The sequence below is a fragment of the Miniopterus natalensis genome, chromosome 4, assembly GCF_054644295.1.
Source record: "Miniopterus natalensis isolate mMinNat1 chromosome 4, mMinNat1.hap1, whole genome shotgun sequence".
Lineage (NCBI taxonomy): Eukaryota > Metazoa > Chordata > Mammalia > Chiroptera > Miniopteridae > Miniopterus > Miniopterus natalensis.
Genome location: NC_142084.1, coordinates 10,846,128 through 10,955,544, shown reverse-complemented (window position 1 = coordinate 10,955,544; position 109,417 = coordinate 10,846,128). Strand labels below are relative to the sequence as shown.

The 109,417-nt window shown below is 46.9% G+C and overlaps 1 protein-coding gene across 2 annotated transcripts; it reads right to left on the bottom strand.

The window, feature by feature from the left end:
• Positions 1-4,511: 4,511 nt before the first annotated feature.
• Positions 4,512-108,758, bottom strand: DPYSL3 (dihydropyrimidinase like 3). 2 transcript variants are annotated; one of them, XM_016202911.2, is made up of 14 exons: positions 108,305-108,758; positions 38,121-38,209; positions 33,620-33,804; positions 31,192-31,356; positions 28,630-28,691; positions 27,688-27,768; positions 23,649-23,717; positions 19,435-19,555; positions 15,792-15,948; positions 14,942-15,083; positions 13,764-13,934; positions 12,136-12,315; positions 9,049-9,211; positions 4,512-7,699 (listed from the first exon to the last, which is right to left on the bottom strand). In XM_016202911.2, exons 1-14 carry the CDS (start codon positions 108,683-108,685, stop codon positions 7,611-7,613), a joined length of 2,055 nt encoding a protein of 684 aa, XP_016058397.2. In that variant the 5' UTR covers positions 108,686-108,758; the 3' UTR covers positions 4,512-7,610. The 2 variants fall into 2 exon arrangements, with proteins under 2 accessions (XP_016058397.2, XP_087672409.1); XM_087816283.1 differs by lacking the exon at positions 108,305-108,758 and adding an exon at positions 63,663-63,714 and having other exon boundaries at positions 9,049-9,214.
• Between the last annotated feature and the right edge of the window lie 659 nt (positions 108,759-109,417).

Below are 109,417 nucleotides of genomic sequence, written 5' to 3'. Positions count from 1 at the left end.
CAGAAGCAGCAGCTGCGGCACCCGCAGCGCCAGACTTCCCGGGAGGGCATTTGCACTAGGGCATCTCGGCGTGGGTAGAAGCCGGTGCTGAATTTTAACTCGGCATTCACAGCAGTCTCCTCGCTAAGCTGACAGGCCCAGGGTTCCTGGTGGAGCCATGACACGGGCCTACCTACTTTAACAGCACAGGATCTAATTTCGATAAGTGGCAAGTGGTAGGGATTTGTGTTAGGAACTAAAGCCACCTCGTTTGTTCTGCTCAGTTCCCCTTCTCTCCATTCTCCACAGAGTCTATGCTATTTCATTTTTCTCTGAACACCATAAATTCTAAGTGCTTGCCCTGACTCAGTTTCTCCAAGAGGGGGATGGGTTGGCAAGATGACCAGATTCTGCTCCAGGGTGTCAGGGGCCACTGGCATGTTTACCAGCTTCCACCTTTCATTTGTCTTGGTTCAAGCCCTGCTGCGCGTGGACTTAGCCCCGAGTCACCAGTTCCCTCTCTTGCTCTGACGCTGTGAGCTTCAACCCAAAGGGGAGGCTTTGGGAACACTCTGCAAAGGGCAATGGGATTGGTAAGGTCTCCATCGGGATGGAAGCTGATCATTTGTACCATTTCACGTCCGTACAGTTTATAATGGGATGGGGACCCGATGTAGTCGCTGTCGCTTGAATCCCTGGTTTTTATTTCCGGTGAGCTGCGCCCAAAGCAGCTAACCGGGCGTCCGGGAAGCGTGGACACGCTGACCGGGGAACACAGCCGCCTCTGAGAGCATCACGCATCTCCAGCCTCCACCAGGCTGCAGCCCCGCAATGTGGCCTCAGTTACAAAAGGCCTTGCATCCATCAGTGCAGAACTGGTTATATATAAACTCTTTCCACCGCTATCCATTTTAAACATTAGGACAATCCCGTTTGCCAAACAACAAAAGGATGCCCAAATCCCTACCACTTGCCACTTATCGAAATTAGATCCTCTGCTTTTTTCCCATAAGTTGGACTGAAAGTTACTATCCTACCTTGTGTCTCATCTAGATTTGTGACAACCGAGGCTCAGGACTAAAAATTTTAGAAAACGGTGACTACTGCCTTTTTTTGTCTGGTGTTCCTGGAATCCTTTCCTCCTAACAGCTTCCTCCCATACCTGTGTGGGTCTAAAAAGTCTGAGCAGGTTTTGAAGACCAGAAGCCTCCTGCTTAGAACAACTCTAGCTAGTGCTGCGGCGGGTCACTCACCCTGGCGCGTCCACAGTGACCTCTAGTGGCTGGAGGGGGCAGCGGAGTCCCGTGACCCTGGCCTCAGCCCTGACTGGCAGTAAATGCTCTGCTGGTGGCAAACACCCCTCCAGGGCAGCACTAGTTTGGGCTGAGATCAATGCTAGGGCAGGAATGAACGTCGAGCAGCGCAGGGCACTGCTAAATTAATTCAGGAATTAAATTAATTAGCGGTTAGGCTTCTTCCGATAGGAAAGTTTTAACCAGAAACGACTAGACTTTAGACCATCCTAGGTTGCTTAGATTGAATGGACAAATAGCTATGGATTAAGAATGGCACTACAGCTGGCAGGGGCCAGCGGCTCTGGGCTGGACCAGTTCTTCCAAAGCTGAGTGAGAAGACACGGAAAGCACAGCGGGTTTGTCTCTGCACCCAGTTGTCCTTGCATCACATCTGCACAAAAGCCCGTTTCCTACTCCGTCCGCCCGGGATTACTGCTGCTTACACGCTCTGTGTGTCTGATAGTAAATCCTCCTGTTAAACCCCCAACTCCAAACTTCGGTTGCCTGTGCTGCTGGGAACAGGCAGCCCTTGGGTGGGAAACACGCCATCGGTTCAGCTGCAGCGGCTATAATGTCAATGTGCCTGCGTGTAGTAAAACGTCTTCTGTACACAGTAAGCCACTGACCCTTCTTTGCCGGGTGTGTGTGTGTGTCGGTTTTCCCTAGAGGAGGGGTGGTGGTGCCATCACGTGTTCTTTCTTCCATTCCTGCTACGAGGAAAGTCCTTTACCAGGCATGCTGGTAATCGGGATGATCTTCTATAAACTATGGGCTGTGACACAACTTAATCCCCATGTATAAAAACGCAAAACCCGGCCCCTCTAGCATGCACACCTTAGGGAGCACAAGCCGGAATTCCAGATATTGCCCTTCGGCGCGACCATGAGCCCTGGACACCTTTATCTAGCCCTCTGCCTCCCACCCCTCACCTTTTTTCCCTGCTCCATCCCACCCACCCACGCAGCGGGTGGACGCTGCAAGGCCCGTGCTCTGGGAAAGGAAGGTAAGAGCAGCTCTGAACTGCAGCTGGAAGCACCTTCTGCGTTAGGAGGGAATAGGGGCCTTCAGCTGCCTCTCAGATGCACAATAGCTTAGCAGCAGGCCAGCTGGTCCCCCGGGCTGGTCCTGAAATAAAGAGGCGCTTGTACGTCTCGTGGGCTCCACATGCTGGGTGCCCTGAGTCCAGGTCATGTTCAGTCACCTGTGGCTCTCAGCTGCCACTTGAGGGCAGGGCAGGGTCTCTGATTCAGGAGGGTGCCAGCCTTGAGTGAGGCCGTTTTTGCAGGTTGCTTTGGCCCTTTCATCCCAGACTTCTGTTCACGCTTAGTATTCCCTTTGTGAAGGCTTGATGGAAGCAGAAAGATTCCAGAAAGTTCTCTGGAACCAGAGGGATCCGGTTATTCCTATTCAGTGTTCTCCTTCCCCACCTGGTCAGTGTGACTCGGCCTAGAATTCCTCCAACCCGCAGGTGAGGTTAGTCAGTGTGCAAATTGCACTGGCATTTTTTAAGAACTGTCCCATCTCTTGTAGAGCCTTGCGGCCTGAGTTTACTGCAAGCGCTGACCGTGCCCTTTAAACCCTCGCTCACCCTGAACAGGGCCAGCTGCTGCCCTGCTCATGCGCAGGGAGAGGTGCTTCCCCGATCCCGAGTTCAAGCCAGGAAATGGGACTATGGGCCCAAACTTACTATTTTTTTAATCCTTACCTGTGGATATGTTTTGCTGATTTGAGAGAGAGGGGAAAGGAGGGGAAGGGGGAAGAGAGAGAAGCATCCCTCGGTTACGTCCCGTATTCGCCCTGACCAGGGATCGAACCCAAAACCTGGGCATGTGCTCTGACCGGAAATCGAACTCGCCACCTACCGAGCCACACCGGCCAGGCTGGGCCAAAGCTTATGGATCATCAACCTCGAGCCACAGCTGAAATGACTCCTTACGGGCCCAGAGGAGCTGTTGGTGTGCTTTCCGAGCTGTGTAAGAAGCACCGCGCTGTGCTCCCCCATGGACAGCATGGGTCTAGCGAAGCAAGAGGGGCTCACCGCACATAAACGCAGGTCACCAGCGATGACCACCGCGACCCTCCCCACCCGCCTCGGCCTCAGCACGGCCGCTTCCCTGAGCACCGCATCCGTGCCCCGCAGGCTTGGGGACAGTGGCGGGGCGCCATCCCCTCCCCTCCTCTTCTGGTATCACAAATCACTTTTCTTTGAGTTAGTGACAGTCCACGTGGGTCAGGTGGCTGGGCACGTGGCCAGGTGGGGCTGATCAGTCCAGTCTCCGGGCCACAGTGACCAGTTCCCTGGTGAAATCCCATGACCGGAGCCAGACCAGTCACAGTCCGTCTCTTTGGCTAAAACTATCAAGGGAATCCCTCTGCTTCCTGAAATGACTCAGCTGGTAAAAGGAAAGCCTGGGGACGCCCATGGCCAGGTTGGCTCCCACGTGCAAAGAGCTTGCTTAAGAACAGAGCACCGACCAGCAGCAGGCAGGACAGAGATTCTCAAAAAAGCAGCAGCAATATTCTAGACCAGGCTTTGCTGGAATCTACCCAAATCTATCCCTCCAGTTTTCAGTTACACCCTTTTAAAATATATACACTTTTTGCATACACTCGCCCAACATTTGCAATGAAAAATGTCCTACATAAGTTGTAATTGGGTCCCGGAGTGTTTCCCCAAAAGGGTTTAGTTTAATGGGTTTGGTAGAATGTTAGATGATAAATAGTTAAAAACTAGTTTGAGAACCTTGAATTGGACAAATTTGGAAAGACACAGGGCTTCCCAGAGTTTTGAATTTGATGGTACACACATTAAGTCTCTCAGAGGAGTGGACATGATTAATATCCTTTCCAGCACTTGGGACCAGTTTGCTAAGAATATACCTCGGAACATGCTTAGATTGAGTTTCCTCCAAGTCCCAAAGTCTTTACAAAGAAGCAATGCTTTAAGGGGATCACAAAACAAACAAAAAGCCTTTTACACTAATACTAAATTAGATGATCTGTAGAAAACACACACATATCTTTAGTCATTCCCCCAAATTTCAATAACAGTCATCAAACTCCGTAGCCAAACAAAAGCTCCCCCTCAACTGAAAAGCTGGGAACTCCCCAAATTGTCTCTAGATAACTCTGTTTTCATCAGCTTTGCCCCCCTCACCAACCATTTCAGGTTTACTGTCCGATCTTAATTCTTTAGGTCAATGTCACGTCACACACAGAAAAAGACGGAACGACATCTGTGATTTGATAGTTATTTTAATAACCAGGTTTACATTAACAGTCACTTGATGAACTTTTTTTTTTTTTAATCTCAGCTAAACTCAAAACACAGTTTTCTTCACGGTTCAAACCAAACAGCTCTTCACATTCCAGAGCTGCCTCACAGCTACCACAGGTCACAGGGGGGTTCACTGTCTGTCCACAGTCACCAGACAAAGAACTGAGCACCCACACACCACTTTCCAAAGAGGGGACTCACGGGGATGCTGGCTGCCGGGACAGCCCACGCGACGTCTGGGACTCCACCTAGACTTCGCCAGTGGAGAAGGCAGGGAAGCTTGTGTTACTTGTCTCCCTGTTGGGAAGGGCTACTCGGGGTGAGTTAAAAACCCAGGCTTAGGATTGGGGCCTTCGGAGCAGAACGTGACTCTCTGGGCGCAGTCCCGAAGAAAAAGGCCCAAGGATGCCTGGACTTTGGAGAAAACCCATTTTGGGGATGACTACAACCCTGCCATTTTTAGAAAACTTAGAAACTGAAGTCTCTCTGTTGGGGCGATTGAATTAACAGTTCCACAAATACCTTCTCAAGTGCCCCAGACTGTGGCCCTCCAGACAGGACCCTAGCTGATTGCCATCTGGGCTTGGGGACAATGTGGGAAGGTTGGGGCTAGGGGAGGAAGACGGGTTCCTTAGGGGCCAGGCCAAGACAAGAGACAGAAAAAGAAAGCTTGGGAGGAAGACAGGAGATCCGGCAAGGCCTCCCGTGATCTCTTCCTAACGCCGTGTGTAGGGCTCTTTGATGTGTCTCACGGAACAGGACAAATTTGAATATAACTGTAACTTAAGTAACAAGGAATCAGAAATCACAGTCAATAGTGGGAGTATTCCTGGAATTCCCAGGAATCTCTATGCTTGGAAAACTACTAATAGTAAAAAAAAAGGGAGGCTTTTCTCAGCTCATGTTGCCCAGCGTCAAGGCATGGAGGAGCTGTTCCTAGAGCGTGGAAAGCTTGTGTAGAATACAAAGTTCTGGTTGAATGTGTCCTTCAGAAGCCCCAAGTGCAGCCAACTGGGCCGTGAAAGGTGGATTTTCATGGCATAGAGGGGTCACGAAGGGACGAGCTGGACTCGGGCGGTAACAGCAGCAGATGGCACTGCAGTGGAGGCTCCCACTAGAGTTATTGACATGTCTTTTCCCCCATCTGGTGGTTGTGGCTGATACGGCAACACATCCTACATCCCAGCCCAGCCAATGAGGTATATAGAATATGCTTCTGACATGACAAGCTCCCTGTCTGCCTAACTGTCCCTCCGAATTTGGGACAGGTTACCACATCTTTGAGTTATAAAGCAAGAGCTACAACCTCCCCTTCACTTACGTTTCCCTAAAAGAAAGGCACCATGAAAAAGCCTTACAAGTAGCAAGATTCCTCCTCTTAAGAGGAAATCATCTTTTTCATGATCAGAACAGAAATGAGCTTTGCTGGGGAAACCCTCTTCCTTGGCTATTTCCAAATGCCTCTCCAGCGCGTGCTCCCTCCTCTGGCCTTCAACTTAAAGCCCGCAGTTAGAGGTCATGTTTCTCCAGGCACCTAAACGGTGCCTGAGGCCTGCTCTTCTCTTCGAAGCACCCAGCACCCAGGCTCATGAGTTCTACCAGCTGGATCCCAGCACAGAAGTCTGGCCCCAGGTGAAATACATCTTTTCCTGCATAGGGGCCTCTTGGTTCTACAGATCCTCGTCTGGCTCACAGAACTTGTTCCAAAGTTGAGTTTTGGGCCTGGGGGGAGGGAGGGGCAGGACCGGGAAACAGACATGTAGCTCTAGCAGATAAGGCAGGTGCAAACGCTCCTGTACTTTACGTGCCACATCAGGGAGGCTGCATGTCACTGCCACCCACCTTGGGAGATGTGGGTACCAAACAAAAGCTCCCCCAAAAGGCTGTACTGATGGAGGGGAAGCAGGTGGCTGAGGCCTGAACACCAGAGCCATGGCCGCAGAACGTGCTCCCTCTGCTCCAGACTGGCCTTCCCAAACCCCTGCTCGACTCCCATATACGCTGAGATGCCCTGTTAGTGGTCAAGTCAAAGAACACCTAAGAAAATCAATTTTCAACAACCACAAAAATCCCATTCGATCATGGCTGGGCTGGGATCTCGGGAGATGAAGACAAACACTCACCACTGGCAAGACAAGCCCTTCGCCGGAGATGCCAGGGGCACGCAGCCCTCCTCGGTTTGCAGAGACCGGAGAGTGAGGGGTCCCCAGCTCCCGTTTAGAGGGAGGTGCTCTAATCACGGCCGCCCCACCCCGGGGCCTGCGCTGTGCTCCCAGCTGCTGCTCCTTAAGGGCACCAGAGAGGCGGGCAGGGCGAGGCAGGGGCGGCTTCCCTCCCTCCGCTCCTCCTCCCAGCCAGGAGAGAATCTGAAAGCAACGCTGAGAAAGAGGCCCGGCCAAGTGGAAGGGATGGTTGGGTTCTGGTGTTTGAATAAAACGCTCAAAGACATGAAATCTGCTAAGAGAAGACGGGACAAAATCCGGAACCTGAAGACCACCCGCCTGCCTCCTCTGCAGACCCCAGGGGACCGTCATGAAGTGACGCTGCCCGCAGGGGCCATCTTCCAAGGAAATAAATGTACTTCATTAACACAATACACAAGACCCCTTATGTTCACCCACCCACCACCCCCCTCCCCATACACACCCTACCCCAGCCCTCTGAGCCCCCCGCCTTGCTCTGGGCTCCCACCACCCACTCACCCCAAATAACTGTGTCCCTTCTGTTCATTTTCCTGGCATCCAGCTTCGTCTGTCCCCTTGTCTTAAGATGCAGCACTACACACACTCTCAACACTAGATAGCAGACTCTGTACCTTAGTGGCCTGATTGCATGCATGTAAATGGGGGAGGGGCGGCCAAATCAAGGCGAGGCATAAACAAAGCAGTATTCGTAAAGCTAGGCAAGCGAGCGTAACATCGGAGGAACATAAGGCTTGAGGCTTATCGATTCTTCAGATCGTAACTGTTTGGATTCGCTTTCCTTCTTAAATATCGCTGTACCATTTTGGCTTCAAAACAATCTCTTCTTGCTTCTGCCCCTGTCTCGGGAGGGGTTGCTTAGCTCAGGGACGTGATGTTAGAACGGCCTCCAGGGGGCGCCACGATGCGCTTGCTGGCGGAGCGGACCCCTTCATCCACTTGGGTGCCTGCAGTTGGCAATAAATTCCCGGGGAGAAAAAGGGGTGGGGGGTGGACGAGAGAGAAGCTGGATTAATTTTGAGAATGTAAGATATTTCATGACTTCCTGGCCTCATCTCGCAAGATGCTTCTAGTTTGTCAGGTATCCCCAGCTTGTGATGCCCACCCTCCTGAAACTCACCCTCTGCCGGGGAAAGCCAGGTTTATATCTAGATTTCACCCAACCCTCCCCATCAAACAACAACAAAAGGACAGTGGGGGTGTCATAAAAAAATAGCTGCTCCCATTCCTGTGACAAGCAACGTTTTATGTGTTTCTCGGGGTCCCTCACTCAACCCTCCCCGCTACCCTTTCGGAAAGGGGCTGTTATCCCACTTGAGGAGGAGGTGACAGGCTGTGGGGGGCTAGGTAACGTGCCCAAGGTCACAACTGGGAGTGAGGCTGGGCCCCTGCAGCCACAGCGCAAAAGGAAGCCTCGGTGAGCCCCTCAGTCCGTTCAGAAGGAGCCAGGGAAGCTGAGAGAGCACGGGAGCCGGGGAGCAACAGAAAATGGCAGAAACACTAACAGAAGTTTCTGCAAAGAGCATAAGGTGGCCTCTGGCCACGTCGCCTAGAAACTGGTGGCCCTTTTCTTCTGTCTTCCTCAGCTACCTAAGTCCCCTGGTCTCTTTTCCTCCCCACTGTCCTGCTGCTCCCCTTCCCCCCACCAAGTCCCCCCAGTTTTCTCTTTAACATCTCCGGCCCTTCTTGTTACCCTGCGTCCTCACATTTAAACTGTTCATATGGAGATGCTAGCCTACATTTATTTTCTTCACAATCTAAGACTATTGGTTATGGAGCAGGTGACTAATTACGTCCTATTTATATCAGGTAGTTCTCAAAGAATAGATAAGATTCATGACCTGGCTACCCTACGGTCCACGTCCAGCCACCAGAGCCTGCTGTGAGCTTGATGACTTTTACGAGGACAGGGAGAGAGTAATAAAAATCCTAGGTGGGAAGAAGCTATTGCAGTTGAGCAGGAAAACAGCCTGAGCTGTGTGTCACCTGGCACATGCCACGGCTCCCACAGCGTCATGCAGAAAATCGCCATCAATTCCTCGCCCTCGGCCACCGTGTGAGCTGAGCAGAGCTGGTCGTCACTGAGCCTGACCTTTAACCCCAGAGCCTTACCTGCTTTCCCAGCAGGACTTCTTTTTGATTCGCAAACCATCCTCCTTGCCCAGTAAGCGTTAGCCCTAAGAGGCAGTCTGGGTTAGCTCCCAGGCCCGCCTGCTAGCCTGGAGCACGGAGTCTCCCCCAACCCCCCCGCTGGCCCCCCTTTCTCCCATGGTCACCATCAGCTTTTCTGACTCACCCGACAGGCTAAATCCCGACTGATGGAGGTTCCTCACGGGTGGGTTCGGCCGAGTGGGAGAGCCCCGGGTGGAGCCCGCAGGGGTGCCCCCCTTGGGGGTGGTGGTCAGGTCAAACACGGGCCCGTCGTACATGCCCCTGGGGACGGCGTGCAGGTCTGCCATCTGCTGCAGAAAAAGCACGTCACCATCTGCTCCTTCAACAATGAAGGGTCTGTTCTAGGCAGCACAAGTACACCGACGGATTACGTGTGTGTGGTGGGAGCCAGAAAAAAAAATGTTATTTTAAGGAAAGGAGTATACAATAAAGGGAGGGGGTGTTATGATGGAGTGCTGATGGAGGAGGTAGGCGAAGGTGTCTCTAAAAGATCAGCTTTGGGCCCGGCCGGGCGTGGCTCAGCGGCTGAGCGTCGACCTAGGATCCAGGCGGTTGGAGTTCGATTCCCGGCCAGGGCACATGCCCGGTTGCGGGTTTGATCAATGACCCTCTCATCATTGACGTTTCTATCTCTCTCTCTCCCTCTCCCTTCCTCTCTCCCAAATCAATAAAGATATATTTAAAAAATAAAAATAAAATAAAAATTAAAAAAATAAAAGATCAGCTTTGGTCTCAAGGGTCCAAGGAGCCGGTTGTGGGCAGGCCTGAGGGCGGGTGGGGGCTGGGGCTGGGGATGCGGAGCGGCGTGGAGGCCACGCTCCCGCAGAGGAAACGGAAGAGCCAGCTGGGCGGGCAGGGCAGGGCAGAGGGAGGGCAGCAGAGTGAGGGGCTGTAGGTGCTGGCAGGGAGGACATCCCACGGGGGGAGCTCCCACCCTCAGGCTCCCCAGCGCACATCAGAGCCGGCAAGCCTTTAAATGGAAGTGAGCATCCTGGGGCCTGACCCACTGACCTCTGGCTGTGGCTGTGAACTCTCCCCGGGACTGTGGAGCCAGCCGGCCACGGCCACGGCCACGGCCACGGCCACGGCCACGTCACCTGAGGGATGTTCTGTGCTGGGCCTGGTGCCAAAGGCCGGGGCCTGCGGGCCCACGAAACACAGCGCCTCCCCAAAAGGCGCTCGCAGTCTATTAGACAAACGCTGCAAGGCCAAGGCTGCGGTGCTTGGCACCCACCTCCACCCGTTACGGGGGAGCACATGCTGCCAGGAGCCTGGCAGTACAGGGTGGCCCGTCGGAAGACTCCCAGGCTGCCCGCCTCTGCACTGTCCCCCGCCAGCGACTCAGGTGCAGGCCCAGAGGTCAAGCTCATCACATCTGCAGGTTAATGATCCAGGTGGAATGCTGACTCTCTCTGGACCCCCCAAAACACCTTGACCAATTCTCCAGATCATCGGCACTTTGGTGGTCCAGAATCTAAGTCACGTTAATGGAAATAAAGAGTTGCTATGTGGGAAGTTTGAGTTTCATTCCGTTCTCTACTAGGCCAGCACTGGAGTGTGGAATTTTACTCCAAACTAGCTAACTTGAAAATGATCACTAATAAAGGGACAAGAATGGTGAAGGGATCTAAAACACTGTCATAAAATGAATAGTGGGTGGCTGCAGGGATACTCAGACTAAAGGACAGATGACTTTGGAAACACACGGACGCTCTAAGACGGGTTTAGTGTATCTGTGCAAGTGCCGGGAGCAGAACTGAACTGGGCTGGTCAACTTCAGCCCAGCAGAAAGGGAGGGGTTCATTCTCACAGGTAGAGACGGTCAGCGGCCTTATAAGATGGGGAGCCTCCCTGTGCTGCACAGAGGTTGGGTTACCCATTACTGGGACCACTGGGTCTAGGAGTGGGATGGACACTTGGGTGTTGAGTTTCTGTGAGAGTCTCTTTAATGGGCAGTGCAGCGTGCACCCAGATTCCTGTCCCCAACCCTCCACCTCTCTATCACCATGACTGAAGACTCATTCCCCAGCTGCAGGGGGTGTTAGCAGCAACCCTCCCCAGAGTTGTCCTCAGCTGACGACAGCCTCCTTGCCCCGGGGCAGCTCACATGCACTGGCTGGTTGGGGCTGGGGAAGGCGGGAGTAAATATAAGGCCCAGACCCCTTGCAAGGACATGCCCAGCTGGGGATGAGCCGAGGCCTTTGTTACGACTGCATCCTGGTCTAACTCTTCCTCTGCTCCATCCTGCTTCCTTCATTTTGCCATAAGGGGTGATCCTGAAAGCAATCCCAGGTAACGGCCTACTTGAAAATCTCCCTCCCTGAGCCTGTCTCCCAGGGAAATTGCCCTGAGACACGCTGGGAAGCTGGGGGCCCCGAGGTGGGGCTAGACCCTGAGGTGGGCAGGACTGTTTCCTCTACACTGATCCACAATGACTTATAAAGCGAGCCTCCCCCACTCTGTCCACCATCTCCATCTCACATGCACAGATGATGATGCATCTCTTCTGACAGGAGATCAAGACCAGGGCTCAAATTCAAGGCTCCCAGGGCTCACGCTGGTGTGTAAAGCCCTAACCTTACCTGAAAGTGACCTGGAGATTGTAGGGGGATAGGATGGGGAGCTGGAAAGATAAAGTTCTGGCCTCAACCCTAGATCCACTAGAGCTGCCCTGCCTGTAATGTGTAGGAAGGTAGGTACAGAGGTAGGTAGATAGGTAGGTAGATATACGTATGTGTGTATGTCTGTCTGTCTATCTATCTATGAAATCTGAAACATAAGATTTTATTTGACTCACAGATCCAGCTAAAGGAATTATAAGCATCTGCCCCGTGGACTAGCACTGGACAGAATGGGGTAGGGAGGGGTGGGGATGGACTCCTGGTTCTCATGAGCCTTAAAGAGTTAATTTATTCTTTCTAAAAACATATACTAACATTATTTTGAATTATTACAATTTTAAAGAAAAGCACCATAAAATGGGGGGAAATCATTTTTTAAAACCTTTCTTGGACCAAAAACATTTTCGAATGCCCTTTTGGTGCCCATTAAATCTGAGCGACTGCTGTCTGGGAGGGACTGTTGCTGTGAATTTCTTCGGTGGGGTGAGGAGTGCACAGACCCCCCCCCCATCCGTGGCTACTGTCCCCGTGCCTGAACCGGACCCAGGCCCCTTCCAGCCCCCGCGCCCGCCGGCTCGGGGCCGTCTCACCTTCCTCCGGGCTTTGATACGCTTGTAGACGTAGTCGGAGAAGGGGCCGCAGGGGATGAAGCGGCCGGCGCCCTGGGTCACGTGCAGGTTGCCGTCTTCCAGCATGATCTTGCCCTGGCAGATGACCACCAGCGGAGCCCCACGCAGCTCCATCCCTTCGAAGATGTTATACTCTGCGGCCTGGGGACAGGTGTGGGCGTGGGAAGGGGAGAGAGACGAAGGCGGTTCTCGTGTGCTTGCGACCCTGCCTTCAGCGTCGCTAGAGCCGACTCGCCAGGTGAGCCAGGAAAAGCTGACCACACACCTACAGGTTTCAGTGGCTAGAGGCCCTCGAGATAGACGCTCCCCAAATGTAGGCTGAAGAAGCCCCCAGTCTTTGTTAAGGTCCCCGTGTGGAAGTAAATTTTGTCGCTATCCGTGTCCAAGGTGAAGCCCGCTGAGTATGAGGGGTGCTGTGCTTGGCAGCCCTCTGGTGGGTGGGTAGGTAGGTGGGGTGCATAAGGTCCCTCAGGTCCCTGCTAGCTTGACATGAAGTAATGTGACATGGCACAATGTTTGAGCAAAGGCCATTCCCCCGACACATGGGATTTCTCCCGACCTTCATTTACTCAGCAAGCACAAGGCGACACTGCAGTGGTTCGGACCCGGCTCAGAGCCAGGTTGTCTGGGTTCGAATCCTAGCCCGTCTCCTTGCTGCCTCAATTATCCATCCCTCCGCCTCACTTCCTTGTCTGTAAAATGGGGAGACGGACAGGGCTGCCACTGGAGGACTTACGGACACCGAGTGCATTACAGGCACAGGAGCTATTTTTATGAACTGTATTTAGCTGTATTTTATTAACTGCGAGGCACTGGGCTTTGGTTACCAGCTTCCGCCCGGCACTCTTCACGAGGAGTCGGCGATCCTGGTCACCCCTTTCCCCCATTCTTTCCCTTCTAGGCACAAGGCCCCACTGCACTGCCTGCCCTCCTGGAGGAACTTGTGGCCACAGGACCAGCTTGGGCCAACGCAGAGTGACAGAAAGTGACATCTCGGGAAAAGCCTCTGGAGACAGGACACCATTCACCAGGGCCTGGCCCCCGCCTCACAATCACGGGAGCACGTGCAGAGATGACATCTCTACTGGCCTCCGTCGCTGAGTGACTATAATGGGCAGAGCCCGAGCCCTAGCCGCGTTTGCTCAGTGGTTAGAGCGCTGGCCCTGGGCTGAAGGGTCATGGGTTCAATTCAGGTCAAAGGCACATACTTGGGTTGCAGGTTCAATTCCCGGCCCTAGTCAGGGCATGTGCAGGAGGCAACCAATTGCTGTGTCTCTCTCACATGGATGTTTCTCTCTCTGTCTCTCTCCTTCCCTTCCACTCTCTCTAAAAACTTGATGAAAAAAACATCCTCGGGTGTGAATTAACAAAAAATAAATAAACAGGCAGAGCCCTTCTGCTGACCCATTTTGGAAAGTGGAAGTGAGAGAGAAACCGTTGAGGCTGGAAGCCACTGAATTTGGGATGGTGGGCTACTGGAACACCCCCGAGCCTAGCTGCCCCGGGACACCGCACACACGCATCTCCCCACCGCCGAGCTCCCTGCGCTCATCTCCCGCCCTGGTCCACACCGCCGGCGCCAGCCTCACCGACTGGTGGTTCTTGGCAGAGACGATCTTCACCGCATCTGGGTCCCAGATCACCAGGTCGCTGTCGGAACCCACAGATATCCTTCCCTTGCGGGGGTACAGGTTGAAGATCTTCGCAGCATTTGTGCTTGTCACGGCCACGAACTGGTTTTCATCCATTTTCCCTGTGGCCTATGGAAATATAAAATTTTTTTTTAAATTGTCAATGAGGGGCTTCTAAGCTCAGAGCAGGGTGACCACAAAGGCCCCAAAATACAAGCAGGGACCTCTGAGGTTGTGAGCCCAGAACCGCACCCTGCAGGCCTTCAGAATCAGCTGGGCTGTCATGGTCGCCCAGGGAAACTGATTAAACACCCGGCTTAGAGGGAAGTTACTGCTTCTGAACTACGCCTTTTTTTTCTGGTTATGTGCATACATTTACTTACTTTCACCCCTTCTAATTCCAAAAAGGATTATGGAGAGTTCACAATAAAAACAAATGTGAGGATGTGTCCATTTTTTGAACATGTGTTTGTATTTGCACGGACATAGGATAAGTATGGAAAAACCTCACCCAAATGATCACAATGGTTATCCCTGGGGTGCGGAATTTATGCATAATTTTTGTTTTCTTTCGTGTGTGTGTTTTTCGGTGGTTTCCAAGGGTTTTTTATCGAGAATGTACCATGTTGGTAATAAATATGTATGTATTATTTTTTAACATTCCAGATAGTGCCAAGATAAACATATATTTGTATGACATACATACATTCATAAATACATAACAATGTAAAAAAAGATAAAATCTAAGTATATAAGAGAAGAGACATAAATATTTATCCTTTCGCTCTTCTCAAAACAAAAAACCCAGGTAAGGGGGAAAAAATTTAGCTTAAAATCTAGCTTTCAGCTTCCTGGTAGCCAAGAAGAAAAGGGAAACTTGGTGGATTACACTGTGTAGATAAATGAGGCATTAGATCATACACATTCTATTTGGCTCTGAAATGAGTGTCTCTAGAGTTTTTAAAATAGAACAGAGGGACATGATCAACTTAAAAAGTTAATCATTAATTTTACTGAAATCTTTGAGAGAACCTTCATTTGCATGGTTATTTTTTTTATTTTTATTTTTTGGCAGCTTCTATAATGTTAACAAGGAAAATAAAACCAGGCCACACTCCCTTGACCTCGATCCTTACCACAGCCTTGTCCCAGATGACTGACATCCGCTCCTCCACCCCGTTGGTGCCTTCAGGAATGGCTGTGAAGTTGTCCTTCCCGATCGCTTTCTGGGCAGTGCTGAAGGTGCAGTGGGCACTGCCGGAGAGCTGCAGGTCCCCACTGGCAAAGGAGAAAAGCTCCGTGTAAGCGGGAGAGGTGGCTAGAGGCACCTCGGGGGCGCAGACTCAAGTGTCTAGTGTCAGCATTCTGAGTGCCACGACTTCAGCTGGGAATCCTTCCTCTACATCTTGCCAACTATGTGAACATGGGTGAATCTCTTCCCCTCTCTGGGGCTTGGTTTCCCCAGCTGGGAAATGAGGGCGTGCGATTAGATCATCTCTTGCTTAACAAAACAGAGGGGCCCCAAATGAGTGATGGGACTGATCCACAGAGGGCAGCAGCAAATGAGTCCCCCCTCTATAATTCTGGCTGGGTGGTCATCATGACCAGCTGTTCAAAATTCAGTAAATAATTTCGTCTCTCTCACCCTCAGCTGCTTAATGTGTAAAATGGCTGTGAAAGTCCCTCACTCGTAAAGAGTTGTTATGAGGAGCAATGAGATCATGTGTGTAGTCTCACCCTAGTACCCTAGTGCCTGGCACACGATAGGCATTAACTGCTACTACCATTATTAATATGATTGCCCAAGTATTTTTAAAAATACAATGGGGAAGAACCTTCTGTCTGCGCTCCTGATTGCAGGGAACTCTCAGCGTCTTTCCTCGCTGTAGACCCAAATCTAGCTGATGGATGAGCTACTCTATTTCTCATCCGACCGGCCCCAGGACCTTTGCACACAATGCCAGCTACTTGTCACTCTGCACCAACCTGGCCAGCAAGGAGTTGATGTAGTCAGGAGTGGTGGGGTCAGGACTCAGAGGTGGGGATGTCACAAAGGCAGCCGCCTTGGCCCAGTTCTTGCTCCAGTAATGGGTCCCGTCTGTGCCGAGGCTGGCAGTGATGGGCTCACCAAAGACCACGTTTCCTGGGAGGGGTAGGAAACAGGCAGAGTTTGCATAAGGTATTGCTGCCCTGGGCCCGGCTCAGGTAGTCAGAGCCCCTCAGCCTACTCAGGAGGGGCTCTGGAGTCAGACAGGCCTGGGTTCAAGTCCATGTTCCCACCTCCTCTAAGCCTCTGCTTTTCTAGCTGCTAAATGGGGAAAAAAGATTGTATTCCTCAGATTACAAGAAGCCATTGTTTGCAAGATTCAGCATTAATTTTCAAATTTTGAGGCAAATTGAAACTGAAGGCAAAAGAAAAATATATAGACACTTTTTATAAGATTCAACCTCACTTCAGAAATGTTAAAATATGGAACAGATCCCTCCTGGAATTGATGGAACAAAATAATGTCTATTCCCCAGGCATGTGAAAATGAAAGGATTTGGCCTGTACAAAGTGTCTGGCACAAAGGAGATGCTCAATAAATCTAGTTTCTTCATACCTCTTCCTCCTTCCCATGGTAGGGCCCCGATGCCCCAAATGTGCCCATATTACTAGGAACTATGAGATGCTGCTGTTCCAAGGACATGATCTGGTTCCACAAAGTACAATCCACTCTTGTGGATGAGAGGCTCTCATGATCTTTTCCATAGTGCTTGTCACTCCCTAACCCAAGGCACAGAGAGATTTACTCAAGGACACCCAATAACCTGGGCACATCAAAGATGAGGACAGCTCCCTGGACCCTATGTCTGGAATTAAGGACTTAAATGCAAATCAAGGACAGGAAGGATATTGGGAAAGACACTGATCTAAGCTTTTCTCGGGCTTCTTAAAGAAAGGATAGTGATCTAGAAGGCAAATGTAATCTCACAGAGGGTGAGTTGGTACCCAGATTCTCTGTGCCAGGACCCTGGGCTAAAGAAATGAAGCAACGAAAGCCAAGGCCAGCATTCCAGTACCAATCACTAAGAGAAATTATAACTTTAAAAGTGGAAGAACTCTCCCTCTGACTAGCTGTAGAAGAGTAGACCTAGTAAAGCTGGTCATTATACCCAGGCTTGAATACTAGCTCTCTAAGCCCGGAGAGGTCTGGACGAGATGTGCTTCAATTTCCTCATCTGAAACTGGGGTGATCATGCCAATTTCTCAGGGTTCTTTGAGAATTCTACATGATAATAAATTTAGTGTGCAAGCGTACCTCATTATATTGCATTCTGCAGATATTAGGTTTTTTATAAACTGAAGGCAAGAGCCTCCACTAGCAAAAAGATTATGACTTGAAGTCTCGGGATGGTTAGCGATTTTTAGCAATCAAGTATTTTTAATTAGGGTATGTACAGAGGGAACCCTGTTTTTTAGACATAACGCTATTGCACGCTTACTAGACTATAATAATAGTATAAATGTAACCTTTATGTATGCACTGGGAAACCAAGAAGTTCACGTTTAACTTGCTTTATTGCGGTGGTTACGAACCAAATCCGCAATATCTCTGAGATATGCCTGTATTTATCTCAGTGCAGGATACACAGTTGGTCTTCATTAAACTGCAGATTCCTGATATTAATTCTGAGCTGCTAAGGAGCACTTGCTGATTAAACGCACTGGGACCTACAGAGTAACCTGTTTGGGAGGGAAGAGGGAACCCTGTTGCACTCTGTCTTCCCATTTGAACGCCGTCAACTCTTTCCCAGGGAACAACAGCTCTTGAGAGGTTTTTTGGTTTTGATCTCAGCAGCCAGTTTTTTTGTCACTGAAATGATGCCACCCTTCCACCCTGAGAAACAGCTGTACTTGTCCGTGCCGGCAAATCATGAGCCAGAAGGCTAAGGGTGAGGAGTTTTTCTGTATGAAATTTAAAATAAGACATTTCTTGTAATTGAAACACTCTGTCCTGAGGCCCCAGGTCTTCCTGAGGATGGGTCCCAGGCAGGAAGCAGCCATCAGTGGAAGGTACCAGGGGGTGACTATGGTAGTGGTCACGGAAAGAGGTGTGGTGGTTTCCCTACGCTCCTTTCTTTTTCTTTTCCGGCCTTTCTCCCAGAATGGGTAAGGAATGTGGGGCTGCTCTCCTGGTTCTCGCCCCAGGACTCATACCCAGTGGAGCCACCACACCATGTCATGTTGAGACACTGAAAGCTAAGAGAAAACAGCAGGCTCATTGTGAGCAGTAAGGCAGGAGGTGCCCTGGAATCCGCCAGCTAGAAACACTGTCTAGACAATCGGGATGGTTCCCTCCCCTTTGCCAGAAGGCCAGGCCGCTGAACACTCAGCCATCAGAGTCAGCGGGGACTATTTTCAGCCACCTCAGTTACTCACATCTGGTGCCGAGTGTGGTAGATGAATCACTCATTGTGGGTCTCTCCACATCCAGAACAGCCACATGCACCATGGTCATGATCATCCAACCAGGCCTGGTAAATCCCTGCTCCCAACCAGAGCCCCCCGCTCCCAGCCAACCAGAGCCCCCCACTCCCAGCCAACCAGAGCCCCTTGCTCCCAGCCAAACAGAGCCCCTTCCTCCCAACCAAACAGAGCCCCACGCGTCATCATTCACAAGTGAGCCCATTAGTCCCTGATTAAGGACAAGAATGAAAAGCGGAAAAGAAAGCTTTGAAATGAGAGTCAACTTTAGCTGAGCACAAGGTGAGCGAATGAAGCCCAGGTTAAGAGCAATGGAGGAAAGCAGCCGAAGGCAGTGGGGATAGAGCCCCGGGTCACGAAGGCCATGCTATCCTTCAACCCTTTCTAAAATAACCTGTGGCAACCTGGGTGGCTCGGGGGTGGGACCCTGCCCCTGCACCCTGCCCTCAGCCCTGGCCAATCAACTACGCCACCCCCACAGCATATACTGGTTCAGAGATGAGCCCATGACCCAAGCCAAGGCCATCACAGTCCTGGGGACTTGTGCTTGAGCTGCTGGAAAAGATGTACTCTCTCCCTCCATCACGTTCCCCACCAAGCGTGAGAACAACGGGAACCTCCTGGCATTTATTCTTGTCGCTGTTCCTACTGAGAATAAGGCTGCCAGAGAGGCCAGCAGACCAGGACAGGAATCAGAGTGACAGAACCCTCGTCTCATAGTTCAAACCCCTCGGTGTGGCCACACCTGAAACACCTTCAACCAATAATTTACTTTTGTTTGTTTAAGTCAGTTTGAGTTGGATCTTTGACTTTCACACCCAATATAATCTTGACTAACGGGTCCATTTATAAAGCTCAGATAATGTGAACTGACAATAAAAGATCAAAGGGAGGAAGATGAACCAAGTCTCCAAATAACCGATTCAAGCTGTGTCGTCTCGGGAAAACCACTAACCCTTTCTGAGCCTCAGTATACTCATCTGCCCAGTGAGATTAATCCCAGGATCCTGTTACCCATGAGGACGCAGAAAAAAAATCACGGATGAGGGGCTCCCAGAGAGCGAGGCAATGAGCCCAACAGGCACCATTTAATACAAGCTTCCCAGGGAGGAAAGGAGACCTGCAGCGTCAGAGCCCGAGGTCTTGGGAACCACAAATCACCTTTTTTCCTGGCTTGTGAGATGAGGTCGGCGGCACTTTTGCTCATGACCTTCGTGACATAGAGAGGGCAGTTGGTTTGGCTGGCAATGGTGATGGCACGGAACACAGCCTCGGCTTCCAGCTGCAAAAAAAAGAAAAAAAAAGTCTCCAGGAGTCAATAGGAACCAGAGGCTCTCAGAGCCACCAGGCCCCCGCCTCAAGACTGAGAACACAGGGCGGAGGTTAGAAGCCTGGCGCTGGATGCGCTGGATGGAGATCTCAGAGCACTTCCTGGCCGGGTCACGTCACAGGGCCTCCACCCTCAGCTGTGACGGGGACATCAGGAGAGGACAGCCCAGAGCACACTGCACGGCGCAGCTAGTTTTTCCTTGGCCTATTCTCTCCCCTCCCAGCGCTCACCACAAAGGCTGCATGTGATGGAAGCCTTCGCTCCCCAATCTTCCCAGGGCACATTCTCTGGCAAAACACAATCCCAGCACCAACACGTATGAAATGCCCCGTCAAGGCGATGGGGCTCGTGTGTCTCCCAAGCCTTCCCGCAGCAGCAGGTGGTCAGTAAGGGGTTAATTTCGCAGGCGCCTCTCACACTAATAATTCCCAGGCTTCCCCGCACAAAGACTTCTTTTGTGATCAATCTCCTCCAACCCGCCCCAGTGTGGAATTCATGTTTGTAAAGATGCTAACCAGCCCAGCTGCATTTATTAAGAAACAGTGAGTTTTCCCTTATTTGACTAACAAAGCCAGGTCTGAGCTCAGGCTTTCTCAAACGGCCTGGGTCTGAGCTCCGGTTTTGCCACTTAGAAGCTGGGTGACCTCAGGTACCTTGAACAACCTCCTAAAGCCTCAGTTTCCTTGCCTGTAAAGTGGGGATAAGAGGACCTGACACATCTGGGTGTTTTAAGGGTTAAAAGAGCTCATCCGTGCAAGGCGCTTTGGCCCGCTCCTGGGACAAGGCCGTGCTCCTTGAAGGGCGGCTACTGGCCTCCTTGCTGATGGCTTCTGACTAGCGCAAGAGGCTGTTACACCCAAAGTTACTACCCAACTTGGTCCAGTTCAGCCCAAAGCAGAGACACTGGCATTTTCCCATTCAATCGGTAACAGCTCCTTTTTGGATGGCATTCTGGTTAGCCTATGAGGCCCAACCCTTTAGAAAAGACCAAAAATAGTTTGCAGATACCCGATGCAAACCAGTTCCTGCCTGTGGCGAGTGTGGCTCAGCAGACAGACTCTAAGAACTTGGCTGGGCCAGCTGGCGTCCCCCAAACTGTACTTTGTCCCACGTGGACGGGACCCTGGAGGCCCCTGACCCTGGGGAAACGAGGCCGCCTTCCTGCAGCACCCGGAGTGGTGTCCCTGGGCTGGGGCTCGGCCCTCTGAACAGCATCGCTCGGGCCGAGCCGGTGTCTGGGTGTCTGGGTGTGCTCTGAACTGAACCGAAGAGGGCTGGCTCCTCCCTGCCCAGTCCTCCCTCTTCACACCTACACTGACCTCTGCGGCCGCCCGTGACCTCCCCGGGCCCCTTTGATCTCACTCCCTCGCAGCACTGCAGGTTTTTCAGCACCTTGACAACATGACTATCTTTGGAAGGTTACATCACTCTCCAGCTTCACCCAAAAGGGCTTCCAGGGTTGTCGGGATCTGCCGCCGAGAGGCTTTCTACTAAAAAGGAGACGGGAACAGGGAGGAACGGGATGTGGGGGGGTTGAACAAACAAACCAAGGAACAAAAATAGACTTTGCTCAGAAATCCCCTGGCTGCTGCTGAAGGCTCTATCTTGCCAGCACATCTCACCAGTGACCAGCATTTAGGAAAGTGTCACACGCAGCGCTGAGCAGCCCGGCCTGCTCGCACTGTGCAAACAACTCCCCAGCCCCTGCGCCGCGGTGGGCCAGCGCCTTAACCGCTCTGATCCTCGGCTTCTCAGGGCACAGGAACGCCAGCGGCCAGAGCAGCGGCCAGGTCAGCTCAGGCACCTCAGTACTGGGCGGAGCAACTGTTCCATGGAGGGACCTGGCAGCGAGGACACAGGCTTTTACAGGGATGCTGTGACTGTAACCCCATCGCAATTGTTTAAATGGAGGTTTAATTAACATATAACACTATATTAGTTTCAGGTGTATAACATAATAATTCGGTATTTGTACCTATTGTGAAATGATCACCATTATAAGTCTTGCTAATATCTATCACACATGGTTAAAAAAAATTTTCTTGCAATGAGAACTTTCCAAATCTATTCTCTAGCAACTTTCAAATACGCAATACAGTGTCATTATAGTCACGATGCTGGACATTACATCACCGTGATTTCTCTGATTTATATATGGAAGGTTGTACCTTTTGACGGTCTTCATCTAATTTCCTTACCCCTTGCCTCTGGCAACCACCAATGTGTTCTTTGTATCTACAAGCTTGGTTTTTTTTGGGGGGGGGTCATAGAGAGTGATTATTGCTTTGTTTCTTAGACCCCACACGTGAGATACTATGGTATTTATGCTTCTCTATCTGCCTTACGTCACGTAGCATAATGCCCTCAAGGTCCAACCATGTTTTTACAAATGGCAGAATTTCATTCTTTTTTATGGCTGAATAATATTCCTGTGTGTGTGTGTGTGCACGCTCATGTCCCCCACATCTTCTTCACCCATTTATCCATCGACAGACACAGGCTGTTTCCATATCTTCGCTATCATAAACAACGCTACAATAAACATGGAGTGCAGGCATCTTTTTGAATTAGTGTTTTCATTTTCTTTAGATAAATACCCAGAAGAGGAATTACTGATAATTCTATTTTTAATTTTTTGAGGAACCTCCCTACTCTGGTCCATAGTGGCTGCACCAATTTACATTTCCAAGAGACAAAATTATAAATTATTTCAACTGGCAACAAAAATATCATAGACATGCCCGAGGCTGGTGTGGCTCAGTGGTTGAGCATCGCCTCATGAACCAAGAAGTCCCCGGTTCCACTCTCGGTCAGGGCACACGCCTGGGTTGTGGGCTCAATCCGCAGTAGGGGGCCTGCAGGAGGCAGCCCATCAATGATGTTTTTCTCTCATCAGTGTTTCTATCTCTCTATCCCTCTCCTTTTATCTCTCTAGAAATCAGTAAAAACGTATTTTTAAAACGATATCATTAGACAAAGGAGTTTCTGGGATGCTGATGATGTTCTGTTTCTCCCACTGGGTACTAACTACATAAGTATATTCAGTTTGTGAAAATTCATTGTACTTTTATGATAGCAACACTTTTCTCTATGTGTGTTACGATTTAATTTTTAAAAAGATTCTGAAAGAGATGGGCATCGGGAATGCAATCATTTCTGGTTCGGACTCCTTCTCCCTGGTGCGGCGTGTGGCGCTTGGAGTGACAGAGCAGGAACACGGTCCATCTCGCTGACATGGAGGACCTTGAATTTGCCCCAGGTGCCAGACCCAGGCTAGTCCCCCAAAGCCAACGCACTCTGAGCCATCTGGGCAGCCCGTTCCCAGCTGTGCCCCATGCCAGCAGCTGAGCCTGCTGACATCCCAGAGACATGGAATCAGCCTCTACCTGCCTCTCATTTGCTCTTCAGCTGCTAAGCACAGTCGCTAATCAGCATTCATCTTACACGTGGGAAACTTCCATACCTGATGCAATCACCCCTTACACAAATCGACAGACATATTGCCTGTGAAAGCCATTCAGCCTCCTATCCATACGGCTAGTATTTTGCAGGACTCAAAATATAATGTGGAATAAGGGAGTAAGTGGAAATGTCTCTGGAATTCATGTTGATTAAGAAAGGATTTAGATATTTTCCACTCCTCCTGAATAACTGCGGAAGGCCCTCCAACTGGGGTTATCTTTAGAGAGATTAGGGGTCAGGAGTGAGAATGCCTTTCTCATTTCCTCAGGGGCCCTTGAGTTGGCTCAGTCAAAGCGGCCTTTGGAAGAAATGTTCCACTCTTGCTGTCTGGGGTTGATAGAGCCCCACCACCTTCGACCATGCCTGTTCATGCACTGTGTGTGCATGTGCCTAGGGGAGGTGGGCTGAGCACTAGCCCTGTGGGTGCAAAATGACTGGCAGGCCATCTGGGAAGCTGCTGGGATTGGGATTGGGATGACACGAGTGTCTCAGAAGATGCTGGTAAAAGAAGAAAGCCTCTGCTGCTACTGCTAAGCTTCTCTCTCTCCCTCCCCCCTCCTTCCCCCCACCCCCTGTGACTGACCTCCTCTGGTCTGCTCAGCACGTGGCCTTCTGGGCCAGTTATCCCCATCTCCAACATCCGGGATTGCTCCTAGAACGAGAAAACAGAGGGCACTTTGTGTTTTTTATTTGTTTTAAACTTAGGATATCACTTAGTCAAGATTTATTTCACAGCCTGAAATCATTCAGATCAACCAAAAATGGTACAGCTGACATTTCTTATAAAACATCAATTGTTAAATTAAAACTTCAAAAAAATAACGTGCTATTAGCTAACGCCTAACTCTATTTCCTAAGAAAGAGAGGACAGTTATTAGATGAGCTCAACTGAGATTTGGAAAAGTTATGCTGCAGATGTGTTCAAGGGGAAAAAGAATATGCATGTTGAACAAATTCATTAACTCTATACGTGGAATTGCAAAGTAGGGTAGAGTCTTAACTAGACGGAGAAGAAACATTGAAGGGTGGCCTGTTTTATTAAAAGAAAGACTGTTAAAGAGTACCAGCTTTTTCTAAATTATACAACAAAAGTCACATGATCACTTATACTTCGTTTCTTTCGGATGCAGACCTCCAAAAGTGCACTCCCTTGAACTCATTTTTTAATTCATTCGTGCATTTTAAAATCCATTCATTCAACAAAAGTATCGAGTATCTGCTTCATGCTAGGCTCTAGGTTAGATACTTGAATTAAGGCAACGAGGTCCCTGCCTTGATGGGACTTACAGTGTGGTCAGTCCTGCGTTTTCCAAAGTCTGGTCAACCCACCACCTACATCAGGATCCACTGGGTTGTGTCTGTAGAGATGCAGATGCCTGGCCCTCTCCAGGTCTACCAAAAGCGAGTACCTGAGGTTAAATTCTAGCAGCCTGCATTTCAGGAAGCCCATCAGGCTGTTTAATGCTTTACTTTTATGAATTAAATGAATGCATTAGAATTTAACCGGACAAAATAGTGCCTCTAACCAGCATTACCTGAGTCCCTCTTTTGGTCAAGTTCTATTTAATCAGGGCTTGGATGAAGCAGGGCTGTCTACCCCTTGTGGCTGACAGCTAAATTCCTCAGACTTCTGGCCAGCTTTCCAAAAGCAGCAGGTGGCTGGACAGCGAGCACACACATGGGCTAATCGGATCTGGCACAAATCCTAAGTGACCATCTCAGCGATTTTGCTGGCATTCACTCTCAAAGTAGGAAGGCCAGTTTCTATGACCCTCTCACTGCTGGTGCGAGAGATGCAGAGTGAACTGAAACATGAGATGTTTAGGAAAAAAAAAAAGGATTCCTTCTACCTGAAAAAGAAGGAATGTTGTCGTTTGGTTTTAATGATAATTTTTAAAAGAGGAGTAGAAAGGAAGATGCTACCATAAGCAACCAGGAGAAGCAAACTGCTCACTGTCCTCAGCTCTGCAGAATTTGGAAAAAGGTCAGAGGCTGACTTTTCCAGCAATGTACCTCCATGTTTCATCCTTAACTGTTTCATTGGTCAAAACTTGGACCAAATAAAACTTCTTCCAAGCTCTGGTGAGTTTCCACTTTGAGTTGCCTTCTGAACTCACACAAGGGTGAAGGTCTCCAACCAAAGCATCTCTGTCCGACAGGACCCTCTCACTCTAATCCTGTTCAAGGGTCCTGGGACCAGGCATGGATGACGCTCACCAGGGCAGCTCTTCAAGCACACTTATCTGGACGCTACTCCTGACCTCCTGAATCCGAATCCCCACATCTAGAGAATCCTAGGAACCGGTCCCCGAGCTCCACGGGTGTTTCTGCTGCACTGCTCATGCTGGAGAGTCCTGCGCCAAAAGCCAGGGTGCCCCACAGCTGGAAGATTAAGAACGGCATGTAGGAGGCCCTGGCTGGGGAGCTCATTCAGGTAGAGCATCGCCCTAATTCACCAAGCTTGCAGTTGCAGTCCCGGGTCCGGGCACATACAGGAATCAGCTAATGAATGCATGACTAAGTGAACAACAAACTGATGTTTCTCTCTCTCCCCTGCCCTCTCTCTAAAAAGAAAAATCAATAATAATAATAATAATAAAAAGAATGGCATGTAGAGAGCCCTGGGTGCCTGACACGGGTGGGCACTGATCACTGCGGTAGGCACCTAGTTTGGGTCATGGCACAGTTTCAGTTTGCTCCATAAGCAAAGGGACCCTCCTTTGTCATCTTCCCTCTCCAATGTTTCACCTATAGTAGGTGCTCACTAAGTATTTGTTGGATGAGTGCCTGAGGGTGCTGTGCTTTCAGTCCTTTTGAACGTACCCCTTGTTGGGACCCATAAGAAAAGATTTCTTCTTCCTCTTTAGTCACTTTGGCACGAAGTGGAGCCAGAGACTCTGAGGACAGCAGCTGCTCCGTTGAGATAATGCGATCGGCTCTTTCAGCTCAAGCTGAATTTAATAAACACACACAAGAAACTCATCCAAATGGAAAAATGCCCTATTCTTTACCTAACTCAGACCAGATCTTCCCAAGGCAGGGAGGGATCGGGGGTGGGGCAGGGGCACTTCTGTGCCAAGGAGCCACAGAGGAAGCTGGGGAAGGGGCTCTGAGTTGGAGCCCGTTTGCCTGCACAGGCTCTAGAACGAAGAAGCAGCGAGTCTGGTTTCTTGGGCATCTGGAGGGAGGGCTGGGGCCTCTGGCTGCTGCACTGAAAACTTGGAGAAAGGAGAAGAGTGACACCACCAGATAGCTCCCCAGGGAGCGAGGCATTTGGACCCTCTCTGGAAAATGATTTCATTATCTCTGGGTGTGTGGGGGATGAAGGACAAGGCTGTCAGGGCCCTGGCTAATTAACTTCTTGGTCATAAACAAGAGGAAAGTGCACACTTAGCTCACCTCCTCCACTAGGGAGACAACATTCCCTCTGCTGGAGCCCTGCAGCCAGACTGGGGGGCCAGGGGCCTGGGCGCGCCGTCTCTGGGTGAGATGCCCACTGAGGCACATCACCTAAGGGACTGGGAACTTGTGTTCTCCCAGTTATTGACTGTGATCTTTGGGCCAATGACGTGCTCCTTCTGAGCCTCAGTGTTCTCAGCTATGAAATGGGAAGGATGGCAGTCACCTTTAAAGGGCTGGGTGAAGATTAAATGAGAACTTAGGGGAGCACTTGGCAGAGCCTGGCACACGGTAGGAGGTGCTCACAAATGGTACCTGCTATTGGAAGCCGACGGGTCTGACCTAGGCTTGGCTTCAACACTGTACCCACGCCCCTGCCCATCACACTGACCAAGTCCTGGGCAACTTCTGAAACGAAGGGACAGCCCGAGCACTCGAGAGCCATGGAAGACATCTGTTTGGCTCCCCTCTGTATAGCCTGCTGCCTGGCACAGAGTGCTCAGGAAGTGCTCTGAAAGAATCAATAATGCTTTCTTGCTATTAACGTTATCGTGTGGACTGAGAGAGCTCACACTCTTTCCTGGCAGCCTCCATCTAGCGGAGGCCAGTCCTGGGGCAAACAGGCCCCTGGCTCAGGCGCATCTGTGCATCTAGCCCATTAAGAGCCTGGGGATGGGGAGACACGTGCTTTCTGCTTCCTCACAAGTGATCAATTTGGGCCTTGGGACCATCACTTTCCTCGCATTCCTCAGGTTTCTCCCTACGATTTCTAGGAAACCAACGGGGCGCGTGGGCCCCACAAGACCTAAATTCTTATCTAAGGCTGTGAATGCCGCAGTCCTGGATCGGATGTCTGATTTCTGAGAAGTGCTGCCTTAGGGTTTTTCTTTAGGACAGAGAATGCCACGTAGCTTGGGCTCGTTTTCAAAAGTGAATCAGCTATGCTCTCCTAATAAATGGCCTGATGTGAAAACCACCTCTTCCAGGAAGCTTTTTCTGATTCTCCAGAACGGCCAGGTCGCTCCCTGTTTCCCAACAGCTTGTACTTGCCCCCTCACTTGTCCCCATTTCCTTTGTGCCTCCTCCTGGACAGTGAGGTCCGTCAGGGCAGGTTTTCAGCGGAGTGTTTAAGATGATGCCTTGCAACAGGGACGCACAGAAGCGGAGGGATGCGGGGCGAAGCCCACACAGAAGGCGCCCTCTGGGGAGCCGCACGCTCTTACCTGGGCGATGATGTCTCCGTTCTCAGCGTGAACTTGAGCAATGGCTCCCAGCTCTCCCAGGCAGGTGAAGATCTCATACAGCTGAAACGGAAATGAGTCTCTGTCACCTTCACAAGCCACCGGTGCTTCCAGCAACCCCTCACACAAGGACTGACCACAAGAGCCAGATGGGATAAAGCAGGGGACCTAAGCGATGAGGGCAGAAATACAGCCGAAAACATGCACGACCCAAGAGGGGTACTAGTCCGAGGAACTTCAGAAAACTGTGTATACAGAATCTACGCGTCACCTCAGCAGACAGGCAAATATGTGACAATGCTACTGACCCCTCTACTCCCCATATAAAGCACACGTCTTTATGGAATTATTTCCCACTGAGCTGAGACAGCTTCAGATCCTTCTCAACAAGTGCTCCTGAAAGCCAGAGCTAAACCAAGAGCTGAAACCACTCTCAACCTCCCTTCACCTTCTAATCGGGAAACATGGGAATTAAATTCTCATATTGCCTCTGAAAACTTTAGATTTGTCTAAAACAAACACATCTCACAAATTTCTTAAGGACAGAGTCAGCGGCAAGCTGGGACAATTACCCCAAACAGCAGAAGGCCCTCCTAAATCCTGCACGGCTCAGCCCCTTGCCTGTTCCCTCAGCTCGTAAGGGTCTTGCATCTGGTTGGTAGATAGAGATGTAGGCCTGCCCTTCCTCTATGTCCTTTCGAGAAAGCTGCTCCCAGTGGCATTTCTAGCTCCCTGTCGGCCTTGCCTCGGCACCCTGCCCATTACCTGATTTAAAATGTCGCGTGGACTGCGAGGGCTTTGAGAAGCACTCTGCCCAGCAGTCTCCCCTAAGCCCACAGTGACTCATGTTGAAGGAGCCAAGTTCATCAGCAACAACAGGAAGCCCACCCAGATACCCCAAGCCACGCAGCAATGGGTCGTTACCTCTGTGTTGGACACTTGATACAAATCCTTATAGGCCATGTAAACCATGAAGGAGTTAACCCCTGCAAGAGAGGGAAGGGGAGGGGAACAGGAGGAAGACAACGTTATCACGACCATTCTCCATCCTTTATTCCCGTGTCTATGGCCCACGGGCCCGAGGACATTACAGGCTCCCGTCTAATGCATAGTGGATGCTCCCCATTCTCCAAGAGCATTTTTCTATTCCTTCCTCACGCTGTAAAAGCAACAATTCCTACATAATGTCAGAGAGAGTGGTCTCTTCTTCTGCACCTCTTTCTTGCCCCCCCAGCACTCCCAAGCCTACAGGGTCAACGAGCTTCGCTCTTGCTTGAGGCAGTGTGTGTGTGTGTGTGTGTGTGTGTGTGTGTGTATCTCAACCACTGAGAATCACTGTAGCACACTGGTTGTGTTCACACCCTGGGGGCTGCACCATATACTAGTTCAATGAGCTTGGAACACCTAACCTCTCAAGCCTCAGTTTCTCACCTGGAAAATGGAAAAATAACAATACCCTGCTTTGTAAGATTGTTGGCAACATTAAATGAGATACATACTGAGCTCTTAGGACCAGCCCTGGCACAGATCTGGCCTCTATGAATGGATCTCCTGGGGTCGGTTTGTTTCATTACTTAACAAGTGCCTGCTCTACACGGGACCGGTGCAGGGTCGAATCTGAGCGGACCCTGTCCTTGGAGAACCAACAGAGCTACCGGGCAGAAGTCAAGTGTCACCTTGCGCTTAAATATCCAAGTCGTAGAGGTTATGAGGAAAGAGCCATTTCGTTTTTCATCCCTAATAAACTATTAATGTCACAATGCACAGAAATAGGTGGGCTGGGAAACAGAGAGTCACTCTGAAAAAAGGGGGATAATTTTGGTCTCCAACCATCAGGGCCATCTCAGCCCGCAGTGTTTCAGGCCAAGAGTGGGTTGTAATATGAGAGCTTCCCTACCCAGAGTGGTTCAGCTGAGGGCAGTTTCCCCAGCACTACCCTTCCCGCAGCCTCTGTGTCATCTGTGGAATGGAAGTGGGTGTTAAAGCCTTTCCACTCTACCCAGTTCAGATGCCCAGTGAAAGGGGACACATGGAAGAAGGGAGGAGGTTACTTCTATTCTGTTTTGTTTGTTTTTTTAAATATATTTTTTATTGACTTCAGAGAGAGAGAAAGGGAGAGGGAGGGAGAGAGAAAGAAACATCAGTGACGAGAGAGTCATTGATCGGCTGCCTCCTGCATGCCCCCCACTGGGGATCGAGCCCACAACCCAGGCATGTGCCCTGACCGGGAATCGAACCCGATCGCCTGGATCACAGGTCAATGCTCAACCACTGAGCCACACCAGCCAGGCAAGCCTCTCATTCTGAAGCAGGAAGGACTGGGGCAGAACTTGCAGGGTGAGGAGGGGAACAGAAAGGAAAACTTGTCCTCTGGGAGGTCATCCTCTCCCCTCCAACCCAGAACACGCCGTCTTCCATTGCTCTCCTGGCCTTTGCACTAGACTACACATCCGACTGCGCAGCCTGTGGCCTCTGTTGTTGCTCTTCACTGGCCTGCGTCCTCCTGCCTCGGATGCTCAGCGGAGGCCATTCCTTATGCTTCCCTACATCCCCCTGGCTGCCTACATGTGGAGTGTATCTCGGTTTATATGGGGGGGGTGCATGTGTGTGAAATATCTGGCCATCAAAACATAGGAAGACATAGAGAAGAGTCTAAGACGACGATGGGAACTTAAACCATGCACTCACTGAGCGGAGACACACACACACACACACGCACAAACATGTTTTTATGCCCTAAGCTCCTAGCTTGTGTACAAACACATCTGTGCTCCCAGAAATGTCTTAGCTTTTCTGAGGATGCTGTTGACAGATACATAATAGAAATGGGTTTGATCTTTGGAGTAAAAATGAGGGAGCTTAAAAATTCCTAATCTCATACCGAGCAGGTGTGTGACCTTACGAGTGATGTTAACCTCTCCTGACCTCAGTTTCTTCCTCTGTCAAATGGGCAGCTCTGTGTGGAGGTGAAGAGCATAGACGGTCGGGAGACCTACTGCTTACTAGCTCTGGGATCCTGGGCTACTCATCCTGAACCTCGGGTTCTCCATCTGCCAAGTGAGGGTGACAATCCCCATCTCATGGGAACCCTGCAAGGAGTGAGAACGATGGACTCAATAAATAAGTGCCTGGGGCCCAGCTGGGTGTGGCTCAGCGGCTGAGCATCCGACTCAGGATCCAGGAGATCGAGGTTCGATTCCCGGTCAGGGCACATGCCTGGGTTGCGGGCTCAACCCAATCAATGACGACTCTCTCATCATTGATGTTTCTCTCTCTCTCTCTCTCCCTCTCCCTTCCTCTCTTTGAAGTCAGTAACGATATATTTTAAAAAGTAAATTAAATAAATAAAGTGCCTGGAACACAGTGGTGCCCGTCATCCAGCAGCGTGCCTGAGGCTCCAGGCCCCAAGCAAGAGAAGGGACGCGAGTGAGCGGATGGTGTATGAAGGACGGGCGAGGGGGGAGGGGGAGGGCACACTGGGCTCACCTTTGTCCTTGGTGAGACCCTGCACCTCCTGCTTCACACTGTCGTTCCAGTGGGTGATGTCCACGTGCAGGGCGTAGTCACAGCAGCTCTTCCCATCGGCCCACTCTCGCCACTTCTCATAGGCTTCCGTCAGGCTGGACTCGGGCTCGGGCACCACGTGGTCGACTGCACGACAGAGGCCCCCGAGGGTGGGTGACTCACGGACACAGCTCTCGCTCCCCTTCGCTCAGGCCTGCTCCTGCTGGCTTCGCCATGACTGCAAAAATCTCTACTTCCCAGGCATGGGATTAACCTTAGAAAGTGTTGCCGATGATTTAACTGCGTGACCGTGGACAGATTTCTCGCTTCTCTACACCTCATTTTTCTCATCTTTACAACGGGTCCCAAGTAGGGAGGGAGACAGGGTGGCACAGTGCCTTCCTTCTACGTTTGTTAGGAGATGAAGAGGGAAAAATGCACTCAAGTGCTCTGCCTGATGCCTGGCACATAGTAAGTGCTCAATTCATGCTCGCTATCAATGTGTGCCTACTATGTGCTATTATTACCAGCACTGTAGGGAGTCACTAGAACAGATAAAAGTCCAGCTCCCTTCTAAGGGTGGAGGAGGGGTTTTAATGTCATGTCAGGGCGCAGAAGAGTGACACCCCCATGCTTACGCCGCAGCAAAGAGCCAGTGTCAGCTGAAGGACCCTGACGCTGGGCCCACAGACCTTATTTCTGTGTAAACTCTCTGTCAAGAACCTGGTTTCTTTGAGGCCTAAATCTACTCATGCGGTACCTGCAAGCAAAAATGTTATTTTTAAAAATAATAACATTTAGTTGGTGAAGATAATGCTCTCACAGTTTGCCTGGGCGGTAGAGGAAAAGTGAGAATTGGTACAATTTGCCTAAAAACAATTATAAAACAGATCTCCAAAACCTTGACATTTTTTTCATACCTTAACTCAACGATTATTCCCTTATCTAAGAATTATTCCCAAGGAAATAAACAACACTGCGTGCAAAACCTGGGTCCTAAAGGGGTCTGTCAAGGCTAAATTATTACATGTTTATGTAAGTGGAAAACTAGAAACAATCAAAACATCTAACAATAGGGTAAATGGTTAAATACATAAATTGTGATACCTTCATAAAACGGATGGTTGTTCAGCATCCATTTTACATGTTGTGTTAGAAAAAAAATAAACACAGTATGTCTATTACGATCCTATTTTTGTTAAACAGGAAAAAATATATGGGCAAACAGAAATAGCAACGTAGTTATTTTCATAACTAAGGTTTTTGAATTATCTACAAAGGACACATAGGCTTATGTGGTTCTTTGCATGCTTTTCTCCCGTGTCACCTGGAACCCTGGCTTTCCTCCTGCTCCTTCCCTCACGCAGAAGACTAAGCAGCATGCACATCCCCAGAATGCTGACAAGTTCAAGTCCTTGTCCAGGTGGCCGAGAGCCAAGCCGAGGCCGCCCATTTCCTCGGCCGCTATCGCCAGCGGCCTAAGTGCACTTATCGGAAAGCGAACGCGCGGGGCTGCATTACTGACGTCTGGACCCGCACCAGGGCCTTCGCGGGCAGGCCGCTGCTGAGAAGTCAGCTGGCTTCCTCCCTTTGGGTGGAAAAAGCTATGGTCTCCCTGAATTGCACCTTTTATGGCCTCAATGCAATTTCCCTGGGCTTCCACACCCCGCTAGCCGGAGCTGAAGCCTGCTAGGGCTCCCATCGAAAGGAAGCAAAAGAGAGTGAATCATTCTATGGCTCAGGCTGTTCTGTTTCTGTGGGTGGATGTACATGGTGTTCAAATAAGCGGTGCTCTTGCTGAACACGTTGGGGACGGGGGCTGGGAGAGGACCCAACTCACTGGCATTCCCTTGGGGGCAGGAAGGACTGACCTGGACACTTTCTGTTCAGTAATGCAATGGCATGCAACTCCCTAGGTTGCTTTGGAATTGCAACAGTTACCAGAAAAAAATAAAAATAATAAAGGGAACCACAGACACAGCTTGCCTAATCTTAAAGATATGAACTGCTCAACATACAGCACAGGGCAGATTACACTCAACGCCACCAGAGCCCACTCATTTCTCAAAACTCTGTCTCCACTGTCACTCTCTCCGGGATGCTCTGAGCCCCACTGGCACGCTCTGCTATGCTCTCTGCCCCCTCCCGCCTGAGGCCCAAACTGCAAGTTCTGAAATAACTTTTTGCCCATTACCCACAACTTTTCCCGTCCTCATTTCCCAGTGACAGGCCAGAGGTGGTCATTTCGGATTCTCCATCACCTGCACACCCAGCCCCTGATACTAAAGGCAGACAGGAGAGGATGGCTGCTCTCACGGTCACGGGCCTCATGAGCCTCTTTATGGTGAGCACAGTGGTCAACACATTCCTAACACTTGGGATCAGGCATGTGTAATTTGGGGGGACTTACTGATCATGGTGGTGCCGCCGGCTAAGGCAGCCTTTGTCCCCTGGAAGAAGTCATCCACTGTGGTCATCCCCTTGTAGGGCATCTGGAAGTGAGTGTGGACATCGATGCCTCCGGGGATCACCATCTTCCCATTGGCCTCAATGGTCTTCACTCCTCCAGGGACAATCAGATTGTCTCCAATTTGCCTGGTAAGACAGTGAAACAACTGGCAATTTTTAAAAGTGGCTTCAAAGACATAGTATTATAAGGGTTTTAAACATTGGAACACATTTGTCAAAGTAGTCCTTGCAAGTGATGCACAAGCTTAGCAATCTAGAAACAAATAAAGATAATACATACAGAAAACAGTTTTTACAGACACAAAACAATCCAATATGCTGTTTGATGGAAACACACACATGTCCTGGTTTAGTACTATAACCCAGGGATTGGAGACTGTCTAGAATATAGGGTTTGAAATAAGCATTTTTGAAAACATGCTGTAAAATAACGAACTGTTGTTAGGAGAGATTGCAGGAGGTAATGAAATCATTTAAAAAACAGGTGTGTGGGCCAGCGGGTGTGTCAACCCATGAACCAAGAAGGTCCCCTGTTCAATTCCTGGTCATGGCACATGCCCGGGTTGCCGGCTCCATCCTCAGCAGGGGGTGTGCAGGAGGCAGCCAACTGATGTCTCTCTCATCGATGTTTCTATTTCTCTCTCCCTCGCCCTTCCTCTCTTTCTAAAATCAATTAAAAAAAATTTTTTTAAAAGAACAGGTGTGTGAACTTAACTACCTCTAAGTGTGTTCATCTGGGCTGCTAACAGAAGAGATCCTTTTGCACTTCAGTCTTCACTCAGTTGCTCCCTTCCCTGAGGATGTATCCGTCAGTCACACATGAAGGCAGACTCAAAAAGAGGGAGGGAAAGGTGTAGATGCTCTGTCCCAGCGGCTTGGTGGGGTCAGCATCTCAGCAGAAGCGTCAGGCCGAGGAGATGACTCTGACAGCCTCTGGAGGCCACACACACCTTCCCCAGGAAGCTTCGGAGCACCCCAGGGAGGATGGGAGACGAGAGGGGGACTTGGGTGGGGAAGAAGCTGGTGAGTATGCCCAAGGCTCACTCCACAGGGCAAGGGACAACGACAACTACCCCTGGAACAATGTCACCTCATACCTCATCTCCTGCTGCTTGAATTATATGTGATTTCACACCCTTGACTTAAATGGCCGGTTCAATCTGTCCAATATGGAGTGCAGGTAGAACCCTGATTCATAAGCTCCGACACTGTCATCAAATGCCTCCTACCTTGGGGACAGGGGAGCCCCACTGCCAGTAGCATGAATGCCCCCCTCCCCTTGTTCATAGCCAGCTAAGAAAGAAACTCCCTTGGGGCACTAGAAGTCCACCACTGGCCTGCCAAAGTCTTAGTTCTGCAACTAAAGTAAAGTATTTCTGACATCTCTAAGAGTTCAACTTCACCCCCTCACCACGGGGCCATTCCAGAGCCACCACAATTCAAAACACACTGTGGAAAAAATGCAGCCTCTGATTGCAACCCACTTCTAGCCCAGATACTGGTCAGCTGTGTTCCCGTGGTTTCTCCCTCACTGATTTTCCTCCGAGGGAAAGGAAGAACCAAAGGCATGAAGAGCTGCCTGGCCTCTGAGTGTGTATGTACGTGTGTTTTGACAACTAATTTACCACCAAGTCTGAATCAAACGCCTTCCCCTTTTCCTCCACTGAACTTACCAAGGTCACATTAATCCCTGAAGGCTCAGCTTCCATCTCCTCTCCTTGGTGAAGTTTCTACTAACACCCAGAGCTAATAATTAAGAGTGTGGGTCAGCTCTGGATTTGGGGTGTGTAGATGTACAATCTTGGCTCTGCCAGTTACAGCTTTATGACCTTGGCCAAGTAACTTGAGGTTAATCACCAGGTCTCAATTCCTTCATCTGTCAAATGCAATAAAAATGCCTACTCCATAGAACGGTTATGGAGATTATATGTTATTGTTATATGTTAAGCCTAAAGAATAGTTAGGTACATGAGAAATCAATAAATATCAATTATTATAGTTAATAAGGACCCTACTCCCATATGGCCCTCTCCTTCTGAATCCCATCATTCTACTACTTTAATATTTGATGTTGATATTATCTGGTAATGTTGTATCTGTCCTTTGCACATACACACACACACAGAGATTATTCAGTTCCCCTAAAATTCTGTAAGGTCCCCAGGGGAAGAGAGCACGATGACTTGGGTCCCAATGGTATCTCCCATAGCATGCAAAATAGCATGTGTCCAGACTAAGACAACTGCCTGGCACAGAGCAAGCACTCCATAAATTTTCCCAGGCAAATAACTCTGTAACAGTTGGAAGAAATAACAGATGCTCCCAGACTTACAATGGGATTATACCTCCCAATGAACCCACTGTACACTGAAAATACCATAAATTGAAAATGCATTTAGTACACCAACCTATCGAACATCACAGCTTAGCCCAGCCTACCTTACGCACGCTGAGAACACTCAGATTAGCCTAGGGTTGGGCAAAATCATCTCGCTGCTGCGGCCTAGCATCATACGAGAGTATCTATCATACCACCTATTGCTAGCCCAAGGAAAGATCGAAATTCAAAACTTGAAGTATGATTTCCACTGAAGGTGTATCACTTTCAAACCATTGTAAAGTAAAAAAATCCTAAGTTGAACCATCCTATGTCGGGGACCATCTGTATTTCTGTTTCTGCTAAGAATGTTGTTAGAGACAAAGGAAATTTCAGGACTGGATGAAGATCATGTTATCCAACCTTGTTTCCACCAACACACACACCTGATGGTTAAACTCCTTCTATAACACCCTTGGTAGGTAGTCTCTAGTCCAATCTAATAGAGATGCAAAAGGAATTCATTTCGCATATTCGACTCTGGTAGCAGATGTTTGAATAAGTGTGTGAAGATGGACTGAGCCTGCACTTAAGACTCAACTGTGAAAAGTTCTGTGATCAATTACTGATACCTGTCATGAGCTCTGAAATAAGGCAGCATTAGGTACTAATTTTTTTTCTCTCTCCGAATCTCTAAATGAAGGAATTTGCTACCTCTAAAGAGAGCCAACTATATAAAATAATTTTTAGTAATAAAAAAACATAAAATCAATTGTGACTTATATTTTGACAAAATTGTTTTATATCGGTTAGCTTGCCTAGTATTTCCAGTTTTTCCTACTTCTACTACGAAAAAGCATTTATGGAAATTGGCAAGGCAACTAAACACCAGTATCTCGCATTTGTCCATCCATTCATTCAATGTATCTGATTAATGTTGATCTTTAGCAAATTATTTACTTTATACGTTCTTTCTCTTCATCGGAGAAAAGGGTAATAATAGTACTTACTTCATAGGATTACTGGCAGATTAGATAAGGCATGAAAACATTTAACAGTGCCTGACATATACTACATACTCAATAAAAGGTAGCTCTTGTCGAAGCCTCAGTGCTCTGTGTGCTAAGGACCGGGTTAAGTGCAGGGCACAGGAGATGAACAAGGTATGGCCTTTGCTCTCAAGGGGGCCTCCCGGTGTCAGGGCTGCTATGCTTGAGAAAACACAGGTGTTTTTAAAGCTCAGGGAAGGGGAAGCAAGCTTAGATTGGGGGGCTGGTAAAGAATGTCCGCCTACAAAAGATTTATAGCTAAGCCAGGTTTTCAAAGATAAGAGGTCTCCTGTAACCAGAATCTTACACTAGTCAATCAAGTTGAATAATGTAAATATAAAACTGAATGAGGCTGGAAATGGCTAACAGGAGGAGTTGAATGCACCAGTTTTACATCCCTGTGGGGATGTACCTTGCTTTCTGTGGTGAAAGGCTGTGTGTGCGTCAAACCCTTCCTTAAAGGTCACTAGGTAGGAAGCTGTACATAAAGGTTACCTGGCCGGGCTGCTTACAGGCACCCAATAGCAAACCATTTGGTAAAGCAATTATATATTCCCGAAGGATCTATTTGGAAATCTTGCCTGAAATGTATGTCTTCTCTGTGCTCTGCCCATCGAAGTCTTGCCTAAGTCAAGGTTCGGTTTAAATGACCCCTCCAGCCCAAAACCTTCCTCTGGACACTTCTAAAGTACGTATCTGCGCTCCTTGGGTACCGATTTTAGGATGCTATAACTTGTGCGCATTTTTCAGTACCCTTAAGGACAGTGGTTGTGTCTTCCACTTGTCTAAGACACATGGAATGGGGGTCAAAGCAGCTTGCTCAGGGGCACCCTCAGCATCCGCGGATTGACTGGATCCAGGTTTTTTACTTCATTCGTATAATCCACGTGAACTAAGGCTAGCTCCCACCTTTGAAGAATTATGCATATCCAGACTGGAACGTGAAAAACACTCATTTTTGAGAAGAAGAAATGAAACACAGGGAGCCATCAGTCGAGTAAGCAAAAGGTAGCGAGCTTCTTTCTGAAGAAGGGATTACGTACAAAAAGAGAGAGAGAAGGGTTCCATGTACGTACTTTATCAAACCATCTTCCATGTAAATATCAGCATAAAAGGACTGATCATCGTTGACGATTCTGCCTCCCTTGATAAGAAGACGGTCACTCTGGAAGAAAAAGGGAACACAGTCATTCTCATAGCCACGACTTCAGAGAAGAGCGGTCTGCCAGGGTTCTCCCACGTCCTTGCTCTAGAAGCCTAGTAAGACCATATTTACTAAAGACATCTGCGTGCCTGACGCACTCAGGGTTTGAGCTGAGTGGATAGGTTGGGGATCCAGTCTTTCTCCTTTGCCTCTAATCCCAATTATTCTGGAGTCTCACCTCTTGTTTCTGCAACTCTCCTAGCCACTCAGAAACAGAGCTACTCGGGGGAAGACACCCTTCTTATGATCTTTTCTGCTTCAGGAAGCACTCAGTGTTTAAAGTGGAGTAACATACACTCCAGTGCCTAGCACCCAGTCTGGTGTTCTGCTGACACTCCATGTGATTCTCAGAAATAGAGCTTAGGAGCAAGAACACTGTGAAACAGCTTTTAAAAGTCTTCACAATGACAAGGGAGCCATGCTATATTTAAAGCTCAGGATACTTATACACGTATGCACACATGCCCACGAAGTTGTGGAATGCCTGAGAAAACCACCTGAGTCCTGGCCAGATGGCTCAGTTGGTTGGAGAGTCGCACCGTACACCAAAAGGTGGCAGGTTCAATCCCGGTAGGGGCGCAAAGGGGAAGCATCCTATCGGTGTTTCTCTCTCTCCCTTCCTCTCCCTCTAAAAGTCAATAAACATATTCTCAAGTGAAGATTAAGAATAAAATAGAACCACCTGGTGGAAAAACAAGACAAAATATCTCAGGGTGAAAAAATTATGCAGGATTCCTATTTGCTTCATTACGCTCAGTGTTTCTCACATCTTCTGAAGTGTATTTCTTTATTGCTTTTATTATTACAAATTGCTTTTGCTTGTGAGAAAATGTTTAAAAACGACAACTTAGATGAAGTTTGGTGAGTGATCCAACTGGAAATAATGCATGTAAACGCCAAGGATATTAAAATATAAACATATATTTCACATATAAGTCAGGAGAGGGACAAATCGGTGTCAGCTTTCGAGACGGGAGGTTTCATTAAGTGCATGGAGCTCAGACCGCAGCATGAGAGATGGATGAAGCTTTGTGAGGTTCACGGCGGAGAAGAGAATTCTTAGGAGCCTGTTTGAATGGACTAGAGCATTAAAAAAGAGTGGTAGGTTGGATTCTGTTAAGGTTTCAACTTAAGGACTCCATCCATCCATCCATCCTCTCATTCAGCAAATGTTTATTTAATATTTATTATTAAGTAGGTGGTGAGGGTGCTGTTGTGAATGAGTCACGCCAGGTGATAGCTTTTAAGGAACTTAAAGGGGGAGCCTGGCAATAAAGAAAAAAGAAAGTCAACAAAATAAATAAAATGTAAAAGTGTATTAAGTGTCCCAAGTGTTCAGCCTCTAGGGGAGCAGAGATTGTTTAACTAGAGGCCTTTTCAGGAAGGTCGGTTTAGATGGGGGAGGAGCGGGAGGACTACAGGCTGAGGGAACAGTGTGTGCAGAGGCCCTGAGGCAGGAGTTCGTTTCTTTGAAAACCTGAGAAAGATCAGTACGGAGGGGGCTCAGCGATCAAGGAGGAAAGTGGCATGAAATGAAGTTGGTGAGGTAGGCACTGGCTTCCAAAGAGGACACAGGTTTTATGGGGAAGGAAGCCCCCCACACGAGCTGACTTCTGGCTCCAAAAATAAAAGTGGTCAGGGCCAGAAAATGACACTTGAAACTAGGGATCCATGAGGGATACGGCAAATTACCACGTAGTTTCTCCTGCTTCCATGGTATTGCGTGAGAACAAGAGATTTCATCACCCATACTGTTGGGGGAGCGGGTTTTTAAAAGACACGCATCAACGAGGAGCTTAGAAAGAAGCTATACGTGTGGCGAGGAGATGCGCCAATAGGTGGAACAGGAGCTCCCAGCACCCGTGACCCACAGGCCCCTCGAGGTCCAGGCGTGGTCAGTACGTCCACCCCCTTCTGTCGTGTATTGCCTCGTACTTTAAACAGCAGCAAAACTAAGAAACGCGTAGTTCTTGTCACACATCACGCTCTCGGGCCGCTAAGCCTGTGCAAAGATGTTCTCTCCGCTTTCTTGTATGTTTACCTGGCATCCAGCAACCATCCTCTCCTTCGTCCAGCCTCTGCTTGAAGGGTTTCTCCCCGAGGACACACTGCCTGACTTTCCAGCAAATTCCACTTGCTGCACTGCAATTCACTTCAAATGATTGTACTGTTCTACAATAGCTGGCTTCGTGTTCAATTGTCTCCTGACCGGACCAAAGACTCTTTTAGTCTTGGAACCACGTGTCTTTTGATGATTTTATCTTAGTTCCTGCAGGCCATCCTAGACAGCTCTAAGTAATGGTCAAATGAATGACTGAAGGGTGGGACACAGGAAGTCGTATTATATCGATAGGATGGGAAGGCCATCTGAGTCAGAAAATTGAGTGACGTGGGCAAAAACTGGACTTTTAAGAAAAACTGGGGGGGAAAAACTTGAAGGCCATTATAATCTACTGTTTTAACAGCAATTGAAAATTTATATGAGGCAGTCCTAGGACTCTGCTTCCTAAACTAGAGAATACAGATTCCCATGCCCTGCTCTGGCCACCACATTTGTATTTCATGAGCTCCACTCAGCTCTGATATAGCCATCAGCCAGCCCAGGACCAAGTCAAAGACCAGTAGCAGAAGCCACTGTCCCAGTCACAGTTCTGCGTGTCTATGAGGGTGACAGAGGTGCCTCCAGCAGGAGCTTCGTAATAATAGCAATCTTGGTAACTGTAAGTTCCCCTCTCATAGCTCAGTGCTTTTCTGGTGTCCTTTTATCTTTCTACAAAGAGCTGAAGTAAGCTGGCTTTTGGAAAGGAGCCAGTTACTGTCTGAAAGGAGACCAGCTATGAAATATGACCATCCTCCTGCCTTGGGACATCCAGCCCTGAGCTGCGGGTGTGCTCACCACTTCCTTCAACAAGTATCAAATGTCGGCCAAGGGCAGAAGCTATCTTGGGCCCCACATACATCAGGGGGATTAGTAAGAGCTGATCTAAGTGGATTTAACACCATTGAGATGCAGTCATTGGAAACCCTTCAAATGATAATTAAATAAACCTTCTCTGGCTCAATAGTCAGGAATCGAAACAGAGCTACCAAAACTTCAACTCACAGAACTCCAGGAGATGTTGGCCCTGGGATCCTCAGCTTGTCCCCCTAACTTTTACTCAAGTGGTTAATAAAACTGCTTTATTCATTTCAACTCTTCCCATGCATGTGGGATGGGATCCACGACAAAGGGCAGCCCAGGCAAACTGTTGCTAGACACAGAAGGGTCTGAAAAGCAAGACTTGGGCTTGGCATTGCAGAATGACTGCTGACCACGCCCAAGCCACATAAAACCAAACTCAGTTGTTACAGAACACGCTTGCCTGTGAATGCCTGGACCAGATCTGCAGAGTAACACATGCTGGGGTCAAAAACCAGGACAATAAGTCAGTCGGACATCTGAGATTAGAAGGCATCCTAGATGACGTCAGAAAGAATGGGGGGGATGTGGCCCTTGTGAGTTTTCTGTTCCCGGCAGCTAAAGTTGTCAAGCATCACGAGCTGACGATGCCCAAGGAGGTAAAAGGGTCTAGTTTGGAGCCTAACAGCGCTTCTCATGCAGTGAGACATATAAAGGATGAGAGTATTGCTAGAGGACACCGGGATCATTTGGAGGGCATCTGGAATGCAAAACAAAGCTCTTCAGAGCCTGAAGCCATCAGCCGAGGACTCTCTCTGCCTCAGACCCTGCACAGTCGCCTGGGCTGAGTGTGGCAAGCTCCTGCAGCCCACAGGAGCGCCGGGCATAGCAGCCGGTGAGTGTGGGCCCAGCTGGGTCCTCCCACAAGTAAACATCTCTAAATATGAATTATATTTATTCCATTCATATTATTTACAGTACCCTAAAATTTTTTTAAAAAGCCTTAAGATGTTGAAAAGGGACACTTACTCTCATTTTCCAAATGAGGAGATACACACAGGAAGGTGAGTGACTTTCTCTGAGTGACAGTCGGTTAGTTCCAGTTGGAAGGAAATCCAGGTCTCCTACCTCATGGCATCATACCGATTTCCACTGGAAACCGCTGTACCAATTGTCCTTAAACCTGATGACAAGTGGCTCTTTCTGATGGGGCTCTCGTCTCTGCTCAGTGCTGAATCTGACTGCTCAGAGCTGACGTTACCAACTGGCGCCGCAAGGGAGGCAACCTTAGGAATCCGTAACTTTGCGCCACTACCTAGAGGGTCAGGGCAGCAAACCTGCCCCCGGCGGCCTCAATGTGTCAACGCGGCTCATAAAGGGACCCGATTTACAATCCGGGGTAGCACAGGTCCCTGAGGTCTGAGGAAGTCATGAAGTCCAATCATTTTTCCCTCACTAGGGCATAATAATAACTGAGACAAACCAGTATAAAAAATTAGGGGTTTGTGAGAAAGAGGGAGAGGGGAGAGAGTAACAGGGAGAGGGGAGAGAGAAAAGAGGGGGGCAGAGAGCGAACACAAAGGAGGCCGGGGGGGGGGGCGGCAGGCAGGAGGCAACAGAGTCTATGTTGTAACAAGGGCGCTGCTGAGAACGGCTGGGATTCAAACGGGAGCAGAGAAAGAAAGACTAGAACCCTGAACCCAAGCCTAGCGGAGATGAGACGCCGCTTCCCGTGTTCGCTTCCCTCCTCTTGTCTCCAACTTAAAGAGCTGGAACTATCGCCTGTGTCCCCGAGGTCATGAGAACGCGCCTCCCAGGGAACCCAGGGAACCCAGAGCCCTCGGGGGTTCCCGTCAATAAAGTCAGCGTGAGAACAGTGTGGATGGCACCTCTGTCACCTCTGTTCTCCAGGCTGCAGACATCGCAGCAGCTCAGAGCAAGAACCAGAATCCCGGGAAGACAGAGAGAGGACAAGGAGTGGGGAATGGGTCTCACAAGATCAAATATTCTGTCACCTGCGCTCACATCACAGAACACTGGTCTGAGCCCGTGGGGACTCAGGCGTCCCTAGAATCCCAGGTGAAGGGCGTAATTAGACTTGACTCCCTAATAACACTTCTGTTCTCAAGAATGCAGCAGGACGGGTAGACTACATGGATGAAATCTTGTTTTTCTCCCCCGAGGCAGCATCAATTAAAGAAGAGAGAGAACAGGCTTTCTAAGACAGTCCAGTGGACTCTAGAGGGTATTCAGAACCAGGTGCAGAGGCCCCTGGGGGACCAGAGTTCTCCCCCCAGCTCTGCTGTGAAAGACGCACTTTGGACGAGACGCAGATGTGAGCTGAGATTCTAACACTAACGCTACCTGTGTTCGGGGGAGTGACTTTACCTCTCTGGGCTTCAGTCGCATCATCTGTGAAATGGGGGCACTGATACCTCTTTGGGGGTGCTGGTTAGGATTACGGGGGATGCTATATGCAAAGGGCTGGACTCTGCTCGGCACGCTATGAACGCTTAGTGCACGTGAGCTACCACCATTACTGCTCCTTATTACAGCTGGCTCCTGTCCACTCCCCCCTCACATATGCTCAAGAAGAACTGAACTAAAGGTTTGCTAATCCCAATCTACAGACCTTGCCATGAAGGGAATTCCAGACACCAGTCGCTAGCCAACCCTCAGCAACTGCTCTCAGCTCCTGCCACCAGCAGCCAACGTTAGCCAAGACTGTTCCTTTTAACCCCTAGCCCCACCCCCACCACCAAGGGCAAGTTCCCATGGCCCCTGCAGGTCATTCTTCCTATGGAAGTAAGCCTCCGAGAGGAGATAAGAGGGGATAACAATAGACTTGCTCTCTTCCAGCAGGAATGGAGACAGGGTGGAAAGGTCTAAACCCACCCCCAAACCCACACTCCCTGCCCAAGGCATAGATCTGTTTCTAGGACCCTCAATGACAAATGTGCCATTGAGACAGAGAGACAGAGAAAGTCCCAGAGAAAATACACATCTTCAGGGGCGATGCAGTTTCCTGACTCTTGAGTTTGGCAGGGTTGGCTCCTCCAAACTTCTGAACTGCTACAGACGAACCTCAAAAACATTCCTTTCTCTCACCATCCCAACACACTACGACCATCAAAGTGTGCTGGATGGAGGTTAACCTGGGGAACCCCCGTCAAAACCCACCAAGCCGAATTCGGACCAAACGAGAAGCATCGTGTTCGCTGGCTCGCGCTGGGTTTGGCCCTGCAGCGCCGGGCGGCGGTGGGAAGGGCAGCCAGCAGAGGAAGGAGTAGCCGAGGGATATCAACCAGAACAGGGGGCTGCTCCGTCTTCTCGACCAGAACATCAGAGTGAGCTGTGTGCACCCCCCCCCCCCCCCCGCCTTCAGAAGGATGTGTTAACGGTTCTAAAGATGCAGTTATCAAAGGGCCAGCCGAGGTATGCGGCCTGCCCTCCGTCAGAGCGCGGTGGGGGGATGAACTGTGGGGGCTCCTTAATCCTAGCCCCCTGATAACAGTCTCTCCGTCTCCAGCAGGTTTCCAGACAGGGATAAGCACAAGTGGGTAACCAGGCCAGGGACGAGAGGATGGGGAGGGGGGACAACCCAGCCCTGCGCTGGAGGAGCCACAGAGCTGAGCCCTTCCAGTCTCCGGCGGGAAGGCGGACTGGGCCTGCAGAGCCCAGACTTCAGTCACTTGTACGCTGTTTTCATGAGATTTGACATATCCTGGGACAAACTGTCCTGTTACTGACCTAGTATCATGCCTAAATAAATGTGTTATAAAAGGAAACACTCTCTACCTCCCATAAATTCTAAGCCAGTATCACTTACCAAAAATAGACAATAAACCTAGGAATAAAAACATTGCTAAGTTTTGGCTGCATTCTGCCGCCTTCAAAAGCATTCTAAAGGCTGAGCTCAGAGCTGCTACCTTTGTTAACAAAGGAGGGTCACCGCCTGGCCAGAGTGACTCGGTTGGTTGAGAATTGTGCTGTGCACTGAAAGGTCGCCGGTTCGACATGGGTCTATCAGACGCAAAATCGGGACCCAAAGCAGAGCCATGGGGACCTACCAGGCCCCGCACAGCACAGCAGAGGGAGGAGGTTACGGGGATCATGAGGGACCACCGGGTCAAGGTTGAAGGGATGAGGGAAAGGCAGGGTGGGGAGGTCGAGTGTGGGAACAAACATGCCTTATCAGAAAACAGGATGCACCAGGTGTGGGTAAAGAAGAACTGTGGCATGTTTTCTGCTGAGCTTTTGGGAGGGAAAATAGAAAGGATGCTGCCTGGGGTGGACACCAGCCCTAAGAGCAGTTTGCAGGGCCACTCAGAATCTCCGGCAGCCGCCCAGGGAGTTTGGAAGCTGGAGCTACAGCTGCATCTCTGCCACCTACTTATGTGTGTGATTTTAGGCAAGTGACCTCATCTGTCTCTGGGCCTCAGTTTCCTCTGCTGGGTGAAGGTGTAGTTCTCTAAAAAGGCCCGTTTATGTATTTATAAAGTACAGGTCACTATGCCAACCTCAAGGGGTGACACTGCCGGGTTGGACACTTAGAAAAGGCTCCATAAGTGGTAAGCATTATAAATACTACTACTACTACTACCATTACTACTATGCTCCCATCTTCATTTTACTGCGCTTATTATATAGATGCACAATTAAAGGTAAATCCAAATTGCAGTGCAAACAGAAGTTAACTATTACTATTATAAATACACTGCCTGAGAAACATATAGAACACAGACTGAAGACAAGTCAGTGCTTCTAGAACTAATTCACGGCTGTCTTTAATCTGGATTTATATGATAGTTTTGTTTTATTACTTTGCTGTTTTGCTTTGCATTGCCTCTTTTTAGGCCTCCAATCCACGTGTGACGGGTGCAAGCTCTCTGCACATACAGACTAGAAAACTGGGCTCCAGCTTCCTTCCAACAGGATCCTGTGTCCTTGAGTCCCAGAGCCTGTGCAAAAGCCAAGTGCCTGCGCCATCAGGCAGGAGGGCCTGAAATTTCAACCCAGGCCTTGATTCCAGGGATAACCGGGTTTAATAATTCATCCCCGAAACACACACTTGTGTGACTACTGGCTGTGAAGCTGGATGTTAGGTTTACGGAGAAGCAAAGATGAAACAGTAGGAAAAGTAAGCCATGGACACAGTAATGTGAAATAGAAAGAGAAAGGGTGAGACTATAGAAGCAGGGAAGCGATCAGTGGTTTGGGGAGGTGGGGAGAGAGGTGGGAGGGGTGACCAGGGGAACACATGGAGCACTGAGGATTTTCAGGGCAGTGAAATTATTCTCTAAGATACTTTAATGGTGGATGCATCACAATATGGATTTGTCAAAACTCATAGGACTGTACAACAAAAAGAGTGAACCTTAATATAAAACTATGGACTGTTGTTAATGTATCAATACTGGTTCATCGATTATAACAAACGCACCACACCAATGCAATATGCTAACGACAGAGGAAATGGGTGGGGCAGCGAGGAAGAGCATATGGGGGCTCTCTGTACCTTCTACTCAGTTTTGGTAAACCAAAAACTGCCCGAAAAAGCAAAGTCTATTGAGAGAGAGATCCTCTGTTGGCTAGATGTCAAAGAAGGGATGGGTCTTGGGAAAACAGCCCATCTGGACATGCAGGTATGGGCAAAGGCAATTCTAATTAGAGTGGGGGGACAATAATTCCTAACTAGCACTTATTGAAAACTTCCTATGTGCCGGAAAGTCTTAGAAGCCTATGGACATTTTGTTCAATTATCCCTCAACCAATGCTATAAATTCTGTTGTTATTACCCCCATTGGATTGATGAGGACATGGAAGGCCAGGGAGTTTGGCTCATGGTCCGACATCACCTAACCAGTCATTGGGAGACCATCTGTGCCAATGCAAGAAATGCAGTGGGGGGGGGAGGGCGGGACACTATGGAGCTGTGAGGGTCCCTCGTGCTTAGGATCCTGGAGTGGGGAAATCATGCAAGAGATGGCAGGCTAGGTTGGGGCGTTTGACCTTTATTCTGAATGCTGGGGAGCTCCGGAAGGATTTTGAAAGAATGGGTGAAATACAATCTCAGAGGAAAAAGAAAAATCAGGCTGACAGAATGGCCATGCTGGAGATTAAGGAAGAAACTAGCCAGAAAGTAGCAGCAAGCAGCAGAAAAAAAGACGAAGAAACCACCTTTATCACTTAGGGTGCCAAGAAACATACAGGATACTCAAAGCGGGTTACAGAAGAGAGTTCAGTGACGGGATTATTTAGCAAAGTGGGCACAGAGTTTAGGGAAATTAAATGGATGTGCAGCACCCAGGGACCAGCAGCAGGGAATCATTACCATCCCAGGCCTGAAGGAGGCGAGAGCAGGGCCCGGCTATGGGCACTGAAGAGGGCAGCTATATGGAGAGGTCAGCGTGACAGGAGCTGTGTCCTTCAGGGGACACAGGCAGCCGCTCCACAGTGCCCCGGTGGCAGGGAGTCACGGAAAATACCCTGACTTGATGACCTGAATCCCACCCGGAGCCCAAGGGCAAAGGACCTCCTGATGCCAACCAGGCAGGTCCAGGGCATGGAGCGGGGCAGAGAAAGGTGCACAAGGTATCTGGAGAGGCAAGTAGGAAACATCCAGCCCAGACCCTGAGCATCCAGCCATGGGACATGATTTCACAAACTGCAATAAAGCCACACTATGACTTATTATGCAGCTATTCTTGTCAACAGGTTAAATAGGCATCTTGAACTGAAGATCTAGAACAAGGGCAAAATATGATTCTATTCTTACAAAAGCAAACAAAAAATACTCTAGGTAAGTATGTTTATGTTTTTGTGTGAGCAAAAGAAAGGTCTGGAAGGATGTCCACCGATTATTAACCCTGGGCATGGCAGGAAAAAGGGAAGCAGAGGGAGGAAGTATGTGTAACTTAATTTTTCCCCCCTTTCTCCTCTATTTATATATCATTTCACCAGTTGTACAATGCATATGACATTTTATTCTTTTTCAAACAGATTGAATAAAGAAAATTATAAAAAGGAAACAGAGTAAGGCGATTGCTACGGCCCAGTGTGACAGCAAGACTATAGATCAGGGAATGCAAGGCATAGTGCAGAGAAAGCTGGGACCAACCGAGCCACTGAAAGGGAATGGAAGGCGATACGTCAAAACAGACTACAGTTTCGAGCGAGGATGGCAGGGAGGACCCAATAGTAAAGACGGAGAACAGAAAGGAGAGTGACAATGTTGAGGGACATGACTTTCAGTACTAATGAGACCTGCTGGCCAACCAAACAGCCGTGCAGCAGACAGCTAGAAGGGGGGTCTGTGATTTGGAAGAATGGTCAGGTGCTCAAGGACGGACTGAGTTAATGTCACACTGAAAATGGCTACACCGACGGAAAGGCCACAGGGTAGCAGAAAGGCCCCAGGGATGGGAGTCAAGAGCCCTGATTCTGGTCATAACTCCGCGACCCTGAGCAAAGCACTTAGCCCTTCTGGGCTGCTGGCCAGTGCCCGGTGCCCACTTCCCCCTCTTCGGAGCGTTTCTCCTCTTTGAGCACTGCTGACTGACGGCCGGCTTTGACTGAGCCTTCAGAATGACGGGGAAGTCTAGCGAATTCCCACCGATTGCTTCTCAGGAACAAGAAACTCTTTCACTAAACCTGAAAGCCAGCCAAAATGCAATTCCCAGAGGAGCGCGGGCTCCGGGTTTGGAATGTGTGAGCGGTACCTTCAAATGACAGGCAATTACTCCCCATCTATTTGTGGTGGCCACGGGGAGTCTTCTCCAAGCCTGACCTTATACTTTGAAAATTGGCGGGGGCTGCCTGGGGATCGTGGTGAGAAGCACAGCAACCACTGGCTTATGCAACTTCCTAAAACTGTCCCATGGCGGATGCATCTGAGAGAACACACAGCTGCAATGTTGCAACTCACACCGCGGCCGTGGACAGAGCCCTTGGGAAGGCGGTGTGGGAGGAGGGCACTGTTTCAAAGGCCGAGATGGTCCCCAGTTTGCTCTGCTCTGGAGCCCAGACATCAGAGATGGGGTCTGTCTAGGAGACTGCACAGGTCTGGCCAGGCCTCAGCCCTCTCTTTACTGCTAAAGAACTGCAGTGCCAGAGCAGCCTGGTGAAATGATGAAAACAGGGGGCTTTGGAACTTTGATCTGCCCCAAGGACTGGGGTGAGTCTTAAGCCTACATTCTGATGTATAGTAAGTGCTCAATAAATGCATATTTCTTTAAAGTTGGACCCAAATGCTCTTTTGCTCAGGCCCGTGGTGCCGGCAAAATAGGCAGGTGTCACGGTCTCTCTATTGCCAGGAAGTGGGGAGCTACTGACCAGGTCAGAAAAGTGCACTTGGGCACAGCCCTGAAGGCCAACCCTCTCTGAGGCGCCTCCCATGCAAAGGGAAAAAGTAGGGATTGAAGCCCAACAGCCAAAGTCTGCCACCAGGAAGTGTGTCAGCACCCAGTTGATCAAGAAAGGGAAAAAAATAAAAAATAAAATCACAGCCTTTGTACCCAGTGATGGTGGTTTGACTTTTATTGAGGAAAATGATGACGTTCTGGTTGCTAAATTTGGTCACAAAGGTCCTGCTGTCGGTGACATTCCTGGAGTCTGCTTTTAGGTTGTCAAAGTAGCCAATGTCTCCCCTTTTGGCCGTAGGCAAAGGCAAGAAGGAAAAACCAAGCTCATAAGCTCTGGTGGCAAAAACACAGTAATAAGTTTTTATATGAAAAAAATAAAAAAAAAGTTGCACCCAAATCTTCTCAGGTCACTGCCTTTCACCTGGATGCCTACTCACTCTCTCCTCCATCCTAAAAAGGAGCTTGACTTTGTACTTTTTTTATGTATGTACTTTAACTCCTTTCCTACGGAGCCCAGACACACTTCTTAAGATGGAGTGTGGGCTGCTAGCAGAGGGGATGGAGGACGTCTCTGGTTTTTCTGGCTCTTTCTTGACACAAGAAGCAGACAGTGGTGATGACTGATTCTCTTGGTCACAGCTGTCGATCTGCCTGGAAACCTGCACACCCAAAGCTCCGCTTTCATTTGCTAGATAGGTGGTTATTTTATTCTTGGGCCCCAAACTTCTCCAAATTACACTGACAGAGAAAACTACAGATGCTCTGAGAATGAGGCCTTCAAGAGGTCATTTGAAGGAAATGAACCCTTGAAATAAATACAATTGAGGCTCCACTTAAAATGATCAGAACTCAAAAATGAGACTAGTGGGCAGTTAATCTGATAATGAAATGTTTCCTCACCTCCAGCCAAGATCTAAGACTGTACATTGCAGGCACCTCCTGGAATGTACTCAACACTGCTTTATTTGCAAATATCTCACTGAGGTTACAGGAACATATTCCCTGCACCCACAGGCCCGCAGCCTTCATCCCTCCCTGCAGAGCTACGAAGTGCACTCTTTCAAGGGTCACTATTCAACACTGCATGGTTCTAACACCGGCGGAATAATCTTCTTTTGGAATTAGCTCCAAAATGTGCGTTATTTTTGTTTCTCTGCTCAGTTCCCAAAAGTGCTATGACTACTGAAGTTTACAAAGGCACTTGTCCTGTGCATAGCAGAGCAAGATGTGACACATATTAAATTGTGTCTAAAAAAGGGCAAACAAGTTCCAACCCTTGCGAGTTGCTTTGAGTCATCTCAGATACTGCAGTTTTCATCTGTGTTTTATCACTTCCGTCCCTGTTATCCCAAGTCTCTCCCTCTTTCATTCATCATTCCATTCATTCAAGGTTAGCCTGAGCTGGGCCTTGGTGGTCCAGCAGAGAACACAGACAAGGTCCCTCTCACCAGGGAGCAGACAGCCTCATAGCCTTCTGATAACACTGTTTCCTTAACACTGTTTTCCCCAAACCACTTAATCCAAAAAAAAACCACAGTAGTTTACAGTAAAGGAACAGTATCATTCATTCATTTACTTATCCATTCATTCCTTCATTTAACAAATGGAAATGCCTCCTGTTCACAGGACTCGGGATATAACAGTGAACAAAAGAAATTCCCTGCCATTGTGCTATCTGGTTGAAAGGGCAAACAACAAGTGAGCTAGGAAATGACTGTAATTTCAACAGTCCTACGTGAAATTCAGAAAGAGGGTGAGGGGACGCTGGAGGCTTGGAAGAGAGCCTGGCTCCGCTTCTGAGGAGGTTTTCAAAGGCATGTCTGAGAAGCTGTCGGCTGAACAGAGCTCTGAATGATCTGAGAAAGCGAGTCGAGTAACCAAATGCTCCTAGAAAACAGTGCTCCTCAGCCAGAGGGAGCAGCCGGTACAGGAGCTCTGAGCTGGAGATGGACATGGCAGGTCCAAGGGACAGTGAGAGGGGAGGACGGCTGGTGCCAAGTCACCGCGGGGCAGTGGCAGGACTGGAGTCGGAGAGATGGACTGGAGGCAGGGCCAGGCCACGTGGAACCTTGAGAGCCATTCCAAGTGCAAAAGCTGTTTTAGCAGAGGTGTGATCGGACCTGATTAATATTTTTAAAGGATCTCATGGGGCGATTCAGTTAGGGGGGTTCTTACAGTCAGATGACAGAGGCTTGAGCTAGGGTGATGGTGGCAGTGATGAAAAATGGTGAGAAGTGGTTGAATTAATATTCTAGTGTAAAGGTAGAGGCAACGAAGTTGCACAGCTAGTCTAAGACTGACTTAACCGGGACTTAACCCCAGTATATGCTGAAAATGAAGCTCACAGAACTCATAACTTAATTGTGTCTCCTTACTAATGAAGTCCAAGTGGGTTTAAACCTATACACTGAAGCAGTGATAGACCACGCCACCTTGAACCAGGGAGGTCGCAGCTGTGGGAGAGCCATCTACATTCAATATTTAAAGCAGCTCGTATTTCTCCTATCATAACAACTAGGTTTACCAGCACTCAAGTTAGTTTGAATTTTTGTTTTTTGGTTAATTACATATTTCTTTAAAATGCTTCTCAACTATGTCACTGTAACATTCTGGCATAGACGGTTTCCATACCTGCTCCTGTTACAGAGGCAGGGATCTGGTTTCCTGCTTTAGCAAATGGGACCCGGTGCGGGTAATAGATGCCCCTCTGATGGGTTAGATTTCTTTGGCACCTGGGGTCTATCATGAAGAACGTTAATTCTTCTGCCTGGGAATCGAACCTGCACCCTTTTAGCGTAGGGGGTGATGCTCCAACCAGCCGAGCCACCCGGGCAGGGCTGAAGTTTGGAGTTTTTCAAAGTGTCTGTTCTTAACTTCCCCCTGTGTTAGTTTGCCAGGGCTGCCACAACAGAGTACCAACGGCTGGGTACCTTAAACACAAAAGTGTATTTTCTCCCAATTCTGGAGGCTAGAAGACCAAGGTCAAGGTGTATATGGGCAGAGTTGGCTTCTTTTAAGGCCTCTCTCCTTGGCTTATCAATGGCCCTCTTCCCCTTTCTGTGTCTTCACGTGGTCTTGTTCTGTGCGTGTCTGTGGACTAATCTCTTCTTATAAGGACACCAGTCATATTGGATCAGGGCCCACCCTAATGACTTCATTTAACTTAACTACCTCTTTAAAAGCGCTATCTCCAAACACAGTCACATTCTGAGATACTAGGGACTGAGACTTCAACACATGAATTTTGAAGGGATAAATTCAGCCCCACAACAGCCCCTCACATTCCCCACCCTCAGAAAAAGTGTAAGGAAAGCACAGAATCAGATCAAGAGAAATGAATCCTAAGCCTTGGGGTTTTTTGGTGTGTTTTTTTTTTTTGGTTTGTTTTTTAATAAAACTATTTGACTGCATGACCTTTGGCAAATGACTTTCTCTCTTTGGCCCATATTTTCTTAATCATTAAAATGAGAGGGTTCAGAATAACAGATTCCTTATTTTTCTTCCTGCCCTTAACAGAGCAAAGCTAATCTTTCCCCCAAATTTCTCCGAGCAAAAAGGGCCTGACATAGAGCAATCAATGAAGTACCTGAAAGAAAACAAAACAAAACAAAACGAAAACATATCTTCTTTGTGGAATAGGCCCAGGATGGAGTCTCCAGAAGCAGAGGGTTATATTCAACTGCTTTCAAACCTTCTCAGTTGTTTAAAGCTCTCGCTCTAAGGCCATAATTTAAACCAATTTAGTTGGATAAGCCAGAAACCCCACTCTGAATTTATCAATATCCCAAACAGAGTAATCTCATCAAGCTTTGGGGCACAGATTGGCTTTGAGGGAAAGGGTGTATGATTTCAAACAAAGGTCTCCTTGAAAGAATGAAGGGGGAGGAGAAAGTTTTAAAAACAAACACACACGCACAGAAAATGTCAAATTAAAACCAGCTCCCAAGCTTATAGGTTAAGCCATTAAGGGGGGGGGGGGGGGGACTGGGCATGTTTTCTTTCCAGCTGCGCAGCCTCAGGTCCTAAGACACTGTGTACCTCTCCAAATGTCAACAGCCTCAACAAGACAGGGAGGCAGGCTTGGGTGGTGGTGAGAAAACAACTATGCTCATTCAAGCGGGAAAACAGGTTTCCTTGGAAAATGGCACAACTGCTGAAGCAACCGGAGCGATAACGAGAGGATAAGACTAAGATTAAAGACACCGGGATTCAAATCCATAGTCTCATCCCCATGAACTGAGCAACTTGGGGCAAGTGACTCCACCTCTCATCCTGGAGTAGCTTTGAATTTAACTTCAACTAAAAAACAGCATCTGAGAATGAATCCATTTCATTTTTGTTGTTAATACCAAGACCTTGGAAACCACCGCCAAAAAAAAAAAAAATCTAAACAAAATGGGATTAATTTAACCAGACCCACAAGTATGGAGATAGTATGTAGGTATTTACATGATGTTATGGAAGACATTTAAAACATGGAAGGGTGTCATATCATACTGTGGAATGAAAAGCAGGCCGTAAAGCAACATGAACAATATACAGTACTGTTTTAATAAATGGCACATATAGTCGTAAGAAAAAACCCTGGATGGGTCTATTCCTAAAGTTTACAATGGCTATCCCTGATTAACTTCATGTTAGCTTATTTTTACTGTCCTCATTTAGTTTTTTGGTATATAGTTCTATAATCATCATGCTTTTTTATAATTGAAAAAAGTTTTTTCTACTTGATTTTAAAATCTCAGTGCCCTACAGTAAACCAGATACTAGAAAACCCCCGAATTCATTCAGCCTCACTTGGGCCTCAGTTTCCTCATCTGTAAGGGAAGGCTGGATTAAAATCATCTCTAAGGAGGCTCTGACTCTGAATTTCACGGAGCCACGTTAGGTCAAAAACTCAGTGGACTCTTGCTTAGGATTTATCAAGAAGCTGGGCAGTGCAGCGTGCAGTGTGGGATGAGACGGTGGGATTCAAATCCATGTTAAGAAGAATCCCTCGTTGGTATTTCTGCTGATTCAGTGCACAATAGCCTCCAGTGCTGAGTGGTGGGCACATCCCAGGCAAGTTGACCGGGTACGTACAACAGGGTGGAGTTGCCAGGAAGCAAGGCTGTTCCTAATGGGAAGGCTGGAGAGCTTCCAGAACCAGGCAGTGCTCCTGAGTCCAACCCCGTGCAGAGGATGGCACCACCTGCCTGTTCTTTGTGATTCTATAACCAGAACTACTGACTTATGCCTTGGGAAGTAGGTACAGAGAAGGATTGAACCCTGGACTTTAAGTGAACTGCAATCTGAACCTACATCTCATGACCCCGGAGGGGGGAGAAGATAAGAGAAAGTAGAATTGAAGGTAGCACCATAGAGTGGAGTTGAGAATGTGGGCTCTGAGTCCACTTGAATTTTGGTCCCACCAGTTCAGGCTTGTGCGATCTTAGGCAAACTTCCTGGCGTCGCTAAGTTTTCTCATCAATACAATGAGAAGCTTAGTTGGGAATCCATCTACCTAACTGAGTTGTCTGGAGGACTACATGAGATAATGGGTAAAAAGCACTTAATACAGGATACAGTAAATGTTAATTCTTGTTGTTATTAAACTAATTTCCTTGTATGTTCTAGATTAGATGCTCCTGTGAGAAGCATCGCATTGCTAGGCCCAGATTTGATGGTCGATAAGTATTTATTCAATCAAAAAATAGTCAAGTGCTGACATTATGCCTGATTATATGATATGTGACACATTCTAATGCATAGAGTACTTCACATGCTTTCTGATCTAAGGTTTTAGGTTCCATGAACATACCTGAAGTTTTCATTTTGCCTTCCCTTATAGCTGCTCCTCTTAAAAGGATCAAGTCATTACTGGTAAACACTGATTGTTGAGACCATAAACTGTACGGTTTGCAAACAGAGATGAGCTTGGTAAAATGTATTTCACTGTCCCCACCCCTCAAACCAAAGAATGGATTTTAGAATAAAAGCCAGTAACAGGAAAAGCTCCAAATCGAAGCCCAGAGAAAGTTGACAGATGCAGTAGGGTGAGGGACTGAAAGTCGTTAGGATGCACACAAGCACACAAGCATTCCATTGAAATGTCCAACCCTAACGGGGAAACAAAGAACTACGGGCTGTTCCTCGGCTGAGCTCTCCCAAACGGCGGAGCTGGCTGCGCACACGCGGCCCGGCCAGTCTAATTGCGGCTGATCACTAATGACCTGCGCTTTCTGTGCACAAGCAGGAGGCCTCAGTTAAGATCTATGTCAGATCCCGGTTCGAAAAGTCACGGTGACAATTTTCTCCATCTGAAGGAAGACAGAAAGGTCCCTATTAATTCTTTTAAATCATTTGCTGTAAGAGAAATGATAAATGATGGTCCTGCTTGCAAGTGAGGAGTGCCCAGGTAGGCCCCAAAAACAGTCAGAATGAGACCCAGTGCAGAATTTGGAAGAAAGAGAGGAATGGACTGAGGCCAGAAGAAAGCAGCACAGTGATGGATGGCCTCCCTGGCACATCTGCCCATCAGGTCCCGGGTCACAGTGAGCTCTGCTTTTTCTGCTACAAGGCTGCCATGCTTCTCTTGGCCCAGTGATCTTACACCAGTTTCATAGAGGCGGGTCTTACCTCTTAAGAGTTAATATTCTAGAAGGCTGTCGGCAAAAGGGAGGATGGTGTACAAGCACAAATGCATGCACGTTCTAACCACCTTCTCCCTTGAAATTATTCCTGCAAAGTAAGTGCTAAGTGCATCCATGCACTCAACAAAGATTTACAGGGCGCTAGATATGTGCGAGCCAAAGACTAAATACTGGAGAGTCAGTGGGAACAAAACAAAAAGTATCCCTACCCCATAGCGCATCTGCGGCATTGCTTGGCCTTTGGGGCGGGTTATTTCTATTGGATGTCATCCATCACATTGAAAATACTGGCAAGGGCGGCTGACTAGAGCTTGGTGAGTTGAGGGTACATAGGCAGGGAGTTGTTTTCTGTCGGTTCGCTTGTTTGTTTGACCATCTAGATTTGGGGCAATTGTGGCCTTTGTGCCCTTATCAGTGGTGGCGTTATCTAAAAGAGAGACTGTATGTGCGAGCAAATGGATCATGGTATCACTTCAATAACACTCATTTGAATTAATTCTAATGCTCTGCTAAGGAAGGGACCCATCAATCATCATTATTGCATTTCTCTCCTGCACACAGCCTACTAACCAAGTCCTCTGTCTGAGAAAAGGGCTGGGGTTTTAAGGGTAAAAAGCAACCAAAGACCCTTACATCCAACACAGATGTTGGCTGGTCCCGCTGAGTCGAGGCCAACAACTGTTGCTCTCCTCCAGTCTCTTACTGCTTTCCCTTCCCCCAGGGGGAGGGCTTGCAGCTCCTCTCTGTGAATGTGGAACTCGGTGAGGAGGGGCTGACCATGATCTCAGGAGAAAACCGAAGACACAATGAGGGCTCACAGGGTCATCTGCACTGGCAGGGACTTTAGGGAACATCTAGTTCAGTGCCCTCATTTGACTGATGCAGAATCTGAGAAAGATAATAAGGGTTTGCCCAAGTCACACGCAAACGAGAGGCAAGGGCAGGCCCAAACCACAGTGCACCGCTCTCCTTCCAGGGTTCTCTTCCTCCCCCTGCATCCTGAAACGAGAGGGCTCCTTTGCTCCAGGAGTCAGAGGAGTTCCTCTCTTAAAAGACAATATTCTCATCGTATCCTTCAAATCTCACTGTCCAGTGCTTCCATAGGAGAAAAACAGAGAGAGATTAAGCCATAAGAAATGTGTCTTTGATTTCCAGATGTCCCAGTTAGGTTCCTGGGCCACTCAAGAGTGGAGCTTCCCATCTGGCTTAGAGTGCTGGGTGTGTCCCGGGCCTCTCTGCCTGGCAGAATGGGAACACGGAGCCTGGCTCCTTCTGGGTCCGGGAAGAAGACAGGGACACAGAGGGAAAAGGGGCCTTGGGCCCAGATATGCACTCAGGCAAGGCAGCAAAACAGCATCTGCTCTTCCATTCTTTTTTTCCACTCACGCATGCTCCTGGGCAAAGGCCAGAGCTCACTCAGACAGCTGGCAGAGCAGCACATGAACCCCTATCAGAAGGGGTGCACTCAGTTGTTGCTCCAATGGCGATGTGATAGCTTTGGCCAGGCCATCCCCACTCCTCTATCCTGTAACGCTGACCCACATTCGTGAGTTAACAGGTGTGGTCAGCGGGAGGTGATGGGAGGCGGGGATAGTCACCTGTGGGTATGGAGTTACTACTCTCCTGTTGGTGAAACTAACTCTGGAGGGATCGATCCCAAGATCTTGCTTTTCAGCTGTGTGAATTCCGTCAAGTTACTTAATCTCTCTGAGCCGCTATCCAGACCACCAAGTAATGGTTAATAATTGTAGCTACAGGAGTTGTTGGGAATTAAATGAGATAATCCATGCAGTATGTGCTAAGTCATGAAGAGATAGTAGCTGCTAATAATCACTTCTAGGCTTAGTGCCATCTTTCTAACCACTGAGTTCCCTACACCCTAGACTAGGGCCAAAGAAGAGGCCAAGTGGAGGGGCTCACCCTGTTCCACCACACTACTTTTGGTCTCTTCCACATACTGAAATAGACACATATTGAGTTTGATGAGAGAGGGATTTCGCAGCAGAGGGGTCTGAAAACAGAGGAGCCTGTTTGGGGGTCCAGGATCTTCCTCACCTGTTTCCCGCAGGCCTACAGAAAATGGGAGAAAAGGTAGCATGGAGCATTGACTTGAGGAGGGAGTAAAGGGAGTAACCAGGGAGCCCTGAGGTTATGACATATTCAGATCTCCAGCCCCCTTATGATTAGCAGCACTGATCTGATCAAAGACATGTGCATTTATATCCCAGAGACAGCCCCACAACTGTAAATATTTTGTAATTTTTCAAATGTCCTAAATGGTTCTATGAAATATGTCAATAAAGAACAGAGGGGGCCTGTTAGGATATGAAGAGATTTACTGGTTCTTTTTCAAATTCAATTTTATTTTATTTTTTCCAACTGAGGAGAAAGGGCAGAGAAAAAGCCACTGGACAGGAACTTGTGAAGAAATTGCTAGAAAAGAGATTTGTAACCTGTGTCCCTCCAGGCTAGAGGCTGATTAGGACTGAAAACGATATCGTTGGGCTAAGAAAAGTGTCCTTTATTTGGGCTGAGAGTCTCTATCCTGAAGTCCAGAGGCCGTCTAATGGCCTCTATCAGACTGTCACCAATAAATGACCAGCATGAGCCTGAGGAGCACTGTAACATAACTAAAGCAGGAAAAAATAACGGTTTTTATATAGCACTGTGCTAATTTTTATTTGTTTTTGAAAAGTTGTATTTTTTAAAAATTTCCTGAGTAGCCTGTTTCTGCTCCAGACCTTTGTCAAGTCTTCTTTTATGAATTTCCATGGTCCAAAGTGGTAGAGATTTCATAAATCCGTGTTTACTCCCTTGACTGCATCTGGGGTTCACAGGCCACGGCCACCACAGCCCAGCAATAAGCAGGGCGGAGTTTTATTTATAAACTGCCAGCTCTACCACAGAGACTTGAATTCCCCCAGGAAACCTATTTCTCTAGGATGCCCCCAAGGGCCCAGCTGGCTCCATCAGCTACTAATAGCTCTCCATTCACCTGAGGCGTTTCGCTTCTATTTGAGAAAGAGGAATTACCCGGCTGAGCCTCATACCTGCTCAGATACCTGCTCAAAATATAAGGTAACAAATGAGCACCCCAGGCAGGGCCTCGCCTGAGGTTTCCATGATCAGACCTAAGATGCTTTCCATTCCTATTTCCTCTGTCTTTTACGCTGGAATTGAGCTTCCAAGATGCCTTCCATGGATAAAGCTGGCTTCGGGTGACTTCTCTTCCATGTGTCTCCCAAACTCTCGCCCTGCATCTCCTTATATCTGCTCCCAATCCAAAGTGGGAGCTAGAGGAAGGCTCACATCCAGGGATGGGACTGCACTTCCCCCTGCTCCACTGTTGCAGAGATCTGGGCGTTCCCCAAGTTCCTAAGCCCCGTTCACTTCCCCTCCAAAAAAAAATTCCCACAACACTCCCAGTCCCACCCAGTGCTCTGACTGGGTGCCCTAGACGGAACCCTCCAGGTCCTGTTCCGGACTGAGGGTGTCTTCAGGCAATTCCCAAACGTCACACACGGATCACCCAACCTCCAAGGCAGAGGAAATGCAGTATCTGCCAGGTAGCATTTACAGAAATCCAATTAGTATTTGCAAAAGGCCAGTTCTCTACGCTTGGCCTCCTAGAGGGAATTCAGCCCTTTGTCCACACCTTTCAAAACCTCCGAGGCACGTGCCTCTGGGAGGCGGTGGCTGTGCCAGGGTGGCTGAGGCTGTGAAGTCAGACGAGACCTGGATTTCATTTCCAGCTTTGCCCCCAATTCTCTGTGTTACGCTGGATAACTGACTCCGCCTATCTGTCCATGTTTCAATTTCCTTAACTGTGAAGTGGGTTTTTGCAGAGACTCTGTTCAGATATATAAAGCACTGGAAGCTAAGCATCAGCTCCCTGCCCATTCCTGTGGTCAGCTTCAAGTTGTAGCTTATATCAGAGGACAATGACTGTAATTAGCCAAACTTTCCACCTGTGGCGTTGTGATAGTAGCCACCATCCCTAAAATTGGCATTTATATTTATTTAACATAAAAAGTAAGAGGGGCCATGCTACAGAACCGGTTGACAATGGCAGGAAAATGTGCTTCACAGGTCCTACCAGGAGTAGAAACTGTAGTAAACCATCTGCCCCACCAACCCCAAGCGACAGTGATGGCAGAAGCAGGGACATGTACTTTGATTTCAGCCAAGTGTTAGGTTTGCATCCTGCCTCTAACATTGCAGCTCTGACCTGGGCCAAATGCATTTGATTTTCAGGCTTTTTTTTTTTTAATCTATAAAATCGGGGCAACTACAGTACCTCTCAGTATTGATTCAAGGGTGAAATGAGAGAAAGCATGTAATAAACACTCAATGGGTGTGAGCTATTCTCATTAGGGACACTTTCTAATCCATTTATTGGCTTACCAGATCATCATTAGGTGTCCAAGTATTAGGCACTGTGCCAGTGAGTGGAGATAGAGGTCCCTGCTCCAAAATGCCAGTCTCTGACCTCTAGAAGCAAGGAATACTGTTGAGGTGACTGTTCAGGTCATGCACGTAAGATGACTTAGGTGGCACAGTGGCATCTAGGCTTGAGGTACTCACAGGGAAAGCCCCAGCCAGTTCTACCAGCCACAGAGAAACCCCCACCCCCCCCCAGGAAATCAACAAGCGCAGGGTACGGGGAAGGCTGAATCTCAGGAGGGCAACACAAATAGGAGGAAGGAAAGGCAACAAACCAACAAAGCCTTACTGGGGCCCCCCAAATTGTGCAGAGGGTGGTGCCTGCGAAGATAAAAGGTGCAGGGCCAAGAAAGACTGCCCCCATCCATCCTCAGATTAAAGTGACATTTTAGCTACTGGGTGGGGCAGCCTTTGCAAGAAGGACTACGGAGAGGATAATAAACTTAATTCCAATTCTACGATCTTACCATTAAAAATGTACTAGAATTGATAGTAGGGGATATATGTTATATTTAAATCTTTAATCATATTTTCTGTACATCTATATCTGTGTCCATATTTTGTTATCTATGGAGATAAATATCTCAACCCTTGTGGTACACAGATAACCATGATCATCTCTGGACATGCAAAAGTACAAAAGTATTTTATTATGAAATTGAATCCTTGTTCACAGAAATACAAACACGAGGCATAAAAAAAAATCTACAGATTTCTTGTTCCCAAAGATCAGCAGCATCCTGCCCTGCCCTACCCCTCTCCTACCCCTCCCCCTGCCCCTTTCAACAATGAATTATCAGGCAGCCTGGGCTGAAGAAATTCACCACCACTGTGCATTCCTGTCACAGCTCTGGAGACACAGCTCCAGCTTCGAGCAGAGGCTGCTCTGCAGCACCACGCCCCGCGCGCAGAGAGAAACGATGGGAGCCACGCTGAAAATGAAGGATGCACCCCGGGGAAGAGCATCCAAACAGGAACAAAGGGAACCCCTTGCAAACCTGGCCCTGGGACTAGGACACAGCCACACACGCGGTGGCTTCTAAGGCAAGTGAGTTATCAGGGCTAAATTTCTGTCTCTTTCCTTAAAGGTGGCTTTAAGTGATGCCTGGAAGAATGGGCGTGGCCCTCAGTGCCATACCACAGGCTAAATTCACAAGAACCATTGCATTCTTCAGACTAGGAAAAAAATAATCTGTTCTCTGTTTATCCCAGACAGGAGAATGGCAAATGCATACTGGATGCAAAGCAAGTGGCATGTGGGCAGCGGACCCCGCACGTAACAGCACCAGAGCCAGGCTTCATCTCTCCTGAGTTAGGGAAATTAAGTACAAAAAGTGAGCTTTTGTCCCAATCAGCCGTTTTTTCTTGCGATACCTTCCACAACTCTTTGCAAAAACAAATGGCACTGAGAAAATTCCGTGCATTGTAAAAGACCCACAATATTTCTTCAATAATGTGAAGCCAGTCATATCAGTGAGAAAATGCTGCACATTGTCAAAGACCCACAATATTTCTTCAATAATGTGAAGCTAATGAATGGTAGAAGAGGTTCTGCTTAAACCCATCCCCTCTACCAGGCAAAAGGATCCCTACCCATCCCAACGCTCTCCCCAGGGGAGTGTTTCTTTCCGGGGGGGCCAGGTAAACAGCAGGCAGGGGTGGGGCACACTTGTGTGGTATGAAGCTCAGGTGCACGAAAAAGATAGGATGCTGCAAAAGCAATGGAACACTTAAAGTGCACGAGTGGCAAAACCAGCTGCCTGCTGCCTACAGAGGGGAAGGTCCTGCCTGGCCATCGTCAACGCACAGGGTGTTCCAAGCACAACCCAAGGCGTGCAAACAGGCTCATGCCCACAGCAAAACCTAATGAATTGGGGCGAATGAACTCCAGCGGCAGGTACGGCTCTGCCCTGGGGCAGCTGCAGAGCCTCCCCAGGGGCCAGCTGATCACTTCCTTTGTTCGCCTGCAAAGATGGAGTAGCCACCCATTCCCTTACTACACCCCGCACACCTCGTTCACCACAGACAAAGCCCAGCTGCACTGCTTCGTGGGAAACTACCCAATGTCCGTGGTGTGGGTTTTTTTGTTGTTGTTACCCTTTTTTAAAAAAAATGCTCATCCCAGCCTGTAGAATGTCCCTTCTATTTGGGGGTGTCGTTGCAGGATATCCCCAGGAACCCCAGCCCAGAGCGCGAGAGCATCCCGCCCCACGCTGTGCAAGGGCGGCCCCGGTCCCCGCCCCCGGCGCGGCCCCTCCACCCCGCCCGGGCGCTCGCCCCGCGCCCCCGACGCCGCGGGCCCGGGTGGCTCGGCTCGCACACAATGGCAGCTGGACGCGGCGCGCACGGCGGGCGCCGGCGACCGCAAACTAGGGTCTGCTCGGAACACTCAGCCCTTTCCTGGAACGAGGAGGAGAAATGGCATTGCCGAACGCAAACTGCATCGAGGGCAAAAAAACACACACAACAGTTGTCATCCCCCGCTGCAGCCACGCTAGCTGCCCAGTCCCGAGTGTGACGCACTGGAATAGGAATCGGGCGAACGCGGGCGAGGAGGGGACAGGGAGGGGACCCAGGTCCAGGAGCCCGCGCGGCGCGCACGGCCACGGGGCTGGGGCTGGGGCTGGGGCTGGGAGAGGGGCGCGGCCGGGCTCCCACCCGGGACCCCCGGGGAAGGTGTCATCTCTGCACAGCCCGCCCCGCCAAAAGCAACCTTAGACAAAAAAAAAAAAAAAAAGCTCCCCCGGCCTGGGGCGGCACGCACCGACACCCCAGGAGGAGCGTCCTTCGGCACCACCGGGCGGGTGGGAAAGGAGGCTACCAGATCCTCATTTCTCCGCGCCAGTGTTTGGGTTTCCTCTTTGTTTTGTTTTCCCCAAACCCCAGGGTCGCTCCGTCTGGGTGGCGCCCTCCGCGCCGGCTGGACTGACCGCCGCTCTCCACCCCCCAGCCCCGGGTCCCCGTCCCTCCCGGGGGACCCGACCGGGGACCCGAGCCGCCCCGCCCGCGGCGCAGCGGGACCCGCGAGGGAGGGAGGGGGAGCGCGGGGAGCGCGGGGAGGCGGCGGCCGGACTCACCGTGATCCGCGGGATGTTCTTCTTGCCCTGGTAGGACATGGTGGCGGCGGCGTCCCTCCCTGCGCCCTCGGCTCCGCGCGCCCGCGCCGTCCTCCGCGCGCGGCGCCCGCGATCAGGTGGAGCGAATGGAGCGCTGGCCGCGGCCGCCGCCTCCCCTCGCCTCCGCCCCCCTCCCGGGCTCCCGCGCGGCTGCCAGAGACAAAAGTAAATCTCCCTGGTCCCCTTTCACCCCAACCCCCCGCCACACACACCCTCCTCCACTCGCGTTCACGCCCGGGCGTTGTGTTTTTTTTTCTTTTGCGGTGCCAGCTGGGACCCCGTAAGACGAGAGTGGCTGGCGGATCCGCGACTCCTCCCTCTCCTCGTATCCCTATTGATTCTCCTCGGTGCAGCCGCCTCACCCACTTCTTTTCCTTCTTTTTTTTTTTTTTGGTGACTTGCGAGTGCGGCGGAGCCAAGTCCTCTCCACGGCCACCAGGAGGCGCGAGGGACTTTTCCGGGCGGGGGGACGCTGCGGTCCGGGTGCGGGAAGGGCAGCGCCGCGGTCGCCCTCCGGACCTCGGGGGCCGAGCTCCCCAAAGCGCCCACGCCCCCCCCAGCCCCTGTTCCGAGCCCTCCCGGTCACCACCCGCATTTCAGAAAGGGGACGGCCCTCGCGGAACCCGCCCCCCTCCGCCATCCCTCTGGAGGGCTGGATGGCGCGGCCGCTGCCTTTGTTCCAGCCCGGAGCTGGGCGCCTCCTCTGCCCGGCGCCGGGTGTGTCCACAGCCCGCGCAGCCCCCTAAAAAGCCGGGAGCTGGTCCCCCTCGGGGCAGCCTGTCCCGCCCGCTGTGATCCTGAGAGCTACCCCGAGGGGCACCGTGTCCGCTAACATCAGTTGTTGGGAGGGTTTAAAAAAAAACAACAACGAAAATAATACGTTTTAGGAAGTTCACTGCCAGGTTCTCGGAGTCCGAGAGCACCGACGCTGCTCCGTGCGCAAAAGGCGCACCCCACCTGGAGGGGGTGGCGCGCTACAGCCCTCCCCGGCAGGGGGCCTTTCCAGGGCCTCTCCAGGGATTCCGGTCAGCCGTGGGCGCAGCTCAGCATCTCTAGTTTCAGGGCTGATAGACAAGAGTCCCTGCCTTATTAGAAGCAAAAACGTGCCCCTTCAGGGCTGGGATAGATTGTTCTTTAGCCACCTGCTCAGATCAAACCAAGGGAGGCAAATTTGGAGGGGCGACTGTGGTGCTTCGCTAGGGAGCTTCCAGCTCTCCTGGGAAATAGTATCAATCCTATCATTTATTTTTTGTAATTTTTTTTTATTAATTTCAGAGAGAGGAAGGGAGACGGAGAGATAGGAACATCAGTCAAGAGAAAGAATCATCAGTTGGCTGCCTCCTGCACGCCCCCCACTGGAGATCCAGCCAGCACCCCAGGCATGTGCCCTGAGGAGGAATGGAAACTGACCTCAGGGTCAATAGGTCGAAGCTCAAGCACTGAGCCACACCCTCTGGGCTCAATCATATCATTTAAATAACAACTAGGGCTTGCTATGCAAAAATTAGAAACCCCTCTCAAGACAAGTCTCCTACCGTCCCCACTCCTCCACTGTGGACCCTAATGCCCTACTAAACAAAGCCTTTGGATCTTGCTAAGCATGACTGGGTCTGCGTGAGGGATCTTGAATTCACCACATCTTTTCATTAAGTTGAAAGCTTCCTTTGCAATGCAGACGCTATGCAAAGCATGCACAGAAAGGGAGTACAGAGTATTTCAGCTGGGGCTTTCCAGAGACCTGAAATGAACCAGCCTGGTCACATAATCAAGGGGGAGACTAAGGGCCCCCTGAAACGCTCTCTTCTCCAGTTAATCCAAGTTTCCGGTCTATTCATGTGTAACTGGACTGAATGCAGTCTTCACAGGCAAAGTCCACAGCACTCTCCACTCCATTTCTGTGATACTCTGGCAGGGACGGTGAATGCCAGGCAAAGGTCACCTCCCTGAACTCTTTTGCAAAGTACGGAGGAGGCAGGAGGAGACTGAAGCCAAAGGCACGCCCTGAACATTTTGCTTTGTTCTTAAAGCTTAAGTGCTGAGACCACTAGCCAAGAGTTGTGAAATTACAAAGCATTCTGGGGACTGGCATGCAAATAAGCAGGATTATATTTAGAAGAGAGCAAAAGAGAATTCAACTACATACTATGAAACCCTGCAGGGGTCTCTCTGAATCTTTCCCACAGACTTTACTGCCCCCAACTTGTTTGAAGGGATCTTGCAAGTTCTTCTTTTAAAAAACAAAAAATATACGGGAGGGGCATTCACAATCCTAAAGAAATACTACAACCTTTTTTTTTCCCACTTTTAATTTCCTGGGTTTCTTTGCCTGTCTTGCATCCTAATTATGTCCTCTGTCATGGTCATTATGATCCAGAACACTCTCTACTAAAGAGATTGATACCATATTTTTGGTCACTTGATTTTGTGTGCGTCTGTGTGTTGTTTCAAATTACAAAACTTGGTTAAACTCTTCGAGGTCAGGTTTGCCCGCAAGAGGCCAGGCACAATAGGACCTGTGATGTGTTTCCCCGGATCCGACTGCTGTGAGAAGCCATGCACAGGAATGCGTAATAACCGGCTAATCGATTCAAGCTGTTGCCATCATCAGAAATGTAAAACGAACACCATTTCCCCCCCTCTTTCATCCCCTTCAATCATCTCTCTCTTTTTTAAAAGCAAAATCAAGTGCCTGAGATGAGTTTGCAGGAAAAAGCCTCCCTCGGTTCTGCCTTTCTTATTCAAGAAGTAAGAAGAAAGGCAGCCATCAACACAGGATGCCTCTGTGTCTGGCCAAGAGGCTGAGGAGTGGGAGCAGCATGGATGTTTTGCACAGTAGAATGACTCTGAATGGTTTTCCTTGGATACACAGCAGTACTTGGCTTTAGGTATCTCAGGAAACTATGAGAGATGGAGGGAGACACAGAGAGACTTAATTTATGGTCCCAAAGAAACTTAATTTTGGCCACCATACCCATCACACCCATAGACTTCCACACTTCAATCAAGGCTAAATTATTCTAGTTGCTCAGGCCAATCCAACCCAATCCAAAGTGCATGGCCTCTCCCATCTGTCAAGAAATGCTGTTGGTTCTGTCTTCCGAATGCATCCAGAATATAACCTCTTCTCTGCATCTACAACGCTGCTGTGTGTGTCTAGGGACTCCTGCAGTAACCTCCTAGCTGGGCTCTCTTCTTCACCTTCTCATTCATTCGTTCATTCTCACACTTTCACACAATATTTGCCTTGTGCTTACCATATGCTATTATTTTTTAAGTACTAGTGTTCCAGAGGTGAGTAATAACAATAGTGCCCCAGATCTCGTGGAGTTGACTTCATACCCTTATCAACAGAGGGCCCCTTGTTAGCCCGCTTCCGTGTTTTATTTATGTTTGTGGCACCTTTCCCCACATGGCATATTTATTATTGAGTACGATCCTCTTTCCCATCACTAGAGTGTAAGCTCCTTGAGGGCAGGGAATGTGTCTATTTTATCCACTGCTGTGTCCTGAGTGTATGAAATAGGGCTTTGCCCTTAGAAATCTCTCAATAATTAGGTGAGTGAATGCAAGAATGGTTTAAATTCTGTCTGAAGAAAGAAGAGTAGCTCGATGGAGTAAGAACTTTCCTGTAATTAAAGGGCATGTGGTTAGAATGTAGATTTAAGAACACTTATGCGTCTCTCAGACTTCGTAGGGTCTCCTGATTCTAGATTTCAGTGCAGGTAAATTCCAGATGGTGAGGAATTACTTTGCTGATACAGTCACCAAATTCCAAGGCAACGCATGGGCCAAAGAATGGCTCAGTAGGATACATTTGGTACTTGAGCCCTGACTATAAAGCTACAGCTTTGAAAGGAACTGCAATCGAAGAGTATGGGAAAATCGAAAGCCTTGTGGTAATTTAAAGAACTTCTAAAAAAAAAAAATTGATGAGTTCAGAGGAAAAACTATGGACTTGAACCCAGAATAGTATACTGTTTAAGGATCTGGACTGAGGAGTAGAGGGACCTTGGTCCATATGGCAATTCGTACATTTCCTATTTCTATGACCTTCAGCAGATTTCCTCAACTTTCTGAGCCTTGGTTTCATCATCTCTAAAATGAGCATCTCATTACCTACCTTTGCAGTTTTTGTGATGATTTATTAATTCATTCAACTAATATTCATTGAGTACCTACTATGGGTACCTAGGTATTAGGGATACAAATATTTGAATGCAACAGACAAAATCCCTGCCCTCTTGAAGCTTCCATTCTAGGGAAGGGACAAATGAAGAGTGAAAAATTAAAATACACAATCTTTAAAATGATGGAAAGTGCACTGGGGATAAAGAAAGCAGAGATGGCAAGGTGAAGGTCATTCCAGGGTCTTGAGGATGGGCTGGAATTTTACATACAGGGGTCACAGAAGGCAAGGCCAGATGATGGTAGCTCAGACCAAATGGTAACAGTGGAAGCAGTGAGAAATGGTTAGATATTGGGTCTATTTCAAGGCGCAGCCAACAGTATTGGCTGGGGATTTAACTGGGATATGAGAGAAAGAAGAGCCAAGGGCGACGCTAAATTTGTTGGTCTGAGCAACACAAAAAGATGAAGGTAGCTACGGAAAACTGCGGGAGGAATGGGACAAAGGAGAAAGGTCGGGAAGATGCTTGTGGACATTCGTATTAAACATCCGAGTGAAATGTTGAGCAGGCGGGTGGATGTCTGAGATGAGAAACCTAAGGGAAGAGTTAGGAGAGAAGGACAAGCTTGGGGGGTGGCAGCCACTAGGAATGACTGGAAGTCACAATGTCGGATGAGATGCCCAAGGAGGTGAGTGCAGACAGAGGAGAAATCTGAGGTAAGTGGCGTCCCGAGTGGACATGAGCAGCCAGGAAAAAAAGCAGAGAGAGCAGTCGACGAGGTAGAGGGGGCTCCATGCAAGCGCTGTGTTCTGAAAGCTATTTCAAAGAGAATGTGTTTACTTCTTTCATTGCTGCTGAAAGGTTTAGGAGGATGGGAACTGAGAATTCATCAGCGCATGAAAACACTGTTGAGCTCACCAAGCACCTTAACCAGAGCATCTATAAAATGAGTATCTTAATACCCACATCACAGTGTTTGTTGGGGAGCGTGTATGAAAATATTCAAGCGGTATCGACTGAATGCCTACTATGTGTGTGCGCATGTGTGCCAGAGCAGTCTTAATGAATCTGTGGGGGTGAAAAGCAAAGTGGTAACTGGGGACATCTGAGATAGGGCACTCTTTTAAGGGACTGCGTTGCAAATGGGGACAGGGAAACGGCAGTAACTAGCAGAGAACGTGGAATCTCACACAAGAGAAATAATATCATGGTTGTATGCCAATGGCGCTAATTCAGTGAGGAAAGGAAGCTGCAAGATGCAGGAAAGAAATGGGACAAATGCTCTATCATTCTTGAATGGGCACCACAGGTGGCATCCAGTGTTCAAAAGGAGGGCTGGCCCCTCAGTGAGGAGCAAGGATGGCTTCTTCATAATAACTGAAGGGAAGAGCACGTAGGCACAGAGACAGGTGGCTAGGGAAATGTCACGGAGGGAGTTTATGAAAGTTCTGTGGTTGTATTTATTTTCTCTGTCATCAGCTAGAACAGTCTGGGAGGGAAGGTGTTAGAAGTTAGAGGGGAGAGGAGTTGGTAGGAAAACTTTTCCAGGAGAGTGAAGGGACTAGGGAAATGTGGTGTGATTACCTGGCAGCACTACAGATTTCCTTCAGTTGGTGGCCATGAACTTCAAGACAGACTCATAAGCATGCCTGTGGATATTCCTCCAGCCACGTACAGCTGTATACATGCAGGCCCGGGGTAGGGAGGGCGTGCAACTTAGCAAGGGCTTTGCTAGATGAGTGCTGAGAAGGGAGAGAGAAACTCAGGGGAACTGAGGATGAGGCAGGGGGTCTCAGCTGGTTAGGAGAGAAGGGAGGGCACAAGTGTGCGGGTGAGGAAAGGACAGAGAACATGTTGAAGATTAAATACCATTATTCATGCAAAGCTCTTACAAAGTAAGTTAATTACAGGCCAGTTATTCCCACCATTATTTTTTTTCAATAAAAACTAATGCTATTTATTATTGTTAATGGAATAAGATCAAAGGAAAGAAAAACAAATAGGCAGTAGAGAGGATCTACGGTAATTTGAAAAGATTAATAAAACAGTTGCAATTGTATCTTTTTTAAATTTCACATTTATTTATTTTGACATTCAATATTATTTTATATTAGCTTCAGGACCTACCATTATTTTTAATGTTCTGATTATTATTTGCTTAAGTCGTTTACGTCGGGGACTACATCTTATTTATCTTCGTAGACCCCAGCTCTTTTATAACGCTTGGAATAGAGTAGAATCAATGGGGAGGTTTTAATTGAATAGAGGGGAAAGTCAAGAATATTCTGTCTTCCTTTTAACTGCCAACATATCTAAAAGGAGTGCTTAGCCATGTACATTGTTTTTGCTATTGAAAATATTTTCTACTTTTTAAAAACAAATTTATATTTTGCCGTATTAACATGGGGAAACAATTCCCCCTCATCCTGATTTGAAAGGGGGAGAAACAATAGTCCCAAAACATATAGAAGAGTTTGGAAGAGAAAAAAACCACACACCAGGCCTTTGGAAATACACAGGTGATTCTCCGGGGGAGGAGGGGGAATGAGTAAACAGTTAATCTCAGGACTGCCCGTTAAGTCACGTGGGTCTATTAATTTTACCTACAATTCAAACAAAGGAAACCTTAGCTGTGTAATTCCAGGGTCGCAGGATGAAAATCCAAGTGGTGATTCACGTGCTATTATTAGATGTTTACATATAAATACACAGAAATAGCCTGACAATCAACCCTACCCTGGATGTGCATAAGCCAAAAGAGGGGGAAAAAGATGATAGCCACAGAGTAGTATTCCCAAGGGCTTATCCCAAAATCAAACTTACACCAGCAAGAGCAAGGTGTGCAAACTTCTTCCTCCCCGATGGAGCTTCTCATTCACTTCTTTTTTTTTTATCCTTACTAGAGGATATATGTATATATATACTTTTTTTTTTTTCATTGCTTTTCAGAGAGAGTAGGAGAGAGAGAAACATTGACATGAGAGAGACACATCAATTGGTTCCCTCCTGCACACATCCCAGCTGGGCCAGCAACCAAGGCACGCGCCCCTGGCTGAAATCGAACCCAGGACCCTTCAGTCCAAGGGCAGACAGTCTAACCGCTGAGTGAAACTGGGTAGGGCTCATTCACTTCTTTAGTAGAGAATTGTTCTGAGGGCCCCTGACTTTCTCCATTAGCTTTAATGGCAACTCATTTCAAAGCCACAGGCAGGATTATCCAGGTGGGCCCAGCGTAATCACAAAGGTCCTTATAAGAGGGAGACAAAGGGTCAGAGAAAGGGAGATGTGATGATGGAAGCAAAGGTTAGAATGATGTGGCAAAGAGCCAAGGAAAATGGTCCGCCTCTAGAAGCTGAAAAAGGCAAGGAACGGATTGAGCTTCCAGGATCGCAGCCCTGCTGGCCCTTGATCTTAGCCCAGTGAGGCCCAGTTTAGACTTCTGACTTCCAAACTGGAAGAGAGTACTCTGTATCGTTTTAAGCCCCTAGGTATATGGTAATTCATTACAGCAGCAATAAGAAGCTAAAATAGGCAGAAATCACAGTAAGCCAAGGATTGATGATCAGGAGGCTTCTCCCTTGCCCAATTTCTGGATGTGACCTAGTTTCCCAGCTTGCAAAATGGTAACTGAAGGAGCAGCGGGGTCATCGGGAGGAAGGAGCCTGCAACACCATCCTAGTGTATATGATAACGATTCTTGTACTGCTTCCTCAAGTGGTCCTAGGGCCATAAACTAATGTCACTATCAACTGGGAAAGGGAACTAACGAAACATTTTGAGGACCAATGGATAAATTTCCCGGTTGACACTGATACCGAGAGACTTAAAGCATCAGCACAGCTCCTCTGTCAGAGAGGAGGCATGTTGAGGTCAGGTAATAAATGGACCCCCGGTCTAGACCTGGCTTATATTTCCCCCTTTGGGTTCACAGATCCACCTAGTGGTCATTTTCACAGACTTTCATTGATTATTGGAATAGAGAAATATGGCAATTAGTACAACTTCCACATTGGTTTCTTAGCCTATGGGGTAAGAGTTATCAAGTAGGAAAGATTAGGTAGAAGGCCCTAAAAGTGACCCCTACTCCTACCCAAAGACATTAAAGAGAGATAGTAATTTTAAAAACAATTGCCTCCTAAGGGAATAGCAGACTACCTAAGGGTAGTCCCCTTCATATTGCCACTTAATTCACTAGTCTGGATACTGCAAAAGTCAGACAAATAAATCCCGAAGTGTAACTCAATCAATAGCCCAAATTGAAGCTACTGTAATATATTTTTTTAGAACAGACTATATCATTGCCATTGATCTAGCAAATGAGTTTTTTTCATCCCGATCAGAAAAGGGGATTGAAAATAGTATGCACATCCTTGGAACAGGCAATAGTACAGATGAATAATCTTGACTCCAAGCTATGTTAATTATCCTTCCTTCCACCACAATAAGGTCTCTAAAGATCCAGACAGTGTGGACATCTTTTTTCTTTTTTTTTTTCTTTTTAATATATCTTCATTGATTTGAGAGAGAGGAAGGGAGAGGGAGAGGGAGAGAGAAACATCAATGATGAGAGAGTCATTGATCGGCTGCCTCCTGCACGCCCCCTGCCGGGGACCAAGCCTGCAACCCGGGCATGTGCCCTGACCCAGAATCGAACCTCGATCCCTAGATCATAGGTCGATGCTCCACTGCTGAGCCACACTGGCCGGGTGACAGTGCAGATATCTTGAAGAACATCCCACTGCTACATCTATTGATGATATCATGAAAATCCTTCCAGATGAGCAAGAAGTGACAGGTACGTTGGAGGCTTTGGTAAGGCACATGAGCTCTACAGCATTTATGAAGGACACATGAACTCTAAAGAGTGGGAGATGAAGTCTACAAAGATTCAGGGGCCTGGCACCTTGGTAAACTGTTAGGAGTCCAGTGGACTAGGGCACACCCCAGAACTTCCTCCAGATCAAAGGACAAAATAGTGCATCAGCAAATCCCTTGCAAAGAAGGAAGCAGAAGCCTGGTAGGCCTCTTCAGGTTTTATAGACATCTCATTCCATACCTGGAAATACCTTTACAGCTCATACACATGAAAGGCTGTCAGTTTTGAATGGCTCCTAGAAAAAGAAAGACCTCGGCAGCAGATCCACAGTGCAGTGCAAACAGCCCTGCCGCTTTAGCCATATGACCCAATAAATTTTATAGCACTGGAGGTACCTATGGTGGGAAAAGTCACCACAAGGAGGTTATGCAAGTCCCAATAGGAGTATCACAATTCACACTCCTAGGGTTCTGGAACAAGGGAATTATGTACTATTTTAAAAAATAGGTTTTTGAATGCTACTGAAACCCAGTAGAGATGGAAGGCAGAACCAGAGTCACAGAGTGGCGATGCAGCCAGAAATACCCATCATGACCTGGGTTCTATCACACCCAACAAGTCATAAGATCAAGTTGGCCTAGCAGCAATTCATTCTAAAGTGAAAGTGATACATCCAAGATTGACCATGAAAAGAGCTGAAGGTCACCACTGAACTACCTGTGCGGGTGGTCCAATCGCCCACGTTGCTCCAGCAGCTTTATGTTGCAAACATCTATGGCCCTTGTGATTAGCTACGCCTGGTGTACAAATGGGTTGACTTGGTACATGGAGCAAACTGAAAATAGACGATGACCATGTGACAGTCCTAATCAGGGGTGGTTTTGAAAGACAAGAGTGAGGTCATCTCTTCCCAATAGTCATAGCTTCAGACAAAGCACTTGGTCACTCATCCACTGTAGAAAGAAAAGTGGTCCAAGATTATGTGTTGAAATGTTCCTAGGCAGAAAACGGGGCTGTGGGTAGAAGCATATGGTGGACCCATGGAAGTGGGCAGGAAGAGCGAACATATATGAATTACGTATTCATGCCCTCCACAGGGATCATCCATCACAGAGGAGACACTGAACATCGAGGAAGATAAAATGACTCTGTCAGCTGGCATCAGCCAGGCTCCATCATTAACCACCCCAATGTTGGCACAATGGGCACATGAATGGAGTAGACACAGTGATGGGGGTAGAGGCTATGCAGGGGACCAACACCCACTCACCAATGGTGATCCGGCTACTGGTGCTGTCAATCATCCATCCTGCCAGCAACAGAGAGCAATACCACTTCCCCAATATGGCACTATCCCTCAAGGATACACACAGCCACTTGGTGCCAAGTTGACTACACTGGATCTTTTTCACACCAGGAGGCACAGTGATTCATGTTTACAGAAACGAACACATGCTAGGTATGTATTTGCCAGTTCTGCTGCTAGGGCCTGGCTCAACACTACTATCTGAGGGTTTAAGAAGCGTTTGATGCACTGGAACGGGATCCCACATAACATCACATCAGATCGAGAGGCCTGAGATGCAAGAATGGCCACGTGACTGTGAGATCCACTAATTATATCAAATACCACATCACCCTGAAGCTGCCACCCTGGGTGTGAAAGAATGGCCTCCTGAGGGCACAACTGAAGCACCAATTCAAAGACAGATTCTTTGCAAGGATAAAGCACCATCCTCCAGGTTGCACTGGACATTGTAAATCTATGCCCTCTACATGGTGCTGTGTCCAGAAAGGAAGAAAACATGGATCCAAGAACCCAGGGGACAAAGAAGCAGGAGTGACCCCTTTTGTCTTCACTCCCAGGGACACAACTGGGAAATTTGTGCTTCACAAGTCTGCAACTCTGGGCTGTTTAGTCTTTTCCCCCAAAAGGAAGTGCTTCCACCGGGGGGCACAGCAAGAGTCCAACTGAACTCTAAGTTACAGCTGCTAAGGGGCACTTTGGGCTCTTTGTGCCCAGGGACTCAACAGACTCAGTGAGTCAGCATCCTTGTAGGACCCTGGTCATGAGGAGACAGGGCTGCTGGTACACATGGGGGCAGAGAGAAGTATGTAGGGCCCCTTGAGATCCACATGGGTTCTTTTAGGTACTACCTTGCCCAGTCTTGCTGGTAAATGGACAAGAACATCAGCTGTACCCTGAGAAGGACATGGGGACCAGGAGCTCCGACACCTCAGAGATGAGGGTCCATGTCCCAACACCAAGGAAACCGCTTCACCCAATGAAGGAGTTAGCCAAGTTAGGAGGAGAATCTAGAACAGTTAGTAAAGGGCAATAATGAGTAGTACTGTGGCCCTAAGACCAGCTATGGAAATAGAGGCCCCCAGACCCTCAAGAGAAGAGGTGTTCCCAGGTCCTAGAGTTGTTGCAAAGGAGTGAATCTGAGCCGCACAAGGAGGGGTCAGCAGGAGACAGGGTGAAGCTCTGCCCAGCTCCCGGTTCAGGACTGAAGCGCTCATCCCCCCAGCTGCTCTCAACCCGCAGCGGTCAGCCCTTTCTGGAAGCCGCCCTTGTCTAAGGTACCCACCGCTGCAAGGGCAGCCTGATCCAGTCACTGGTTAACATGAGCATATCAAGGTCTGGCCTCCTAGCCACAAAAGAGCAACAACTATACGGGTTATCCCGATCTCAGGGCTGTAGGTCAGCTTATGCCTTTGTTAAAGACCACATGGCAGATAGACATCTCCCTGGGTCCAAACCTCCCTCCCCCCTCCCCACTTCCGCGCCCCCCCCCCAGCTGTTGCTTCCAGTGCCGCTCCCTAATAAACTTCCTGCATTGTATTCTCCTGCTCAGAAGCTGCTTTCCAGGACACCCAACCTGTAACAGTGAGGCTGCTACTAAATGAACATCTACATAGTGTGACATTTTTATTTAGCCAATATTTAAAAATGCATAAATTTTTGCACTCAAATTTGGATTTCTTTAAAAATTAGAAACCTGGCGATTCTGGGCTCATAGGCACAGTGGTGCCCATGAGCTGGAGTAGAATACTGGCTGCCTTTTGGACAGAACAGGTCCCCTCCCCTTAGTCATAATGCCTGCTGCTTTCTGTTCCTTCCCGAGGAACCCTGTGTGCATACGTGCTTCCGTGTATTTACGCCACCTGCCTGGCTATCGTCATTTGATTTCTGACATCACACCACTTGGAGACTCTTGAGTTACACAGGCCTTACAGAATAGGGACTCTGGCCCTGGCTGGGTGGCTCAGTTGATTAGAGTCATCCTGCTATGCCAAGGTTGTGGGTTCGATCCCGTCAGGGCATATACAAGAATCAACCAACGAAAGCATCAATAAGTGGAACAACAAATCGATGTTTCTCTCTCTATCTCTCTCTCCCCCCTTCCTATCTATCTCTAAAATCAATCATTTAAAAAAAAAAGGGGGGGACTCTGTGTCTCAAAGGTGAGGATTGTTCTTTTCCAAAGCAGTCTAGTGTTTGTTCGGGATTGAAAGAGCCGTGAGTTTTCTCCAAGGAACTACCGCCTCCCCAGCCCACCCCCACTCCACCCTCAATGGGCCTAAATCACAGGATTGAGTCCCGGAGCCGCCAGGCTGCCTGTTAAAAGCCTGCTTGAGAACATGCTCTGGAGCTGCTGGATCTAAGGTTCAGTGCAGGCAGTTTCACCGTTGGGCTGGCTGGAAACACGCGTGATTGGACTCAGACCGCTCCTTGTCCAGCACAACAGCTCACTCCCACATGAGAGATGTGAGACTCACTGTTGGATGGAGGCTCGGAACAGCAAGCCAACCCCAAGTGCAAGACTGCAGCCCCAGTTTATATTTTCCAGGTTTCCCATCCGTCTCCAGGAAGGGACTTTGGCTGTATGTCCTTTGTTTTATTTCCTCTGGTTTCCTGTACTCAGCTGTAGCAAATGCTCCAGGGCCACAGGGCCTCGTCCGCCTCTGGCTCCCTATCTTTTCAGAGAAGTAGGAATGGCAGACACAGATGCCTGATGTCCAGTCACAGTGTCTCTAAGCAAATTCCCAAAGGAGCCAGGGAATGAAAAATGGTCCTTAGGTCACAAATGAATTGTCACTTCCTCCATTACCTGTCCGTGAGTCTCCACTCATTCCCCAGTACCTGAGGTTAAGCCTCAGATCCTTAAAACAATACAAAATTCCCCGCACACGGCCCCTGCCCATCGCTGAGGCTTCATCTCTCTTCCCTCCTGATTGTACTTTCTGGTCCAGGAACCCTGGGAACCACGAGTTCCTCTCACATCCAACTGCTTGCCTATGTCATACCTTCCGCCTCAAAGGACAGTTCCTCTACTGCACTCGGAAAACTCCCGGCATAACCTCTTCCAGAAAGCTTTCCCTGGCACCTATCCCTGCCCCCTGGTGCCTCCTCAGCCTCTGCCAGCTTCCAGCACTGCCCTTACCGGGGGTGCTATAATTGTCTCTTTTGTTGGCCACTGTCCTCAGGGTCCTTGAGGGCGGTGCTGCTTATTCCTCACTGTGTCCCCAGGCCCAGCAGTGTCCTGCCTATAGACGAAGGCAGGCCTGACATGTGTGTTGGATGCCTTGGATGAACACATACCAACATACACATACCATGCAGACATGCACACGCCATACATTCGCAAACAGACTCGAGCCAGATGAAAGCCAACTAAAGGTTGGCTGGGTGGCAGAAAGCTTGGATGGACTTATTTGCATGTTAACAGGATATCATTTAGGTAGACTATTAGTGAAAACACCTTGTTAAAAAGTTAAAGATAACAATCTCAGTAAAACAATTTAAAAGGGGGGGAGGGGTGTATTTACTTAAAAGATTCAAGTGCAAGTATGCAGCCAGGCTGGAATCAGGACCTGTCAGCCACAGTCTCTTTTACCTTCTGAGGCCTCGAGCCATTCCCTCAACTCTGTTTACATTAGGTACATTTTTCTCTAAACATTTGGCTGCCCCATGTTTCTGTGCTCTAAGCACACTGAGAGAATAGAATGAGGGTCTCTTGGTGCCAGTTCTAAATTGGAGAGAATTTGATTGGCTCTGTTTGAGTCAGTTGTAAACCTACAGTCTAATCACCTGCGGGGAAGGGATGGCGGAATCATAACATAAACCCGACTGCAAGGAGCCCACCCACGTGGACACGGAGAGAAAGGAGCCCTTATGATCTTAGCAGAGCCCAGGAGACGGCTGGTGCACCGATTCTTATCTGCTGTCCACACAAAGGGGCAGATGAGGGTGTACACAGGCTCATCCGTCATTACCAAGGGAAAGAAAAAATGTCCCGCTTAAGGTAGGAGCCCTCTAGCATGTGCAGAGAGAGTAGACGAACATAAATTTTGCAAGGCCGACCGCTGACAGTGTAAACCCGCCTGCCTGCCATATGCTAACGGTGTTCTCGGTCCAGGTGTCACGCGGGTCCCTGTCTCTCTCCTGCACCCCTCTACCTCCCTCAGGCTTCTTGGTTGCTGTCTCTGATTGTCTGTTTCCTCCTCGCTTCGATATTCTTTTAGATCTTCAAAGGGATCAAGTCCACGAGGCCATAGCAATCGACCCACTGGATCCTGTTGTGGAAGCACATGAGATGACAGAGGCTTATGGTCTGCCTGCCCCTAACCCCAGCCAGCGACACGATTGGTGCAGGGCTCTGACTGCCTCGCTTCACCCTAAGTAGAGGGGTGTGGGGCAGAGGGGGGTTCAAGCCCTGTTCAAACCTACAGTAACACTGAGCCTCAAATGAAATAAAACTCAGAAACAATGACTACCCTGAGGGCCAAGACACTACAAAGGTGGGGCTGTGAAAAGAGAAACGGAACAGCCTCAAGAGTCCCCCGTCTTAGCCACGTCTATTTCATTAACAGACAGGTGGCCGTAAGCAATTCATTTAACTTCTCGTCTTCTCCGCTGAGCTGATGATTAAATGAGATCATGGAAATGCCCTCATTTGAAAAAAAACACACCAAATGCACTCAGGAAGGCTGTCTGAACACCAGGCCTTAGTATGATTTTTTCCATCATGTTACAAACATATCCCGGACTGATATCTGCCCAAAGGCCTATTTACCGGCGTCCTTTCCAAGCACGGCCCTCCCTCTAAGCACCTCTCTGTTTTTCGAATTATGTCTTTCTCCAGATGCACGGCTCCCCTCTTCCAGGCTGACCTCATTTACTCATTTCCTGTCCAGATTTCTAATCTCGCTAAGGTGGCTCTGTACTATGTCTCCTGCTCACCAGCGTCTAGAGCACCATTCTATGTACCCTGATCTGCAGATGCAATTACCATAATGGGTTTATAGCCCCTTTCCAGGCCATTAATAACAACGTGAAATGAAACTGTCCGAGGCTGCTTGCTGCCACATCTTCCCGGGAATTGCGGCCTGCCAGCTTTCATTCTTGCTGGAGTTTTCAGCCAGTTTTGAGGTCATTTCTCATGGTTCAGAGAACCTCCTAACCCAACCCAAGACTGTTTGGTTTTCTTTTTCGTTTTAGTCACTTGGGAAGCAGGCCTTGTTTTTCCTGATCACAGCAAAATAAAGTAAAATACAATAAGTTACACCACGCCAACACATGAGAATACATCAGGGGCTCTTTGTGGATTTTCTCCTGTCTCACAGCAGCATGAGGGTGCTCGCTGCGAGTCCAGAGATCAGGAGGACCTGCATTTTCCAAGCGCAATTCCAAATCCTCGTGTATCTTTCCACTGAAAACCCGCAGCCAAGCTCCTCCACAAGCCCGAGGAACAGGGTACGTAATCTTTGAGGCTCACTACAAAGAAACTCTTCCCTGTTTTTCTCAATAATTTGGCTGACATTAGAGTCCCTTCTTCGCTTCCATTACAACACTTGGCAGTTTCCTAAAGAGAAAGGGGTTTAAAGAAAAGAAACACAAAGACTAACCCGTGGGTGAATAAACTTGAGAAATCGTTCTGATGATATGAGTGCCAACAATTTTCTTTCCTTCTTAGGTTGGAATTAGTGTTTGTACTGTCTTTAAATTGAGTTCAGCACGAGGCACTTTGTCTTCTGCTAATCTCTGGAATGTGTCTGCTCACTTCTCACTAAGCACTTCTGGCACCGGACTTCCCACCAGCGACTTTGCCTTTTGCAGCCTGAGCCCTAAACAGTTGGAAATTCAGATTAAGTAAAAGCTTGGGGCTCTTTCTGAACTGCCCTAAGGATCTCTCAGTTTCTTTTAAAAGTATAGTAAAAACATTTTACATACAACAACCTCAGAAAAGCTAAATTTTAGTTTCTGAATAGAGAGGAGAGAAAAGCTGCAAGTATCTTGATACCCTAAGTCAGTGATTTTCAACCTTTCTCATCTCATGGCACACATAAAATAATTACAAAAATTCTGTGGCACATCTATATATATATATATATATATATATATATATTGCTGATCTAACAAAAAAAATAGGTTTGATTTTGGTTTACTCACACAGGACGGCTATTACTGTGTTGGCGGTTGTCATATTTTTGTTTGACAATCTAAGGGAAAAGAGACCAGTACCCACCTGGCTAGGTGGCTCAGCTGTATGGAGCATTGTCCCATATACCATGAGGTTGCGGGTTCGAGTCCTGATCAGGGCCCATACCTGGATTTCCAGCTCAATCCCCAGTTGGGGCATGGACAGGGAGGCAATGGGTCAATGTTTCCCTCTCACACTGTTATTTCTCTTTCTCTCTCTAAAAAAAAAAATCAGTGAACATATCTTCGGGTGAGAATTTAAAAAAAAATTAAAATGAGATCAGTGCCCTTGACTAAATAATCAGGTATTGCATGTGTGGGGTTTTAAGACTTTTTATTGATTTTTACAGAGAGAGGAAAGAAGAGGGGGAGAGAGAGAAACATCGATGTGAGAGCAAAACATGAATCGGCTGCCTCCTGCACGCCCCCTATTGGGGATATGGAGCCTGCAGCCAACTGAGCCACACTGGCCAGGGCAGGTGCTGCGTATTTTAAAAATTCTTGTGGCACACCGGCTGAAAATTGCTCCCCTAAGTTAATTGTATTGTTTGAAAGAAAGTCTAATTTGTATCAATTCCTTTCATTCCCGAAAGTAGGAAAGCCTGCATGTGGGACACAGACCTGGCTTTCTATCCTGGCTCTATCAAATATTTGCTTTAGGAAACTGGGAAATGTTCTTAACCTTTATGAGTTTGTTTCTTCTTCTGTATAATGGGAATACTACTACACCCATTGTGGAAAAACTTTTAGACTAAAATGAGCAAAATGGCAGCTAATAAATACAGTGTCTGGTGCAGAGCAGGTGATCAATGTCAGTTGCTTCCCTTGTCCGCCCATAAATACAACAGCAAAATCTGTCATCTTTTATTAACACATGTGGCTCACATTCTCATGACACTATTACCAGGCAGTTTTGAACTGCGAAGAGGAAATGTCTTTCCATGAATTTAATAATAAACCTAATGATACTAGGCAGGCATCATTCTAAATAATTTATATGCATTATTCCATTCAATCCTCACAAAGAGAGGTAATTTTACCATTCCCATTTACAGACGTGGTTGCAGAAGCTGCAAATGGTTAAGTGACATGCTAGTTAGCGGTGGGTTAAGATTTATGTATATAAAGCATTATATGTAATGCCTGTCACATGTAAATTCTTAATAAATATTAGAAATTCAGTGAAGAATTAAGGCTTTTAGCATAACCCATGGACACAGAAAATAGTGCGGGGAAGGCCTGGGGCAGGGGGTGGGGGTGGGGTAGAAGGGGTCAATGGGGGGAAACAAGGGGGACATCTGTATGACTTTCAACAATAAAGATAAATTTAAAAAGAAGTCTTTTATAATAAAATTAGATCCCTTGTTCCCAGCTGGTGTTACTCAGTGGTTGAGCATCAGCCTATGAACCAACAGGTCACAGTTCAATTCCTGTGCCAGGGTTTCTGGCTCGATCCCCAGTAGGGGGCGTGCAGGAGGCTGCCGATCAATGACTCTCTGGCCATTGATGTTTCTACCTCTCTCTCCCTCTCCCCTCCTCTCTCTGAAATCAATAAAAACATAAACATTTTTTAAAAAAATTAGATCCCTTCTTATAATATCCTTTTATTTATTTTTACCTTCTTTATTGAGATATAAATCATGTACCATAAAATTCCAATTCAATGGTTTTGGGTATAGCCACAGAGTTGAACAAACATCATCACAATCTAGATGTGGAACATTTTTGTTAATTACCAGAAAAATCCTTTATTTTTTAAAATCTGAATTTTCATAGGTTTGTTAAAGGAGAAACTGTATTAAAAATGTCACTTCTCTCATACATTGTTGGTTGGAATGGAAAACGGTAGAGCCACTCCAGGAAATCATCTGGCAGTTTCCTATAAGACTAAACATGCGCTAGCTATTCAACCTCGCAATTACACCCTTGGGCATTTATCCCAAAGAAATAAAAACTTACAATCCTACAAAAACACAGACAAGAATGTTCATAGCAGTTCTATTCGTAAGAGCCCCAAAGTGGAAACAACCCAAATGTCCGTCAGGAGGAGGGCTGGATAGCTAGAGTCTGGTACATCCATACGAGGCAATACTACTCAGCAATTAAAAGGGTCAAACTACAGCTAGAAGAAAAAGTAGGATGGACGGATGGGTCTTAAGGTCATTACACTTAATGAAAAAAATAATATCGCGAAGTGATGCACTGTATGATCCCATTTATACAATATCCTCAAAACAGCAAAACTTTAGGTAGCATGAGGGACTTTCTTTAGCGTGATGAAACAATTGTGTATTTTGGCTGTAATGGTGCTTATATGAATATGCATGGGGTGACACTGCATAGAACTACACACACACACACACACAAATGAATGTAAAAACTGGTGAGCTCTGAGCAAGGCCCTGCCATCTAGGTAACGTGACTGTACCAGCGTCAGCTTCCTGGTTTTGACCTTGACACGTCTATTGTTACCTAAGACGTGACCACTGGTAAAAGCTGAGTGAAGTGTTCGAAGGGCTCTATGTACCACTTTTGCAAATTCCTGCGAGCCTATGATCATTTCAAAATAAAAAGTTAAAGTAACGGCATTTCAAAAAGGAAAGCCAAGAGGAGCTCTGAAGAGGGTGCCTGGACAAGCGCGCTGGCATCGTATGATTGCTGAGACCGGTCTTAATATTGGCACAGCATGACCGTCATTGCTCAGGACCTGACAGAAAGATCGAAATCACAAAACAAATTGCTCGAAATGGAAAATTAATCAGGAGAATGGAAAGAACACCTTGAGAGAAGAGAGAAAAGCAAAGCCTCAGAGCTGTTAATAAATATAAGATAAATTAAAGATTAAGTAAGATATACCTTAGAAAAGGTGGAAAGGTCACAGTAATTAGGAGCTACAGGAGTAATCCCATGCAAAGGATTGTCCTGCCATTTTATTACAATAAGAAAGATGACTCAAACTCTTGAAAACACTCTTATAAAGGTTTTGGAGGGGAAAATTAGAGTGAAAAAAAATCTGAAGTTAAATTTTTTTAAATTTAATCCTTACCTGAGGACATGCGGAGAGAGAGAAACATCAATGTGAGAGAAAAACAGCGAACGGTTGCCTCCTGAACCCAAAACCCAGGTACGTGCCCTGACCAGGAATCGAACCGGTAACCTTTAAGTGCACAGGATGATGCCCAGCCAACTGAGTCACACTGGCCAGGGCTGAAGTTAATTTATTTGGATTAAGAGTATGAACACAAAGTAGCACCAATAAACTCATCCTCAGAAATGAATGCACAATGATCATACTGCTTCTATGGAAAATGACAGTAATAATAAAAACAAGAGTAAAATTATTAAGTGCTATCCACCCAGGAACTTTTCCTAATGTTTTACATGTATTATTCAGTTCTCACAGCAACCTGCCAAGGATGATAGTATTTATTCAGTGAGAAAACTGAGCCACAATGATTTTAAGTTACTTGACCAAGCTCACATAGCAAGTAAGTTGTAGAGCTAGAGCTGGAATTCATACAGCGACAAATGGTAAGGAACCTCATTTTGAAATTCAAAATTGAAGAAAGGATGCCAATTAATCTATAATTTTAGCAATAGAAATTAAGCCCTAATGCCCATTAGTCCTTCAATCGCCTAGTCAAAAGGAGAAACAAACTGATTTTATTTAAATTAACATGAACTTTTAGTTATCCTGGGTCCACTCAGAGGACAATTTTTATGACTATAAAATAACTGATGTCCAGAATATGGTAGATTAGATGACTTAGCTCTTCCAACACATAATTAAAGGCAAGAAAAGGAAGGGACTAAAAATAGAAGTAAGCAGGAGGGGTGAAACTTTGGCTGCCTTATAGGAATTTGCCCATCTTGGTAACCAAGGGTTTGGGTTTTAAAGCTCCAGAGAGGACAAGAAAAGAGGCCCTTTGGTCCAAACCAAAGCAGGTAGAGTTGGAACAGAGACACCTCTCCCCCCCCCCCCCCCGCCATATAAATGTTGGTCCTTTCGTGAAGAAAATCAAGTAGGAAACTCTTTTTAATGAAGGGTGGTAACATGGAACTTGTTGGCGTTGGCCCAAGCTCTTGATGGGGCATTGTAAGGTGGGTCTCCTAAGAATTTGTAACACAGGCTTGGATTTTATTTTAAACCACTAGGGATTCCTAAAGTGAGATATTAACATTAAAAATGGTCATGACAAAGATACCATTGGGGTATCTGGCAAAAGCAAAGCCACTCACAAGAGACACTCTAGACTCAGGCTCATTAGATTCTTTCAAAAAACAGCACTATCTAATATGAGCTATTAGAAATTACAAAACACACAAGAAAATAATCTATCATAAGCAAGATTTAGCAGACACAATAAATACACTAAGTCCCCTCCAAACTTCATATAATAAAAGAATCAAATAGATAAAATAAAATCAGCATGTTTAAATTGACAAAATTCATAATAGAAATAAGATTGAAGTACAAGAACAGAGTAAGATGCTATCAAAACAGAAAAATGCAGATTTCAAAAAAAGGGAAAGGATATATGTCTTCTGGAAAATTAAAAAAAAAAAAATCAGTGAAATAAATACTTAATGGACAGTTAAATGGCAGATTAAATACGTCTGAAGAGAGAATTTGTGAGCTGAAATGTAAATATGATCAAATAACTCTCATTGTGGCAAATAATGAAAAGAAATGGAAAATATAATAGAAAATATAAGAGTCCAGGACATTAGTGAGATGGTTCACCATTAAGTTAACAGGAATTGCAGATAGGAAAGGAGAAGGGATGGAGAGAGACAATACTACAGTGATAGTGGCTAAGACATTTACAGAATTGTTGAAAGACGTGTCTCCTTGGATTCAAAAAGTATGCTGAGTTCAGAGAAGGAAAAATCAAAATACCTAAATCTTTATAAAATTGCAGAACTCGCCCAGCCCGGCGTGGCTCAGCGGCTGAGAGTCGACCTAGGATCCAGGCGATCGGGGTTCAGTTCCCGGTCAGGGCACATGCCCGGGTTGTGGGCTTGATCAATGACTCTCTCATCATTGATGTTTCTAACTTTCTTTCCCTCTCCTTTCCTCTCTCTGAAATCAATAAAGATATATTAAAAAAAAAAAAAAATCTTTAAAATTGCAGAACTCAAAAGACAATGAAAAGATGTTAAAGGCAAGCAGAGAGAAAGATTGCCTACAAAGGAATGTTGGTTCTGAAACCACATCAGGCTTTGAAAGACCCTTTAAAGAAATATGAAACACCAGCCAATACAGGGTTAACGTTTAGCATATTTTATTTATTCTAATTCTCAGTAATCCATGAAAGTTACATGTGGACATGATAATCTTCTTCCCTTTGTATGTAGTATACAATTTTTCAAAATCTCTACCACATGATGAGTCTCTGGCTCTGGAGTCAGCTGAAAGGGATTCTAACCCTGGTTCCTCTTACTAGCAGCTTTCTGACTTTGAGCAAGTTATTTAATCTCTCTCATTTCACTTCCTTATAAAATGGTAGCGCTCATAGATTATCATGATGTTCTGTGTTTCAAGTGAAAGGATACAGTACATGCAAATTGCTTAAAACAGTGTCTGGAATACAGGAAACACTCAATGAACATTAGCTAGTGCTATTACTATCACCATATTTCATTTGATCTTCATAATAGCACTGCAGCAGAGGCTTTGTTTCCAGTTTCCCAGGGAATTGCATTATTTGATAGTTAATGGCTCATGCAGAATCACAATTAGACTTTCCGGAGCTGGGCCCAGAATTCATGTTTCTTGTGTCCTACCATTTTTTGCTCTCTTTCTAATTATTTCTCTTATAAGAATGCTTTTCAATAAAGGATTTATCCTGGGTTATCCACTGCATGAGATAACACATTTCTCAAAGCTTCTAACAGTCCCTCTGCATTTATTAGTCTGTCAGAGGGGCTTCACATGATTTTCATTACATCTCCAGGCTGTACACATCAGTATTAGTTAGGACGGTCATTCAGCTATGCATAACTTTATCTGTGAGGGAGGCTGGAAAACGGAGGTTCTCAAGTTAGGCATACTGCCACCCTCAACAAAATCAGGGCTGACTTAATAAAAAAGGAGAGAACTGATTATTGGTTAGACAAATGCCATAGTATATTAAGAGGTGTGGTCTGAGAAGCAGATGGCACCGTTCAAAAGAAAGAGACAGCCAACAGAATTCGAGAAGGCTCCCAGGGTTTTGCGACCCTGCACATGGTCTCTCAGGCTCTGCACAATCTGGCCCTGGCTGATATCTCTGGCTTTTGCCCAACTTTTGCCCAACTAATGCCCTCATTATCTATAGGAGTTCAGGTTCTAAAGCGTGCCATGCTTTCTCTATTATAGATCCTCTGCCTGGAAACATGCCACATACACACACCCCACCACCAACACAAACACAACCCTCCGGGCACCCCCCCCACATGCCAGCATAAATTTTCATCACCATGCATACCAGGCATGCCTATTTTGCCAGACTAACTCAACGGTGCATTGCGGTCATGGGAAGCCTTCCCTGGCCCCCGAGTCTGGGGTCAGCTCTCTGTCTCTTAGCCCCCGTATCCCTTTGTAACCCTACTGTGACACCTAGCACACTGTACTGGGGCCTCGTGACCATGGCCAACCCCCTCCCCCTCCCCCTCCCCCTCCTTTCCTAAACTGTTAGCACCTAAAGGCAGGAACTCTATTCTATCTCCACCAGGTCAGGTTTGCATTTCTCTCATTTCTGGTTCTCCAGTTATTTGCACAGTATCTGGCACCTAATGAGTGACCAATAAACATTTGTGGAACAAGTAAATTCAACGCTGAGTATATCAGGAGTTCATAAAACAGAAGAGATAGTGCCGACAGGCAGTAATAATAGTTATTGCATATTGAGTGTTTGTGAAATGTGAAGCATGCTGGGTTTAGGGCTTTAAGTGAATTATCTTCTTTTATTTTGCCAACAATCCTGAGATATACATACAATTACCACGCTCCTTTTACAAATGAGAAAGCTCAGGCTCAAAGAGGCTGTTTGCCCGAGGTGATATAAAACATTGATCGGGGATTTGAACCCTGGTTGTTCCTACTCCACGATCTGAATCCTTAGTTGCCAGGCTGTGTTGCTGAAACTCAAGTTGGCTGTGTGCTCTGAGAGGGTGCAGCAGGAAGCTCCAGGCCACTGAGCAGCTGTTAGGTAGCACAAATCTTGCTGACTCAGTGAAGGGCATTTTATCATCTCTGAAGAGAGCATGGGAGAGAGAAAAGTGGAAGGCTAGGGGTCTTTCTTTGGGGAAAGAGAAGCAGCAGGATGACACATGAAATAAACTCAGAATCCACATCAGAGCAACCACAGCCCCTGTGTGAGGCAGGCATTTCATCTATCAGCATCATCCTGACAACCAGCTAATTAAACATCTCTGGGGAGAGGGCTCCCATCTCGACTCGCACGGGCAAGGGCAGAGTTCTGAGGCCTGCTCTCTGCATGGGGTTTAGCAAAGCCAGCCTCCCAGATGGCCCGATAATCCCTGAAGCCAGCGTTCACACCCGCGTCCCGCTGGAAACCGGGCAAAGCAGCAGATTAGAGAGAGAGCCAGCTTAGCAGAACAAGAATAATAAGAGCTTACATTTATTGGGCACTTGCGATCAGTCCCAAGCAACTGATTGGTTATTTCATTTAACCCTCCAAAAGAATATAATGAGATGGACGTCATCCCCACGTTACAGACACGGGGCCCAGGGGCAGCAGCTGTGCTGGTTACTTGACTACTGTATCCTACACTCGCTAACCTCTAATCGGCTGGAACTGCAAACTGCATGACCCAGGGCCCTTACCTGGCTAGTTTCTTATTAAGTCCTGCAAATAGAAGGCAGAAAATGGAGAAGAGAGAAACAAAGAGAGACAGACTTCCTTCCTGCTTCCCTGTCCCTGCAGCATCACTCCTATAGCTTCCAGATTTCGGGTACGTCCACTCCCAGTTTTGCCACATCTCAAGAGCAGCAGGAGCAGCCAGGTAGAGGTCTCTTTTCAGAAATCTTAAGCCAAAGGTTATATCCTTAACTACAGTATATTGTAGTTAAGCGCACCAGCCCTCTCTCTCTGTTCGGTCAGCCTCGGGTGGTTGCTGCTACTTCCTCTGGTTACTCTCTCTAGATTTGCCTCTATGTTCCTCTTTGCTCTTTCCGTGTATACTCAGTTCCCTGTATTAAATCCCTCTATCTGAAGCACCTGGGATGGTGTCTGTTTTTATGACTGAACGTCAACTGATACAAAGATGCGAAATACCTCGTCCAACATCACACAGCTAGTAAACAGCACGGTGATGACTGAACCCAGGTGTTCCACAGAAGCTTAAATAGGGCCAAAGTAGATGATCAATACACGTGTGTTGAAATGAACCCGTTTCTTAAGGATCACATCATAATTACATTTTCATTAAAAATAACATCTGTATATAATGCTTTACTGTTTGGAAGGGATTCCATAGCCATTATTCAGAAAGGAAATATATTGTAGTCAAGGATATAACCCTTGGCTTAAGATAGACATTAATTAGATCTCCATTCTGCCATATAATAGCCGTGTGATCGCTGGCACATTACTGAACCTTGCTGAAACTTAGTTTTGTCATCTACGAAATCGGGCTACTAGAAATACCTACCTCAAATAGCGGTTGTGATCGTTTACTTAATGTAATAAAATATATACAACATGTCAAGAACTGCATAGGGTCTGAGATTTTATCCTACTTATAACCTAGCAAGTTAGCTTGTTACTATTTCATGGATTCTGACAGAATACAGGAGACCCCTGGGTCAGAGACAAATGACTTCATTACTCATGACAAAAGCATTAGCCACAGTTGCATGTTGGTTTTCACTGATTGTTCACGCTTCCCAAGTCACATAGGGATGACACCAAGGGCCCAACACGGATGCCTGCACACAGTGGGCTGTGTTACAGAACACGGTGCTTGGGGGATTCGCTGTTTTCATAGTATGCTGAAGTAAGACAACCCTATGTCTGGGGAAAATGTTACCTCATCTGTCAAGCTTGCTCACTGGAAACATAGCTAGGAGGAATAATCCAGGTGAAAAAGGAGTCAGGGCCTTGCATTTTGGGGATATCCAACAAGAACATGCAGGAATATTCAAAGCCCAGGGTGGATTGCCTCTCCCAACCAAATGACTTAGTAAATGATAGTTATTATGAGTCTCATAAAACCCAATCACAAAAGAATACTTACCCCAATTTTTAGTGACTGATTGGCTCAGAGAAGTGAAATGACTTGCTCAATGGTGATACCCTTTGGGGAAGTGGTGGTTTTGAGTTCCGAAATCAGAAATCATAACCCCAAATCCCATGCCCACTCCTATCAAGATGCCTGTTTGTAAGGGAAAGTGGCACACACCATTAGCGCAGGACTGGCTGCATACCTTGAGGGGCTCAGTGTCCATATTGCTAGAATTCTTGAACTTTACAACCAAAGGGGTCCTAAATATAATCTATTCTAGTGGCTTCCAAACCATGTTTACCAGGGACCTTGTTGTCCACTGAGCTTCCTCAGAGGCTACCAAAGGTGGGGAAGGCCTCTATCCAAGCAGCTCCACTTTTATTGGGGTTATGCATAAGATTACTTTGGATTTTCTTAAAAGAGAAGGTATGTTCCTAGAACATCTCAGATTTAACTCAAGTAAATATTTGTTTTGAAGGCTGAGAAGCCAACATGAAGGAATTTGGCCCAATTTACACAATAAGTAACAGAACCAGTTCTCACTTTCGTTCTCTTGGCTTTCAGACAAATGTTCTTTCCACCAGATTGGGAGTGGCCTCAGATAAGTACAAGAGCTGCTATGTAATGAGATGTTCTTCACAAAGCAGACCATACCAAGCTAAGCTCTTTGAATTGCTGGCTAGATGTGACAATGATCCTTCCTACCAGCTACTGCAACACAGTGCCTGAAGTCAGAAAAGCTTGGCATGACTCCCTGGTACACTGGGTAATGAGCTAGTTGATGTCCATTCACTCACTATTTCATTCAAATATTCATTGAGGATCTGTTATATGCCAGGGACTGTGATAATCCCAGGGATACAACTGTGAAAATGATAGATTTTTTTTTAATAAGTTACTAAGACTTTCTTATTTATTCATTTAAAAATATGTATTGAGCACCTACTATAAGTCAACCACTGTGTTAGATACTAAGGGGAATGCCCTCCAAAGATTCCCAGGCTAGTGGGAAAGAGGTAAACAAGAATCTACACCACAGAATGGTTTAAGTGTCAAACAGAGGTGCCTAAGGAAGGAAGGAGAGAGATACACCTCACTGGGCCTTGAGAACCCAGGGGAAGGTCCCTGGAAACACTTAAGATGAAGCTGAAATCTGAGGGACGGAGAGAGTGAGAGTAGCCCTGTTACCTCATCTATAAAATGAGAATAATCATATCTCAGGGACACCATAAAGGTCCAAAGGGACAGCAGTCCGCCCATATCCGTGGGGATACGTTCCAAGCCCCTCAGTGATGCCTGAAACTGTGGATAGTTTCTTCCTATACATACTCACCTATGATAAAGTTTAATTTATAAATTAGGCACAGTAAGAGATTAAAAACAATAACTAATAATAAAAATGGAGCCATTATAACAAATATACGACAATAAAAGTTATATGAACGTGGTCTCTCACTCTAATGACGGATCTGATACCCCAGCCGGCTACCAACTGACTCATGAGTGGGTGGTATATACCATGTGGACACACAGGACAAAGGGATGATTCACCTCCTGGGCAGGACAAAGCTCGACAGTGGGAGATGTCACACTACTCTGAATAGCACACAATTTAAAAACGTATGAATTGTGGATTTCTGAAATGTTCCATCTAGTACTTGCAGAGCACACTTAACCTGAACTGAAACTGGAAACTGAAACTGGGCATAAGGGGGGACCCCTGTATTCATGTGTCCAGCCTGGCACACAAAGATGGCATTCATTGCATGTTACTTTCTCTCCCTGTCTTCATACACACAGGAGCTGACCAGGACCTTACGTCTGTCTGTGGCTGATGACCACTGAAGTCAGCAATCCACATAAGAAGAAATCCTTGTCTCCGGCCTCATTAGCATCAGGGTCCAAGCAAGTAACCAGGGCCAGACACTGGCCTTGGAAAGGAGCCTGCACTGCTAGCCAAGGCATTTGGGAATTTCACCCTGTGGCAAAGACTGCACCAAAGGCCTCCTAAAGCGGTTTCCTCCCCTCCCCCTCCCCCATTGTCTTCCCTCACCCCACCCCCACCCCAGCACCAGGTGATTTATGGCTCACCGAGGGCCTTTTCCCCCCTCGCAGCCCATCTGGCCTTCCTGCCTCAGCCTGCAGGGAGGGTGTAACCCGGTGTCTGCAGCTTTCCAGAAGGTTTCTATGGCAATTATGACAATATCACAGCTACTATGGAGCCACATCATTGCTGACTGAATGAGACAGGAGTTGAAAGGGGAAATTTGGAATTAAATATCAACAACCTAAATCCTTAGAAACGATGACTTGTTTTCCTAATGTTGTTCCTATCAACAGTACAAACAATAACCAAGGACAATTGTTCTTATGCTACCAATTTGAAGAAGGGTTACTTCTCCAATCCTCTGTGGAGGCTGCGGGACGGGCCCCAAGCAAGGGCTTCCTGGCAATATTCAGACATGAGCATCCCACTCATCCGTGGACTCACAGAACAAGCAAACAAGCTCAGCTACAGAAAACAGGCTGGTGGCTGCCGGGGCGGGGGGGGGGGGGGGGGGGGGCGAACTGGGCGCAGGGGGTCAAAAGGTACAAACGTCCAGTCATAAAGTAAGTAAGTCCTGGAGACTAAAGTACAGCATGGGGACTATAGTTAATAACGCTGTATTACATGTTTGAAAGTTTAAGATTGCAGATCTTAAAAGTTCTCATCACAGGAAAAACTAATTCTGTAACTATGTACGGTGACAGATGTTTAGTAGACTTACCATGGTGATCATTTTGCAATATGATATAAACACTGAATCATTAGGTTGTACATCTGAAACTAATATAATGTTGTATGTCAATTATGCCTAAAAATAAACAAAAACAAAATTAAAAATTAAATTAAATTAAAAAGAGCAAGGTAAAATTTTAGGTAGAGGTTAGAGAATAGAGGGGCATAACTAACTGAAAGCTTCGAATTTCTACCACATCACACAGGAGCAGGCTACAGCTGCAAAGGGCTTGGTGTGGCTTGTCAACTGCTTTCTCAAGTCATCGCAAGAACTCTGTAAGGAACTGGGAGATAGAAATGCTTATTTAGGGAAAAGGAGTGGTCAGCATCCATTAATAGTTCCCAAATGCGGAGATGGTCAAGAAAGTGACCACAAAACTGTCCCTCCATTGAGGGTTTCTCTCCAACACTGTGCCTTAATTTTGCTGTGGCCCATATTTTTTTTATGAGAATTTAATCTCTTTTTTTAATCGACTGTGATCTGAGGTTAACTCGAGCAGGGTTCTCTTTGTTGTAACAGAATATGTAAAGCATTTATTCAACTGCAGAAGCAATGCAAGGTCTTCGTGGGAAATGTTGAAAATGTTGCTGAAGAAATAAAAGGAAGCACGTTACCCATCTTCTCTCTGCTCAAAAATACACCACTGCTGAGATTTTGCTCACTATCCCTTCAAGTTTTCACTGTGGCTGAGTGTGGGTTTGGGGCTGTAGACGGGCTCCTGGCTTGGGCTCCTGCAGGCTGCTTACCCTCTCTAGGCCGCAGGTTTCCTACCCAAGGAGTTGATAATCCTTCCTTCAGAGGGCTGAGAGCCCGAATAAACCAGGAACACATTCTCATGCCATTATCCTAATATGGTACCTTTTTTTAAAATCCTCAATTGAGGATATGTTTAATGATTTTTTTTAGAGAGAAAGAAAGGGAGAGAGAGAGAAACATCGATGTGAGAAAGAAACACTGACCAGCTGCCTCCCCTACGCGCCCCAACTGGGGACCGAACCTCAACCTAGGTATGTCCCCTAACTGGCAATTGAACCCACAGCCTTTCGGTTTACCTGGCAACGTTTCAACCAGCTGAGCCACACCAGCCAGGGCTACAGTATCATTTTTAATGTCTCTGTACTATTTCATGTGAATACACCATAAATTATTTATAATACCCTGTTACTGGATCAGTTGTTTCATATATTTACTATTATAATATAGAGTGACTTTTAAAAGTAATCTCCAATCCTTCCTTTTGTTTCCTACATATTATTTAGCAAAGGAGTTTAAGTCAACTAATTTACCCCAAACGTACTGAGCACATGTGGCGGGGTAGACACTGAGGAAGAGCAGTCAGGAGCGCGTGGTGAGTGCCCTTACAGAGCTGAGCTAGTGGGGAGAGTGGAAAGAGCCCTGGGCTGGAAAATGAAAGAAAATTAGTCATCGCTCCAACCTCTCAACTCCCTTCTACTAACTGTATCCCTTGGGCAAGTGATCTAATCTCTCTTTTCTCATTTGTAAAATACATGTAATTCAAGTTCCTCCCTCCAAGGCTTTGTTGTAAATGGGTTAAATTAATAAATGTAAATTGCTTTAAAAAGTGCCTGGCATAGCACTATTCACAACAGCCAAAAAAAATAGAAACCCAAATGTCCATCAGCCTGTGAATGGTTATACTAAGTGTGGTATATCTATTCAGTGGAATATCACAGCCACAAAAAAGGAATGAAGTACAGATACAGGCCACAACATGGAACCTTGAAACACGATGCGAACTGAATGAGCTGGACCAAAAAAAACTAAAAAGGTCACATATTATATGATTCCATTTATATGGAATGTCCAGAAATAGGCAAATCTATAGAGACAGAAAGCAGGTTAGTGGTTCCAGGGGCTGGAGGGAGTGGGGGAATGGGGAGTTACTGCTTGATGAATACAGTTTCCTTTTGGGGTAACGGAAAAGTTCCGGAACAAGATAATGACAACTGCATAACACTGTCAGTGTGTTTCATACCACTGACTTGTACTTTTAACATTATTAAAATTGTAAGTTTTATGTTATATATATATTTTGCTCCTATAAAACAACAAGAACATAAAACAGTGCCTAGCAGACAATACGCACTCAATAAATTTTATTTTTCATCCTTAGTGTTCTCTGAGAGTCTCAGTTTTCCTATTTATAAAGTGAGAGGGAAAAAATAATCTTCAAAATTGTTTCCAGCTCTGAGATTCCACAGTCCAGTTGGAGGCATCTGCCTTGTGCTGGAGAAATCTTTCTATGAATATCCATGCCCTGCCCTCTCCCTCCTCTGGGCTGATGGAGGCCCCGTGCCCCTTTCCCTGAGCATTCACTTTGAAGCTGCCATCACGTCTCTGACACAATTTCTTCAGGTACCTGATGATCTCTGATTGCTGGGGTCCCTGAAGAGGCACATGGGGACTCTCCATAAATACTTGTTGGACCCATGAATGGATGGAAGGAAAAATGAATATATTTGAATAAACCTGAAACACTAATTTAAAAGAATATATGCACCCCTATGCTCACTGCAGTGTTATTCCCAATAGCTAAGATGGACACCCAAGTGTCCATCAGTAGATGAGTGGATAAAAGAACTGTGATACATTTATCAATGGAATACTACTTGGCCCTAAAAAAGAAGGATCTCTTACTCTTTGCAACAGCATGGAGGCACCTGGAGAATATTATGCTAAGTGAAATAAGCCAGGCAGAGAAAGACAAGGACCACGAGATCTCACTCATATGTGGAACCTAATGAACAAAATAAACAAACAAAATAGAAAGAGACTCACAGAGACAGAGAACAGATGGGCAGCTGTCAGACAGGAGGGGGATTGGGAAGAGGGGTGAAAAAGGTCAAGGGATTAAGCAAAAAACCCCACAAAACTCATAGACACAGACAACAGTGTGGTGATTAGCAGAGGGAAAGGGGGGTGGGGGGAGGTAGAAGACGGTATAGGGGTGATGAATGGTGATAGAAGGAGACGTGACTTGGGGCGGTGGACACACAGTACGACATACAGATGATATTATACAATTGTACAGCTGAAACCTATATAATTTTATTAACCAATGTCACCCCAATAAATTCAATTAAAAAAATAAATAGTAAATAAAGAGAATTTTAAAAAAGAAAAGAAAATGAATGAAAGAGTGACTGCTTAGCCAATGATTCTCACTGCGTGCCTCACGCCCCAGCTGAATCGCTAACCCCTAAGTCGGATTTCCTGCAGGGAGCGCACAGCTTCCAGAAGGTCATAAACACATGCCTAAGTACACCCACCCCTTCCCTGAGAACTCCTAATCTCACTGTTATTGGACAAGCCATTATTTCAGCTCCCAAAGCTCCACAGTTTTAACCTGTTGACATGTCTTAAGAGCAAGGCTAGCATTCCCCGTGCATTTAATCAGGGCACGTCCTGCTAACACTCCCTAAAGGCGCTCTCCACCTTTTCCTCTTTTCGCAGCTCCCAGCTGTTTGCTCCTTTCCCTAGTGCCCCGGAAAGGCCTTATTGTAAGTCTGACCTCCCTTTTCCTCATCACTGGGGCTTTATTTATTGCTTCCCCACTGTTATTTCCAGGCTATCCTCTCCAACCTCCCCCTCTCTCCTGCCTTTGTTCTTTGCAGGCCTTGCCTGCACTTCACATATGGGCGTTCGAAAATGCCTTGCATTGTCCTCTGCGCTGGCAGATACGTATTTATTTTTAATTTGCTCCTCCAATCTGAGACATACAGAGAGGGGGAACCGGTGCTCCTTGTTGGGTCTTTAGATTGTTTCAGATAGTTACCATATCTACTTCAAATGTCTGAATCTTTTCATATTGAAAAGTTGCTAGGACTCACTCTGCCTTTCTAACACACATGCAAACACACACACACACACACGCACACAGGCACACACACACACATGTGCCCCCTTTTTCGTATTCAAGACCAGGGTCAGCAAACTATTGCCCTTGGGCCAAATCCAGCTCACCACCTGATTTTGTAAATCAAGTTTAATTGGCACATAGCCACCCCATTCATTTACATATTGTCCGTCCATGCTTTTGCTATACAGAGTTTACTCTTTGGGACAGACACCTTATAGCTTGTGAAGCTTAAAATATTTACTATTTGGACCGTTACAGAAAAACTTTACAGACCCCTGTTGTGCACAATTGAGGGACATCCTGTAAATGCAAATTCTTAGCTGACAGCACGCATAGCCAGATACTGCCTTTATTTCAAATCCCCCACACCCATTTCAAACTCCCTGCTAGCCACCCTATAATCTCACTAAAAAGTCCCCTAAGTGCACCCCTGGCTGGCTGCCAGGCTCTCCCCTGGTGGTGTGTAGGAGAGAACTGTTTCTCTGGAAAGGTTTTCCCTCCCTAACAACTGTGTTTTTTCCCTTCTCACTCAGTATCCATCTATCATACAGCTTTCCATGTTGTTGGTTTTATTAATTTCTATCTTAATGACAGGATGTAGGAATATTAGAGGAAAACAGCCCCTCCCGAGCCCACTTCCAACTCAAAGTAAACATTGCATCTTTTCTCTTCGGACATAGTCTAACTGCTTGAAAACAAAACACTTGGTTCTGTCTTTGATAGAGACTGTCCAGAATGGGCCCTGTGTGGGCTCCAGGGTCTCGTAGACCTAGATTGGAGCCCGATCTCTGCCGCCATCCTTTGAATACCACCAGGCCTTGGTGGGTGCCTTTCAATCAGATCAACCCCTCCAGCAAGCCATAGCACCCAATAAAAATTATCATTAGGCACTTGGGACAACTATCCTAGTCCCTCTTGGCTCCTTCCTTCCCTTTCTCTATCTCCTGGTGGCTTTCTAGGGACTCAGAGCTTCTGATGTTTTCTGCTTTAGCTACGGTGTTCTCCTTTTGGACTTGACCAAATTCTGCTTTCCTATTTTGATTCTGTGAGCCCCATCCTCTCCCTCTGCAGAAAGTCCCACAAGCAGAGATTTTATTTTAATTAATCCTCTTAGCCACGTCAGTTTTAGGTGCTGGATGTCATTCAGTACCGATGCTTATCCGCCTCCATATAAAATAGCAACGCGGTGTCGCAGGAGCCATCGGACAAGTCCCAGAACTGAAATCCTGAACTTGTTTCTAGTTGCATGATTACAGGAAGTCAAGTAGCTCCGCCGAGATTCAGTCTCTCTTCCAGACTCTGTAGATATTAATACGTGTTTTGTAGAGTTATGGTGAGGGTTAGACAGCAGTGCCTTGCATACATAAGTACTCCACAAATGGAACTTTTCATTAGGACACACCTGAACTTCATATTTGTGTCCCCAAATCCAAGGAACGGTAAAAGTCCAAGAGATTATGATGAGAACTACTTTGGTACAGTCAATTCTGTTCTTTTAGCGGGTCTCCTTTTCATAACTTTAACTTTCTATGTTTTCATCTGCAGCTAAGATTTAAAATCTTCTTCCTGTGTCTTTTATTTTTGCCCCCACGTCCCTGGTTCTTGTGGCCCCTTAATCTCAGCCACAGCTGAGCAATGTGGCCCAGGCTGCACCCCTCTTTCTTACTGGATTTAAACAAAAGGCTTCCCTGGCTTTCAACACTCTGGAGTCCTGCCTGTGAAACTTCCCGTAGGAAGCAGCCATCCCATGCTCAGTGTCCCTGCAGCACGGGAATGACCACACCACATGCAGTCATGTCCAGGAATTTTCCATTGTCAAATAGTAATGAAATGAATATGTACAAAGATTTACCTATAAGGAGGTCAATCGCCTTATTTATAATAGCAAAAGAAGAGAAAATAAAAGTAAAATCAAAACTGAAACCCCCCATAAATATCCTATTAAAAAGATATTTAATACAAGACACGTCACAATGGAGTAGTATATAACCATTGTAAATTATGCTTTAGAAAAGTTTGATTCCCCATGAAGATGCCATAATTACTCAAGTTTAAAAATGTAATTTAGAGTTTCCAGTCTGGCATTAGGAGCTTAGATGTTTCCATTCCATCCAAACAAGTAAAAAACTGAGCAAACTAACAAATTAACAACTTTTCGTACACCCAGCAGAAAGGTAAGATCACAGGGGAAACTGCTACACCAAAACTTAGGGAGATAGGTGGATACAGAAAATCGCAATTGACCCCTGCAGAAATCCATAAGCAAAGACTTTCATGGGAACCAGCTGGGGTACGAAAACCTGAACTGCTGTTGAAAAATTGCTGGAGACTCAGTGCAGAAAGCTCTGAGAGATAAAAACTCCAAAGGGGCCCTGGCCATGTGGCTCAGTTGGTTGGAACATGGTCCCGTACCCTGAAAGGTTGCAGGTTCGATTCCTAGTCAGATCACATAACTAGGTTGCGGGTTCAATCCCCCGTTGGGGCGTGTATGGGAGGCAGCTGATCTCTCTCTTTCTCTCTCTCCCTTCCCTGCTTTCTAAAATCAATAAGCATGTCCTCAGGTGAGAATTAAAAAAAAAAAAATATCCAAAGGGATTCAGTTATCTGAAGGCCCTCACAGTTTTACAACCGTAACCTCCAAGAGCCCTACTAGGCCCTCATGGTGACTATCAGAGAAAAGTCTCCTCCTGCTTCTGGAGGGGACTCTGAGAAGCATGCTAAGTCTACAGTCCAGGACCAGGAGCTCACCAAAAGACTAAGTCCTAACCATAGGACTACAGAATGCTTCCTGACCCTCCACACCTTACCACTGCATTACTAAAGGTCATCATGTCCACCTTTCAACAAAAAAAGTACCAGGCATGCTAAAAGGCAAAAAACACAGAAGAGACTGAACAAACATCAGAGCCAGAGTCAGAAATGGCAGGAATGTTGGAATTATCAGACCAGAAATTTAGAAAAACTATGATTAATATGTTTCAATGGAAAAAATAGACAACATGCAATAACAAACAGATAATGTAAACAGAGAGATGGAAGTCCTAACAAAGAATTAAAAATGCAAGAAATGAAAAACACTCTAACAGAAATAAAAGATGCCTTTGATGGGCTCTTTAGTAAATTAGACATGGCTGAGGAAAGAATCTCTGAAATGGAGGATGTAACAATAGAAAGTTCTAAAGTTGAGCAAAGAGAAAAAAAAGACTAAATAGAACAGAACAGAATATTCAAGAACTGTGAGACAACTACAAAAGGTGTGACATACACATAATGGTATTACCAGAGAAGAAAGAAAGAAAGAAACAGAAACATTATTTAAAGTAATAATGACTGCCCAGCGGTTGAGCGTTGACCTAGGATCTAGGCGATCGGGTTCAATTCCCGGTCAGGGCACATGCCTGGGGTGCGGGCTAGGTCCCCAGTCACGGGCATGCAGGAGGCAGCTGATCAATGACTCTCTCATCATTGATTTTTATATCTCTCTCTCTCCCTTTCCTTTCCTCTCTCTGAAATCAATAAAGATATATTTTAAAAAATAAAGTAATAATGACTGAAAATTCCCCCATAATTAATGTCAGATACCAAACCATAGGTGGGGGAAGCTCAGAATACCCAGGCATATACGAATTATATCCAAATATCCTCAGAAATCATACAAACAAGAAGACAATAGGGTGAAATATTTAATGTGGTGAGAGAAAAAGAAAACACCAACCTAGAATTCTGACCTTGCAAAACATCCTTAAAAAGTGAAGGAGAAATAAAGACTTTCTTAGACAAGCAAAACTGAGGGAATTTGTTGGCAGTAGATCTGCCTCACAAAAAATGTTAAAAGTTCTTCATAGAGAAGGAAAATTATATAGGTCAGAAACGTGGATCTACACAAAGAAAGGAAGAGCACTGACAAATGAGTAACTGAGGATAAAATTAAAACATTTATTTTTTGTATTCTTAATTGATCTAACATAACAGTTTGTTCAAAATAGTAACAGCAACAATGTATTCACTTATGTATGTGTGTGTGTATATATATATATATATGCTTATATATAAATCAGATGAATAATGGCAAAAGAAATTTTAAAATATTTTGGGCTAAATAAAAGTAAAAATACAACATATCAAAGATTCTAGGATGCAATTAAAACAGTACTTGGAAGGAAATTTATAACATGGAATACATATATTAGAAAAAAGAAAGACCTAAAATCAATAGTGTAAGCTGCCATCTTAGAAAACCAGAAAAAGAAGAAAAATTAGACTCAAAGTAAGCAGAATAAAAGAAAGAATAAAAATTAGAACATAAATCAATAAATTTGAAAACAAGAAATCAATAAAGAAAATTAACAAAACCATAAACTGGTTCTTTGAAAAGATCAATGATTGATAAACTTCCAGCTAGGATAACTAGAAAACAAAAAAGAGAGAAGACACAAATTATCTATATCAGAAATGAAAGAGGGAACATCACTACAGAGCCCATGGGTATTATACGGATCACAGAGCAATATTATGAACAATTCTACACCCACAAATTTGATAACATAGATGAAATGGACTAAATCCTCAAAGGACACAATCTGCCAAAACTCACAAAAAAGGAAATTGACAATCTGAATAGACCTATATTTATTAAATAAATTGAATCAGTAATTAATAATCTTCCAAAACAGACAGCACCAAGCCCATATGGGTTCACTGGTGAACTCTACCAAACATTTAAGGCAGAAATTATACCAATTCTCTACAATCTCTTCCAGATGTCAGAAGCAAAGGGAATACTACTTAATACATTCTACGAAGGCAGCATTATCTTAATGCCAGAACCAGACAGACACTACAGAGAAAACTAGAGATCAATATCTCTCATGAACATAGAGGCAAAAAATTCTCAACAAAATATTAGCAGATCAAATCCAGCAATGTACAAAAAAAACTATACAACACAACCAAGTGGGATTTACCCAAGGTATGAAAGACTGGTTCAGTATTAGAAAATGAATGTAGTCCATCACATCAACAGACTAAAAGAGGAAAAATCACATGATCGTATCAATAGACGCAGAAAAAGCATTTGACAAAATCCAGCACCCGTGCATAAAAATTCTCAGCAAACAAAAAAAAGATGGGAACTTCCTCAACTTGATAAAGAACATCTACAAAAACCTACAGCTAACATCATACTTAATGGTAATAAACTGGAAGAAACTGACACTTACCCTACTTCAAGACTTACTATAATGCTAAGTAATCAAGACAATGGGGTATTGGCCAAAGAACAAACAAATTGATTAATGGAAAAGAATGCATAGCCTAGAAATGGACCCATATAAATACATATAGTAAACTTATCTTTGATAAAGAAGGATAGGTAATACAATGTAGCAAAGATAGTCCTTTTCAACAACTGGTGCTAGAACAACTGGAACCCAAAACAATCTAGGCACAGAGCGTATTCCATTCACAAAAAATTATCTCAAAATGGATCACAGACTTGCACATAAAATGCAAAACTATAAAAAACTTCTAGAAGATAACACAGAAGAAAACCTGGATAAACTTGGGTATGGCAATGACATTTTACATACAGAGCCAAAGGCACAATCCATGAAAGAAATAACAGGAACAAACCAATTTAAAAAGGGTCAAAAGACCTGAAAAGACACCTGACCAAAGAAGATATACAGATGTCAAGTAGGCATACAAAAAAAGAAAGAAAAAATGCTTCACGTTGGATGTCATTAGGGAATTGCAAAATAGAGCAACAATGAGATACCCCTATACATCTATTAGAGAGACCAAAATCCAAACCACTGACAATACCAAATTGTGGGTGAGCATGTGGAGCAACGGGAACTCTCATTCATTGCTGGTGGGAACGTACAATGGTACAGCCACTTTGAAGGTCAGTTTGGAGATGTCTTTAATAACTAAATGTACTCTTACCATATGATTCAGAAATCACACTCCTTGGCATTTACTCAAATGAACTGAAAATGTATGTCTACGCTAAAAGCTGCATGCGGATGTTTATACCATCTTTAGTCCTAACTGCCAAAACTTGGAAGCAAACAAAATGTCCTTCAGTAGGTGAGTGGATAAATAAACTGTAGGACATCTAGACAATAGAGTATCATTCAGTGCTAAAAAGAAATGAGCTATCAAGCCATGAGAGGACATGGAGGAAGCTTACATGCTTCTTACCAAGTAAAAGAAGCCAGTCTAAAAGGGCTACTAATGACCCTAATATTAGAACCACTGACTGGTATGGCTTTGGTCTAAAGATCCCAGACTTATAAGCACTCAGCCTATTGGGTGGGCAAGACGAGCTACTGGGGTACAAGAAGAAAAGATCAGGATTTCTATTGGGACTTATGCTATCTCATCCTTTTTAGTTTGTACTTTTTATTTGTATTGTATAATAGTTAAAAGACATCAATAGCCTGGCCGGGCGTGGCTCAGCGGTTGAGCGTCGACCTAGGATCCAGGCGATCGGGATTCGGTTCCCGGTCAGGGCACATGCCCGGGTTGCGGGCTCGATCAATGACTCTATCATTGATGTTTCTATCTCTCTCTCTCTCCTTGCCTCTCTCTGAAATCAATAAAGATATATTAAAAAAAAAAAAGACACCAATACATGATTTGTGTATGTAATTTATATAGATGCAGAGACGTATGTCATTTGCATAGAGGAAAACAATGAAAAACATTTCTAGGGCATTGCCACAGTGACCACCTGGGCCAGCCCCGTCGTTTCAGGAAGGAGGGAACTAAAGCTCAGAGAGAAGGGCGGTAACTTGCCCAAGGGGTACAGCTGGTTAAAGGTGGGGTCTCCAAGCCGAGACTGCTAATGCTTTATCTAGTTATTTTGATTTGGTGGGGGTTTTGTTCCGTCCCATCTCATTGTATCTTGATGGAGTATAACTGTTCTTTGAATACCTGTGAGTTCATGTTAAGGAGTACAGATAAATTTTAATGTCACATTTTCCTAGAAGTTTGACTTTTAAAAAGGGCTTACACACCTATAGGGCCTTCTGTCTCCTCTCAAAACCGGAAGGCTGAGCCCCCAGGCATGGATGGCCTTCTCCACAGCCAGAGTCCCTTTCCTAGTGAGCTTCACGCACCCTCTCCCAGGAACACTGCTAGAAGGGATAGTGCCCCGTGGAGATAAATCTCAGGAGACTCAGCTGTAGAAATCACTGACAGAAAAGCATCCGAGACAGTCTCTGGCCGTCTTAAACTTTACTTACGAGAGCCGTCAGCACAATCCTGTCTCCAGGGACCATTACTTTGAGGGAACCCTGCCAATCGCAGCATTACTTGGAAGGCACACTTTTTATGTTTCTCAAACGCCTACTGTCAAACTAAACCAGAGTTCTGAAAAGTTCCAAACACTCCCAAGCTGGGGGAGGCAAACATACTCCCAGATTCTGCATAGCCCGAGGGCCAGGTAAGCAAGAGCCTTTCCCCCAGCTTGGTGCAAACCCTCACATGTCAGAGCAGCCTTGTAAAATTAGTTTACACTCCAGGGCCTGGACTCTGAGGGCTAGAGAGGCCCTTATAAAGTTAGACTTCTATTTTCAGCTGTCTTCCTTTGTGCAGGGTTAGGAAGAGAACTCCAGTGTCCCAGAGTCCTTTTGGAAGCGTATCACCCAGGACCAAAAGGCACATGACAAATGGTCAAAAGTTAACAGCCACGTCTCATTTGTTTAAGTTCTCTCCTCCAACACCCCTGCTGACTTCACAAAGGGAACATCTTGCCCGAAAGTGGCCCACATGGGAAGCAGGGAACTAGAAATGACCCCCAGCTCCTGAAAGGGAGTGATCAATACACACACGTAATCACAAGTGTCATTGCTCTGTTCCCACTGGATGATAGTCTTTGCAGTATCATTTGCTCTTGGCAGACCATATATCATCACTCTCCTCCCTTTAGTAATTTCTTCACTGCAAGAACAATTCGGGAAACCATCTTGAGAAATGGTGGAAAATATTTACTTTTCACAAAGAATTGCTTTTTCTGCCCTGAGTGTTGAAAATGATAAAAAGGTTCCAGATCTTGGCTATTGTAAATAATGCTGCAATGGACATAGGGGCACATATATTCTTTCAAATTAGTGTTTCGGGATTCTTAGGATATGTTCCCAGAAGACTAAAATACACAAACACACACACACACACACGACATTTGTTAAAACTCAGAGAACTATGTGCTTCAAAGGGTAATTTTTTACAGGATGTAAATTATACCTCAATAAATCCAATTTTAAAAACTTACAAATAAAAAGTTGTGTGAGCCACCCATGAAGGATTTTGGCAATATGAATGCCCATGATGAGAAAAATCTAACTATAAAATTTAACAAGGTGTTTACAGGTAGGTCCAGACCACCACATAAACACCCAAATTTAGCATTAGAAATATAACTCAGAAACATTTTTATACTTTTATTCTGCCAAACACTTTTGTTATTTAATTCTTTCATAATTTTTCCTTAATTAACTAAATGCATTTTCTGATGGTGGGAGTTATGAGTAGGTATGCTAGAGAGAGACAAAGCCAATTTTGAGTTATTTGAGACATTAAAAAAAACCCTCTCTTTTGATAACCTTGCAATCAGCTTGTAAGAAGAAGGATTTGGCAGCAACTATTTTTAAGGGTGAGCAGCTGATCTCCAAGTGGCCTGAATGAGGGCCGGTGGCAAGATGGAGGAGGGTTTCCAGGGCCCTGGCGGGAAGATCTGTCCTGGCCCCGCATTGTAGTAACATGTGTCAGGAGCAAACACAATGGCCAGAACCATTGCATTTAAATAAAGAAGCAGCCTCCCAGTCTGGAACCACTTAGAGAACCTGGCTTTCAATTTCCTTATCTGTAAAATCACTTTCTATAAGAAAAAAAAGGGGGAAATGTACACACACACACATAGAGAGAGAGAGAAAGAGCTAGAAAAGAGGTACTTGCTATCAAATCTGCAGATGACCAATGGCTGGGGACAGGGGTGCTGTATCATAGAATTAAGGTTCAAAATTTTTGTGGTATAATAGAAAGATGAGCTAAGATGGTGATGAATATTATAGCAGGAAGAAAAATAAAATCCTATAGTTGAAGTATTTTTTTTCATTTTGGTTTTAAGTCTAGTTGCACCAGCACAGAATGGAGAGCTTGTGTGAAAAGTTTCTGCGGGCTTGAGTGACAGGGAATTGGAGACAATAGCAGGACATGGGCGCTGAATTAGTAGGTGGGATCCTGGACTACAAAAGCATATGTTGGGTATAAATCAAGGCAATTACCTAGCCTAATGTATTTGCCATGGCCATATCCCATCTGGAGCACTGTGTTCAGTCTGGGCACTGTATTTTGGGCAGAATATTTACAAAATATAGTATAACCTGAAAAGGAAGTCAGAATGGTGAGAGACACATATAAGGAAGGCTGACTAAGCTAGACATGATAAATAACAATGGGGATTTTAGAGAGAATGGTATCACTGTCCTCAAACATATAAAGGGCAGTAAAAATTGAAGTGTAATAGTAATTAGGATGTATTGAGTACTTTTTATGGGCAAAGTAGTCACTGTTATCCACATTTTGAAGGTGAGCAAACTGTGGCATAAAGCCAAGGTACATGGTTACAGTGACATCATTTGTAAGGGTTGAGCCAGGTTTCACCCCAGTAACCCATCCCCAGATCTGGGAGAGATATTAAAACTATTTTCTAAATATTTCCAATCTCTGTCTTACAGGATCGTGGTAAGATTTCCCTTTCCCAATTCTTTTGAAGTCAGGCACACACTAATGATTTGCTCTGGCCAATGAAATCTGAGCAAAGGCCATGTTTGTGACTTCTGAGACTTCTGTGAGGGAGTTTAAGAGTCTGTGAGCAATCTGCCACATGCTCTTCCCACCGTGATTGTGTGGACACGGAACCTCCATCAATTTAGGTCTCTGAGGTGCAATGATCAACAGAGCTGCCCTGCTGACCCAAGCTTGCCAAGTGGCAGGAGCAAGAAATGAACTGCTATTGATTGATTAAGGCATGGAGATCTAGGGATCGCTTGTTACTATAGCATTCCCCAGCCTGTTCTGACAGATACATGAGCCCAGATGCTTAAAATCATTAAAATATTTCAGAATAAGGAAACATATTTATTCTTCTATTTCCAATGGTCACAACTAAGAATAGTTTATAAAAACTACAAGTAGGCAGATTTAGGCTTACTTTAACTTTCTTTAGTAAAGTTGTCTAAAAGTTGCTTCACGAGGGAGAGAGCACCCTGATAATGGCAGTATTTAAACCGAGGCCAGATGATCATCTGGCTTTTATGTAGCAAAATATATGGCTTACTTAAGGAGGTTTATGTATCAAACATTTATGGAGCGCACCTCCAATGTACCAGGTATTTCAGTCACAAAGATAAAGCCAAACACATAACCCCTGTCCTCAAGGAAATAACCATCAAGTACAGAAGCAGATAACCTATGCCGTCTCTTCTAACACTGTGATTCGACCAAATTAGAGATAATAACATGGCCTGGATGAAGCTGACAGCAAGCCCGAACTTACAAATAGCCACGTGGCACAAGAAATCCTGCTGATGTTTAGGTTGTATTATTATTTTTCAATTAGGAGCCCAAAGTATAGGGTTTCCAAAGGGAAGGAGAAAGAGAATTGCTGGGTTTAAAGGAGGAACATTTTCCTTTCTCTAGTTGCCATTCTTACATCTTGCAAACCAGGCATATTATCTGGCTTACATCAGGGGTGTTCCAGAAAGGGAATGGCACTGACTCACAGCGATGGCTACTGACCTTTTCCATCCTTTCTCCCACCCCTGAGAGTCAGGAAGGGGACTGTTCAGCACTGATCCACTCAGACTTGAAGACAGGCAATGACCATCCTATAGGGCCATTCTTTAGTTTACAAATCAGTTTCCAAAAGATCTGAAGTTTTTCCTCAAAGAGTATTTGAGTAGGGCCTAGCGGAATCCCATATTCTAAGGATGAAGTGACAATCACAAACTGAGTGACTCCAAGGGACACCGATATTATTTCCCAATGGCACTTTCAAACAGGACCTGCTTTTCCATGGTGGTATCAATAGTTAAAGGTTTGTTTGGTTTTTTTTAAAACTTCCAAAAACCAAACAGTGGAGACGGATGTGCTGTGCTGTCCTTTCCCTGGCTCTCTGCATTTTCATGGAAAAATGTCTGAAACGTGGGTAAGCATTAACTGTAATTGCTCTGAGGCAAACATTTCCATTTCAGGTTATTATTCATAACAGTATTGGTGCAGAGTAATATATGCGGCTGGATTTTGCAGCCATAATCTAGACAAGGGTGACGTATCTGATTACCATTGTCCCTCAACTGAAAAGCATGGGTTTGAACTTTGAATACCCCAGCTGTGCCCAGGCCCTGAATTTTCTGAACTACAGTTCTGATTTTTCTATAAAATAAATAAATCAGGGCAAGCTGGATTTCAGTGCCATGCCTTCAGTCAGTTCAGTGTGACATAAGTTTCTCAAAAATACAGACAGAAGAAACTGGCTTTGGCACACGTAAGAGCAGCAGGGAAAACTTGCAGCTCGTGCTAGTTTAATGTGCACCCTTCACACTCTCGCCTATTTTAAAAAATGCAATGACATTCTTCCAGAGACAGCTGGATCCTTGTGGTACCCAGGCTTGTGCCAAGCCCTGTACACAAATACACACTTTACAAACACAGATGTGAAATGTCCATCCAGGACATGAGTGAGGCATGGAGATTCGATTGTTTAGTCCGGTGGCTCTACACCTAAAAGTTTCAGAAGCAGAGCTGATATTCCAAGAGTGAGAGGGGAGACCCCCCATCCTTTCCTCTGGACACTATGGAGATGACCCCATTTTCCCAGCACCAGTTTGCCCTCTGCCCTGATGACCCGGGTTGAGATTGAAGGGCCGGAGTGGAGGCCAAGACAACTGTGTGTAGTTACTCAGACGAGAGGAGAGCTGGAAATCACTAAGCCTTCCTGGACTGGCCGGGCTGACACACCCACCCAGAACCCATGGCCCCGGGGTGCAAGAGCGAGGCAGGAGGACCTGCGCGCAATAAGATGCTGAAATTGGGGACACGCGCGAATCCAGGTCCGGGCTGGGAGGTCACGCTATGCTCAGCGGAGGGTGCCCTTTCCCTCTCCTAGTCCCCGGTCTCGGTGCAAAGTGAGCCAAAGAAAAGTTGTGCCCGGGCCATGGCGCCCCTGGCTGCACAGGGAAGGACGGCAGACGGAGAGGAGCCCCGGGCCCCTTACCTTGTCCTTGGGACCGAGGTTCTGCAAAACCTCCTTGCCGGTGGCGCTCCGGATCTCCACCCCGGTGGGCGCGGGGGCGGCGGGCGCGGGCTCCCGGCTCTCCTCCCGGCCTTGGCCCCTGCGCGGGGAGTCCCCTTCGAGCCCGGGCCGGCTCCCCGCGCCGCGCCCGCTGCCCTGGCCGCTCCGGGGAGTCTTCGCGCCCCGCTGCCCCACGCTCAGGGCATCGAAATCCAGCGTCTTGCTCTCGAAGGCGCCCTCCACGTTGCAGAACATGCCGCCGTACTTCTGCCGCGGGACCTGGTCCGTGGTGCCCGGCCTGGCCAGGTACACGGGCAGATCATCTTCGTGGGAGCTGTCCCAGCCTCTCCGGCCCGAGGCCATGGTTCCAGCGACGGCGGCCCGCGGCTTTTCTTCCCCGAGGCGGAGAGGGCAGCCGGCGGCAGCGTGCGCCCGGCCACAGTGGCTGGGGCGGGGGGAGGCGCCTGAGCCCTCGCCAGAGGCGGCAGTGCTGCGCCCCGCTGCCCGTCCCCAGCCAGGCGCGCGCAGGGGCCGGCGCGGGGCGCGCTCCGCTCGGGACCCTCGCCGCGCGGTGGCCGCGCGTCCTCCGGCACCGGGGACCCCCACGCCACGCCTCACCTGCCTCGCGTCCTTGCTGCCCACGGAAAGTGGGAATCCCAACTTGCCGCGCGTGCACACACGGGCGCGCGCGCACACTTCCCGCTGGCCCCACAAGCCCAGATGCACGCTCAAGGGCTTGCCTCGCTCGCATAGGCACACATGCACACACACGCACACGCATGCAGCCGTGCCCACGCCGGCTCCGAGTCTGCCCCACGAACACAAGCCTTTCTGCCCCGCGTATGCACTTCAACCTCGCTGGCTCAGGGGTGCTCAGGTCAAAGCCAGATACTGATTTACAACCACACACACGCGCACACAACTCAGATGCATCCCTCTCAAGATCCTAGACTGGGGTTCCCCATAGTCCCAGACTGGTCTCATCTCAATTTTAGGATTTTCTCCAAATTGCTCCCAGTTCTAGAACCTCACAAGCCTGCACCCTCAAATAAAGAACTCCTGAATTGGGGTGAGGGGGTGAAAGGAAGAGAGAGA

What these genes read in the sequence shown, in the direction of transcription:
- DPYSL3 (XM_016202911.2), bottom strand. Translation starts at nt 108,685, where the DNA reads ATGGCCTCGGGCCGGAGAGGCTGGGACAGCTCCCACGAAGATGATCTG. An exon ending in ACGGAGACATCATCGCCCAG is followed by an intron (nt 23,718 to 27,687) that starts GTAAGAGCGTGC and finishes TTCTCGTTCTAG; the next exon opens with GAGCAATCCCGGATGTTGGA. An exon ending in GTATCAAAGCCCGGAGGAAG is followed by an intron (nt 9,212 to 12,135) that starts GTGAGACGGCCC and finishes TTTCTGCAGCAG; the next exon opens with ATGGCAGACCTGCACGCCGT.